Genomic DNA, 121,896 nt, shown 5'->3' on the forward strand with positions numbered 1-121,896 from the left:
GTAACTTCCCTATTAGGCCTAATGCAAACATCCTGTCTGATGCTGTAATATTAAGACATCTGTTGCCTTGGTCCCGTCTCATTCTGACCCTCTGCTCATTGTTGGTCCACACAACATAATCTCAACTATGGAACCAAAGAAGTTGGCCCTGTCCAGTTTCTGTGATGATTTTGATCCTTTGCCAGTGGAATTTCATGAAATAAATACAGGTAAAATCAGATACTATTAATCTCTAAATTAATCAGATACTATTAATTGCTAAATTAATCAGATACTATTAATCGCTAAATAATCTCCTCAGTCAATAAGAAAATAATAGTAAAAATAACAAAGTCCATAGGCAGGTACTTTTAGAGGAGGATTTGAAAGTTTTTTGTCTTCGTGAAAGAATTTAAGATTTTCTTATTGGAAGGGATTTAAGTTTCAGCCTTAGTTTGATAAGTAATTGTTCATATTTACAACTGAATTGGATCTAATATTATTTACAACTGAATTGGATCTAATATTATTTGGGAAGATGTTATTGACTTTTGAGTTCTGCTTCACTTGCACTAAGTGAGAACACGCAATATGTTGCTGAATTTATCTATTTAGTGATAGATAATTTTCTTCTCATGTCCTTTCATTAAATTCACCTACAGGAAGGGATAGAGAGAGACATTAAAATTCACGTTCATATTTCTACTCTTGCTTTTATTACCAGTGTTGCTACTGATGCTAATGCTCATAACAATCTTCAAATTACATTCTTAGTCTACACTATTACTATTATTACTGCCACCACAATAAAAAACACTTATTGAATGTTTACTGTTTCAGGCACTACACTATTGATTTTATACATTGATACATTTACTTAATCTCTACATCTATAAATGATTGTTGCTATTATCTACATTTTATATAGATCAGTAAGTTAAGAATTAAAAAAATAAGAACTTAACCACATTTCACAAAGCACCTGTATGATGGCTCCAATCTTAAAATTTTCTTGTAAGCATAAAGTGTGAAATTTTGTTTATGATTTATACTATGCTATTTCTTTATATGTTTATGTATCATATATAAGTACATATATACATATAATACATGTGTACATATGGATTATGATTATTGAAAGTATTTTCTTATATATTTTTCTAGAGTTTTCTGAGGACCAGGTAACATATTCTGATGTCAAAGTTACTTGTATGTCAAATATTCAGAACAGAGAAAATACTAGGACTTTGAAAATAAAAGGTAAAGAGCATTTAAAATTCTAAATTCCCTTTTTGATCCAATATTTTAATAAATTAATTATGAAAAAAATATTCTTGGACTAATCACTGCATCAAGATTTCTCCCTCATGCCACTACTGCTTAATGGGTCATAGTAACTTAATTGCTCTATAAAAAGCAAACAAGAAAATAGACAATAAAACAGTGAGGGCATGATGGCTTAGAACAAATGTACCGTAGTCATGGAAAAAATAATGTCTCACATCACACACTTTTTTTTTTTTTCTGAGACAGAGTCTCGGTAGAGAGGGTAGTCTCGCCCTTGGTAGAGTGCTGTGGCATCACAGCTCACAGCAATCTCAAACTCTTGGGCTTAAGCCACTCTCTTGCCTCAATCTCCCACGTGGCTGGGACTATAGGCACCCGCCAACAATACCCAGCTGGTTTTTGTTGCAGTTGTTGTTTAGCAGGCTGGAGCCGGGTTCAAACCCACCAGCCTCTATGTATGTGGCCAGCACCATAACCATTGTGCTGAGCACTGAGCCTCTGACACACTTTCTTGATTTGATATTTTAGTTTTACAAAAGACATGTGTCTGTAATGCTTCAGTATTTCTAAAAATGAAATGGAGCCTATGAAATATCTCCTAATGGGGCGGCGCCTGTGGCTCAAGGAGTAGGGCGCCTGTCCCATATGCCGGAGGTGGCGGGTTCAAACCCAGCCCTGGCCAAAAATAAAAATAAATAAATAAATAAATAAATACCTAAATCCTTCTCACTTAAAAAAAAAAAAAAGAAATATCTCCTAATGAACAGACTTTTATCAAAACTGGCACAGCATTCCTGTCTGGCCCACAATTAATGTTGGAGTTTGGTTCTTAACCTTGTTCTGCTATAAAAATGGGAGATATCATTTTTTTTAAATTGTGGGAAGAAAATGATCTAAATCCATAGTAAGATTTCTCAAGTACTTTTTTGTAATCTTTGAAAGAGTTGTTTAACAGGGCAACTTGTTAATCCATAAACATCATGTTTCTGCATCAAAATGTTCATCTCTGCCCTAGCTGCTCCTAAATCTACAAAATAATTTTAAGAATTCCTCCCACAGCAATATTTGCTCATAACATGATGCTCCCATGAGCTTAGATTTCAGATAATTCAAGTGGGTTAACAATTACTGATCAAAATTTTTTTCTAATCTCAACTTCTAAATCTGGTTTCCATCAATCATATTAGCCAATTTCTCTCTTTTTGAACAGTATTTTCATGGAGGATTGCTGCTGTGACATTTGCCTTTCTTTATTTAATTACTTTGGTAACAGCTGCGGTTATGATAGCAAAGGGTAAGTATTTTTTGACGTAATTTCATTGATTTAAGGTACTAGAATTTAATTTTAAAATAGCCTTTAAAATTGGGTCTAAAGTTTTCAACAAGACATTTTTCCTATTTGCTACACATAAAAGAGCTGACATAATATACCACTGCACTGAAAGATTACTGTATAATGACAAAATTCTGGTTAAACTTGACAATGGAAGTTTATACAAGTATCAAGAGATTTGCCAAAGGAGAAGAACAAAGAAAAAACAAAAAACTACAGATATGTTTAACTTGATTAAGAGTATTTATAAGAACTTCACGCAAATTTCATTTTTCGTAGTGAAACAGAATCATTTCCAATAAAATCAGGAAGACAAAGATGACTGCTCTAAGCATTATTATTTTAACATTTCTTTGGAAGCCTTGGAGAAAGAAAAGCCATAATACAGGAAAATCTATTTAGATATGATATAAATATTGTAAATAAAAGACTGCAACTACAGAGGGTGCCAAAAAAAGTATGCACATTTTAAAAAAGGAAAAACTAAAGTTGTAATATTCAATACATACCCATAAAAACAAATGAATACAAGTTCTCCTATAATTGCAGAAATCAAACATAAAGTCGAGTATTACAATTTTTTTTTTCCTTTCTTAAAAAGTGTATACATTTTGTTACGGGAATTTTTTTCTTCAGTAGGTCCTTGGTCTCAGGGATTTGAAGAATGAACCCCCAGACCACAAATCATGGTAAGACAGGACTTTATTAGACAGAAAAGAAATACAGGAGTGAAAAAGCACCAGAGCTTCTGGCAAAGGGGAAGATCAAAATTGGAAGTCTCTCATAAGGGCCCTTTGTCTAGGGGTCCCTACCTTTTCGCCAGGAGTTGGTAGGTGGAAAAAAATCTTTTCAAAGTTAATGAGTGCACTAACAAATGAATGAAAGCAGTCCCTCCGCTAGGGCAAGGTTTTCAGGGCCTTGTAGTTTTCCTCTCAGGAAAGGAATTAGAGGGTGTGTTCTCTTATTCAAGTTGGTACCACCCAAAATGTTTCTGGCTGCTTTGTTCATAACCCTGCCAGAGTCCACAGGGTGTGGCCTGGAAAGGGCAGCCTGTTTGTGCCTAGAGATGGAGGTTTGATTTCTGAGCTCACCTGGGCCTAGAGAATGGGGGGGTGGGTCCTGTATCAATTTGGGGGGCACCCTCTGTATTTGCAGATGATGTGCTTTCTTTCTTTCTTTTTTTTTTTTTTAGAGACAGAGTCTCACTTTGTCACCCTTGGTAGAGTGCTCTTGGGCTTAGTGATTCTTTTGCCTCAGCCTCCCGCCACAATGCCTGGCTATTTTTTGTGCAATTTGGCGGGGGCCAAGTTCAAAACTGCCATCCTCAGTATACGGGGCCGGCGCCCTTCTCACTGAGCCATAGGCACCGCCTGGATGATGTGCTTTCTTACCCAGATATTCTTTTAAAAATCTACTGGAGAGAAATAATCATAATAAAAAGAACAATTCAACAAGAAAGCTGGACACAAAGTTAACAGAGTTTTCTTACATGCCAAGAAGATCTAATATCCTATTTCCGGGTCCACTTTTTAAGCTTCTTGACATTTCTTCTCAAATACCTTTAAAATTATTTAAACAGACTCTTTACTAGTCTTAATCTTTACCAGCATCAAGAAAAAAATCGCATATTTTAATACTATCGCCTTTCTCGGCCCCTGAGGTCTAGTGAGATGCACCGAGAGGTCACCTGCTATACGTAACAGCCATTCAGTCTCTCAGCTCACTGAGTCAATGCACTTCTCTTAATTTGCAGTGCTACCCATCTGATCCAAGGCGACAAGCACTCTTCAGCTAATCCATAAGCTTCCACGTGATCTCACTACATCCATCCTGATGCCTTCAATTTCCAGAATTCATTCTCCAAAATATAAGTTTCACAAACTTTAGCATACCTTCACTGATTAGCTTCTAACTGTTCTGAATTCCATATCAATTTCAAAAACCTTAACATCGTTTATAAGACCCTTCCTTACTTGGCCCATGGTTCCCTGCCCCAGCTGGTACACAGACTTCCTCCCTGGAGGTTCTGGAGGCTGTAGCCACTGTTGTTCATGGAACGTAACATGGTTAATTTTACCATATAACATTATGCAAACAAGAATAACCTTAAGAATGATAGCAGATACAACTAGTGATTACTCTGGGAAACAGGAATACATCAGAACTTCTCTGGCAAATTTGTATGAATTGTAGCTTTGTCAGTGACCCTTCTTTCCATAGGGCAAGTGCACAGACTGATCCTTTCACCCGAAGCACCTTTCTTCTGCCTTTTTCTAGGTAACTGAGTCCTAGAGCATTCAATAATCACAGAATAACCAATACAATTTTATAATTAGGCTAAATGTATCCATTACAGTATTTTATATACTACTCATTTGTAGCATTTTTCAATCTCACCTGTATCATTATTTGGGAGATTCTTCATTCCATTTCTCTCTTCTACTAGTTTGCTATCTTCATGAGAACAGAGCTTTTGTTTTTATTTGCTCAATATTTGAACCATTCAAATAGTACATTGACATGATTTCAAACAGCATGTTGACATATTCCAAGTACTTAGCAAAATAATGTACAAATAATGTCTGCATATGTGTATATGTTTATATGTATATGTTATAGAGGAGCCTCTTCAAAATAACAGATATTTAGCAATAGATTTGGGGAAATAGTTGTAAAAGAAAATAAAAACTAAAAAATAATTTCTAGATAGATTACAATGCTAAAAATAACTAACTGGGTAAAAATAGATGAAACAGTTTGAATATACCTACTATATGTGTATAACACAACACTCAAATCAATACAAAGACAGAATATTTTTAAAAAGATGAGCCAAGAGTATATAAGTAGGAAAAATACCCAACTTCAAAGTTAAGTCATGGAAATGAAAATGAATTTTAAAATATATCATTTTGCCCATTGGACTGACAAAAATAATAGGGGAAACTCTGTAAACAAGAATGTTCTTGGGTAGAAAAATAAGTCAAGATGGCTTGCTCATCCGATGATAACTTAGATTTGCCTTGATTATTTACTTTCTCATTTTAAGTAGGATAGAGAAGTTTTAGTTCTTCATATTCAACTGACACTATGTTCATGTGTGGCTGTATCCATTTTATGGGCATATTCTTAAATCTAATTGGGAAAAAAAGATGGAAAAATGTAGGTTTGGGGGAATGGGAAATTGGAGATACTATTTTCTTCTTTTACCATACAATCATCATAAAAAATTACTTAGTTTCCATATTCTAAGTTGTCTGGTGAGAGTATGATTCAGCAACACTTATTACATTTATTTCTATGAGTCTGGCAATGTATTTGGGACTCAAGTGGAATAATATGGTCCAGAGAAGTAGGGTCTTAGTGATATTGATTCTGGACATAACAAACTGAAACTCTGTGTACAATTAATTACATAACTTTGTAACTGGACAGGGATCAGATTTTGGTAAAGAAGGCATGCAAGTAGATTTTTTTATGTAATTCATGTGAAGTCCCCAAATATCTTAGAAATAGACACAAACCATTTATGCTAAAATAAGTTCAAGCTATGAATATTCACTCTATTTTACTATTTTATTTTATTTTATTTTATTCAAGTTGTGTCATCTTGAACAAGTGCCAGATACTTCAAAATAAAACATATCAATATGAAATCATGTAGTTTAAAGTTTTTATATTTGAAAATAGTTATAACTGATAAAGTTAAGTGGTACAAACTTGTTAATGAATTTGAACTTTAGCATATAAACAATTGGTAGCCTCTGAACATAGTTAAAAAGGTACCATTATTCAAGTTGTGCTTTGGAGAAATATTAGAAGGTGAAACCCAGAGACAGGGAGTTTTTAGGATATTATTATAGCTCAACATAAAATTAATTACAATCTAAATTACAATATCTGTTACTATAAAGAAGGAAACAGATACTATGAATATGAAGTATTATAGTGATAGAATAAATAGAACTTTGGACGTGTGCTACGTCAAGGTGTTTGCTATAAGGATAGCATAAGTCATTATGTTCTGACCCTTCAGGTTTACTAACTGCTTAGAATGACATCAATCAACTTAAAAACATACACTTAGAAATATACATCACAGAAAAAAAGAAATATACATCACTGCTTAATATCAATTACTTGTAAGCGATAACTTATACTTTGTTCTTCATAGAATTTAAAAATATGAAGAATTAAACTGTGTTTAAGAAACTTTGGATTTAGGGCGGCGCCTGTGGCTTAATCGGTAGGGTGCCGGCCCCATATACCGAGGGTGGCAGGTTCAAACCCGGCCCCGGCCGAACTGCAACAAAAAAATAGCCGGGCATTGTGGCGGGCGCCTATAGTCCCAGCTACTGGGGAGGCTGAGGTAAGAGAATCGCTCAAGCCCAGGAGTTGGAGGTTGCTGTGAGCTGTGTGAGGCCACGGCACTCTACTGAGGGCCATAAAGTGAAACTCTGTCTCTACAAAAAAAAAAAAAAGAAATTTTGGATTTCTATTTTATTTGCAGTTCCAAATGTTTGCAAGTGATAATAATCTTAAAAATATATTTTCTTTTCTAAATACTGTGAATTTTAGTTCACTGTCTAGAAGAAATTCTGAATAAGACAACCACTGAGATTGCACACTGCAGATAATGCCATAAAACAGAGGTATGTATAAGATTACAATGAGAATTTTCTTTAAATCTAAATGTATAGCTACACTTTGTAAATATAAGATCAAAGCTAGGGCGGTGCCTGTGGCTCAGTCAGTAAGGTGCCGGCCCCATATACCGAGGGTGGCGGGTTCAAACCCCGCCCCAGCTGAACTGCAACCAAAAAATAGCCGGGCATTGTGGCAGGTGCCTGTAGTCCCAGCTACTCGGGAGGCTGAGGCAAGAGAATCGCTTAAGCCCAGGCGTTGGAGGTTGCTGTGAGCTGTGTGATGCCATGGCACTCTACCGAGGGCCATAAAGTGAGACTCTGTCTCTACAAAAAAAAAAGATCAAAGCTAAATAACTATATTGTATTTATCAGAAAAAGTCTCATGTATCAGCCTTCTCTTCATAATTGAAAACAATAATGCAAAAATCATAATATACTGAATCATAAGGAGTGAGAAGTTATTTTCATTAATGTGCCTTTGTTTGTCAAGGTAACTCGTCCTTCTTTGAAGAAAATTAATATTTCATATCTACTGAAAATGAAATTTTGGCAACAAGGAAACATTCTGAAGTACTGAGCTCCAGTCCTATCAATACAAATAACAAGGAAGAATTGTAAATTCATGGTGTGATATTCATTCTTATATCCTCTTATACATTAGATAATTACAGAGACTTCTTAATATCTTTGTTCACTTAAGCATGCTAAAATCAACATTTTGTAAATGAAGATATCTCAACCAAACCAAAAAAAAATTAAAATATGTCTTTAAAATGATGATTTGATATTTACATTTGAAATATATTCCATATGGGGTGGTGCCTGTGGCACACTGAGTAGGGTGCCAGACCCATATACCAAGTGAGTAGGGCGCCAGCCCCATATGCCCCCATTCGAACCCGGCCCCGGTCAAACTGCAACAAAAAAATGGCTAGGCGTTGTGGCAGGTACCTGTAGTCCCAGCTAGTCAGGAGGCTGAGGCAAGAGAATCACCTAACCCCAAGAGCTGGAGGTTGCTGTGAGCTGTGGTGCCACAGCACTCTACTGAGGGCAACAAAGTGAGACTCTGTCTCTAAAAAAAAAAAAAGAAAGAAAGAAATTGCATATAGAAGTAAATGCAAATAAAATAAATTTCAGATATTGGTCAATAAAGGACAAAAAATTACATAGGACATACAAACTAAAGGGACTCTAGTTACAACAGGCATCTTAAAAATAGCTGACATTTGTTGATTACTTCTAATATTCTGGGTACTACTTTAATGATTGCATATATTAACTCTTATGTTTACCTATGAAATAAGTATTTTTGCAATAATTGTAATATTAATAAGAGAGCTGAGACCTACAGAGGATGAGACACTTTTTCAAGATGTCATAGGTAGTAAGGATTAGAAACAGAATGTAGGGCAAGACAGTCTTACTCTAGAGATTGTGAGAACAACCACTATGTTATGCTATGTTAACCCCAGAACAAAAACCCAGTTGTATGAATATTGCTTCTTGGGAAATAGAGCTGCTCATGAAGGCAAGTTTACGCTTCTCTATCATAGATGTATCTTCCAGAGAGGAAAAGGGAGAAAAAGAAATTTCAGAAATCATATATTGTAACAGCTTTTTGCAAGGAGTAACTATTTTTATACTAATTATTCTTTAGAATGTGGGAAAAGGACTGTAGTAGAAGTCGTATTTACTGAAGGTAAATCTCAGTAAACCTAAAGAATATAGATATTTTTTATTTTCTAATTCTCTTCTACTATGTGGCTGTCACCTCTACATTGCCTCTTTTATTGTATTCAAGTTCTGTTATTGCCTCCAATAAAGACTTCAATCCATATTAGTGATGGTAAATTTATGGTATATGTGCAGATAGTATTTAAATATGGCTTTTGGAAGACACTCTTCATAACTGCAACATTCTTCCCTGCTGGCCTGGACTTCACTCTGAATAATTTTCTGTTGTGTGAGGGATCGCAGAGTGGCTGTCGTCACAGGTATGAGCCCGCTACTGAAATGGTACAAGAAGCTAGAAACGACTACAAACTCTTAGTGGCAAGTAGCAATGTTCTTTATTTCTGCCCCCCTTATATAGGCAGTCAGTCACGTACACACTATTAACCTATAATCACACAATAACTTCACATAACATATTGTAAAACTTGATTCAACTTTTTCTTGGTGCCTGCTAGTTTACTGATTAACTGATACACTTTGCTCTAACCCTAAAATAACTATCACATGAAACATACATCAGCTGCTTTGCCCGTGCACCAATAAGTCACAAGACCACAATAAAGAAAGAGTAGATTTTTTCTTTAGATCTCTGGAAACCCATCACAACGCGAGAGGCAGAAACTTATTATCGCACTTTACCATGGTCCGGAGGCCGTTCGGCTCATTGATTACATGACTTGCATGCATCAGCCTCTGGATTGTTTCTCGGGGAGTGGAGTTTTCCACTCCGTAAGCCCCCCTGGCTTAACAACTGCATAGTTGTATCACTGATGCTGGACTTTTACCCCCAAGTGACCAGGTTTAACAACTCCAAGGCAGCCAGGCCTGCAACGAAACCTATGTCAGCAAGAAATTGAAACTGCTTTTCCTCAGGCTGCTTGGGCTCAGAGCATCTAGGCTTTTTGCCTATAATTTTCTGTTTTTGTTTCTTTTTTTTAAGAAACAAAAGTATAAGTTTATACTTATTCTTTTTTTTAAGAATATAAAAGTATAAGTTTATTTTATACTACAGAAAGGGAAGAAAGTCAGGGGAAGAAATGAGAAAAAGAGAGACGAGAACAAAGAACAAGGAGTGAGAGAGAGGAATATGGGGGTGGGAGAAAAGGAGCAGAGAAGGGTGTGGCATCCCAAAAAGAGAAAGGAGGAAGGCCCATCCACTTTGCATAATTTTTACCAGAACACATTAGAAAGTTTCCTCCCATTGTGGCTTTCAGCTTGTCTACATACTGTCCTTCAAGGTAAACTTGTGTATACACATCACCAGTGAGCTCTTTCAGCAGGAGCAAAAAAGTAAAATACTGTATACAAAAAGTAGACATTTGAATTTGCTAATATACTCTCTCCTAATGGTCTGGCACCTCAAAATTTGTTTTCTCCATAATCTATAGTGGGAAAAAAAATAATGTCTGTGAATTTTCCAAAACTGATTTTTAAAAAATCAAACTAAAGATTGCCAAAGATTATGAACCCCAGTAGCATGAATAAAATGAAAACAGAGTTAGTTATATCATGTATAACAGTCAAAAACAAAAGACAAATAAAAACTTTAATGGAAGAAAGAGAAAAACAGAATTTAGCTTCAAAGAACAATGATTACATTGCAGTTAACCTAGAAAAAGAAGAAAATGTGAAAGCCATGCAAGTACTTAATGACAACAGTTTTCATACAAAAATTCTATTCCCAGAGATAATTATCTAAATAATATGAGTATCTAATCATATTCCATAAGTAATATAAAGATAATTTAAGATAAGTAGAGGAAAAATGATAACCTTCATATCTGCATTAAGAAAATACATTAGAATGCTTTTTAGGGGCTCAGCACCCATCGCACAGTGGTTACGGTATCAGCCACATGCACCGAGGCTGGAGGGTTCTAACTTGGTCTAGGCCAGCTAAGCAACAATGACAACGGCAACAAAAAAATAGTCAAGCATTGTGGGAGGCACCTAAACTCCCAGCTAGTTGGGAGGCTGAGGCAAGGGAATCACTTAAGCCTCTGAGGTTGCTGTGAGCTATGACACTACAGTACTCTACTGAGAGTGACATAGTGAGACTCTGTCAAAAAAAAGAATGTTTCTTAGGTATAAGAAAATAATCTCAAATGTGATCTTGAAGACTCAGAATAAAGACAATGAAATAAGTAAATATAAATATAAATCTACATTAACAGCAATTACATGAAAACTTAAATGATGTTTACAATTTTAAATTGCGTAAAATTAAAATACCCTACAATACATACTCTTATATTAGGGCAATAGTTGCAATTAAGTCAAAGGGGAGTAAATGGAGCTAGAAGGTCCTAAGTTTCTTACAATGTCTGGAAAGAGATAAAACAACTATTTATATTGGACATGAAGAAGTCAAAGATGAATGTTGCGCGAGGGATCATGGAGTGACTGGAGTCACAGGTGTAAAGCCCACTCCTGAAATGGTATGAAAGCAAGAAACGGCTACAAGTCCATGATGGCAAGTAGCAATATTCTTTATTTCCAGCCATTTTAAATAGCCAGCTAGTCAGTACACACTGTTGATCTATAATCACACAATAGCTTTGCAAAACATGTGGTAAAATCTGATTAACTTTTTCTTGGTGCCTGCTGATTAACTAATATACATTTTTCTAACTCAAAACAACTATCACATGAGTCATAGGTTAGCTGCTTTGCTCGTGAGCCGATAAGCCACCAGACCACAATAAAGAAAGAGTAAATTGTTCCTTAAAATCTCTGGAAACTTATAACGACCTGAGGGGCAGAAACTTAGCATCTCGCTTAACCATGGCCTGGAGGCTGTTCAGCTTATTGATTACATGACTTGCATGCATCAGCCTCTGGGCTGTATCTCTGGGAGTGGAGTTTTTGCTCCAATGACCCCAGGCTTAACAGCCACATCCAGAGATCACCAGGCCTACAACGAAACCTAGGGCAGCAAGAAATCTAAACCGCTTTTCTCAGGCTGCTTGGGCACAGAGCATATAGGCTTTTTTAGCCTATAGATGAATGTGGTGATTTTCAGGATAACAACTAATATAAATCAAAATATTATTCATAATTATTAAGATAATATAGGACTATTATCTCAACTAATGAACAATAAATAATAATTTAACGGAGTAAACCAATTAATAGAATAATATTTAATGATATCAATGAAGTAGAAAAATATAGGTCAGGATCATTCTTAGAATTTTATGCTGAGGGGCAACAGTTCTAAGAAGTCTACAAAGCTACGGCCAGTCAAGCATTCTAGGCCCAAGTCACAAATCACACCCTTGCACTTGCAACCTTGGCTCATTCCTTCTTGTGCGCATACAACTGAAATATTTTTACTTCATGCCACCCTAACCATCCCTCAGTGTCATGTGTTGGTTCACTTAAATTGGTTTGCTTTAAAAGTCTCTCTCTTTCTCAAAGATAAAGAACCTTCATGTTCACATATTTTCTGAGGATGTATCCTCTCTGGAATCTACTCTCTACTCTTCCCTGCAAAATTCACTTAGCATTCTTGCTATAGAAGACAGACAACTCATGATACCTTAGAAACATGAATTCAAATATTATTTTTTTATTTTATTTTATTTTTGGATTTTTGGCCGGGGCTAGGTTTGAACCTGCCACCTCTGGCATATGGGACCTGCGCCCTACTCCTTTAGCCACAGGCACCGCCCGAATTCAAATATTATTAACTAACACTTTCCAAGTAATCTCTTACAACAAGTTATTACTTGGAAAAGTAATCTCTTATAACTTGAGAATCTGGTATATTTTTAATAACCTGAATAACAGTTAGATTATCCACTTTAATAAGCTACAAAGAAGTAATATAATTTGATGCAATTTTATGGAAAATTTTTGCTTTCTCTGAGAAACTAGCATGTTATCTCTGCACAATTAAGGGGAAATATGTAATTAAGCAGACCCTTCCTTTTTGCAGTTGTTAAGGAAACATACGAAGATGGATGTGACCCAACCATGCCAACATACAGCTGACTGTGCTGTTTATTTCTTATTGATGTATACTTTATATTCTAATTATATTTATACCCATCGTGATGGTTTTGAAAAAAAATTACATTTGTCTATTATATTATGTACTTGTCCCCTAAAATGAGGCATAGCACCCACATGCACATGAATGATACATACAAACTTTCAATATGATTCAGTAAATAAATGTACTGCAATTTTTCAATACCTAAGAGAAATATTAGATTTATAAAGAAACTCAAGGAAAAGAACATTTTTTATTAATGACATTAAGAAGCAGTAAAAAAGTTAGGAAAGATAAAAAAGGTAATCACCATTCTTTGAATAGTTCTGTAGCTGACAGAACATACAGAGGCCATTTAGGCTGCATCTCAGTTTCTTAAAAATAATAAAATGAATAAATAAATAAATGAAATCTGGTGATTACAGCATTTCATTTATTTTGATCAAAATTTATACTGTTGTCTTTTAAATTATATCAGTAATCTCATGCCAAAGAAATTACCACCTACAATCAATGTCTTATTTTTAAAAATGGAAGAAATATTAATCATTTAACATCTCTAGTTAATGGTAGAAAGGTATCATATACTAACTTATAGAACTATAGAGATCTCAACCATAAAGTTATTTCCACATTAAATAAAGAGTCCATAATGATAGTAAGCAAATAAAACATGTGACTTCAATGATCCTTTTTCTATGATCTGAAAACACAGTCTTGAATGTCTGAGACTTTCTCCTGGTCTAAATCATCTCTAGCTTCACAAATCCAAGGTCCTTTATATTCCTTTAATGTCTATTCATTTTGAAACTATTAGCCGACCTTGAAACCACATTTTACTGATTCACCTCAACATGAAATGCAAGCTAATCATCCAAGGGGTGTTGTAAATGCCAATTTAAAATGTAGAGTGCTTTAAAAGTTAACTGATAAATTAATAACCAAGCTCTATCTGGGTCAAGCAGGAAAGCTTGGCCCATGTGACACAGAAGCAGATGTCCTCAACTTTCACTTTATCTAGGCACAGACCCCAAACTGAGCAGCAAAATCTTTAATAGGAATAGTATAGAATACTGAAAGGGCCCTGGAGGCTTTTCCCATGTTAAGATGATTGAGAGCTCCCTCCCCCCAGAAAAGGCTGAAAGTTCTTATCACCTTAGGACTTGGTAAAGATTGTCAAGAAAGCAAGGTTAAGGAGGAAATAGTTCCTTCTGAGTTTGTTGCATCCAAGGATCGGGGTCCCCAGTGACCATACGATAGAGCCAGACACTGATGCAATCACAGGAGAGGGTGTTTTATTCAAGCTCCAGCCTGGGCTTCCAGCACTCCCAGACACAGCTGGGACTGAGAGCCCCATGCTCGGGGCTTGGGGGGGGGGGTGTGTTTTATGGGGTGGATATGGGGTGAGGGGTGTGGGAAACAAAGTATGGTCCCTGGATTGGTTATTTCTTATGCCTATACTAGAGTTCAAAGCTGATTGGGTCCCGCCAATTTTAAGGGGGTGGGGGACGGACACACAGATGCACTCCGGGAGATGGGGAGGGGTGTGGTCTACCAAGAAACGAAACTAGGGACTTTCGGGTTTGCTCTAAAATGGAGGATGAAAATCCAAAATGGTGTCACTAGGTCTTTCAAGTTGACAGCTGAATGTTGAATGTTCGGGAATAAAAATAAAGACAGGGACTCAAGACGGAAATCTAATTCCTGGATAAGCATGATGGACAATGTATATACAAAAAGTGATCCTGACAGCTGGCCTTAGAGAAAACAAAAGGACACCATACTCGCCCCTTCTCACAGCTGGAAACCATAAAGCTAGAGTGAAGGCAACTCCATGCACTCAGCTGAAGTCACAAAGGAAGCCACTGGGTCAAGAAACTCATTCAAACCACCATGAAGTGACACCAGCAGAGTTCAGAATAAATGTCCTTTCCGTGTGAACTGCACCACCACAGTCCCTAAAATACCTTCTCACTGCGTATACGTGATAAACGTGAGAAGAGAGTCACTATTTGTTCTTTGTAGAAAATAATTATGTCAAGGTTGTTTCTTTACTTTTTTCTTTTCTTTTCTTTTGGCAGTTTTGGCCAGGGCCGGACTTGAACCCACCACCCCCAGTATATGAGCCCCATGTCCTACTCCTTGAGCCACAGGCACCGCCCCAAGGTTGTTACTTAAGAAATAAAAATGACTTCCCAAAGATTTTACACACTGGTTCCAAGCTCTATCTTTAATTTTCTTGGAAGTATTTTGTTTTTGTTTTTGGTTTCTGTTTGTTTGTTTTTTGAAACAGAGACTCACATTTATTACCCTCAGTAGAGTGCCATGGCATCACAGATCACAGCAACTTCCAACTCCTGGGCTTAGGCAATTCCCTTGCCTCAGCCTCCTGAGTAGCTGGGACTATAGGCACCTGCCACAACCCCCAGCTATTTTATTATTGCTGTTTGGCCGGGGCTGGGTTTGAACCCGCCACCCTCGGTATATGGGAATGGCGCCCTAACCACTGAGCCACAGGCATCACCCATCTTGGAAGCATTTTGATGTTATATTTAAGAACACAAGTTTGATGTCAGATAAGGCAAGAAATTAGTTGACTTGGAGGTCGCTGTATAATCCTGGTCCTTTCCTAATTGGTTTTCCATATCTATAAAGTAAAGAGAATAAAAACATCTTCATGGGATTGAAGGAGAAACCATTGTTATCTATTGTTATTGTGCCTTCTCTGTTTCCAATTCAATATTTTTTTCCTTTGTTATAATTTTTCTATTTTTTTCCTCTAATGAAATGTCTTATAAAGTACTCACGATGTGGCAAAATCAGGACTGCCTTAGTTGTTTAATACAAGGGATGTGAGCAATGCCCCTGTTGTTTCTTGACGCCTCATTTAGAATCTTCCCCACTGGTATGCTGATGCAATGACTGCATAGTAGAAAATACTTTTACTTTGTTTATGGCTAGAATCATAGAGCACATGCTGTCGTCATGTGAACCTTACTACATAGGATTTTACTCCTGACACAACTGTGGGTGCAAATGGAACTTAAAATTGGTATGTTCAAATGTGAAAGTATTAAAATCTCAGAGTGGCGCCTGTGGCTCAGTGGGTAGGGTGCCAGCCCCATACACTGAGGGTGGTGAGTTCGAACCTGGCCCTGGCCAAACTGCAACAAAAAAATAGCCGGACGTTGTGGCAGGTGCCTGTAGTCCCAGCTACTTGTGAGGCTGAGGCAAGAGAATCGCCTAAGCCCAGGAGTTGGAGGTCGCTATGAGCTGTAACACTACAGCACTCTAACGAGGGCAATAAAGTGAGACTTTGTCTCTAATTAAATAAATAAATAAAAATTAAAAAGAAAAAGAAAAAGAGTATTAAAATCTCTCTTATAACAGAATGATGTGATGTTCTATCTAAGCTCATAGTTCAAAGGAAAAAAGTGTGCAATCATCAATGAGAAAGTATATTTAAATATAACTCATTTCACATGACAAAATACACATATAAAAATAAGATCTTAAAAAGTTCATTAGTGTCAATAAAACAAACAAAATACATTTACTGTCATCAGACTTGTATTCAACACAATATTATCTCTGAGCCACTAAGAATAGCCATGCAGTATTTGTTAAAAGAGTATCCCAGCTCGGCACCTATAGTTCAAGCGGCTAAGGTGCCAGCCACATACACCAGAGCTGGCGGGTTTGAATCTAGCCTGGGCCTGCCAAACAAAAATGATGACTGCAACCAAAAAATAGCTGGGCATTGTGGCGGGCGCCTATAGTCCCAGCTACTTGGGAGGCTGAGGCAAGAGAATCGCTTAAGCCCAGGAATTGGAGGTTGCTATGAGCTGTGATGCCATGGTACTCTACCCAGAGCAACAGCTTGAGGCTCTGTCTCAAAAAAAAAGAGAATGACATGATAAATGACATGTTCTTCTATGTTCCATTTGGTCCGTAATATGAATATGTAATTACAGAATAAAAGAGAATGGACATTTTAATTTGATTTATCTATTAAATAATACTGCATGCTAATATACCCTGCTATGTAAGTTCAAATTTCATAGATGACATGAAATGCTTTTCTCAGTCAGGCCATAAATTATGTTTCCTACACTATGTTGTGAATCAGCCAAGATGGCAAAACTAGAGGATAATTCTGAGCTCTCTAATAGCGCATTGCGAGCATCTCAGCTGTATCATTTATTATACTGCATTGTAACTGACCTTTATTAGAATTTCTAGAGGACTGAGATCCTGTGAGATACAGTGCATACTCATAATTTTACCAGCTGGTAATTTTATGTTTGCTGGTATATAATAAATGCAAAAATTCACATATATTGGATGAAAAAATCCCCTACAGTGGCTCGGCGTCTGTGGCTCAAGTGGCTAAAGCGCCAGCCACATACACTTGAGTTGGTGAATTCAAATCCAGCCTGGGCCCGCCAAACAACAATGACGGCTGCAACCAAAAAATAGCCGGGCATTGTGGCAGGTGCCTGTAGTCTCAGCTACTTGGGAGGCGGAGCAGGAGAAACACTTGAACCCAGGAGTTGGAGGTTGCTGTAAGCTGTGATGCCATGGCACTCTACCAGGGGGGACAGCTTGAGGCTCTGTCTTAAAAAAAAAAAATTCCCTACAATTTCTACATTCAGACTATCGCTACAAGCTTCCACTTACATCTTTCCAGCCAGAGATTTCTACACAGACACAAAAAACAAGAAAAGAGAGCAATGTACAATTTGGGCAAAGAATTCAACTTCACTTAAATCCTTAGGGAAATTACAACATCTACCCTCTCAATGAAAATGCCATATTAAGTTGAAGTGCATTATGTTAAAAGGTATCATACATTCTCAAATAGGCAAAGGGAGAGATGAATATTTTTAAAGTAAGTATATGCTCCTTGACCGCTGGGCCATAGACAGGTACTAGCTGGTGGCTGGTTAAGAATGGGGCTGCAGGCTCAGCGCCCATGCTCAGTGGTTAGGGTGCCAGCCACATACAACAGGGCCGGGGGTTTGAACCCGGCCCAGGGCCAGCTGGACAACAACGACAACTGCAACAAAACAATAGCCAGGCATGGTGGCAGGTGCCTGTAGTCCCAGCTACTTGGGAGGCTGAGGCAAGAGAATCACTTAAGCCCAAGAGTTTGGGGTTGCTGTGAGCTGTGACTGCAGCACTCTACTGAGGGAAACATAGTGACTCTGTTTCAAAAAAAAAAAAAAAAAAAATGGGGCTGCACAGCCCCGAGCAGAGGCAACAAGGGAAGTTCCCTCTGTATTTCCAGCTGTTCTCCACTGTTTGCATCCCCACCTGAGCTACACCTCCTGTTAGATAAGCAGGGGCATTAGACTATCCCAGTGAACCCAACTGTAAACTACGCAGGGTGGGGATTGAAGTTTCAAGCTCCTCATGAGATGATCTGCCGTGAAGTTGAGGCAGTGCTGCTAGCACTGGGGAGTGGCTACAAATATAGAGTATCGTGAGCAGAGAGGTTTGACTGCTCAAAGACCGTAATAAACCAATTACTTGAAGTCTCACATCAAAACCATTCCCCTCCCATCCCTGGTCCGTGAACAAAAACTGGCTTCTATGAAACCAGTCCCTGGTGCCAAAAAGGTTGAGGGCAGCTGCCTTAAGGAACAGAAAATATGGCAAAAGAGAAACTAGGAGATAAGACACAATTCAGTGGGCGTGGCAACATTCCATAAACAACTTTGGTTGTCCTAAACTTTGGCGTGTTTGTGCAGTGCCTGTGGATCAGTGGGTAGAGTGCCGGCCCCATATACCAAGGGTGATGGGTTTGAACCTGGCCATGGCCAAACTGCAAAACAAAAAAATAGCTGGGTGTTGTGGTGGGAACCTGTAGTCCCAGCTACTCAGGAGGCTGAAGCAAGAGAATCACCTAAGCCCAAGAGCTGGAGGTTGCTGTGAGCTGTGCAACGACTGCAATAAAGTGAGACTCTGTCTCAAAAAAAAAAAAAAAAAAGTTTAATCGTATGGTAAAATCTGTATTTTAGCTCCATGATAACTGGTAGATAGCACACAGACAAGTATATGTACATAAATTAATGATTAAATAATCAATATTCATTAAGACATGCATGCTTACTTATATAACTAAATTCGGACTGTTACAAAATTATGGAGATAAATGGCATAAAAAGAAATCAGATTTTTATGTAATTGTGTATATTTTTATGCAATTATGTCCTTTCTCATATTTATCTATCTGGAGTGGGCTATACACCATTCTTAGACTATTAGCTCTTCCAGTTGCTAGCTAAGAAACTTGGGCACATTCACGGATCCTCCTCAGTGTCTTCACGTGTAGAATGAAGACAGTAACATACATGTCTATAAAGCTCATGTGCGATTTAAATTTAAAATTACACACGAACTTTATGGACACCTGCATGTCTCACTGCATTATGTCAATGATTATATGACCTGATGCACACAGATGCTTAACTCAAAACCTGGCATATAGGAAATGCCAATAAATATTAACCTTCAATAGAAATTATATTTAAATTAAATCAGTATTATATTACCACACCATTGAAAGGGCATGGGTTCTTTCAATGAAATTTTAACAGTAATCAAGTTTCTCAGTAATGAAACCTTGTCCCTCATTATTTCTTTCCGGCTTTATTTATTTCTGGTTTCTAAATCTTGATACCATGATCCTGAGTGATTGAGTGTATTAGTCACAAATTGGGGTTTGGGGTCCTTCAGCCTGACAGGTGACTGTGAATTTGATTACTGATTTCCAGTTCCCTGTCCTGCTCCCTGACCCCTGTCCAGGCATTTGCTTCCCTCCCTTTCTAGCTTTTCTTTTCTTTTCTTTTTTTTTGCAGTTTTGGCCAGGGCCGGGCTTAAATCCACCACCCCTGGTACATGGGGCGGGCGCCCTAATCCTTGAGCCACAGGTGCCACCCCCTTTCTATCTTTTCTTGCATGTTCACGTTTCAACAGCACAGTCACAGACCACAGAGTTTTTTTTTGTTGTTTTTTTTGTTTTTTGCAGACACAGAGTCTCACTTTATGGCCCTCGGTAGAGTGCCGTGGCCTCACACAGCTCACAGCAACCTCCAACTCCTGGGCTTGAGCGATTCTCTTGCCTCAGCCTCCCGAGCAGCTGGGACTACAGGCGCCCGCCACAACGCCCGGCTATTTTTTGGTTGCAGTTTGGCCGGGGCTGGGCTTGAACCCGCCACCCTCGGTATATGGGGCCAGCGCCTTACCGACTGAGCCACAGGCGCCGCCCACAGACCACAGAGTTTTAGGATGCAGAAATTTTCTCTAAATCCCCCTGCTCGGGGCTTCAGAACCATTTTATTGATCCTTAAGAAAACCGCTTGAGCTTTGACCAACAAGAGGTGACCTATGTGTTACTATTCTTGGGCTATTTCAGACAGAAACCTGAACGCCACCAATAGCTCACCACGGAACAACAGTTTCCAACCACACAGAGGACAGCTGCAGCTGTCAAGCTGTTTGAAGCTGCTGCATGAAGTATTAACACCTTAATTTCATCCCATATGCACGCAGGAATTTATGAGTTAGTCATGTTTATTAAAATTAAGCATGAAATCATTGCTGTTTGAAATCAAAGTATATTTATTCTTCTCTATTATAGTTTATAAAACCACTTTCAGTGAAAATCTCCAATAAGATTAATATTTTACATTATAATGCCTTTATTTGCACACTCCTTCTCCTAGTTAGATATCTCACTTTTCAAAATTGTCATAGACACTTTCTTTTTTCTTTTCTTTTCTTTTTTTGAGACAGAGCCTCAAGCTGTCGCCCTAGGTAGAGTGATGTGGCATCACAGCTCACAGCAACCTCCAACTCCTGGGCTCAACGTTTCTCCTGCCTCCACCTCCCAAGTAACTGGGACTACAGGCGCCTGCCACAACGCCCAGCTATTTTTTGGTTGCAGCCATCATTGTTGTTTGGCGGACCAGGGCTGGATTCGAACCTGCCAGCTCAGATGTATGTGGCTCGCGCCTTAGCTGTTAGAGCCATAGGAGCCAAGCCTGTCATAGACACTTTCAAGTGCTGATAAGGAAAATAATAATATCCAGATTTTTTAACTGTTCCAAAGGTTTCATTTTGGCTCTTTTGTTTTTTTTTCTTAAGTGGCAAATTTGGGGAGTTCATTGTGATGCAGGTATAAAATGTATCGTAGAATGATGAATCAAGCTAATTAAATGTCCATCACCTCACATCCTTATAATGTTTTGTGCAATAGATCTCAAGAGCTTATTACACCTATCTAAACTAGAATTTTGTACCCTTTGAGCATTATCTCCCATTTTCTCCTTCCTCCCCCAGGCTTTGGTAACCACTGCTTAATTCTAATTCCATGAATTTGATATTTTCAGATTATTAATTCATCTATTGGTAGACACTTAGATGGCTTCCCCATTTGGGCTATGGTGAATAATGCTGCAAAAAAAAAAAAGCATACAAATGGCCAACAGTTAAATAAAAAAATGCTCCACAACTCTATTCATCACGGAATGCAAACTAAACCACAATAAAGTGTCACTTCACACTTGCTGGAAGGGCTGTTATCAAACTTACAAAAGACAAGAAGTGTTAACAGAGCTATGGAGAAAAGTAAACACTTACACTGTGTTTTTGCAATTGGAAGTTAAACAGCCACGATGGAAAACAGTATGAAAAATCCTCAAAAAACTAAAAATAGAATTACCCTATAATCCAGGAATTTCATATCTGAGTACACAACCAAAGGAATTGAAATTAGTATGTTGGCAAAGTATCTGCACTCCCATATCTTTTGCTTACATTTAAACTATTCATTACCGAACAGATAATGTTATGAATAACTGTTCTAAATTCTGGAGGAGAGGAAGGATGGGGGAAAAAAATAAATTCTGGGGAAGAGGAAGGATCTAAAATCTTTTCTTGCTTATGTCCAAACTGGAGGTTGATGCAAGTGAAGATTGCTTTGTGTAATGTGCTTTGGCTAATATTTATAAATGATTTTGTTAATGTCATTGTAAAAAATAAAGTTATAAATTTATCACACAATAGTAACATGAAATCAGCACGACATTGACACTCCAAATACAACTTTAAATATCATGGTCAACATTTCAGGGGACAAATAAAAATGGAGAATTAAAAAAATTAAAATCAGCGGGCAGTGCCTGTGGCTCAGTGGGTAGGGCACTGGCCCCATATACGGAGGGTGGCAGGTTCAAACCCAGCCTCAGCCGAACTGCAACAATACCAAAAAAAAAAAAATAGCCAGGCATTGTTACAGGTGCCTGTAGTCCCAGCTACTTGGGAGGCTGAGGCAAGAGAATCATCTAAGCCCAGGAGTTGGAGGTTGCTCTGAGCTGTGTGAAGCCACCACACTCTACCAAGGGTGATAAAGTGAGACTCTAGGGGCAGCTCCTGTGGCTCAAGGAGTAGGCCGCTGGCCCCATATACCAAAGGTGGTGGGTTCAAACTCAGCCCCGGCTAAAAAAAAAAAGATAAAGTGAGACTCTGTTTCTACAAAAAAACAAGCAGCAAGGAACCAAACTGTGGTTGAAAACCCATTTCCAGCTAGGAAGTGTTCCCTAGTGGGAACGTACCCAGGAGTTTCTTTCTTTTATAATTTTTAACATGAGAAATGATTTCTTTTTTTTTAAAGACAGAGTCTCACTTTGTCATCCTTGGTAGAGTGCTGTGGTGTCACAGCTCACAGCAACCTCCAGCTCTTGGGCTAACGCAATATTCTTGCCTCAGCCTCCCTAGTGGTGGGGACCACAGCACCCACTACAATGCCCAGCTATTTTTTGGTGCAGTTTGGCCAGGGCCGGGTTTGAACCCACCACTCTCAGTATATGGAGCCAGCGCCCTACTCACTGAGCTACAGGCACCGCCCTTGAAATGATTTTTATTTCTGTAAATAATTGAAAAAGTCCAGTTCAATCGACCCTACAGAAACTGAAACATGACTTCTTCCCTTTCAAATCACACGAAAAAATCTACTTAAGTGAATTGTAATTGATAAACGATACAAATACATGTTTAGAAATTACAACGCTCCGTATTTTCAAGGCTGAGCAGCCATTTGCTGTGATATGAGAAGAACTAGGTAATTGCACAGGAGTTCAACTGATCTGGGGCTCACTACCATCTAATTAGTATAGCATGAGTAGAGTTTAATGAAGGATTCTAGGAGGATACATGCATGGTAAGGAGGTAATATATTACTAACCTGTTATGTAATATATTCTACAACCCCAACCTGTCAATCATTCCAAAGCCTGGAAACAACAACCAGTCTGGCCAGGAGAAAGGGAGGACAAACTAGTCAGCATGTAAAAAGCAGCATGTGATGCGCCTCTGGGGTTTTTCTCCATTCATAAAGACTGACCCCCTCCTTTCTCTATGGAACTTATTTTCAGTTTGTGTCACTTTGTAGCGTCCTTCTTGACTTTCACTTCTTATAGCTCCTTTCCTTTTCCTGCAATAAACTGTGTGGGATTGCTTCGTTATCTGTGATCACTCCATCCTTGGGGCCACCTGGTACCTGTTACTCATTCCTGACACTGGGGACTAGGGGACTAGGGAACACCCAAACAGACCTAACAACATCAAAGGCCCCACAGTGCTTATTTTCTAGGATAGATGGATGGAGCATAAAAACACAGCCAGCATGCTGTTTACATGACTGTCTGGTTTCATAACTTCAAGGAGAGCAAAATAATCCACTTGAAATTAGCAAAATTAAAATCAAAGCTTTATTATGTAAGATAGTAATACTAGAAGGAATGAAAGATTGTAGATGAACTGTCAACATCAGAACCTAAGATCACACAACTAAATAAGAAATGATGCCACTAAATTGCCATCAGCCCCAGAGAACAGGCGATACTTTCAGATTCTTTTGCATGGACAGAAAAGCAATTCTCTCACCATCTTGTTGGTACCCAGGCTTCTTAAAACCCTCACTCCTAGACATGAATTGCACAAGTGTGTCTGCTATATAATAGATTTTTTTACTTTCAAATATTAAGGGGTCACAAATATTTTGCTACATGCATAACTTGTATAATACTTAAGCAGAGGCTTTCAGTGTGCCCAATGAACCAATGTTCATTACACCCGATAGGTAGGTTTTTAACCCAAAGCCCCCCTCCCACCCTCCACCCTTCTTGGTGTCCAGAATCTTTTATCGCACTTTATGCTTGTGTGTACCCATCTATCGGCTCTCACTCATTAGTGAGAAGACACAGTGTTTGGCTTTTTTAAAATATGTCACCCAGGATAATGGCCTCTAGTTCCATCCAAGATGCTGCAAAAGACATTATTCCATTCCTTTTTATGGTTGATTAGTTACTTCATGGTGTATATATAACACATTTTCTTTATCCACTCATTAATTAGTGGATGTTTAGGTTGATTCTACATCTTTGCAATTGTGAATTATGTGGTGATAAACATTTGAATACAGTCTTTTTGATAAAACAATTTATTTTCCTTTGGGTAGATACCCAGTAGTGGGACTGCTAAAAGAAATAAATGAGTCTTCATACTGAGGAATCTCCCATACTGTTTTCCAGAAAGGTTGTACTAATCTGTGGTCCTATCAACAGTGTGCAAGCCTTCCTTTCTCTCCTCATCTCTGCCAGCATCTACTGTTTGACTTTTAAATAATAGCCATTCTGACAGGGGTAAGGTTGCATCTAATTGTAAATTTAATTTGCATTTCCCTGATATCATTTACTGATATTGAGCACCTTTTTCATGGCCATTTATCTATATTCTTTCGAAATACTTCTGTTCATATCTTCTGCCCATTTTTTAATGAGGTTGTTTGTTTTTTGTTGCTGATGTGAGCTTTTTATAGATTCTGGATATTAACCCTTTATTGGATATACAGTTGGCTAATATTTTCTTCCATTCTGTAGGTTGTCTGTTGATTATTTGCTTTACTGCACAGCAGCTTTTTAACTAAATCCCACTTATTTATTTTTGTTATTGCTATATTTGCCTTTGAGGTCTTAGTCCAATAAATCTTTTGCCTAGGCCAAAGTCTAGAAGAGTTTTCCTCACATTGTCTTCTAGAAATTTTATTGTTGCATAACTTACATTTAAGTATTTTATTCATCTTGAATTAATTTTTATTTATGGCAAGAGATAGGGGTCCTATTTCATTCTTCTGCATGTTGTCTTTGATTCCTTTCCTCATCCTTAGCGATTGGCCCCATAAAAGCCTAGACTTTTTTTTTTTTTTTTTGAGACAGAGTCTCAAGCTGTCGCCCTCAGTAGAGTGCTGTGGTGTCACAGCTCACAGCAACCTCCAACTCTTGGGCTTAAGCAATTCTCTTGCCTCAGCCTTCCAAGTAGCTCAGACTACAGGTGCTTGCCACAATGCCCAACTATTTTTTGGTTGTAGTTGTCATTGTTGTTTGCCCTGGCTGGATTCGAACCTGCCAGCTCCAGTGTATGTGGCTGGTGCCCTAACCTCTTGAGCTACAGGCACAGAGCCAAAAGCCTAGTCTTCTAATGTTAAATAAATATCTCTTGATATTTTCTGTTAAATTAAGCTAAAACAATTAAGTGACTAAGTGCAAAAAAAATCTTTGGTGAAAGACAGTTCTGTCTCCTAGTCAGGTCTTCCAAAATTCTTGAGTCTCTTGAACATCTTAATAATAACTAGGTAAGTACCTCAGACTCTCTTCCAAAGTGTTAAAGACCTAAGTAGGTGGATTAACTGGAAAAATTTAGAGCCTAAAAATTACAAATATGATCTTCAACCCACCGATTTAGATTTGATCTTTGTTATTTCATATTCATACAAATCTAAGTGAAAGAATCAATATAATCATATGTTATGGATAGAAAACCTCACGAATTTAGGTGCAAATAGGTTGACTTTTTCTTGTCTCAAAATTTCAGTGCATCTAATGTATGATGGAACTAATGTATACCAGATTGCTTTGGGAAGGATATTTCTGGTTCTGTGATATGTGTTCCATATATATAAATCATTTATGAATATTCCTTTATTTTTTCTCATATGACTCGTTACCTCTTAATATTTGTGTCTATCCACTTTTTTTCTCATTGATGTTAAATTTATGTTGTTTGCTTAGGATAAATTCTAAGAGTGTTAACTCTTGCAAATTGTTTCTCAATTTATAAATAGAAAATTATTTTTAAAGGAAGGGTTTTTTCAAAAGATGTACTTTTATTTAACAAGCATTTTATGTGTGTCTACCAACCTAGTGTCTGACACATAGCGGGCACACAATAAATATTTAAGTGATAAAATTATTTGCTAAATGAAAAATAGACAGGGCCTTTGGCCTCATGGAAACAATAGTCTTTCTAATAAAAGAAATTACAAAATCTAAATAAAAAAGAAAGGAAAATATAATTTAAGTTTCAACTCATGTTATAAATTAAACAAATGGTTGGTGGTTTTAAGCAACAGTGGAAGGGACCTACAATCGCTAACAGGATGATCAGAGATTCTAATATTTAAGTAGACACAAAGTGTGAGCAAAGCATGAGCTAAGAGAAGAGCAATTCAGCACAGATGACAGCATGTGCATATCCTTGAGACAGGAAAGAGCTTAATGTAGTTCAATTAATGGTAAAAGGCCAAGGTGGTTCCAGATTAAATTGTGAGTAGTTGATGCGTGATGCATGAGGTTGGGAAGATAAACAGAGAACTACTTATATTTCGTATCTCTTTATTAGATTTCATCTTATAAGCAATATTACTTAGGTGTATATTGTGGCTAGAGAGGTAATTATTTAATTATTGCTTTCTTTTTTAAGACAATACCAAAACTCAGTTCTAATCTTTTTAAAGTCTAAGAAACCTAATCTTTCAAAAGAACAAGTAGCGTTTAATGTATTTGGGAAAATATGCCCAAGAAACGTTCACTTCCTTTTCCTTTTCCCTACCCCTCCTCCTCTACCCACCTTAGCACAAGGAAGAACGTCATTAACTTATAACCATCTATAGACTGGCAGAGGAGAGCAAAGTCAGTTTTAAAACAGTTCAAGGAAATTTTAATGGATACCTGCAGTGACACTCTATTAACAGATTTTCAAGTGAATTATTTGTGCCAATTCATGTTTAATAGATGCAAATACTCTAAGAGGCGTAAAAAAAATCGACGGTAAAACATTTGGCAATCTTTATTTTGTCTTTCCCTCCCAATTCCCACCCTCCTCCCTTTTTCTACTCAAAACAAGTAAGGAGACAAATCCAGATTATGCTATTTTTTAGGTCTCTAATTCCTTCAGTAATTGTAGGAAAATCTTAAATCTGCTTCACTGTTAACTTTTTAAAGAGAAGTAAGTCCAACTGCCTGAGACAGGACTGTTTAATCTAGATGCTGAAAACACTAGAAAATAAGGGTAACAAAAATGTATAGCGCATCTCACTCCTTTGGTAGATTTTTAATAAGTGACAATCACTGAACAAGATGACTTCTCGATTTTTGTTTACCTTTAAGATTCTGTGGTCTTTCTTTACATAAAGACTCTCCCTGATGACAGGTTGAAAAGGGAAAACTAGAGTTGCAGCTGCCGCTAATCAAGGGTACAGTGAGTTATTAAACAGGTCTGGCGCGCCATCTAGTGGCCTTAAGAACACACTCACTTTGGAACTCCAGGCCCCCTGCACTGCCAAGGAGGCAAGAACCGGGCCTGGGAGCTGTCTTGCAAATTAGCTTAGCAACATTTTTCTTTCTTTTTTTTTTTTTTTTTTTTGTTTGTTTGTTTGTTTTTGTGGTTTTTGGCCGGGGCTAGGTTTGAACCCGCCACCTCCGGCATATGGGACTGGCTCTCTACTCCTTGAGCCACAGGCACCACCCAGCTTAGCAACATTTTTCATTCAGATAAAATAAAAGACAATTGATACAAGGCACGTGGTTTATTCTCTTAAATATGTACAAAGAAACCTCATGCTATATTCTCCACTTGTCTGCAGCAGAAATACACCTTATTAACTAGGATTGTCTCAGATTCTATAACACTGCAAAATTGAAGGAAACATGGATCTGGCAAGAATTATTCTGTCTGTTACTTAGAAGTAAAATGAGTTCAGAAGAGGAGCTCTGTGTTAGTCAAGATTCTCCAGAGAAACAACAAATTTTATATAGTCATGTGTCATTTAATGACAGTGATACATTCTGCAAAATGTGACATTAGGCAACCTCATCATTATACTGACATCACAGAGTATACTTACACAAACCGAGATGGTATAGCCATCTAGGCTCCGAGGCTGTGAACCTGTATAGCGTGTTACTCTACTGAACACTGCAGGCAACTGGAACACAATGGTAAACATATCTAAACATAGAAAAGGTGCAGTAAAAATATGGTATTATAAGGCTGGGAGCAGTGGCTCACACCTGTAATCCAGCACTCTGGGAGGCCAAGGTGGGAGGATCCTGTAGCCCAAGGGTCTGAGACAAGCCTGAGCAAGAGCAAGACCCTGTCTTTACAAAAAATGTAAAAATCAGCTCAGCATGGCGGTGTGGGTCTATAGTTCCTGCAGCAAGTTAATTTAAAAAGTATTTTTTTTAATTAAAAATATGGTATTATAATCTTTGGGACAACTATCACATACACAGACTGTTACTGACCAAACTATCTGTATGTGGCACATGACTATTTTTTATATGTATGTGTGTATATATGTGTATATATATATATATAGAGAGAGAGAGGGCGCACACAAATATGCAAGAAAGAGGATGAGAAAGCCGGTGGTGATATAACTCGATCAAGTCCACAGGCCTGAAACCAGGAGCACTGGTGTTTGAGGGCAAGAGAAGTCAGATGTCTTAGCTCAAAAAGAGAGAAGGAACTGGCCCTTCCTCTGTCTTTTTGTTATATGGGGACTGGATGATTGATGCCTTGCCTACATTGATGAGAGTGGATCATCTCTATTCAGTCTACTGACTGAAATGCTAATCTCTTCTGAGATTAAACACCTTCAAAGCCCAATTCAGAAAGAATGTTTTTTGTTATCTGGGCATACCCCTAGCTCAGTCAAGTTGACACACAAAAATAACCATCACAAGGCTCCTCTTTCTAGAACTGTTCCCATTGAGTTGTTAAAGAAAGAGCACACAGCTGAATTGTTTATGACCCTGGCTACACAAATCACTTGGAGCTTGTAGAAAGACACCCGGACCTTTCCAGTGTCCTCCCCCAGGGGTCCCTGGCATGAAAGGTTTTAAGAAACTCACATCTGCCTTGGCAACTGTGACTCAAGCGGCTAAGGTGCCAGCCACATACACCTGAGCTGGCGGGTTCGAATCCAGCTCGGGCTCACCAAACAATGACAGCTGCAACCAAAAAATAGCCTGGCATCCCAGCTACTTGGGAGGTGGAGGCAGGACACTTGCTCGAGCCCAGGAGTTTGAGGTTGCTGTGAGCTGTGATGTCACGGTACTCTACCCAGGGCAACAGCTTGAGGCCCTGTCTCAAAAAAAAAAAAAGAAAGAAAGAAAGAAACTCACATCTATGGTAATATGCAGCCAGGAATGGAAACCACTATATAGCTTAACCTTGTTCCAAAGGATGGATGGTGATTTTAATTGAATGGGGCTATAAAGACGCAGGTTATTTTGTTCAAGAATAAATAACAAACTGAGCATGGTGGCCTACACCTGCAGTCCCAGCTACTAATAAGGCTGATACAGGAGGACCACGTGAACCCAGGAATTTGATTCCAGCCTGGGCAATACCTGGTTTCTGAAAACAAAACAAAACAAAAAACTCCCTAAGAAATATTATTATCCAACTTCAAAAAAGAATGATTAAAAGATCAGGAAGGCATCTGTGGCTTAGTGAGTAGGGCGCTGGCTCCATATACCGAGAATGGCAGGTTCAAACCCAGCCCCGGCCAAACTGCAACAACCAAAAAAACTAGCCGGGCATTGTGGCGGGTGCCTGTAGTCCCAGCTAGTCAGGAAGCTGAGGCAAGAGAATTGCCTAAGCCCAAGAGCTGGAGGTTGCTGTGAGCTGTAACATCACAGCACCCTACTGAGGGCAACAAAGTGAGACTCTGTCTCTAAAAAAATAAATAAATAAATAAATAAATAAAATATCAATAAGTCTGAATGGTCCTCTGGTCTGACTTCCTTTTTAGGCCTAGATATATTGTATTGTAAATTTTATATTGTGTATGAATTTCTCTCTCTCTTTTTTTTTTCTTTGCACGCAAAACTTTACTTAGTTGTTCTCAAGATTCCATCTGTACAATAAAACCTTGTTTAAAATGTTTTACCTATAGTTAAATCCTCACTTACCATCCTTGAAAGATTCCTGGAAACTGTGACTTTAGGCAAAACAACACATAATGAAACCAATTTGACCACTGACTAATAAATATAAGCAAAAGTAAAGTTCCTATGGCATATTGCTGCTCACAAAAACATCACTAAACTTCTAAATGAGGACCTGAAACACTTCTAATATTAAACATTGAAATAAATGTGAGCTTATACATATATTTAGGAAAGGTGAATAGAAACAAGATTATTAAATTTTTGGAGAATTGATGAGTGTCGGCCGTTGTGTTGGTGAGTTACAATAAGAAATAAACATTTGTAAGGCCAAAATTGTTAGAAGCATCTCTTCCCACTACACAGTAATAACAAACAATAGCAAACATGAAAGAAGCACTTTCCTTCTGCACTGTTTACTGTGGGGCATTGTACAATTTTTGCCTAATTTACAAATTTTTATTTTAAATTAGTGTTCATCCATTCCCTCCTTTTCCAACTTGCCAATTCCAGTTTTGCATCTCAGGTGTCTGGAGTCTGTTGTGGCAGTTCAGGGATCAAGATAAGAACCAACCCTGGCTGGGACACCATCCCCTGTAGCTGTGTTGATCATAGATGGATGTGGAATCGAGCTTTGGCAGATGTGACTCACCAGATAAAGCCAAGTGTGGCATTCTCCAATGTTCTAAGAGGAACTATAGACAGACAATGCCAGCTTCTGCCTGCACTTTTGCAAATATTACATATTTTTTCTTTTCCTTCTATTAGATTTTCCCTATTATGTTTCTCTTGAGAAATAATTGTATTTGTAATTTTATGTTTCAAGTGGAGACAGGTGAGTAAAATCTGAAAACAGAACTATGTGTTGTTAGAACTTTTACTGCTTCATTTGAAGAACAAGTTATAAAATATAATAAGGTAGGCACTTAGATCTTATAAAGTAATATATGGAGTCAATATAATGTGTGGGTAATGTTCTTTTTACACAAATTTCAAATTTAAGACGATCCATATGACTTGTAAGCTTTTCTCTATTAAGATATTAATATCTAATTAGTTAATATCATCTAATTAAATAAAAACATGTTTAAATAGCCAATTATACATGCTCAAAACACATTGTTAAAATTAAGATGCTTTCCTGACATGCTGGAGCTAACACATTAATGTCTACCAAAAAATAGGGGTGATTTTGTAGAAAAAAACAAACAAAACAAAAAGATTGAATGCTTTCATTTTGATTATGAGATTATTCAAGGCTCAAAATTCTTTGTTAATCAGTCTATTATTCAACCAAATTTATATTAGTAGTTGTATTGGGTTGAATAGTATCTCCCCCACCCCCCCAAAAAAATTCATGCCCACGGAAGTGTCTCAGAGTATGATCTTTACTGGAAACAGGGTTTCTGCAGAGAATGTTAACATGGGTTCTCACCTATGTTAACAATCTCAACCTCTCTTAAGGAAGACTTTAAATCATCATCTCATGTTCTTATAAATGGCCATGTGATAATCTACACAGAATGTTTAGGACATGTGACAAAAAGGCCAGAGATTGGAGTGATGTGACACTAAGGAATACCAAGGATTGTCAGCAACCACCATAAGCTAAGCTAATGGAGGCAAGGAAGTACTCCTTAGAGACTTCAGAGGAAGCACAGCCCTGCTAACAATTGCATTTTGGCCTTAGGGACTCTAGAATGGTGAGAAAATAAATTTTTATTCTTTTAAGTTACCAGTTGGTGGAAATTTCTCACAGCATGCCTAGAAAATGAATACAATAGCAAACTGGGAGATTATAAATACATCAAAGCAGAAAATAAAAGGAAATATTTCCATGTTGATAACACGGTTTTTGAAAATTATTTCTAAGAAGAAGCCTTGAGTTAATGTTAAAACAGCCTGTAGTCCCAGCTACTGGGGAGACTGAGGCAAGAGAATCACCTAAACCCAAGAGCTGAAGGTTGCTGTGAGTTGTGACGCCATGACACTCTACCAAGGGTGACAGGGTAAGACTCTGTCTCTAAAAAAAAAAAAAAAAACAGCTGGACATTGTGGCAGGTGCCTGTAGTCCCAGCTACTTGGGAGGCTAAGGCAAGAGACTTACTTGAGCCCAAGAGTTTGAGGTTGCTATAAGCTGTGACACCACCACAATCTACCAAAGGCAACAAAGTGAGACTCTGCCTCAAAAAAAAAAAAAAAAAAGGAATGAGGGGGGAAACAGTAACCAAATCAGTTAATAGAGCCTTCCTTCACACCTTCCTCCACCAGTTCCTGGTAGAACTGGATTCCACCAGGGGAAAGAGACATTAAAGAAATGCCCATGTGCACGTGTGTTCAATGTCTACATATTCCATGAAGGAAGAAACTTAGGAAAGTCTGGCAGAGAGGGCACTGATGTAGGTTGGATGTCCAGGGAAAGGATGCTAAAATTGAAATCTGAAGAATCACTTAACCATCCAAATAGAGAGACATACATAGTATTCTAGGTAAATCTTGGAAGTCTTAGAGGTTATCTAAAAAAAATGGTGAATGTGAGGAATGAAGAAAGCCACCAAAACTACAGCACAGGGCCAGGCACAGTGGCTCACACCTGTAATCCCAGCACTCTCAGAGGCCAAGGCAGGTGGATCACTTGAGCTCAGGAGTTTGAGACCAGCCTGAGCAAGAGCGAGACCCCATCTCTCAAAAATAGCCAGGCATTGGGGGAGGAGACAAGATGGCTGACTGAAGCCAGCTTTCCACAGAGGCTCCCATCCAGAAGGAGAGTTAAAGGACAGAAATTTAGCAAGTAACCTGGCGGATTAGAGCTGTGCCAAGAGAGAAGGTTGAAGAACGTACATCAACCCTGCTGAGGCGAGCTGCAACCCCAAGGATACAAACTAAAGGTACAAAATCCATCACAAGCAGACGGGAGTCCCCCTCCTCCATGAGAATGGCTCGGAGTACCCCATAAACAAATGTGCAGAGTTCAAAAGTCCTCCCATTATACTCCCATGGGAGAGACCCTCTAAAAACTGGACCTACTTCCCCTACTAGGGTGCCATGGCGCTCTCCTGCCAGGCATAAAACTGTGTAAAACTGAATATATTCTCTACCTGCAATTTGAGCTCCCAGCATTCCTTTCCAATCTCACTCTGAGGTCTGGAGGCCTGCCCCCCAGGAATCCGGATTTTTGGGTGATTTCTCGAGGGGTGTGGATAGGGCCTGGACTGCAGCTGGTCAGTGCTGATTCTGAGGCAAGAGAGTGAGGAGAGGGTGGTTGGCTGAGAGGGAACCACATCAGAGTGGCGGTGCCCCAAGATGCAGTGCCCCAAGGCGCAGAGCAGCAGCTGTTTTTGGCAACAATATGGCTCACCCCGGATATTCTGGAGTCACAACCCCTGTCTCTCTGGGCAACCAGAGGAGGCCGGGCATCTTCTCAGGTGGCAACAACTGGCAAAAGATCTGGGACAAAATGCATGCCCCGTGAGTAAAGGGTTTGCCTGAGGCGGTACCAGCCTAGGTGAAGCACAGGGACTAGAAAACGCATGCACAGTGCCGCAGACTCCCAGGGTGGGGCTGACCCAGAGGACTGCTTTACCAAGCCCAAGATGCATCCAGCCCTCAGGGGATCATCAGCCTAGACAAAGGAGGGCAGGAGGCTAGAACTGACAGCTAACTGACCTGCGAATACAAACCTTTGCAACAGCAAAGACAGGGCCTGAGGCGCAGGTTCTGTGAACTCAAAACAGCTTCTCTTCCACAGGGGAATTTAGCTGGGACAGAAACAAATTCCGCAAAGTTGTTCTGTTCGGTCAGTAACATCAATCAGGGGTGGGGCTGGAACTGAGTGAACGCTCCCCAGTCTCCATCAAGCCCCCAAGGTTGTCAGGCTTCTATCCTCCCCCTGCTGGATAGAGGCAGAGAGCAGCAACCCGGCTGAGGAGACACAGATTTCCTTGTGATTCAGGCAGGTGCAAACCCCTGTAGTATCTGCTCATTGGAGGCAACTGGGTCACAGCCCTGTGGGGTTATCAGTGACTGGGTGTGACAGAGGTTCAAGGTAGGGTGTGACAGAGGTGCATCAACGTTCCCAGACTAATCTATTTGCTGGTGGGTCCTCCTAACCTCCACAGAGCACCAGAACAGTCATATTTGTATTGTCAGCAGACCCCTGTCATCCAGTTGCCAGAGACTTTTTAAACTATTCCACCTGAGACAAGTGCTGACTGAGACAATTGATTTGAACCTTTTGTACTGAGCAAATTGCCTGAGGACTATCCAAGTGGTGCCCTGGGTGTGTGGTTGTAGGAAGGTTTGATTTTTCCTTTCCAATTGTTGCCTGTGGGGGGCAGGGTGGTTTAACTGCTGGTATTTCTCCATAGCTGAGACTTCAACCCAGAGTAACTATTTCACTAGGGTCAGATAGAGAAGAGCTGAAAACAAGACAGAGCCACTTAGCCCCACACACCAAACAGATCCCCAGTTTCTCAGGCTATAGCACCGTACAGGTCCTTGGCAAAGCTCCAGGGGAAAAGTCAAACAGTGTAAAATAATCATGGGACAGAATCAGCAGAAAAAAATTGGCAACATGAAAAACCAGAGTAGATCAATCCCCACAATAAAAGACATGGCAGTTGTAACTGAAGATCCCATTCATAAACAGCTGGCCGAATGTCAGAAATCGAATTCAGAATTTGGATTACAAACAAGATTAATAGAATGGAGGAAAATTTGCAATTAGAAATTTGGGGAGCAATTCAAAAGTTGGAATTAGAAATTCAAGAAGAAATTCAAAAGTTGTCCCAAGAATTAAACAAATTTAAAGACAAAACCACCAAAGATTTTGACACATTGAAGCAAGAATTTGTAGCCCTCAAAGATCTGAAAAATACAGTAGAAGCCCTCAGTAACAGAGTGGAGCAAGTAGAACAAAGGATATCTGAAATTGAAGCCAAAGCTTTTGAATGCTACAAAACTATCAAAGAGGAAGATAAATGGAGACTAAAAATGGATCATTCTCTCAGAGAGCTCTGGGATAATTTGAAGAAGGCAATATCTGCCTCATGGAATCCCTGAAAGCAACGAAGTAGCTTCGCAAGGCACAGAGGCCCTTCTCTGTGAAATTATGAAAGAGAATTTTCCAGACACGTCAAGAGATTCTGAAATTCAGATAGCAGACAGTTTCAGAACCCCAGCACAACTCTACCTGAATAAGACATCCCCCAGGCACATCATAATTAAATTTACTAAAGTTAATATGAAAGAGAAAATTCTAAAAGTAGCCAGACATAAGAAAACCTTTACTTACAAAGGGAAGAATATTAGAATGACTGCAGATCTCTCTGCTAAAACTTTTCAAGCCAGAAGAGGGAGGTCATCGACTTATAATCTCCTAGAACAAAATAACTTTCAACCCCAGATCCTATATCCAGTTCAACTGAGTTTCATTTATGATGGACAAATTAAACACTTTAATGACATTCACATATTGAAGAAATTTGCCACAACCAAACCAGCTCTTCAGGATATTCTCAGACCTATCCTCCATAATGACCAGCCCAATCCTCTATCACAAAAGTAAACTCACTCAGAAACTTTTGATCAAACTCCAATTTCCACAGTGGTGAAAGGATTAAAAATGTGCACTGGACTTTTGAAAAACTCGATACCCAAACTTTTACCAGACTTATCTATATTCCCCATTAATGTGAACAGTTTAAACTGTCCTCTAAAGAGGCACAGGTTGGCTGACTGGATACAAAAACTCAGGCCAGATATTTGCTGCATACAAGAATCACATCTTACCTTAAAAGATAAATATAGACTCAGGGTGAAAGGATGGTCGTCCATATTTCAGGCAAAAGGAAATCAGAAAAAAGCAGGTGTTGCAATTCTATTTGCAGATACAATATGCTTTAAACCAACAAAAGTAAGGAAGGATAAGAATGGTCACTTCATATTTGTTAAGAATAATATTCAATATGATGAGATTTCAATTATTAATATTTATGCACCCAACCAGAATGCGCCTCAATTTATAAGAGAAACTCTAACAGACATGAGCAATTTGATTTCCTCCGGCTCCATAATAGTCAGACATTTAAACACTTTTTTGGCAGTGTTGGATACATCCTCCAAAAAGAAGCTGAGCAAAGAAATTTTAGATTTAAACCTAACCATCCAACATTTGGATTTAGCAGATATCTACAGAACATTTCATCCCAACAAAACTGAATACACATACTTCTCATCAGCCTACGGAACATACTCCAAAATTGATCACATATTAGGTAACAAGTATAACCTCAGTAAATTTAAAAGAATAGAAATTATTCCTTGCATCTTCTCAGACCACCATGAAATAAAAGTTGAACTCAGTAACAACAGGAATCTGCATACTCATACCAAAACATGCAAGTTAAATAACCTTATGCTGAATGATAGCTGGGTCAGAGACAAGATTAAGAAGGAAATTGCCAATTCTTTGGAACAAAACGACAATGAAGACACAAATTATCAGAAACTTTGGGACACCGCAAAGGCAGTCTTAAGAGGGAAATTTATAGCACTGCAAGCCTTCCTCCAGAGAACGGAAAGAAAGGAAGTTAAAAACTTTATGGGACATCTCAAGCAACTGGAAAAGGAAGAACATTCCAACCCCAAACCCAGTAGAAGAAAAGAAATAACCAAAATTAGAACAGAATTAAATGAAATTGAAAACAAAATAATTATACAACAGATCAATAAATCAAAAAGTTGGTTTTCTGAAAAGGTCAATAACATAGATAAAGCTTTGGCTAACCTAACCAGGAAAAAAAGAGTAAAATCTCTAATCTCATCAATCAGAAACGACAAAGACGAAACAACAACAGACACCTCAGAAATTCAAAAAATCCTTAATGAATATTACAAGAAACTTTATTCTCAGAAATATGAAAATCTGAAGGAAATTGACCAATACTTGGAAGCATGTCACCTTCCAAGACTTAGCCAGAACCAAGTGGAAATGTTGAACAGGCCCATATCAAGTTCTGAAATAGCATCAACCATACAAAATCTCCCTAAAAAGAAAAGCCCGGGACCAGATGGCTTCTCATCAGAATTCTACCAAACCTTTAAAGAGGAATTAGTACCTATATTACTCAACATGTTCCAAAAGGTAGAAAAAGAAGGAAGACTACCCAACACGTTCTATGAAACAAACATTGCCCTCATCCCCAAACCAGGAAAAGACCCAACAAGAAAAGAAAATTATAGACCAATATCACTAATGAATATAGATGCAAAAATATTCAACAAGATCCTAACAAACAGAATCCAACAACACATCAAACAAATTATATATCAAGACCAAGTTGGTTTTATCCCAGGGTCTCAAGGCTGGTTCAATGTACATAAATCTATAAATATAATTCAGCACATAAACAAATTAAAAAACAAAGACCACATGATTCTCTCAATTGATGTAGAAAAAGCTTTTGATAATATTCAGCATCCCTTCATGATCAGAACACTTAAGAAAATTGGTATAGAAGGGACATTTCTTCAACTGATAGAGGCCATCTACGGCAAACCCACAGCCAATATCATATTGAATGGAGTTAAATTGAAATCATTTCCACTCGGATCAGGAACCAGACAAGGCTGCCCATTGTCTCCACTGCTCTTTAACATTGTAATGGAAGTTTTAGCCACCACAATTAGGGAAGAAAAGGCAATCAAGGGTATCCATATAGGGTCAGAAGAGATCAAACATTCGCTCTTCGCAGATGATATGATTGTATATGTGGAAAACACTAGTAATTCTACTACAAAACTCTTAGAAGTGATCAAGGAATATAATAGCATCTCAGGTTACAAAATCAACATTCATAACTTGGTAGCCCTTATATATACCAACAATAGTCAAGCTGAAAAAAGAGTTAAGGACTCTATTCCACTCACAGTAGTGCCAAAGAAGAGAGTTTATCTAACAAAGGATGTGAAAGATCTGTATAAAGAGAACTATGAAACTCTAAGAAAAGAAATAGCTGAAAATGTTAACAAATGGAAAAACATACCATGCTCATGGCTGGTAAGAATCAACATTGTTAAAATGTCCATACTATCCAAAGCAATATACAATTTTAATGCAATCCCTATTAAAGCTCCACTGTCATACTTTAAAGATCTTGAAAAAGTAATATTTCGTTTTATATGGAATCAGAAAAAACCTTGAACAGCCAAGACATTACTCAGAAATAAAAACAAAGCAGGAGGAATCATGCTACCGGACCTCAGACAATACTATAAATTGATAGTGATCAAAACAGCATCATACTGGCACAAAAACAGAGAAGTAGATGTCTGGAACAGAATAGAGAACCAAGAGATGAATCCAGCTACTTGTTGTTATTTGATCTTTGACAAGACAATTAAAAACATTTGGTGGTGCCTGTGGCTCAGTGAGTAGGGTGCTGGCCCCATATACCAAGGGTGGCAGGTTCAAACCCAGCCCTGGCTGAACTGCAACCAAAAAATAGCCGGGCGTTGTGGCAGGCGCCTGTAGTCCCAGCTGCTCAGGAGGCTGAGGCAGGAGAATGCGGAAGCCCAAGAGCTGGAGGTTGCTGTGAGTCCTGTGACATCATGGCACTCTCCGGAAGGCGGTAAAGAGAGACTCTGTCTCTACAAAAAAAAAAAAAAAAAAAAACATTCAGTGGGGAAAAGATTCCCTATTTAACAAATGGTGCTGGGTGAACTGGCTGGCAACCTGTACAAGACTGAAACTGGACCCACACCTTTGACCATTACTAAGATAGTCTCTCACTGGATTAAATTTAAACTTAAGACATGAAACTATAAAATACTAGAGGAGAGTGCAGAGAAAACTCTTGAAGAAATTGGTCTGGGTGAGTATTTTATGAAGAGGACCCCCGGGGAAATTGAAGCAGCTTCAAAAATACACTACTGGGACCTGATCAAACTAAAAAGCTTCTTCACAGCCAAGAACACAGTAAGTAAAGCAAGCAAACAGCCCTCAGAATGGGAGAAGATATTTGTAGGTTATGTCTCTGACAAAGGTTTAATAACCAGAATCCACAGAGAACTCAAATTTATAAGCAAGAAAAGAACAAGTGATCCCATCGCAGGCTGGGCAAGGGACTTGAAGAGAAACTTCTCTGAAGAAGACAGGCACACGGTCTACAGACAAATGAAAAAATGCTCATCATCCTTAATCATCAGAGAAATGCAAATCAAAACTACTTTGAGATATCATCTAACTCCAGTAAGATTAGCCCATATCACAAAATCTCAAGACCAGAGATGTTGGCATGAATGTGGAGAAAATGAAACACTTCTACACTGCTGGAGGGAATGCAAATTAATACATTCCTTTTGGAAAGATATATGGAGAACACTTAGAGATCTAAAAATAGATCTGCCATTCAATTCTATAATTCCCCTACTAGGTATATACCCAGAAGACCAAAAATCACATTATAACAAAGATATTTGTACCAGAATGTTTATTGCAGCCAAATTCATAATTGCTAAGTCATGGAAAAAGCCCAAGTGCCCATCGATCCATGAATGGATTGATAAACTGTGGTATATGTACACCATGGAATATTATGCAGCCTTAAAGAAAGATGGAGACTTTACCTGTTTCATGTTTACATGGATGGAGCTGGAACATATTCTTTTTAGTAAAGTATCTCAAGAATGGAAGAAAAAGTATCCAATATACTCAGTCCTACTATGAAACTAATTTATGGCTTTCATATGAAAGCTATAACCCAGATGGGGAAGAGGGGAAGGGAGGGGAGAGAAGGGGGAGGATGGGTGATTGGTGGGATTACACCTCCGGTGCATCTTAAAAGGGTACATGTGAAACTTAGTAAATGTAGAATGTAAATGTCTTAACACAATAACTAAGAAAATGCCAGGAAGGCTATGTTAACCAGTGTGATGAAAATATGTCAAATGGTCTATAAAACCAGTGTATGGTGCCCCATGATCGCATTAATGTACACAGCTATGATTTAATAATAAAAAAAAATAGCCAGGCATTGTGGTGGGCTCTTGTAGTCTCTGCTACTTGGGAGGCTGAGGCAAGAAGATTACTTGAGCCCAAGAGTTTGAGATTGCTGCCAGCTAAACACCAGGGCACTCAACCCCAGGGCAACTGAGTGAGACTGTCTCAAAACCAAAAACAAATAAACTAACAAAAAAAACCTGTAGCACAGAGGACACAGGGTCAATAGATGACACTATATTCATGGAAAGTAAGCAGGGAACATTAGGAAGTGACTTACCAATTTGTGCCCTGAAGTTCGAGTTTGAGGTTTGACTTTGCTTCCAAAGATGCCTCACTTCTATCCCAGCTATAAAATTTTGAGATTTATATTTATATACAGAATATGAAAAATACCCAGATTCGCCAGGTACAGTGGCTCACACCTGTAATCCCAGCACTTGGGAAGCCGAGGCAGGTGGATTGTCTGAGCTTCCACCACCAAGGCAGGTGGATTGCCTGAGCTTCCACCACCGAGGCAGGTGGAAGACCAGCCTGAGCCAGAGCAAGATTTCACCTCTAAAATTAGCTGGGCATTGTGGCCGGCACCTGTAGTCCCAGCTACTTGGGAGGCTGAAACAAGGGAATTGCTTGAACCCATGAGTTTGAGGTTGCTGTGAGGTGTGATGCCAGGGCACTCTACCAAGGGTGACAAAGTGAGACTCTATCTCAATAAATAAATAAATAAATACTCAGTTTCCTTTAGTCTTTATTACTGCACAGTTGTTTTAGGTTCAACAAAAATGTATCAGGCATTGGGACACAAAGATGAATTAAACATAATGTAGGTCCTAAGGAACCTGAGGTGATGGAAGATAGCTAAAGGAAAAGTTAGAGTATTTTAGGATTAACACACTCCAACAGAATCATGTACAAAATTATAGAATCCTAAGAATTATAGAATTCTAACTTACGAAAGAGAAAACTGAAAGCCATAGGAGTTAACTGGCATGATTATCTCAAGCTGCAGTTAGAAAAGTTAAAATCTAGTTTTTAATTTGATACCTATGTGTCCAGCTAAGAAACCTATTACTACAGGAGAAGGTAATGACTGCTGAGGAACAAACCATCTCTGTCACACTTCTCAAGATCCAACTGAAAAGAATAGACGGTAAAGATTCTTTCAAACTCTTAAGTTTCTTTCTACCATCTTCATATTTAGTTACTTGTGCAGATCCCTGTTGTCATTAAAAAAAAAAAAGTATACAAATGTGGTCACAAAGTGTAAATGTACTGCTCAATTTTCCCAAACTGGGAAACTTATGCAAATTATTTAATCTCTACCTAAAATTCCTTACTAAGAAAGGGGGAAAAAAGAAGAAGATAGAGTTTTAAAATAATTTCACATAATGTCCACTCACTTTAAATCCATTATGATCTGTTTAGCCAATGAAAAAAAAGGGGGGGAGATAATTAACCTTTTATCGTTTATAAACAATAACTCAGGGCTCAGCACCTGTAGCTCAAGCAGCTAGGGCACCAGCCACATATACCAGAGCTGGCAGGTTCAAATCCAGCCTGGGCCTGCCAAACAATGAGCCGGGCATTGTGGTGGGCACCTGTAGTCCCAGCTACTGAGGAGACTGAGGCAAGAGAATTGCTTAAGTCCAAGAGTTTGAGGTTGCTGTGAGCTGTGATGCCACAGCGCTCTACCCAGAGTGACAGCTTGAGACTCTGTCTCAAAATAAATAAATAAATAAATAACTCAGTCTCTTATTAGCTTAGTACTAAATTGACCTGGGGAATTTCAGTATGTTAATGCTGACTTATTACTATGTAATCACTACATTGAATACGTTCAAAAAAAAAAAAAAGAAAGAAAATGTTCATTTACTTAGAATTACATGTGAAGGATACAACTATTTTAAATTCATTCTATAGTATGTGTCCCATAACTTTACTGAAAATCATTTCACTGAAATAAAGCATTGCCCAGTTGCTTTGTTAAGCAATTAATGCTTAAGTTTTAAATACAATGAGCTCTTCTACATTAAGTTGAAGGGCTGAGATGAATAAGCTCTAAAGTTAATAAGTAAATTTTACTTCCTATACATATTGCATAGGCATTCATATACTTATTCACTCATTTCTTCATTTAACAATCATTAGTCCTAAGGCACGTGGTGGCTACCAGGGACACAGAGACAAATAACATATGGTCCCAGTCTTTGCTGGACCTAAAATACAATTTGGCAAGTAATATATGTTAAAAACAAAATAAACAATACAAAAAGGAACCAAATAAAATGTACGGCTGGTTTAAAAGAAGCATGGTAATACAGGAGACAGTGGCTACACCAAGCATTATGTTGCCAAGTTTTCTAAGACAGTATTGGAGGAGAAATTAGGAATTGGTTCATAAAAAGAGTATCCATTAGGCTCTTCTTCCATAATAATAAAATGTTGAGCCAGACAGATGGCCACCCAAAATAAAGATTAGATTTCCCAACTCCACTTGCAGCTAGATATGGCCACGTTACTGAGTTCCGGCCAGCAGAAGTAAGTTGGAACTGTCCTTAGCAGCTTCAGGGAACCTTCCTTAGGAGGTTAATGGTCTGTCCTCTTCTCCCGGATTTCTTCCTCCATCTGACTACAGTGAGCAGAGCAGTTGCCTTTGACCTTTAAGGATGAGGATCCAACCTGTTGGTGGGGACCAGAGGGCAGGAGCAGCCTGTATCTCAGGAGACAGAGTCCTCACACAAAACCTGAGCTTTTACATTAGAGTGGAATCAACTAATACTTTAAGCCAGTGTTGTTTTAGTTTCTCTGTCACCCGTGGTCACTCCTAATCTTCACATAGAAGGAGCTCCTGGAGGGCTTGCTAGGCAGGTGAGTAGAGTGAAAGGTATTCCAGAACTACAGCAACCTAAGGAGAGAGCTTGTTGTGTATAATAACCCAGCATATTTGTAAACAGATAGCAGAAGCAACTCAAGAGAACAAGGGACCATCACATAGACGAACAAATATTCTACAGTTTTGATATTTTCTACTTTCATATGCCCATATAGAATCACTAACAGACCAATACTTTGCTTTGGATGTGGTAAGGGCCCATGCATGAGACCTATAATTAGACCTGAGTTTGAATGTTTGAATCTAGCTACATAGTTCAATATTAGTGGCTATTTGTTCTTGGAGAATTTAACACTTCTCCCTTCGATTATAGTCAAATTGCATTAAAATATTCACACTTGCTTGCTGGGAGAATGGGGACTGACCCCATTCTTGGTAAAGGGAATCACCCCCAGAATAAGAGGAAAAGTAAGCTGAGTGAGTCGGAACAAAGAAAAGTCAGCCAGTCTACATTTATGCTAGCCATTGCTAGCAAGCTTCTTGCCTTTCCTGAAATTCTAGCCTGTTGGGGATACAGGTTATGAACACCTTGCTGGGTCTGTGAGCACTCTGAGGAGAAAAATGGTCATAGAAGAGGCTATGACAAGTCCTAAGAAAAGATACATCTTCTGGGGAGTTTCCTGCCCATTAAGCAGGCAAGGCATATATCCATTGTAGAGATTTGCATTTGCCTGGGGCAGAGACCAAGGGAATAATAGCTCCGGCCCTGAGATTCCGGCAGAAGAGTTTATATCCCTGATCACAGAGGGAAATCCTGTGGGTGGTGATGGGAGGAAAATGCCTCCCTCCCACCAATCCCTCAGAGGAGATTAATGTTGGTAGCTTTTACTCCACAGAGAACTAAGGGAGCTTAACACCTTCTTGGAAATCTGTGTGTGACCTCACACAGGAGGCTCTCCCAATACAAGGTCCAGATTTCAGATTACTGAAGGCCACCCTTAAGGTTAATTATAATAACAACAGACGCTGATATGATCAACCTGAGAAACTGCTCAGTCTTTGTTCCCTCCTTCATCTTACCCTTTGGGCAAATAGACTTTAATAAAATCAGAGTGGAGCAAACACTCTGGGCCATTGCCGGAATCCCAGCACAGGCAGCGGGTCCCCGAGCGCCCACTTTACTCTTTCCCGTGGCTTCTAACTCTCTCTCCTCAGGGGGTCGCAGCCAGTTTGCACGGGTCTCAGAGGACGCCACTCTCAGGGTGGGACCCCCACACTTGCCAGCTCGCCCCCCACTTCCCTGTCCCAGCGGGCCACGCACGCCACCTTGGGCTCGCGCCCAAACTCGGCTCTGCTTCCCTGACCTGCGCGCTAATGTTGTATCTCTGAGGACCTGACTTCTCCGAGATGAACACGCGGGTGGAGAAGCTGCGTCCGCGCTGGGAGGAGAGCGCGGGCTCCGGACGCTCCCGGATTAAAGCCCCCGGAGTCCGGGTGCGGTTCAGCTCCAGCCCAGGCCGCACCGGGAAGCACCCTGGCGGCGTCTCCGGAGTTCTGGCTTTCAGGACCGGAAGAAAAGCTCAGGTCGTAGCTGTTGACGGCGCCGGCACCGCCTGTGTCACCGCTCCCGGTAAGACCGGAGCGAGGCGCGGTTAGGAAAGCGGCTTGCGCCAAGTGAGCAGGCTCAATTGCCGTTCGTCCAAGACTGCCAAGAAAGCTTCCCCGAGTTAGGTTGAAAGAGTTAATTAAATGAGTTTCTTTAAATAATAAATTAAAAATAATAATAAAAGCTGGACGATCTGTCAAAGTTTAAATCTGTATCTTCAAGCTCCTGAGTCAAAATCTGGAAAGATCGCACCCTTCCTCCCTTCTTCCTAAGAAAACCCTCCGCCTGGAATCATGATGAGAGCAGTGAACTTGGTGTCAAGATGTTAAGGCTCTGGTTTTGACTCTGTGTGACCCGGGACGAGAAACAGCCAATGGGTCTCAATTTTCTTACCTACACAATGACACTATTTATACCACTTGCTTTCTAAAGTTCCTTTCAGTTCCAGGATTCTGTGAGGGTAAACTGTGGAATATTGTGATTCTATGAATGATATTTAACACGTAGGAAATTAAAAAGAACCTGTTGCCTGTTCGACAACACTTATTTCCCTTTTATTTCCCTTGCTCCTTACGTTGGTCTCCCTAAAATTGAAAAGTTTTAGCGTTCTGTCATTCTAGGAAATGGCTAGCAGGTGGTTTCTAAAAATTATAGGTAACTTCTCTTTCCTAAACATTTGCTTTTGCTGGTCATTATGAAGGGAGGTACACGGTAGCAGAACAGACATTGCATTCCCATTCCCAAAGTCAACACTCTGATTCTGCCTCCATTCAATTAGCTCCGACCAGATGAAAGGTGAAAGACCTTTGAAGACTAAAAGTTGCAAGTGTCTGTGGTATTTTTTTTCCCATTGCCTGTTGCGTGACCGGAGAGGCGAACGAACAGAAAACTCACAGTGAGTTCACTTTGCATGCTTGATGTAGGATATGTTTATTTCTAAATATTATCCTACAATTGCCATCTTAACCCTCCCTCCCAAATGCAAACTTTGGTTGTAGTGCATGTATGTTTAGGTTTGTTCATTAACACCAGAATAGAATACCACTAATCTGGGCAGATGGTGCTTTTACAACATTAATTCACATTTCCCTTCCTTGATCCTGAGGGAGGGAAGAGGCAAGTATTACTCTTGCAGAAATTGCATAGAGGAAGCACGGGTAGAGGTCACCTCTAGACTCTTAAAACCCCAAATCAGACGTGATCATCTCCAAACTATTCCAACCCCAGGGACTGTGAAATTTAAGAAAAAGGAAATCCAAATAAACTTTCTCCTGGAAAAAAAGTTCACCCTTGTTTAGTTTCAAAGATTATTTATCTAGCACAGTGATCTGTATGATCTATATATATATAGCAGCCAATAAATATCTGTTCTCCTTTCTTACCTTTCCCCTTTAGTTTCCCTTCTTGCTTAGTCATGAGTATTTAAGAAGTATGCATTCCTGAGGGTTTTGCCACTTAGGGATTATAAAATTGACTAAAATAGGGAAAGAAAAAAAGACATGTAACTTGCCATTCTAGAACTAGCTGTTCCCCCGCACTAGACTGAACTCAGAAGGGAAGAAACGCTTTTGCCACACATCTCTGGATTGCAGATGACAGCTGACCTGAAAGTGCCCTCTTTGGAAGGCAAAGATTATTCCAGGATAAAAACCAATGGATGGGCATGTTAGGGCACTGGCCACATATACTGGGGTTGGCAGGTTGGAACCCAGCCAGGGCCTGCTAAGCAACAATGACAACTACTACTAGTCCCAGCTACTTGGGAGGTTGAGACAAGAGAATTACTTAAGGCTCAGCGCCCGTAGCTCAGTGAATAGGGTGCTGCCCATATACACTGAGGTTGGCGGATTCGAGCCCGGCTTGGGCCTGCTAACCAATGACAACTGCAACCAAGAAACAGCCAGGCATTGTGGTGAGTGCCTGTAGTCTCAACTACTTGGGAGGTTGAGGCAAGATAATTGCTTAAGCCCAAGAGTTTGAGGTTGCTGTGAGTTGTGACACCACAGCACTCTATCCAGGGTGACATAGTGAGACTGTCTCAAAAAAAAATAAATCAAAATAAACCAAAAAAAAAAATAAAAAAAAAACAATGGATGGGAATTGGTTATATTTGTTAATATATGTACAGAATGCTATTTGGACATTTTATAACTATTTAGCCAAGATACCAGAATGAGTTTTAAATGATTTATGCTATTAATTACAGTCTGATAGGGCTGAAAAACAATCTGCCTACTCCGTCCATGTCTAGTTTTTACCTGCTGCCATGGAAAAGGAGACCCAGAATACTATCTTTGAAGACAAATAGCAGCCACTGCAATCAAGAAAATCAGCCCTAAAGGAGTCTCACAGAGAAGAGCCCTCCCTGCTGTGCTGGATCAAGTCTCAAGAGCCATCTTCTGAGTGGTCAGTTCAACGTATTTTGCTTCATTTCCCTTGAGCTGTCCCACACCCTGCATTCTATTACCAGGGAATAAAAACATGAAAACAACCTGGAAGAAATTTCCTGCCAGCTGGCCCCAAGTTATTGCCATTTTAGTTTCAAATATAACTTATTCTTAATATGCAAGAATGCTGTTTAATTTCGGTTTGCAAAAGATTCACTTAGTGTTCATAATAACCTTTGATGTAATTATTGTGTCTATTTGACAGGAAGAGAACTCAGAATTTCTTTTTTTTTTTTTTTTTTTTTTTGCAGTTTTTGGCCAGGGCTCGGTTTGAACCCGCCACCTCTGGCATATGGGGACGGCGCACTACTCCTTTGAGCCACAGGCGCCGCCGGAGAACTCAGAATTTCATCTGTACAGATGATAAATTGGTCCATGTCACAGATCTAGTCAAGTGGCAGAGCTACGATTAAAGCCTTATTTTCTGCCTCTGGATCTTCTTTCTAGTAAGTTCCAACGGGCTCCCAAGGTGCCCTGAATGGCCTATTTGTAAAATGTGCTTTTATGAATAGTTCAATTTTCAACTGAATTACCTAGTGCTTTGGTCCTATCAGAAAATACTTCAGTAGTTTTTGAGCACCAACCATATACATGATGCTGTTCTGACCAATTTGCATAAATCAATTAACAAAAAGTTTTTGCCTTCATGGATCTGACAGTCTAGAGACAGAAGACACAACAATGAGAAAATTTTGTTAGGTGATCACTGATAAGCAAAAAAAAAAGACAAAGAGCAAGTAAGAATGACTGTAAGAGCCACAAGTGGGTGGGGGTTGTCAGAATATTAGGTGCTCAGAGCAGGACTTGTAGAGATGACATCCGAGCTAAGATATGAAGGAGGTTGGGAATTAGCCAACATAGCACATCAAATATGCCTTATTGTTACTTACCTTCTCTGAACACTACATGCATATTACTTAAATCAATCAGTAAGCAATCACCATTCTTTTACTGAATGATGTAAGGCAACATTGAGCCTCTTGTAAGAAGTATAAAATCATAAACTATGATTCAATTCCCCACCCAAAGGTTCAAGATCACTTTATGCAAGGTAGGGGCTTCTTCCCTGTAAGGAGAAGTCAAAAGGATCTCAAACCGACTGCTGTGCTGAAAATAGAACTGTCAAAACAGATGGCCTCACTTAATGTGAGGCCATCTGTTTTGACAGTTCTATTTTCATACACATGAAAACATCTGTATTCAGATGGCCTCTCCTGAATACACACCTGGAGAATGACTTAACCCTTCTGTTAGCTTTGGAAACATGCACACCAGAATAATGGCATGTTGAAATGTGCTGTGTAACTACTAAGTAGGATCACTTCCTGTTGTTGCAAACAGGAAAATAACCTGGCTGTGTGCACTGTATTTACAAAGTACCAAAGTGCTCAAACTGTAAGGGAAAAAAAAGGAAAAGAAAACGCCCTATCACACAACAAGGTAATGAAACTGACATTATCAGTCTCATATCTTTGGGGCCAGGGACTCATAATATTTGGGGAATTTTTTTCTTTTAGGCATTTATCAAAATTAACTGAGAAAAACAAGCTCTGTAGCTCTGTGTCACCCATTGGATGATGGGTGACATCATCCAATCGGATCCACCTATTGGATAAGCCAGAGGCTGGAGACCAAAGTGCTGACACCCAGGTAAATGGGGGAGGGTAGGCAGCTAGGCAGCTTGGCAGCAGACAGGAACCAGGAAGGAAACATTAACTCAGGGCTGCACAGGGGAGACCACCTGGACTCAACCACTCAAGGACAAAACGGACACGTTGTGAAAATATTTGGCAGTTTCATGCTGCTAAAAATAAAGTTGAATCAATACCTTGAGTTTGTTTAAATCTGTCAAAGTAAAAATATCCAAAAGAAACCACAGCTAGAAATAGTGGATGGCCGTAGATGATCAAATACAAGGTGGGGAATAGGGATGTAAGGGAGCAGGGAGAGGGCAGGAGGATGGGGGAAGGGGGTCACGGTATAGGGCACACGTCTTGGGGGCAGGACACAATTATAAGGGGTACTTTACCTAACAAATGCAATCAGTGTATCCTAATTCTTTGTACCCTCAATGAATCCCAAACAATAAAAAAAAATGAAATAACAAATAATGTATGAGCTCTTTTCCAGCTGTAACCATGGAGGGTGTTGAAGAGAAGAAGGTTCCTGCTGTGCCAAAAACCCTTAAGAAAAAAATGAAAGAATTTCGCAGGCAGAGCTAAAGATCAAGCATCTGAGAAAGAAGTGTGCCCCAAAGATGCTTCAAAAGGCAAGGAGGAAGCTTATCTATGAAAAAGCTAAGCATTACCATAAAGAATACAGGCAGATGTACAGAACTGAGATTCAGATGGCGAGGGTGGCAAGAAAAGCTGACAACTTCTATGTACCTGCAGAACCAAAATTGGCATTTGTCATCAGGATCAGAGGTATCAATGGGGTGAGTCCAAAGGTCCGAAAGGTGTTGCAGCTTCTTCGCCTTCGCCAGATCTTCAATGGAACTTTTGCAACAAGGCTTCCATTAACATGCTGAGGATTGTAGAACCGTATATTGCATGGGGGTACCCAAATCTGAAGTCAATAAATGAGCTAATCTACAAGCGTGGTTATGGCAAAATCAATAAGAAACGAATTGCGCTGACTGAGAACAGTTTGATTGCACGATCTCTTGGTAAATATGGCATCATCTGCATGGAGGATCTGATTCATGAGATCTATGCCGTTGGAAAACGCTTCAAAGAAGCAAATAACCTCTTGTGGCCCTTTAAGTTATCATCTCCACAGGGGGAATGAAGAAAAAAACAACCCACTTTGTAGAAGGTGGAGATGCTGGTAATAGAGAAGATCAAATCAATAGGCTTATTAAGAAGAATGAACTAAGGTATCTGCCCTGATTGTTTTTGTAATCTGGTCAGTTAATAAATAGTGACTGCTTTCAAATTGAAAAAAAAAAGAAAGAAATAATGGATGACAAATTTTGTATAGTGTACAAACTAGATAGAATGAATGTACCAACTAGTTTATTTTCCAAAGTGATCAAATCTTTTAAATATTACAGCTGACTTGTCACTGTATCCATAGGCATGCGTATTTGTATGCTCCCCCCACATCCAACTTCAAAATTATACCATACCTACTATAGCTGATGGTAATGACAAAAAAAAAAAAAAATGCAGAATTGTAAGCTCAGTAAGTATAACATTCCCAAGGCAACTATAACTGACAATCTTGTGTCCAGAAAGCCTCTGCAGTTACCAGGAGACTGTACTACACCACTCTTGGGAATACTACTCAGATTGAATAGTGACACTTGGCTGTATGCAAGGCAGTGAATTTGTCTGCCTGGCTTCTGCTGTATGGTAGTTAAGAATCATTCGTTCTTTTGCTATCCTAACCTCTGCATAACAGTCTATAATTTTTTTAAGAGGTATATATGCTTTGAAGGAAGAAATCAATTCAAAGTTGAAGAGGAAATAGAATAGTCTGCCACTCACAAATGGAATTATTTTCCTAGTCTCCACCCACACGGGGTTAAGACCCATCTTGAGACACACTAAAATGGATGGCACAGGCATTGCATATCTCTTTTTTTTTTTTTTTTTTGTAGAGACAGAGTCTCACTTTATGGCCCTCGGTAGAGTGCCGTGGCGTCACACGGCTCACAGCAACCTCCAACTCCTGGGCTTAAGCGATTCTCTTGCCTCAGCCTCTCGAGTAGCTATTTTTTTGATTGCAGTTCGGCCGGGGCCAGGTTTGAACCCACCACCCTCGGTATATGAGGCCGGCGCCTTACCGACTGAGCCACAGGCACCGCCCGGCATTGTATATCTCTTAATGGAAAGCACCAGGTTCAATTTTTATACTAACTATAAAATTGTGAAATATTTTGCTCATTGGGGGACTTGTGACCGTGAAAGAAGGAACCGCTAATAAATCAATCAGGAAAACAGGCATAAATCACAACTACCCTTGACAAACCCAGACGTATGCTTACCCATGGCATACTTCAGATCAAGTGTACAGAAGAGCTAGACTCACTTTCTCTGATGTTGATGTCATAAAATTATTTGACACATTTCAACTTCATCACCAGAAAGCAGCATCAGAGTAGGTCAATATCTTTACATGGGGTTATTGGAAGGACACGTCTCAGTTTGTTGCCCTCAGTACAGTGCTGTGGCATCATAGCTCACAGCAAACTCAAACTTTTAGGCTCGAAGGATCCTCTTGCCTCACCCTCCCAAGTAGCTGAAACTAAGTGCCTGCCATGACACCCGGGGGAATGGGATTTCTTAGTATGAAGAAATTTAGAGATGTGGTCTCACTCTTGCTCAGGTGATCCATCCACCTTGGCCTCCCAAAATGTTAGGATTACAGGTGTGAGCCACCAGTGCCCAGGAGGGAGGATACTTCTTAAATTACTTTGTCTAGACAAGGCTCACAATGGCCTGAGGGCACCAAGAAGCATTAAAGGTTGACAAACAGCAACAATGGCAGTGTTGCTGAGACACAGACACTCAAGAAAAAGCACCAAAGCACTGAAATAAACATCCTGACTTTGTCTTGGAATTTGGTTGTTTATTTCATGGATCTGTAAAGTATCAGGAAGCTGGTCTAAACTGCTATACCATGTCCTATCCGAGGATTAAATTTGTTCCCCAGGAAAATATACAGATAAGTAGGCCTAAAATAAGCAAAGGCTTTCTGGGACAGAGGTTCTAAATTCAAACTACCTCTGGTTTGGCAATGGCCCAGTCTCTTTCCGTACAGGAGCATACACAGATGTATACCCAGGGCTAGGACCTGTTAGGTGATTGTTTACAACATTCATCCAATCTCATTTCTAGGTATTAGATAAGCCTGTTAGTCTCAAAATACAGCTCATATCTAACAAATCAAAAGTTACTTTCTTTTCAGCTGTATTAATAGGTGATACTTTCGTTAGTCGTTAATAGGTGCCCCACTTTCAATGCTTTAATCAAAATTCCTTAGATTTTCCTTAATTTTCTGCATGAGGTATTTGCTGGACTTGGGCCTCTTCCTTTCCTCTCAACTTTGACTTAACTTTCATGAAGGATCTATTAACACCAGACCTCCTAATTCTTTTTTGGTGGCTCTCATATATTTCGTAAAACTACACAGATAGACACTACTTGGGGATACAGATCCAAGACATCAAAGAAGGGGAGAGATGAGTTTTAAGATTCTTCACAAGAAGAGTTGCTCATCTGTTTTTCATTCTCACACATGACTTGCACACCCACAGCCCACCCACATACTGGTTCCTGACAACTAAACCAAAGACTCATAAAGTCAGAAGACACCAAACCTGTTCTGACCCCAGGAGCCTTGCTTAGGTGCCATTTGCTGCTTTGGAAGATAGAAGGTGGCTTCCTACTGATCAAGCCGTAGTGGAGAGAATAAGGTGTAGGTTGGGACTAACTGCAAAACCTGAAGGACAGAGCAATGACTCTCAAACTTCAATGTGCAGAATACAAGGAGCTTGTTAAAAATCAGACACCTACGCTGCGATTCTGAGTCAGCTAACTCTGGGACATAGCCCAGATATCTGAATTTGTAATTAGCACACCCACACCCTACCCCCTATACTCCAAAGTAGGTAGTCTTCCACTTTCAGCCTTGCAAAAAGCAATTGACAATGCACTTAACTGCAGAGGAGATAACCACACAGCCCCCCAGGACGTTCACCCTTGGACAGCCACTCTGGGTCAGTGAAGAGCTGCATGAACACTACAGGTCTGACCCCTGCACACATGCATTGCTAACAACCTCCCCAATCATCTCTTCTAATAGGTGCTCAATAAAGGCGACATTTCTGGATAAATTTTTAAGATAAGCAATTTCTTTATTTCCTTGGCCTGATGGCATTAACATTATTATACAAGAACCTGCAGCTGACAGACTTCTCCCAACAGGAAGGCCTCTGTTTATTACTAGAGATGAATTGAGATGTCCCATCTGAGTGTGATTCCTGCTCCCCACCCCCACCCACCCCCTAAAGTGAAAATCAATAAAATCCCCATCAATTACTAAAAGTCATCCCTCCAAACTTTTCTAACTAGCAGCTGCAGTGGGTTAAAACCGAAGGAGGGGAGCAGCTGGCCATCGAGTATTATCCTATGCGTGTGAGACTGCAGGGACAGCAGCACGGGAGCGAGAATTCTGGCTGAGTGGGAGGTGTCATCTACCTTACCTCATCCTGCCTAGTCCCTACGTAAAATATCTCTGTCCCTATACATGGAAAATGCTAAAGGAAATGCTAGAGTTTTAGTCTGCAATTAGAAAAGCTCGAGGCTCATTAAATTCCAAAGTGGGTGTGGGATGAGGGGCACCAGAGAGAGAGCAAGTTAGACTGAGATGCTCAGCACTCCATCATTCCAGTTTAATGCTAGAGAAACTATCTCTGCAATCCTAACCACCTGAAAAGGTAAGAGAACGCCATCTGAACTTCTGTGTCGATGTCTACTGCCATCCTTGGCGGTGGCACGGTGACATATGTGAGATTATGACTGAGATAGGAGAAAGGAGGTGAGAGACGGGGGCCACACTTCAATTACAGTGGGTCTTTTTTGGTCCCCAGGCATGGTCCATTACCACATATCCTAAAACTTTCCTGTCTCCTTTCCATATCGGTTTTTGCAAATGTCAAAAACAGACTCTCTGCAAAGAGCAGGGAATTGCTACTGAACTGCAATCATCTCTGGCCCCAACCCACGCACCTCCTGACCCCTCTATGAAATTGCACAAAAATTCATTCTCAGGAATGCTATGAAATTATGTCAACCCAATTCCTCTATCCAAGCCAATCCAACAGCTCTGTCCTGACATGCTTTCTCCCTGGACTGAGGAAACAGCAAAAAATATCAATTGAGCATGTGAAGATGTGATGCCAGTGTGTGCGGTGTAATGTTTCTGATGTCTTCACCTCCTGTCTCCTCCATGGTGGGAGCCTCCCTCTCTATCCCCAAGTCCCACACACACCCCTCCCCTAACCCCAGGTCCAGGTGCTCCCATCTGCTGGGCTTCCACCACTCACTTCCCATAGACACTCTCATCACTGTAGGCCACATACAGAAAATAGTCTTCCTCATGGTTGTCCTAGGGGAAGAGATAGGACAACAGTTAAGAAAACATATTCACATTCATCGTCTCTAGGATTCTGAGCTGGACATGCCTTCTAAGGTAGTCTGTAAGGTGTGATCCACCCCCATTAAAAAGAGGAACAAAGAATACACAGAACTGGTTGGAATTAAACTCTGATCTGATTCACAAAAAAACAACCTTCATGGAGAACATAATGCCTGTTAAGTGTCAGGGACACAAAAAGGACTTAGTTTGTGCTCTTAAAGCTCAAATTAGTAAGCAGACTAGAGATCCCACAAGGCCTGTGTACTGGATTATCTGCTAATAGGAATATACATTATGGAATGAAAGGTTAAAGGTTATTAAAGTTCACATAATTCAATAGTAAGACCACATTTATGTGAAATAGTAAGAATAATACATTATGATCTTAGGCTGTATTTACAGCACAACAAAGTCCTTTACTATAGTTTTCTCATATTAGAGTCTGTCACTTTAGCAATTAAACTAAATCATATGAATTACTCTCCCTGGATTTATCTGTTAAGACAAATGAATCCATTTAAAAACTTTGCTCTAATTTTAAAGTTCATTTTATCTGATTCACTGTGGCCAGATAATGGATAGTGTCCTTCACAGTTTTTGTTCTAGAAAGAAAGCTACCCTTGTTTGGATCTAAGTGGCTATCTAAATAGTTTATATGGGGCATTAACTGTGAAGAGAAACCGTCGGTGTGAGGCCATTAGCTTCAGAGTTAAAAGGGGCTGACTTTACTATTATTTGTTTTCTTGGTTTATTGCTAAATTGTTATCAAGAAGAATAACAACTGCAAATGGGTAAATGTTTTGGAATTTCTGTTATTAGGAACCATTTCCTGCTGTTTCAATAAAAACCAGCCAGCACTAAAACACTATAGTCAGGTAAGACTGAGAGGAGATCTCTAAGGATTAGATCTAGTAGAGTGCTCAAGCTCCAAAGGACAAGTGGTATCTAATCCCCCTGCCTTACAGTACCATGTGTAAGAGGATCCTGACAAATAACACCTTCTGCCCCACTTCTCAGGTGTGTGATGATTATACATGGAACAAAAGTGAGAGAATGCCAGGCTGCACTGGACAGCATCCAGCATTGTGTGGCCAGGACCATTACCTCATACAACTGGCCCATAGTAGCACTAGTGGGAGGGATAGTGTTGTTGACAAAGAAGAATAAGGCGTCCTCAGGTCTCAGGTGAATCCTCTTCCGGATTAAGAAGTAGAACTGGCCAACTGGATGAAGGAAGAAGGAAAAGAACGTCAAGAAGAAAACAAGGGGTTAGAAAAAAGGTACCTGCTGGGAAAAAAGAAAATTGTAATTGTTCCTTTGATATCATCTGAGCAGAGCCAAATACTGTCCTAGAGCTTCCAAAATAAAAAGCGAAACTCAATGAGGCCCACCCTGACATGTCATTGTAGAGTTTATATCTCAGACCTAATGTTAGGGTATCCACCCACAGCCTGAGGACTACTTTGAGGGAATAGTATATATATGCTGACCAAAACATTCCCATCATTATCTAAATCTGACTTATTTTAAAAAATACCTGAAGCTTAAAGTAAACAAAGCATTTAGTTGAGAAAGTCTAAAATGTAATCCTCCCAAGAGACAAGGCTGCTTTTCCCTTTGGGACAAATTTTTTCTTATAGTAATGAAGCTTTTGAATGAAATTTACAAGTGGCTTAAATAATGGGCATCTTATCTTTCCTTTTTTTTTTTTTTTTTTAATTTTTTTTTGTAGAGACAAGAGTCTCACTTTATGGCCCTCGGTAGAGTGCCGTGGCCTCACACAGCTCACAGCAACCTCCAGCTCCTGGGCTTAAGCGATTCTCTTGCCTCAGCCTCCCGAGCAGCTGGGACTACAGGCGCCCGCCACAACGCCCGGCTATTTTTTGGTTGCAGTTTGGCCGGGGCCGGGTTTGAACCCGCCACCCTCGGTATATGGGGCCGGCGCCTTACCGACTGAGCCACAGGCGCCGCCCCTTATCTTTCCTTTCAATGTTTTGTGCTTGGCTGTGTCCTAAATCAAACAAGACATGATGACAAGAAATGCTTAAGGGAATTGGAGATGGAAGAACTACCATGTTATTTGTTAATCCGCTTCCTCTCTGGAGAATCCCACTCACTTGCTTTGCCTCTGTTCTCGCTCCCTCTCTCACAATCTCATGCAAGTAACAAGGATGAACAGTGCTTTGTCACAGAGAAGGGGTCGGGGAGGGAAAGAGCATTACCAGTGAGGTCAGAGGGCACTAGGTACTTCCGCTTGTCCAGATCAGGCACCCTGGCTTTCGGAGCCTTCTCCACAATCACCTGTAAGGACAGGAGGCAAGTGGGGAAATGCAACTACAAAACCCGACCTAGTCTTTTTCTTTCTACTTCCTATAGCCATCCTATTGGAAGTGAGCTTGTCTAGGCCCAATATAAAACTTGTCCATTTCTTACGCCCCACCCCACCCCTGACAAAACATGGGGAAACGGGCTTCCAGTGGGAGGTTATGGTTTCCTTACTGCAATAAAAAGAGAACAGAGTGCACACGTCGTAAAGTAAAAAGATTTTAAGTGATTACAAGTTACCTGTATATTATGAGATATATTTTCTGATATTTAATTAGAGCATCAAGAAAACTGTTTTCTCAGATGGTCCTGATCACCTATCACTAGTTTTATTCTTTCTTATAAATACCATTTATTAAAGTGCAGATAATGTGGTTTAAATTTTAAACTTTGTCAAATTTCCAAGAACTGCCAGAAAAATGTTTAAGACATTAAATGAAAAAAAAAAGTTAAAACAGTTTTTATTATGACATTCTGTAATATGATATCAGTATAATTTATTTGCCAATATTGACTACGTTAGGATTTTAAGGTTTTTAATGTCTCTATTATACATCTCTATAATACGTCAAATTTTATGAGGTTGATGTATTTCTGTAATGAAGAGAGAAAAAATGAAGATATGGATGGAGGTGGAACACATTACTCTTAGTGAAGCATCACAGGAATGGAGAAGTATGACTCCTATATATTCAACTTTGATTATGAGGACAATTAATGAAAATTAATGACGTGCTGGGGCATGGGGGAAGGGAGACCAGGCAGAGGAGGGCGGGGGTGTGGGCAAGGAAAAAAAGAAAATAGTGACTAATTCTCACATAAATTGGATTTAATTTTGACCAAAGTACATTACTTAAACATTAATTTTTTTTTATTGTTGGGGATTCAGTGAGGGTACAATAAACCAGATTACACTGATTGCATTTGTTAGGCAAAGTTCCTCTTGCAATCGTGTCTTGTCCCCAAAAGGTGTGGCACACACCAAGACCCCACCCCCTCCCTCCTTCCCTCTCGCTCTTCCTTTTTAAACATGAATTTTTAATTCAACTTGTTAATATGTTGTTTAGGATATTGTATCCTCATTTATAAGTGAAATATGTTCGTAATTTCCCCTTTATAATAATATATTTTCTCCAATTTTAATATCAGGTATATCCAGATGAAGTAGAATGATTTTGAAGTATTTCTTCTTTTTCTATTGTCTATAAGATTTGGCATGATCTGTTTTTTGAAATTATCTTTTCCTATTATTTATAAATATTAGTTGTCTATTTTTTGAGACTTTGGAAAAAAAAAAATAAGAAGTTAACTGATGACTCCATCCTGAACCTCAGAGTCAAAGCATTATATAATAGACATAGTCTTATCTGACAATGTGAATGTTACTTTCTTTGCATTATTATTATTGCTTAATATTTTGATGCAGCAAACGTCTGATTTCTTTTCTGAGGTTTTTGTTTCTAGTCTTTATCTTAAACATTGTTATTGTTATTAAATTTTAAGCTTTTTAAATTCTGTGAAGGCAAAAGTGGAAATCTAATAAACACACGTATATGTAAAAAAATAAATAAATAAAAAGATGTGTATATATGTATATATACAGATATTTATACACTTAAACTTATAAAATGGAAAATATCTACTGTAAAACCATGAACTTCAGGGTTTTAGTACAGAAACAATCATTTTAAATACAAAATACAGGGGCGGTGCCTGTGGCTCAGTTGGTAAGGCGCCGGCCCCAGATACCGAGGGTGGCGGGTTCAAACCCAGCCCCGGCCAAACTGGAGGCTGAGGCAAGAGAATCGCTTAAGCCCAGGAGTTGGAGGTTGCTGTGAGCTGTGTGAGGCCACAGCACTCTACCGAGGGCCATAAAGTGAGACTCTGTCTCTACAAAAAAAAAAATAAATAAATAAATACAAAATACAGCAAGTATAGAAAAGTTAAAGGGAAGAAACAAATTATGGACAAATATCTTTAATGGCTATGCAATCTTTTTTTTTTTTTTTTGAGACAGAGCCTCAAGCTGTCACCCTAGGTAGAGTGCCCTTGCGTCAGCATCGCAGCTCACAGCAACCTCCAACTCCCAGGGCTAAGCAATTCTCTTAACATACATTACAAGCCAGGCTATGTAATCTTTAATCAGTCACTTAACCTCTCTGAGCTTCACTGTTCTGATGAATAAAAGGAAAGTAATATTTCAACCTTATCTTTACAAAGTTATGGTATTAATATGATATAAACTCCAGCAATTTGTAAATTTTATGTGACTGTTTCTTAAGCATTTTAACTGGAGGGGAGGGAGGCATTCAGAGAGGAACAGGAAAGAGAGGGCACTAAAGTCTTGGTTTATGAGAAAACATTTCGGGTTTCCAGAAATCCCAACTCTACTCTTCTTTTACAATAGACCCTGAGTTAGGTTTCCCTCTTTGGGTCTCAGTTTTCCTCATGCATAAAACGTGGCTAGGCTCGGCACCTGTGGCTCAAGAGGCTAAGGCGCTAGTCACATACACCTGAGCTGGCAGGTTCGAATCCAGCCCGGGCCTGCCAAACAACAATGACAGCTGCAACCAAAAAATAGCTGGGCGTTATGGTGGGTGCCTTTAGTCCCAGCTACTTGGGAGGCGGAGGCAGGCGAATCACTTAAGCCCAGGAGTTGGAGGTTGCTGTGAGCTGTGATGCCACAGCACTCCACCCAGGGTGACAGCTTGAGGCTCTGTCTCCAAAAAAAAAAAAATAATAATAATAATAAAAATAAAATGTGGCTAACATTCAACATGGCAGTTAACAAATTTTAAAATCAAGCCATCTGTTCCTAACACTTCCTTGTTATGTTGCAGGTTTTCTTTTCTTTTTTTTTGATTGATTACTATGATTTAATCCAAAGTTTATATTCGAATTCTATCAGCTGTCCTAATAATTTCCTTTATAACACTGTTTTTCCTTTCCAAGTTCATAATTCACTCAAGAATTACATATTGGGATGGGTGCCCATAGCTCAGTGGTTAGGGTGCTGGCCACATGCTCCAGGGCTGGTGGGCTGGAACCTGCCCCAGGCCTGACAAAACAAAACAAAAAAATAGTTTGGTGTTGCAGTGGGGGGCACCTGCAGTCCCAGCTACTAAGGAGGCCAAGGCAAGAGAATCATTTGAGCCCAAAAGTGTGAGGTTGCTGTGAGCTATGACCTTACAGCACTTTACTGAGGGTGACAAAGTGAGACTGTCTTAATTAAAAAAAAAAAGAAGAATCTCATATTGCCATCAGTTTTCATGTCTCAATCTACAATCCTTCCTTTTTGTTTTATTCATGATCTTGATGTTTTGGAAGCATATGGCCATTATTTCATAGATGACTCTCATTTTAGATTTGCCCAATTTTCCTTATGATTATCTTTATGTTACACATATTTGGTAGGAACATCACAGAAGTGGTTCTGTGTCCTCGGTAATTCCCATCAGGAAGCACATGATGTCTTTTCATTCCATCATTGGTGGTGTGGTGAATATTGTTCACTTGGTTAAAATGGTGCCCATGATGGGGTGGCACCTATGCCTCAGTGAGTAGGGTGTTGGTACCATATACCAAGGTCTGCAGGTTCAAACCTGGCCCCAGCCAAGCTGCAAGAAAAAACAGCTGGGCATTGTGGCAGGCACCTGTAGTCCCAGCTACTTGGGAGGCTGAGTCAAGAGAATCACCTAAGCCCAAGAGTTGGAGGTTGCTGAGAACTGTGACACCACGGCACTCTACTGAGAGCAAAAAACTAAGACTCTGGTCTCTAAAAAAAAAAAAAAAAACTAAAAAAAGGTAGTGTCCATCAGGTTTTTCACTGCTAAAATAATATTTTCACCTTTGCAATTAATAAACATATGCAAAGATACTTTGAAACTCTGTAAACATGCTTTTTATCATCTAACTTTTCCCTGCTATTTCTAGTATCTTTTTTTTTTTTTTTTTGAGACAGAGCCTTAAGCTGTTGCCCTAGGTGGAGTGCGGTAGCATCACAGCTCACAGCAACCTTCAACTCCTGGGTTCAAGCAATTCTCTTGCCTCAGCCTCCCAAGTAGCTGGGATTACAGGTGCCTGCCACAACGCCAGGCTATTTTTTGATTGTAGTTGTCATTGTTGTTTGGTAGGCCCAGCTGGATTCGAACCCGGCAGCTCTGGTGTATATGGCTGGTGCCTTAGCCGCTTGAGCTATAGGTGCCAAGCCTCTAGTATCTTTTTTTGACTGGTGTCTAAATCACTAAAATAATGATTTTCAAATTGTATCATTCCTTCTACATTTACTAGCTGACATCCCTCCTCCATTTATCTGTTTTTTCAATTATTACTTACATCATTAAGGAATCGTGGATTCTTATAGCATTCAGTGACTTATATTCAGTTATTATTATTAATTTTGCTGCTCAAATTGTCCCAGATTTGGCCAAAGCATTTTAAGCTCATTCTTGTGGCCTTCAGATGTATCTTTGTCATTCATTATGTACTCCCTACCTTCTATCACAAAATGTTCCTGGTTCATCTTGTACATTCCTTGACACAGAGCTAGATTTGCTTTGCTCCAAGTCCAAATTCCTTTGCAAAATAATGCTATTTAAAAACCAAGATTTGGGCGGCGCCTGTGGCTCAGTGAGCAGGGCGCCGGCCCCATATGCCGAGGGTGGCGGGTTCAAACCCAGCCCCGGCCAAACTGCAACAAAAAAATAGCTGGGCATTGTGGCGGGCGCCTGTAGTCCCAGCTACTAGGGAGGCTGAGGCAGGAGAATCGCCTAAGCCCAGGAGATGGAGGTTGCTGTAAGCTGTGTGATGTCACGGCACTCTACCGAGGGCAATAAAGTGAAACTCTGTCTCTACAAAAAAAAATAAATAAATAAAATAAAAACCAAGATTTGAGGTTGGGTCGGGTGGCACGCCTTTAATCCTACCACTCTGGGAAGCCAAGGTGGGTGGACCCTTGAGCTCAGGAGTTCCAGACCAGCCTGAGAAATAGATACCCCATCTCTACTAAAAATAGAAAAATTAGCCAGGCATTGTGGTGGGGAGTTTGTAGTCCCAGCTACCCCAAGAGGGTCTGTTGCAGGTTTTCAATATGCTTTATCTATTAAGATAATTTTAAGATCCTGTGAATCTCCCTCCCAAGGAATAAGCGTATCTTTTCTTTTGAACAGTAATGAGATATTGGTGGAGCTAAGCTCAGGTGACGTCAACAGTCCAGTATGTGATTGATAACACCACTGGTCAAGCTGGCAGGGGCTTTGCTTTAAAAATCATTTACTTGCACCCTATCTTTTGTGTAAACGGGACACTTTGCTACAACAAGATTAATGGTTCTCCCAAGGGCACAATGAATTCCTGCAAAAGCTCAGAACTAGAACCAAATCATAGAACCTGCGTCACGACTAAAAGAGGGGCACAAGCTGAGCAGCTCAAGACCAGATGTGAGGCTCATTACACTTTAAAACTTAACTGGAAAAGAAAAGGGAGAATTAACAGACATACATAATCTATATGAATGCATATAAATTACTGAAACATGAAGAGCTCAATTTTGAGGGAAAATGTGGAAATTTTACCTAGATTTAAGAACATAGACAATTTAGAGTCTGTAACTTACATAAAGGTGCTGGAACACAGCTTTGTGCTTAGAGAGTTCTGAATAAAATACACAGGTTGCCAAAAAAAGGTAAAGACATTTTAAGAAAAGAAAAAAATGTATTGGGCGGCGCCTGTGGCTCAAGGAGTAGGGCGCTGGTCCCATATGCCGGAGGTGGCGGGTTCAAACCCAGCCTCGGCCAAAAACCACAAAAAAAAAAAAAAAAAAAAGAAAAAGAAAAAAATGTATTAAGATTGTAATACTCAAAATACATCAATAACGTTTGTTATCTTGCATCTCTTGTAATTGAAGAAGTCAAACCTGATTATTACAATTTTAATAGTTTTTTCTTTTCTTAAGATCGGGTTTACATTTTTGGCACCCTCCCTAGTAATCATTTTGTGTCTGATTTGCCTTTCTGGTACCACACTGCCCAGTAATGCGCTGAGGGCAGCCACGGTCTATCTATTTCCAATGCTTAACAGCTAATTTTGGTTAACAGAAATTGAGAAGCAGTATGGCACCCACGGTAAGGGCCCACAAAGCTCCACAGCCCAAGAGACAAAGTTGGAATCCCATCTCTGTCACAGACAGCAATGAAATCTGTAGGAAGTTCTTCATTTCTCTGGGCTTCGTATTCTCCATCTGTAGAAAGGGGATTATAATCCTTGGAGTATTATTGAATGAATGAAGAGCACAATACTGCAAGGGACATGGTAAACTATCAGTAAAAGCCCTCATTTTTAAATATTACTTGACAATGGGTTTAGTATGACTAGAATTAGAGGAAACTTAAAGCAGGCGTCGAAGGTCCAAAAACCAGGAAAATAATTTGTGAAGGATACTTTATTGGGTAAAGGTTAGCTAACTGCTGTTGGCTGAAAACCCTTTTGTACATACTTCCTGGGGAATGGAAAAGCCCTAATATTTTCTTTTCCTCACAAGAAAAAAAAAGTACACAGGGCTTCTACTGCCTGGCTAAGGCCCAGGTTGCTTCTGGTAGCTATAAAACCATTAAAGTTAGGTTAGGATTGAAGAATCCCAAAGAGTGCCTGCATGTCAGGACTAAAAACATCAAGTAATTGCAATTCTTTTACCTCTAAGTACCTATCCTAATGTCCCTGCTGGAAGATACAGAGCACAACCTTAAAAGCTCTACTCCCCTATCTCCAAAATCCAACAGCTGTTGTTCCCCCTACCACACTTAAAAGTCGTCTTCCGCCCTCCCAAGTTGGCTGCACAGCCTACATTAGAGAAAAACAAGGCAAGTGGGAGGGGGAGGGGTAATGGGAAAAAACGCCCGGATGCTGAAAAAATGCCTTAATATTTCTTCTACGTTCCTCACTGCCTGCACTAGTCTTAACTACTTAAGCTGGAGTCCAAATCGATGAGAAAAAGGCCTCACCCTCACAGAATCCAGGTACCATCTTACCACAATCAATACCGGAGAGCTGGCCGTCCCCACACATGCCCTGAAGCCAAGAATGATGAAGCAAGCGGGCCGCTGCGCAGAGAACGTGACCTTGTTTTTTTCTGGGCCAATCCTGTCCTGTGACGCCCCCTCCCCTCTCCTAATTCTGAGGAAAAAAAACAAAAATCTACTGACTTCCGAACCTTTTCCTCCCAAGCCCAATGTCGTGAAGAACTTCATTAAAAGGGTACTGATCTAAAGGAGAAATCGCTGGGGACAAACTCCACTATTTCAGTTGCTTCCATAACAATTTCCCTGCACTCTTTAAAAGGTTGCAAATCCACGGCCCCATCCTAATCACCCTAGCATAAATGGGCCCGATTCGGTGAACATTTCGACCCACACTTGTTCCAAATACTGCTGAGTCACTGAAGACGTAGGCTGCGCTCTAAAAATGCACTCAACACTAAAGATGGATACGGACCCTAGGTATGTGGGCTTAATAGGCCCGCAGTATGAACATCCATTGGCTCTAGTCGTGAAGGGCGTTCAGGGTTAAATGATTTGGGGGACCTCTCTCCTCCAGAGCCTTTTGCAGCGCCCTCGGCAGCCGTCACGACCCCCAGACCCCCGCCCCCCACCCCCACTGTGCCCACCCCCTTCCCGCTCCCAGCGCACTCACAGGGACCCTGTCCGGATATTTCTTCCGGATCTTTTCTCCTTCTTTTTTTCGATATTCAAAGGGATGGTCCTCCTTATACTGGAACTTCATGGTGGTCCGCAGGATTTCCAAGATCCCCCAGACGGGGCCTGCCTCCCTCGCTGATGACTGCGTCTCTCTGGCGTCCTGCTTCCCTCCGCCAAGTCCAATGTTATCAGAACCGCTTCCGAAGTTTCAGTTCCCGTCACAATACTGCCTGGCCGAGCGTTCAGAAGGGATCCGGGGCACTCTTGCCTTGAGATAAGTGATAACCAGGGAAAGAAATCCCAGCGGCTTTCCCAGAAGAGCTAGGAACACAAAAACATCTCGGCAGCACGTCGTCCTCGACGTCACAAAGCCCCGCCCGCGCCAGCCTACTGGACGCCGCGGATGGGGGTGCGCAGAAAAATTATCTACTTCGGTATGTTCTTTGTTCACCAGATTTTTCTAAATCTGTTTATTTACAAATATAAATCTTTCTGGTGACTCTTTTATTGTGACTATGGTATTAAATATGGATTTGGGGCTAAAAGAAAATGTTCTAAAGATGTCTTTTCCCCTCTCCTTTGCTATTTCTTGGTTGGGCCCCAAAACAAATACAAAGGGCGAAAATCCAGCTTTTTCCAGCTGGAGAGTATCTACCTTTTGGAGGCGAAGATGACAGAGTATCACGAGATTTCTTTGGCTAGTGCAGAAATGTCCCCTGCTCGCATTTTGCCCTTTGCCCGATCACTTGCACCCGCCTGGCGCCTCGAGTGCTCCACCGGCTTCTGCCAACCGCGCCCCCTCCTTCCCCGCGTTGGCTTCGTTTTGTTTGGCTCTGTGCCAGTTTGCTCCTAGAACAGCAAGATAAGCGGAGTGTGATTCAGGAATTTTAAAATATGTGTAAGGTGAAGGGCATGAAGTGTAATCAAGGTGCATAGGCGAAGTGATGTCAGTGATAACTACTAAGGGCTTCGTGTACATTCAAATACGGAAATGATTTAATTTCTCCTGTTAACCCAAAAGTTGAGTCTGTCTTCTGGAAAAAAGTATCTGGCAATTTAGGTTATTAACTCAGAAGTTCTCATTCTATTCTGGAAAAAATCAGCTGAAGGATAGTTCTTCTGTAAATATCCCTCACGTGATGGAATGCTGGTGAGAGACTGGGTATTGGGGCCGGTGCCAGTGAAGCCTCCATCTGGCAGTCCCCTTTGTACACAAAGAATCTAAAGCACACTGTTGCTCAGTGGCTAGGGCGCCAGCCACATGCACTGGAGCTGGCGGGTTCAAATCCAGCCCGGGCCTGCCAAACAACAATGACAACTACAACCAAAAATAGCCGTGCATTGTGGCCGGCGCCTGTAGTCCCAGCTACTGGGGAGGCTAAGGCAAGAGACTCGCTTAAGCCCAAGAGTTTGAGGTTGCTGCGAGCTGTGATGCCACAGCACTCTACCCGGAGTGACAGCTTGAGACTCTGTGTCAAAAATTAAAAAAAAATCTAAAGGACAAAGTCCCTTTCAAGTGCTATTACTGTGGTCAGGGATTCCAGGGGGTCTTATAGGGGAAGGCGGCTGAAATTGTAAAGATAAGAGCAAGGAAAGAGCATATAAGTCAGTTGAGTTCTGGAAAGTAATAGACGATCTCAAACCCGTCACACATCTTCTGAGTCTCGGTGTATCTAATTTAAAAAACAAACCCAGGGTGGCGCCTTTGGCTCAGTGGGTAGGGCGCCGGCCCCATATGCCGAGGGTGGTGAGTTCCAACCTGGCCCTGGCCAAACTGCAACCAAAAAATAGCCAGGCGTTGTGGTGGATGCCTGTTGTCCCAGATACTTGGGAGGCTGAGGCAAGAGAGCCTAAGCCCAGGAGTTGGAGTTTGCTGTAAGCTGTGATGCCACTGTGCTCTACTGAGGGTGACAAAGTGAGACTCTGTCTCAAAATAAATAAATAAATATAAAAAAATACAAAACAAACACAGAAAACAAAAACTTTTTCATTATTGACACAAGAAAATGAACGGCATAGTCATACTTCATGATGTTAATTATTTTTCTCCATGATGTCTTTCTACCTTTTTTATGTATGGAAATCTATGAATTATTTTATTACTTTGTACTTTTATAATTTTCAAGCCTTATTTTCAAATTGAAAATAGCATGAGTTCCATTTTAGCTTTGACTCACATATAGCTAAATCTATCGAAGGAATTCTTTACAAGCAGATGAGAATGGTAATTATGGTGGAGATAAAAGTTTAAGAATGCTGTCTGATCAAATCTGCTAGAAACAATCATAGCTAGTTAAAATTCTGATTTTTAACATTTATTTCTTTATTTATTTTATTTTGAGACTGAGCCCCACTTTGTTACCCTTGTTAAGAGTTATGTGGCGTCACAGCTCACAGCAAACTCAAACTCTTGGGCTTAAGCTATTCTCTTGCCTCAGCCTCCCAAGTAGCTGGGAATACAGGCGCCTGCCGGGCTATTTTTAGAGACTGGGGTCTCCTCTGGCTCAGGCTGGCCTCTAACCTGTGTGTTCAAGCAATGTACCCGCCTTGGCCTACCAGAGTACTAGGATTACAGGCGTGAGCCACTGCGCTTGTACTAACCTTTATTTTTTAAAATACCAAAGTACAGTGGTGATTTATATATGAAAACTAATTTGAAGATGAAATTTCATTTCATCTACCTGCACAAAGCTTTCCAAGAGCTAATACTTTATTTTAGAATGCACAATTCTAGACTGGGCATGGTGGCTCACTCCCGTAATCCTAGTACGGATGTACTAGGAGGCTGAGGGGGGTGGATTGCCTGAGCTCATGAGTTGGAGACCAGCCTGAGCCAAGAGCCAGACCCCCGTTCCTAAAAATAGCTGGGCATTATGTTAGGTACCCTAGTCCCAGCTACTTGGGAGGCTGAGGCAAGAGAATCACCTAAGCCCAAGAGTTTGAACTTGCTCTGAGCTATGACGCCAGAGCACTCTACCGTGGGCGACTGAGTGAGACTGACTGTATAAAAAGAAAAAAAACAAAAAAAATATACAATCTGTCATTTTCCAAAGTTTGCTCTTTTCCCATAAAGAAGTACATTTTATAAATTGACACAGATAAAAAGATTTCAAAATTCCTTGTTTAACCAAAGGCAAAACACTACTTTAAAAACTCATATCTTGGTTCAGTGCCTATAGCTCAAGCGGCCAAGGCACCAGCCACATACAGCAGAGCTGGTGGGTTAGAATCCAGCTCAGGCCTGCCAAACAACAATGACAACTACAACCAAAAAATAGCCGGTTGTTGTGGCGGGCACCTGTAATCCAGTCCTAGCTACTTGGGAGGCCAAGGCAAGAGAATCTCTTAAGCCCAGGAGTCGGAGGTTGCTGTGAGCTGTGATGCAAGGGCATTCTACCCGGGGTGACGGATTGAGGTTCTGTCTCAAAAAAAAAATCCTTTTAAATATCCATTCCAAATTTTTCTTATAATTTTCTATATTTTCAAGGGTTAGAATGTTTTTCAGTCTTCTTTTGAACATGTTCAAACATGCAAAAAAAAATTTTTTTTTTTTTTTTGAGACAAAGTCTCAAGCTGTTGCCCTGGGTAGTGGGCCGTGGTGTCATAGCTCACAGCAACCTCCAACTCTTGGGCTCAAGCAATCCTCTTGCCTCAGTTTTTCTATTTTTAGTAGAGATGGAGTCTTGTTTTTTGCTCAGGCTGGTCTGGAACCCATGAGCTCAAGCTATCCACCCTCTTTGGCCTCCCAGAGTGCTTAGGATTAAAGGTGTGAGCCACCATGCCCAGTCAATTTTTTTTTTGAGACAGTCCCACTCTATTGCCCCAGGCTAGAGTGTTCTGGCATCATAGCTCACAGCAACCTCCAACTCCTGAGCTCAGGGGATCCTCCTGCCTCAGCCTCATGCAAAGAATTCTAAAGACTAGTATGATGAGCACAATATACCTACCACCTACAAATTGCAAACTTTATGACACTTCACCCAAAAATACTCAGTATATTTTTCCGGAAAATAAGAACATGTTCCTTCATAATTCCCAAAATACTGCTATTGTGCCTAAAAAATTAGCAATATTTTGCAACATCATCTAATGTAGAGTTTGTATTTGTATTTCTTCAATTTTTTCTAAAATACTTGCTATATTTTTTGCCCCAATCAAGCATTAGAATCTGAAAATAGCTGGAATTAGCAATATAGATAGTTCTGATTTCTTTTACTGAGGGTATTTTATACTATCATATTTAAACTGATATGTAAAACTAGAATTTCAGTGTTTTAATCTCCAATAAGAAACTTAATAGGGTAGAAGTCCAGACATGCACTGCCATTTACTAAATTTGCTTGCTAAGCTTAGACTTTAAACAAGAGATGTTGTTATTTAATATTTAATTTTTTTGACAGAGTCTCATTGTACCGCCCTCGGGTAGAGTGCCGTGGCTCACAGCAACCTCTAACTCTTGGGCTTACGCGATTCTCTTGCCTCAGCCTCCCGAGCAGCTGGGACTACAGGCACCTGCACAACGCCCGGCTACTTTTTTTGTGTTGCAGTTTGGCCGGGGCTGGGTTTGAACCCGCCACCCTCGGCATATGGGGCCAGTGCCCTACTCACTGAGCCACAGGCGCCGCCCAATATTTAATTTTTTAAATAAGCTACTATTCATAAAATAAGTGCCAAAAGCCATCAGGATTACACTGGTTGGCTCCTAGACCAGGAATATATTTCTTGCCCCAGGACTGTGCATGGATGGATCTTCCTTCTTAATATATATATATTTTTTTTGTAGAGACAGAGTTTCACTTTATTGCCCTCGGTAGGGTGCCGTGGTGTCACACAGCTCACAGCAACCTCCAACTCCTGGGCTTAGGCGATTCTCCTCCCTCAGCCTCCCAAGTAGCTGGGACTACAGGCGCCCACCACAACGCCTGTCTAATTTTTTGTTGCAGTTTGGCCGGGGCTGGGTTTGAACCCGCCACCCTCGGTATATGGGGCCGGCGCCCAGCTCACTGAGCCACAGGTGCTGCCCCCTTCTTAATATTTTTGATGTGCTGACTTTGTTTCATCCCAATTGCCACCATCTTAGTTTGGTCTTCCTTGTTTTCTACTTTGATTATGGCTCTTGTTAACTATTGGTGCATAGGAAAGCACCTTAAAACATTACCTTAAAGCAATGACATCATCTATTTTTTTCAAAAGTCTTAAGTCATGGGGCTCAGCTAGGCAATTCTTTCTTGAGGTCTCATTTGGTTTGGATCAGATCGTGACTGGTGATAGGCTCTTCTTTGAAGCCTTCTTCACTAACACTTCTGTTAACTGGCCTGGGAAAATTCAAATGGGTGGACCTCCTTAGCAGTTTCTTTCTTTCTCTGTATCAGTGGTTCTCAACCTTCCTATTGCCACGGCCCTTTCATACAGTTCCTGTGGGTCTGACAGGTTGAGAACCAGTGCATATGGTCTCATTTTAGGTCTCTTCACAGAGTGGCTGCAGGGAAGCAAGACTTCCTCCATGAAAGCTAGAGGCTCTCTGAGCAAATTTCCCAAAAGAAATCAGCAGAAAGCATATAGCCTTTTGTACTCTAGTCATTTTTACTTCAAAGGGACACTTCTGCCCCATTCTATTCCTCCAGGTAGTCAGAGTCAAGGAGAAGGGACATAGTTCTACCTATAGATGAGAGGAAGTGTTAAAGAATCTCAGGACAGGCTGGGCACCTATAGCTCAAGTGTCTAAGGCGCCAGTCACATACACCTGAGCTGGCAGGTTTGAATCCAGCCTGGGCCTGCCAAACAACAATGATGGCGGCAACAAAAAATAGCCAGGCATTGTGGCAGGTGCCTGTAGTCCCAGCTACTTGGGAGGTGGAGGCAGGAGAATCACTTGAGCCCAGGAGTTGGAGGTTGCTATGACCTGTGATGCCACTGCACTGGACAGCTTGAGGCTCTGTCTCAAAAAAAAAAAAAAAAAAATGAATCTCAGGACACTTTAAAATCACCACTATTACTCAAATACCATTTTAATTGGTCTTCAATCTTGGCCTCATCACTTCTAGAAAAAAGAGATAACTGACGCCAGAACAAATGCAGTAAAACCATATCTCATTGTGTCATTTCTCTTCTTAATATCATTCAGTGGCAGGATTCTCTGAAGTCTCTAGGAGAAAGTTCAAGAAGAGTAAGTTCTTAGAAGAGTAAGAAATTACTTACAATCTGGCTGCTGTTTGTCTTTAGCCTTATTGTATAGACATTTCCTATTTTGTATTCTATGTTCTAACCATGTTAAGTTATTTCTTTCTCTATATTGCTATTGTTTCTGGCCACTGGGTATTCTCAAAGGCTCTTCCTGTGCAAACATTTTCTCTTTCTTTTTCTTTTTTTTTTTTTCTGGCCAATTCCTGTAAATCATTCAGGGTTTAGTTCTAGTATCACCTTCTCCAGGAAACCTTTTGATTCCGTTTGCCTGTGTTCGGTATTACTTCTATGTGCTTGCAAGGCACTGTGTGCTTTTCATTGTCGTATCGCTGATAGTGAGGTATTGTTCATCAGATATGCCCGTATGTCTCACTGTTTTGGAGGGAGATGTATATGGTTTGGGGGGAGAAACAACTCTTCCCACACTGGCACCAAATCATTCTTCTAGTGGAACCCAGCAATCATAGAACCCTGACCAGTTAGAAGGCCAGGTGGCTTACACAAGATGAGTCAGAATTTTTCCTTAGAATTTCTCACATTTGAGCTAAAGGAATTAAGACCCTGCTACTTTGGTGAAGTTTGAATGATGTCTTGGTCCATTCTGGCTCCTATAACAAAATACTCTAGATTGGGTAGCTTATAAACCAAAAAAATTTATTTCTCACAGTTCTGAACAGTGAATATCAAGATCAAAAAATGAGCAGATTCCCCATCCAGTGAGGGTTCACTGGACATAGACAGCTGTCTTCTCACTCTGACCTCACACAGCAGAAGGAAAGGAAGAGGGTCTCTCTCAGGCCTCTATTATAAGGGTACTGATCCATTTATGAAAGCTCTGTGCATGTGACAAAATCACGTTTCAAAGGCCCTACCTCCTAATACCACCACCTTGGGGATTATGATTTCAACATATGTCAACATATGAACTTGGAGGGGATACAAACATTCAAACTGTAGCAGATAACATGAGGCTTACAGTAGCAATTGTTGTAGTCTCATGCAGGCACCAGAGAGGGGAGATGAAGAAAGTCACATTCATAAAGGTAATATACAGACGGTGCAAAAAAATGTACATGCATTTTAAGAAAGTAAAACCTGTATTGAAATTGTAAAACTGAATACTGTGTATATACCAATAATATTTGTTACCTTATATATTGTATCTTGTATCTCTTATAATTGCAGAAGCCAAATGTAACTTGAGTATTATAATTTTAATACAGTTTCTTTTTTTTTTTTTGTAGAGACAGAGTCTCACTTTATTGCCGTTGGTAGAGTGCCGTGGCCTCACACAGCTCACAGCAACCTCCAACTCCTGGGCTGAAGCGATTCTCTTGCCTCAGCCTCCCGAGTAGCTGGGACTACAGGCGCCCGCCACAACGCCCAGCTATTTTTTGGTTTTGCAGTTCAGCCGGGGTCAGGTTTGAACCCGCCACCCTCGGTATATGGGGCCGGCGCCCTACTGACTGAGCCACAGGCACCCCCCCTCTTTTTTTCTTTTCTTAAAATGTATATACCTCTTTTTTTTTGAGACAAAGTCTCACTCTGTCACCCTGAGTAGAGTGTCAGGTTGTCATCATAGCTCACAGCAACTTCAATCTCTTGGACTCAAGAGATCCTCTTGCCTCAGCCTCCAGAGTAGCTGAGACTACAGTCACCTGCCTGGATGCCCAGCGAGTTTTTCTTTTTTTCTTCTTCTTCTTTTTTTTTTTTTTTTAAGTAGGACCCAGTCTCAATTTGCTTGGTCTGGTCTCCAGCTCCTGAGCTCAAGTGATCCACTTGCCTCAGCCTTCCAGAGTGCTAAGATTACAAGCGTGAGCTACCTTGCCCAGCCTGTATACACTTATTTAGCACCCTCTATATAGGCTAAGGAGGGTGACTGATACAGAGAGAGAGAAAAAAAATAATGTTTGAGGGCATTTTAGTGGCATTCAAGTCACTAACAATGATATATTTTTGTTTCTTACATATTATGATGCCTATTATGTCTCATTGTTTTGGGGTGGACATATGTGTTCTCTCCCAGTAAGTACACTATACTATGAAGGCATATGTATTTTGTGCGTGTGAAGAGAGAGAGAGCTTTATTTTCCGTACATGTATCTTACGATGTTTTAAGATATCAGAAATGTTTGTGGCTAGGAAGTGACTGTCCCCCTAGGACTAGCCAGTTCTTAGCAGTAGCAAGGGCCCAGCCAAGCATATGCCTTCAATAAACTGACCCATCGGCTCGGCACCTGTGGCTCAAGTGCTAAGGTGCCAGCTACATACACCTGAGCTAACAGGTTCGAATCCAGACCTGGCTCGCCAAACAACAATGACAGCTGCAACCAAAAAAAAAAAAAATAGCCGGGTGTTGTGGCGGGCGCCTGTAGTCCCAGCTACTTGGGAGGGTGAGGGAGGAGAATTGCTTAAGCCCAGGAGTTGGAGGTCACTGTAAGCTGTGATGGCATGGCACTCTACCCAGGGCGACAGCTTAAGGCTCTGTCTCAAAAAAATAAAAATAAATAAACTGACCGATTCAGAGCCAGTCCTCCTTTGTCTGGCCTGTATACCCCAGCAGGCCACATTCCTCTGCCTTAATATTCCATGGCCAGCCAGGTATCAGGCAACTAAGGACCACCCCCTAGAGTTTAGAGCCTATAGAAATTATTCAAATTAGCCAGTCCTAAACTGTTTACCCTACCCTACCTGTGTTTTCTGTGGGAAACCCAGTGAAGACTCTGACCCTCCCTCCTGACTTCTGCTTCCTGACCACTGGTGTCTTTTTCATGTGACCCTGCATGGCACACCATGCCACCTGTCTCTAGGACCTGTGACGATGGAAACCCTGTTTTCCTCAGCCTCTCCTCTGTCTCCTCGTATGACCTCACCTGACTGACTGACCATCTCGGGAAAAAGCACAAAACACCATACTATATATATTTTTTAATCCTCAGTGCCTTGGATAGCCTGTGAAATAAATACTCAAATTTGCCGTGTGACATTATCCAAGGAGCAAAGGGCAGAGTTCTGATTCAAGATGGCAAAAGAAAAAAGATACACTTAGCTCTGCTGCCTCCTGAAATGCCACTAAAATAACTGTAATGGGATGAATTGTGTCTCCCCAAAAGTGTTGACATCTTTACTCTCAATACCGGTAAATGTGTCCTTGCTGGGAAACAGGGTCTTTGCAGATGATTAAAATAAGATTTAATCAATAGAGTGGACTCTAATCCAATATGACAAATGTTTTTATAAAAAGGGAAATTTGGACACAGTGACAGATATGGATAAGGGTTATAGGATGTGAAGACACAGGAAGAATAACACCCACAAGCCAAGGAACAGCTCTGGGCTTCCTGAAGCTTGGAGAGAGGCAGGAAACAGGTCCTCCCTCGGAAAAACTTAGCTCTGCTGACGCTTGGTTTCAGACTTTCGGCCTTCAGAACACTGAGACAATACGTTTCTGTTGTTTAAACCATCCAGTCTGTGGTACTTGGTTATGGCTAGGATATAAAGATAGACTGTAAAAGAAAAAAAAAGTTAAAAACTTACAAAATCAGAAAAAGAAGAGAAAACAGAAATTTAAAAAAGAGACTGACAAATGATAAGTAACTGATGGAGTAGATTTAAGAAATGGAATCTAAATTCGGCAGTAGGGAAAGTCTAAAGTGGCCTATTATTCATTAGGGAATTTAGAAGGGCTCGGGCATTTCCACTGCCAAGTCACTTTCCTAGCCCAATAGACCCTGCAGTTGTCTCTCCTCCATCCTGTATAGACTGGAGATTTATTCTTTGTGCAGGATAAACAGAGACTCTATGGACTGGAAAAGCTAGGGTAAAGGCATTCAGTTAGAAGATGGCATACTGAAAACAGGAAGATTAAGTGAGATCTTGCATCTCCAATTTTCTGTCTCCTAGTCTGTTCCCAGAACTCCACTATCCCAGCTAACAACCTGCCAGGCAGAAGGCCGTGGTTAACAAGGTTTTTGCATGTGTCTAGAATTTCTATATATAAATGAGCTTTCATACCATCTCATTTCTTAATATGATTCAACAGCAAGAATTCAAGGATCACCAAGGATTTAAAGAAAAAATCTAATGTAAAACAACTTGGAGAAAATAAAAAAGACTACCGAGGGAGATAAAAGCATCAAAATACTGTATCATTGGCTAGGATCAAGTGGCTAAGGCACCAGCCACATACACCTGAACTGGCAGGTTCGAATCCAGCACAGGCCTGTTAAACAACAATGATGGCTGCAACCAAAAAATAGCCAGGTGTTGTGGTGGGAGCCTGTAGTCCCAGCTACTTGGGAGGCGGAGACAAGAGAATGGATTGAGCCCAGGAATTGGAGGTTGCTGTGAGCTTTGATGCCGCCGCACTCTACCCAGGGTGACAGCTTGAGGCTCTGTCTCAAAAAAAAAAAAAAAAAAAAATACTGTATCATTACTAGCCTCAGAAAAACAAGAGAAAAAATTGCTTCCATGAAATAAAAACAGCTTCAACCAAAGAACATTCAGACCAAAACAAAGCTAAAACTTAAAAATATGAGAAGGAAAAAAATGCAGTGAAAGTATTAGAAGAAAGCTGAGGAAATTTCCTAGAACATAAAGCAATAGGACACAGAGAGAAGGGAGAAGGGAACGTATATTAGAAGTCCAGCAATCAAATACTAAGAGTCTCAGACATACAATGAGGAAGGTGGGTCAAATTTTATTTAAAGAGCTATGCCATCTGACTTGGCACCTGTAGCTCAGCTGCTAGGGCACCAGCCACATACACTGGAGCTGGTGGGTTCGAATCCATCCCGGGCCTGCCAAGCAACAATGACAACTACAACCAAAAAATAGCCGGGCATTGTGATGGGCTCCTGTAGTCCTAGCTACTTGGGAGGCTGAGACAGGAGAATGGCTTAAGCCCAAGAGTTTGAGGTTGCTGTGAGCTATGACGCCACGGTACACTCTACCTGGGGAGACATAGTGAGACTCTGCCCCCCCTCCCCCAAAAGAAAGAGCTATGCCATCAAAATTTTAAGGAAAATTATTTTCTTTCTAGAATTTTATATCAAGCTCAAGTATTATTTTTTTTTAAGGTAGTAACTAAAACTGCCCAAGCATCCAATTTTATTGCTATTGCTTTACAAAGAGTCTAAATTTAACACAATGTTTTTATGGAAAGCCAATATTTGAGCAACCTTCCATCATTCAAATTTTATCAGTAAGATAAAAGGTTTGTATATGTAATGGCTCAAGTATTATTTAAAGGTGAGGAAACTTCAAGATATTCTTAGACCCAAAAGCTCTCCAAAAATTTACTTTTCATATACCTATTTTCAGGAAGCACCCCTAAATGAGGAAATAAACCAAAATATATGCGGTAAAGGAAACAGGATTTAACATAAGAGTTAGATGAAGGTAATTTACAGGATAATGAAAGCTTATTAATATGTATGCTTCATATATTATGTGAATACCTATATATAAACTCCTGTAATCTTCACATTATAATGGCAAGTAGATGTACTTATTTTATCTTCATTTTACAGAGGGACAAACTGAAACAGGGAATGATTAAATGACTACACCAAGATTGGACAGAGAGTAAAGGACAGAGCCAGAATTTTAACCCCTATTAAAGCCTGGTTTGGTTGTCAAAACTGCAAAGAGATTTCAGCCTAGGTCCATTTGCTCTTTGCACAAAGATCTAGTTATTGAGATAATAAAGATTGATCAGGAGGAAAATATTTTTTCTTTTTTTTTAGAGACAAAGTCTCACTTTATCACCCTCGGTAGCGCGCTGTGGCATCACAGCTCATAGCAATCTCCAACTCCTGGGCTTAGCCATTCTCTTGCCTCAGCTTTCCCAGTAGCTGTGACTACAGGCGCCCACCAGAATGCACGGTTATTTTTTTGTTGTTGTTGTGGTTGTAGTTTGGCTGGAGCCAGGTTTGAACCCACCACCCTCACTATATGAGGCAAGCGCCCTACCCTCTGAGCCACAGGCGCTGCCCACCCAGGAGGAAATTTTTCTTTTTATTTTTCTTTTTTTTTTTTCCTCAGCCTCCCAAGCAGCTGGGACTACAGGTGCCTGCCACAACGCCCAGCTATATTTGTTGTTGTTGTTGCAGTTTGGCCGGGGCTGAGTTTGAACCCACCACCCTCGGCATATGGGGCCCGCGCCCTACTCACTGAGCCACAGGCGCCGCCCCAGGAGGAAATTTTTAATGTGACAAAGGTCAAAAAAATAGGAGAAACTGCCTCAAATTCTTCCCCTAACTCAGGAAGATCAAGGGCTTTTAAAGGAGTGTCCCATGCCTGGGGGCAGGTCGTGGTGAATCTCACCTCCTTTGTCTTGCAGAAAATTCACCATTTCTGGAAAACAACTCAAAAATGTTGTTATCAAGTACTTATTATTAGTACTCAAGTACTTATCAATAGTTAAGGGAGAGAATTATTAAAAAAAAAAAAAAAAACAACATACAATAGACTCCAAGCCCAGTAGCATAGTGGTTATGGTGCCAGCCACATACACCAAGGCTGGCGGGTTCGAACACGGCCTGGGCCAGTTAAACAACAATGACAACTGCAACAAAAAAATAGCCAGGCATTGTGGCTGGCACCTGTAGGCCCAGCTACTTGGGAGGCTGAAGCAAGAGAATTGCTTGAGCCCAAGAGTTTGCGGTTACTGTGAGCTATGATGTCATGGCACTCTACCAAGGCAACATAGTGAGACTCTGTCTCAAAAAAAAAAAAAAAAAAATACAGTAGTAGTTGAAATTTGCTCATAGAACCAGTTGGCAACACCGTGGCTTGTGCCTATAATCCCAACCTTCTGGGAGGCCAAGGCTCCCAGGGTTGATTGCTTGAGCTCAGTACTTCCAGACCAGGCTAAGCCAGAGCAAGACCTATTTCTAAAAGAAATAGCCATTGTGGTGTAGAATAATATTTAGAAATAAACATATCCTACATCAAGCACACAAAGTGAACTCAGTGTGAGTTTAAAACAGCTTGCTATTCTTAACAGAAGCTTAAGGGACCTGGGCCCCCCTGAGGCGCACGCAGAGTTAGCTTGCCTGGAGTTAAAATTCCACAATGGTGACTGCCTGTAATCTCAAGCTACTCAGGAGGCTGAGGCAAGAGGATCACTTGAGCCCAAGAGTGAGATTCTGTCTCAAAAAAACAAACAAACAAAACAAAAACAATTACAGTTTTAGGCTCTTGCATATTAATTCTTTTTCCACTCCTCATTATACTGACCTAATCAAAATTATGATATAACCCTATTTGGAAGATGGCTGAGCATGAGAAATGTTTAGAACTGTGATGGCAGAAGAGGTAGGGATGGTGGTGATACAAAAAAAAAAAAGCCTCATAATCATCTTCTGTAATGGCAATGTAGAATATGTAGATAATATTCCAAAGTGAAAATAAAAATCAAGAATAGCAACATATGCATACTATTTGGAGAAATGTATGTTAAATATATCAGCTAAAAAGTAGGGACTAGAAAATGTGTGTGTGGTGGGAAGGTGCTATTTTTCTCCACCATCCTTACAAAGAGCTATTTGACTTTTTTAATTTGTATGAATAGGTAGATTAGATTTAAAAATAGAAACTAAATAACTGCAATGAGTTTTTTTTTTTTTTTTTTTGTAGAGACAGAGTCACTTTATGGCCCTCAGTAGAGTGCCGTGGCGTCACACAGCTCACAGCAACCTCCAACTCCTGGGCTTAAGCGATTCTCTTGCCTCAGCCTCCCGAGTAGCTGGGACTACAGGCGCCTGCCACAACGCCTGGATATTTTTTGGTTGCAGTTTGGCCGGGGCCGGGTTTGAACCCGCCACCTTTGGTATATGGGGCCGGCGCCCTACCTACTGAGCCACAGGTGCCACCCAGCTGCAATGAGTTTTTCAGTTTGGTGTTTGAAGTTTGAGAAAGTTGAGTATAAAACAGGCTCAGTCACTCAAGTATCTTCAGATTGGATTATTTCCCTGAGACTCAGCCTCCAAAGCTGAAAAAAAAAGAGAACATAAGTTTGGTACACTAAATGGATAATGTGCTAAGTGCCCACAAGGCATTCAAGTGATTGTGTTTACTAACCAGTTATTTGGCTCTTGATGAACTTTTGTCCCCCAGTTGAATTGGATTTGCATTGATTTACTGTAGTGTTTACTAAATTTAAATTTACAACTCTTTGGGAGAGGGATAGGATAGTATTCAACTTTACCACTTACAATAGTGTAAATATTGTAGAAGAGATAAGATCCTAAGTAAAATGCAACCAGGGTGTGTGGACAAGAGAGAGCCTGTATGAACAAGTTGGATTTTCAAACCGGAACTCAGGAAAAGTTTAGATACTTGGAGTTTTGATATCATTTATCAACCAAAAATAGAAGCAAAAGGCAGCATAAACAATTGAAAGTTGAATACTAGGGACCTGACAAATAGAAAAGAGAGGAAAGTCTACCTCATAATTTTGTCTAGAACTTAGCTTTTCCCATAGGGATTAAAGAGGTTTTTGCCTTTGGGGATAGTTCAATAGCCATAATAGTCACTGTATGTTTGTAGTGAGGCCTAAAGAAGGGCAGAATGTATTACAAATTGTTTCCTTAATCTTCCTCCCCCTTTTGGGAGATTAAAACCTGTGTTCCTGCCCAAGGCCAGTAATCGGGGTATGGGGGATGTGGAGTGTTCTTTGTTCTTTGTACCTCAAGACAATTGTCCAGTCAGAGGTCCTGAGATTGTTGGCACCAGAGATGCGATGGTTAAACAGCAATAGCCCAAAGCTGAAAACTCCCTTTAAAAGCCCTATTTTTTGCTTAAAGGGGGAGAATATGGTGCTTTAAGATGAGAGTCTGACATTTGCTAGCAAATTAATAAACTTCTCTTTCCTTTTCCTCCAACTGCTTGCTCTTGTTCTTCATTTGACCATGGGACAAGTACCAAACTCTTAGTATCATCTTCTGTATTTCACTTACTTTATTCATCTTCTAGTGACAACAAAAGTATCTGTTCTGCTAATTAAGCCACTTTAAAACTTCCTCACAGTGTGAACTGACACAGAAGAACAAAGCTAGAGTACCAGAGAAAAAGGGATGTGAGTTTATTCAGGGAACTTATATGCCCGTGCATCAGTCATGGCAGGCTGGACAATTCTTTATGCTGCACCCAGAAACTGCAAGTGATAATATAAGTATGCACAAACAAAGAATCATTAACAAAGACCATCTGGCCACCTGTCACTGTCAGTCAATATGCAGAGACTGGGTTTTAGGCCCAACAAGCTTTATTTGTCAGAAAGCCATTGATTCTGGAGATCAGTGTGAGTAGCTGGTCAATTTTGATCTGCCTCAGCTACAATTCCAATAACTTTTTTTTTCTTTTTTTTGACGGAGTCTCACTATGTCGCCCTCGGTAAAGTGCTGTGACATCACAGCTCACAGCAACCTCAGACTCTTGGGCTTGAGCTTTTCTCTTGCCTCAGCCTCCCAAGTAGCTGGGACTACAGGCACCTGCCACAGTGCCCACCTACCCTGTTTCCCTGAAAATAAGACAGTGTCTTATTTTAAGGTGTGCTCCCAAAGATGCGCTAGGTCTGATTTTCAGGGGATGTCTTATCTTTCCTGTAAGTACGTCTTATTTTCGGAGGATGTCTTATTTTCGGGGAAACGGGGTATTTTTGTTGTTATTGTTGTTGCAGTAGTCATTGTTGTTTAGCTGGCTGGGGCTGGGTTCGAACCTGCCAGCCTTGGCGTATGTGGTTGGAGCTGTAACCACTGTGCTATGGGTGCCAAGCCAAATCCAATAACTTTTATAATTAAATACCAGGAAACCAACTTAGAAAATTTTAATTTTATCTTATAGGAATAACATCAAAGTAGTCTCCACTTTAACAGCACAAAATGTTTAAACAACAGAAAGGTGATTTTCTCTTTAACTAAATATCTAAGAGAATCATCAGGAAAAACATCATATCATCAAAGTAATCTTTACCAATATCACAACACCTATTGTCTGTGTATGACTATCTCCTCAGAGTCTCCTGAGACAAACATCCTTACAATGATAGTGAAACCTTAAGTAGATAATCACCGGGGGTTGTGGGAAAGAATGTGAGCTAAGCAGAGTAGGTCAGCTGTACTGCTCACCTTAGCTTCTCAAACTCCATCTTGCAGACTGCTTTTCTGGCTAAATGTGCATCACCAGGTGTGGTAGGGCAGTCTTACATAAAGGTGGTCATGGCCTCAGTAGTGCTTTCAAGGAGGGTAGGAAGGTGGTCATTCCCCTGTGGCTTTCTTTGTTTTAACTCTTTGGGCTTTCTTGAACAGTATCAGGGCCAGAATCTCCAATTACCCCATAGCATTGAAAGGCACATTATTCTTTTTACACCTCAGAAACCTACAGTGGCTTTCATCAAATGAAGGATAAAGTCCAAACTTTTTTTTTTCTACATGTAATGGCTTCTGTAAGAAGATGCCAACCGGGTGGCACCTGTGGATCAATGGGTAAGGCGCTGGCCCCATCTACCAACAGTGGCGGGTTTGAACTTGGCCCGGGCAAACTGCAACAAAAATATAGCTGGGCATTCTAGCTGTTATGGTCCCTGTAGTCCCAGCTACTCAGTAGGCTGAGGCGAGAAAATCACCTAAGCCCAGGAATTGGATGTTGCTGTGAGCTGTGATGCTACAGCACTCTGCCCAGGGCGATAAAGTGAAACTCTGTCTCTAAAAAAAAAACAAAACAATGCTAACCTAGACCAGGTGCAGTGGCTCACTCCTGTAATCTTAGCATATGGGAGGCCAAGATGGGTGGATTGCCCTGAGTTCACAGGTTTGAGACCAGCCTGAGGAGGAGCAAGACTTCATCTATAAAAATAGCCAGGTGTTGTGGTGGGAACCTGTAGTCCCAGCTGCTTGGGAAGCTGAGGCAAGAGAATCACTTGAGCCCAAGAGTTTGAGGTTGCTGTGACCTATGACACCACAGCAGTCTATAGAGGATAACAAAGTGAGACTCTGTCTCAAAAACAAACAAACAAACAAACATTACAAGCAGTGTGGAAAGGTACAATGTGGAATTCTTTTTTTTTTTTTTCTTGAGAGTCTCACTATGTTGCCCTTGGTAGAGTACCATGGCGTCACAGCTCACAACAACCTCAAACTCTAGGGCTTAGGTGATTCTCTTGACTCAGCCTCCCAGGTAGCTGGGACTACAGGAGCCCACCACAATGCCCAGCTATTTTTTGGTTGCAGTTGTCATTGCTGTTTAACTGGCCCAGGCCCGGTTCAAACCCTGCCGGCCTGGGTGTATGTGGCCGGTGCCCTACTCACTGAGCTACCGGTGCTGTCCACAATGTGGAATCCTTTTCTTTTCTTTTTACAAATTGAAGATTTACTCACTAACCAAGGAAAACTTTGACTTATTTCATTGGCACATCTGAGGTTTCATTGCTGCTTAGTGCAGTAGGCTCTGTCTTGGATCAATTTTATAAGTATTTTACCATCAAATGCCTTTTCCCTACTTTTAGAAATTATTGTCTTAAATTTTCTCTTGTTAATGGAAGAGGCCCAAAATCCTGTCAAATAATTTGAAAGAGGCTTATTCTGAGCCAAATGTGCATGACCAACCTGAAGCACATCTCAAGAGGTCCTGAAAAAATGTGCTGAGTTACAGTTTGGTTTTTATTTATTTACTTATTGTACTTAGTGGAATTTGTTTTTAGAGCCATTTTAGGCTCACAGAAAAATTGAGCAAACAGTAGAGACAGTTATTACATAAACACCCTCCCCCCCCCAACACACACCAACTATATGACATTCTGGAAAAAGTAAATCTGTGACAACAGTAAAAAAAAAAAACGTAGGTGGCACTCATAGCTCAATGGGTAGGGTACCAGCCACATACACTCAGGCTGGCAGGTTTGAACCTGGCCTGGGCCTGCTAAACAACAATGACAACTATAACAAAAAAATAGCTGGGTGTTGTGGTGGGTGCCTGTAGTCCCAGCTACTTGGGAGGCTGAGGCAACAGATTCACTGAAGCCCTAAAGTTTGAGGTTGCTGTGCTCAGCCTTTGTTAAGTTCTTTGCGCTTATGATGTTTGTTATCAGTTTTTTTTTTTTTTGCTTTTTCAAAAAAAAAATTTGTTTCCTCCTTATGTTGTGAACTCTGTGAGGACTGAAAAACAGAGGCCCTGTTTGTCTTACATGCTCCACACTGTGCTTGCCAGATAATTATTTAAATCATACTTGCTGGGAGGTGCCTGTGGCTCAAAGGGTAAGGTGCCAGCCCCATATACCAAGGGTGGCGGGTTCAAACCCACCCCAGCCAAACTACAACAAAAAAATAGCCAGGCGCTATGGCGGGCACCTGTCATGTCAGCTACTCGGGAGGCTGAGGCAAGAGAATCACCTAAGCCCAGGAGTTGGAGGTTGCTGTGAGCTGTGACACCACAGCACTCTATCAAGGGCGATAAAATGAGATTCTGTCTCTGCAAAAAAAGAAAAAAAAATCATACTTTCTGAACAAAAATACCGGTTGCATCTATGCAGTGCAAAGCACAATTAGAAGTATTATTATTAGGAAGGAGAAAGGATGTCTACTTCAATAAGATAAGAGTAAACTTTAAATACAGATCTGTAGAGATTTGTAGCTTTGGGGCAGGGAGTTACCTGAAGGCTTTGATTCTCTCTCTGAGCTAGAAGGACAAGTCCCCTGCCTGGAATTAATAAGTTGGTGTACGAAACGAGCCGTTGAAATTTGAACACCTACGAAAAAGAGTGGAGAAATTACCAGAGGAAATCTAGAAGGAATGCTAAGTGGTTTGCCTGATGTTGAAGACTATGACCACATATTGACCTTGTCACCAAAGCTCAGCCCTTGCTCTTGAGATCACATCAGAAGAAACAAGAGGTTTAAAAGGAAGGAGAGGGAAATTTATTACTTTGCTGGCAAAGGAGGGAACATGGCCAACCTTCTCAAAATACCAAGTTTTCTTCAACATAAGCAGAAGACAGAGCTTTTAAAGGGGAGGGCCTATTGTCCTTCAACTACAGTTAATAATCCTAATCTTCCCATCTCTGCAGAAGACAAAGCCAAGACCTCTGCCCACCTGGGAGGCTCATGGGCTTCTGCCACCAGGCTGGACTTTATCTCCATCTCATGTAGTTTCCCTGAACCATTTTCTGTAGTACAAAGAACAGAAGACATTTCTCTGCCCAAGGCAGAGATGCGGGCTTCAGTTTCCTAAAAGAGTGGGGGAAGTTTTGGCATGTTTTCAAACCTTTCCCTTTGTTACAGCCTTCGTCAGAGGAGTTGAGATTTTCTCTAACACTTCTCAGCAATATAGGCCTTAGGAAGAAATGAGCTCCACTGAACCAGTGTTTAAAATTTGACCAGTATTGAAGTAACTTGAGAACAATAGTAAAGTTATCGAATTGATTGATAGATATATTAGATTGAGAGAGAAGTGAAGCCAAAGGGGTGCGAATAGCTGTTGACCACATGGGAGGCCTGTGGGAGAGAAACACCCCATGCTCCATGCGGCTGAGTAGTATTCATTTGAAGCAGTTTGGGGAAAAGATAAACTATAGAACAGAGACAGAGGACACAGTGGCATAGCACAGATGGAACTGATTCCATACATAATGTGCTGGGGATTAGAGCCAGGGTGAGGCACAGCGCTCTCTTTAAGACTTTTATGCAGGATTTCCCTCAAGACATTTTAATACCAATCAACATTTTAATTTCAAGTCAGTGGTGCCTTGAAGGACAAAAGAGCCTAGGATATTTTAGGAATGTATGATGACTACATGATTCATTTGGCAGCGGTGAAACAGGGCCACCTCAGCTGCTATTAACAAGTCATGCATTTCAACAGTTTCCTGAGGCAATTTGATAAATAACTCAGGATAAATTCAGATCACCAGCAGGTTATGCTCACAGCCTTTTCCCCTGTGGTCTGAGTGAATGTTCCAAGAATGTATTTAATGGGTTGCTACACTGATCAGCTGATCCTTGAATTTTTTATCACCTCCCTGAGTCTTAGAGCTAATTGACTAATGAACAACTAGTTATCTCAAATATCCCTGACCTCTACACAGACATATTAAGAGGAATCACTTATATCTTTTGTTGTTTACCTCAATCAAAAAATATTTATTGATAAAATAAAACCACTCCAGATGTGACATAACAATAACAAAGGCAGGCAAAAGGACAAACCAGAACGTAACTCTCAGTGGACTCATAGCAGGTAAATGACAATAGTACGAATAATAACAAATACATGTGCATAATGCTTTGCAAATCATGTCATTGTCTGATCTGCACAATAGTCCTGTGAAGTATTACTGTACCCTATTTTACAGATGAGAAAGCTGCTTTAGAGATTTCAGTGATTTATCTAAGGTGAATAGTTTTTCCCCAAGCATACTTCCTTCATTTTCAAATAGCACAACTTTGGGAGATAGTATGTTAGGTGAGTAGCTTAGCACTACACAGCAGAACAGTGCCGCGGCAAGCATCCCATCCAGGCTTAGTTCTGCTCTTGTTTGTGTTCCCAAAACTGGGAAGTTGTGTAGATATGCAAAAAGAAAAGTGTATTTTCTACCATGGCTCCACTAGGTGGCAGTGAGAGCCACCACTAGAGGCTAGTGTGAAGTATGAAGAGAAAAGCAGCAAAGCAAGGCTATTCTCTGAAAAATTAATCAAAAAGTTACTGCTGTGCATGTAGCTTTTTTTTTTGCTTTTTTTTTTTGCAGATTTTGGCCAGGTCTGGGTTTTAACCCACCACCTCCAGCATATGAAGCCAGTACCCTACCCCTTTGAGCCACAGGCACCAACCCCGCATGTACCTTTCAATACTGCTGCTAGGTAGGACCAGAATGAAAGAAAGACTTTGGTATTTGGCACTTCAGTACTATACTGTGTTCTCTTAGCCCGCAGCAGCAATCCCACCCCAGATTTTAGATATCCAAGTGGATATTGTACAATGTCCCAGATGATCACTGTCACTCAGTATAAAACTGACTGTTCTCTCGGGAGGAAAGAAGCTGGAACTCATTGCGTTACTGTCAATGGCTATGCTGACACTGTTGTCTTTCTCTTCAAGTTTGCCACAATATATTAGCTGGCAGAGAGAAAAGCAACTTTCAGTATCTTATGTGTAAAGAAATTGTATAAGTAGTAGTTGAAGAAATTTAAGACACAATGATGCTAGGATAGGGTAGCAATTAACATGGCTAAAGGTTAGTTATAAATTTTGGCCAAAGGATAAAGAATTAGAGTTTCCTATTAGAGCATTCTGTATTAGAAGATATAAGTAGCTGGGAATGAGGAGTTAGAACACATCTTTTGCACAGAATGTTTAGATGGCATCCACAAAACTTCTCAGCGTTGGCAAAGAGAATGTTGACCCCACAGGCTTTGGGGATACCTCAGTCCTCATTTATAAAATCACAGTTCCCATGAGTCTGAGGTGTGTTCAACTTAAAAAGACTCCTTTTCCATTGGAGGCAGCTGCTTTTCTTCCGGGACAGGGGGTAGATCGGGAGCTTTCGGCCCACTCCTTGCTACTGTGAAGCGATTCATGTGAAGAGCATCCTCATATCTCGGGAGGGCATCCGGGGAGGAGGGCAGTTGGCCCAGGGAGCTGTGAGAGTGAGCTACCGCCAGGATTCTTCGGGCTGCAGGGCCAAACACGGACTGAAGGGCTGCAGAGGAAGAGGAGACCAAAGTAAGGAACTAAAGGGAATGTGAGGCCGGGTGCAACAGCTCATGGCTATAATCCTAGCACTCTGGGAGGCTGAGATGGGAGGGTCACTTGAGGTCAGGAGTTCAAGAGTAGCCAGAGCTACAGCAAGCCCCTTTCTCTACCAAAAATAGAAAAAATTAGCTGAGTGTGGTGGCAAGAGCCTGTAGCCCTGACTGGTCTCCTGCTGAGGCAGGAGGCAGATAGCTTGAGCTCAGGAGTTTGAGGTTGCTGTGAGTTATATGATGCCACTGCACTCTAGACTGGGGAACAGAGTCAAAAAAATAAATAAAATAATGAAGAAAATGTGACATCTCCAGATGCTTAATGCCTCTCATTTTTAACGATTATGCAAACACATTGTCATTCCCTGCCACAAATTTTATGACTATCCTGTAAAGGTTGTTTGGAAACCAACTTCCTGCTCTACTAGAAGAATCTGTCTTCTCTGGATACAGTGTAGATTATTATTTCCTTGAATAATCTAAACTGCGTTCCATATTCCACAGCCCTGTCCCTTCCCTTTTTGAGACTTAGGTCCCTTCCCACCAACCCACCAATACCATAGACTCCTTAGGAATATTTATTTCTGTCTTATCTTTTTTTCTAAGATGCCAGTAACAAAAGGGAAGTAGGAAAGGTGAACAACACTTCAAATTATTCTTTTTTAAAATAAATATCACAGTCTTTTGTCACCTGGTGTTCTTCCTGGTATTTACTCCCCAGTTTTAGGAAACAATCTATTTATAAAAAACAGAATGTAAAGAGATAAAGGAAGATGTGTTATAATCATCAAGGTATTATTGGGAATAAAATATGGTGTATTGGGCAGCACCTGTGGCTCAGTTAGTAGGGCACCGGCCCCATAGACTGAGGGTGGCAAGTTCAAACCTGCTCTGGCCGAACTGCAATAAAAAAATAGCCAGGCGTTGTGGCGGGCGCCTGTGGTCCCAGCTAATCGGGAGGCTGAGGCAAGAGAATCGGCTAAGCCCAAGAGCTGGAAGTTGCTGTGAGCTGTGACGCCATAGCACTCTACCGAGGGTGACAAAGTGAGACTCTGTCTCTAAAAAAAAAAAAAAAAGCTGGTATATCAAGACTAGAAGATAAAGAACTGAAAGTACACATCACCACTAATTTCTTTAAAAATATAAAATAGGGGCGGGGTGCAGTGGTTCATGCCTATAATCCTAGCACTCTGGAAGGCAGAGGTGGGTGGATTGCCTGAGCTCACAGGTTCGAGACCAGCCTGAGCAAAAGCAAGACCCCATCTCTACTAGAAATAGAAACACTGAGGCAAGAGGATTGCTTGAGCCCAAGAGTTCGAGGTTGCTATGACCATGGCACTCTGCCCAGGGTGATAACTTGAAACTATGTCTCAAAAATATATATATATGTATATAAATAAAAAGATAAAATGGTACAGATAATAAAAAATGTAGGTTCTCCCAAACTCCAAGACATTTTGAAAAAGAGTTATGCTCAGAATTTAAAATAGTTTTTAGCACAATTGTTTACACAATGGGTAATTCCTGCTACAAAACATTTCCAGTGTTGTTTCTCATATTTCACTTCTTTTTTCACTCTATCATCAGCAAGACAAATATTTGAGCAAGCAGCATCGATGAGAGCCCCAGCTCACTGCATCATGAGGCTTCTGGAAGTGAAAATAACCCTGAGTCCTGAAATCATCAATATCACTTCAATAACCTCCTAATCATTCATTTTCAATCTGGATCCCTCTCCCATGTTATAAGGCTGGTGTACTCACACGTGATAGTACTCTGCAGAGTGCTGTCATGATCAAAAGAGATGACGGTCACTTCGTAGGGTGGTGTGCTTCCTTCTTCCCCATTTTGCTGGCGACTCAGACAGCAGCAGCGGAAGCACAGGGAAGTCAGGCCACACAGCAGGACCAGGGCACCAATTACCACCAGCAACCTGCAGGAGCCCACAGGCAACAGGGAGCTCTGGGAGCTGACTTGTTTCCCGACTCTGGCATGATCAGTCTTTAATGTCTGCATTTTGATTCTTGTTTAAGTATCTTATAGAATAATTATAAGTTTATTTCTAAGGCTTTTACTTTACATGTATACTTATTTTGTTAGTAAGACAGCATGAATTAATTAGGACAAATAATAAGACATTTAATGTGGTTTGGAGGGGCTGCTTTTTACTGCACTAAAGTAATCTCCTCTGTAGAGATATTTCTAGAACAAGCCCAGAGGAAAAGACATGATAAGCTTTTGACGTTGGCTGAAAAGGTGGTATTGAAAAAGGAAATCCTGGCATATTGTCACATAGGTTGGTGATGAGGTAAAGAAATCTTACTCCACCAGATGCTAAGCATGTATGCAGGCTGTCAGTTATTTTTCTTTCCCCTGCTGACAATATATTTTAAAACTTGAAAAAAATTAATGCTTCTAAGAAATAAAGTATCTTTCTGAGTATTACAGCTGAAACTCACCATACATACCAGAGATGTACCCAGTCTGTGGTCAGGCAACTATAAAAAAAGAATAATATTTTTTACATTAAAAAAATACAGGCAATATCTGTTACAACTCCACCCTCAGAAATAGAATTTACAGTATGATATGATGCCTTATTATTAAAAAAGCATTGTGAGTTTTATTATTTAAACTTCAGTGTAGCTAGTTGAATCTTTTGAGACATGGGATGCCCCAGTAGTGTTTCTACCATCAATGGAATTGTGCAAATCATTTTATAAATCATTGTAAAGCAGACTAAGGTAGTGTCATGAAAAGCATTCATAGAAAATGTGTATAACTATTGCAAACACGGTTGTGGTGAAAATTACCAAGAAATAACTTGGAATGCAAGTTTACAAAGAGTGGGTTTGAAAATGGATATGAAAGTTTAGGCTTGTATATATTTAAAGTCAATAGAATGTAACTGTAAAGAAAAATGCAGTTATAAGTATGAAAGCAATACCATCAAGTTTGTAACTTAGGTTTCACAAGCTGTTGCAACACTCCCACTGAGAATGTAGGAAAAACAAATTCAGTTTCTTCCGCCTATATTCTCCTAATACTTCTAGCACCAGGGGTTGGGAGGGGGTAGGGATGCCCCATACACCCTGCAAGCAATGCTTCCACAGGGAACACCAGCTAGGAGTCCTCTAATTCAATTCATTTATGATGCTATCTACCTGGAGATAGTGTCGATCTCACAGATTAAGGCAGGCGTCCTCAAATTTTTTCAACAGGGGGCCAATTCACTGTCCCTCAGACCATTAGAGGGCTGGACTATAGTTTAAAAAAAAAAAAAAACTATGAACAAATTCCTATGCACACTGCACATATCTTAATTTGAAGTAAAAAACAAAACGGGAACAAATACAATTCACACCGCTTGATGTGGCCCGGGGGCCACAGTTTGAGGACACCTGGATTAAGGGGTCAGTAGCCAAGACTGCCCCCCCCTCCCAAAACCTCAGCTTGTCTTACCTGTGCTTCTGACCCACCAGCCAAAAGTCCTGGAGGGTTACCAGGACCACCTCCTTGATTTGCATTAATATGCTAGAGCACAGAACTCAGGGAAACACCTGCATGTATCAGTTTATTATAAAAGATATTACCAAGGGTACAGATGCACAGATGGGTAAGGCAAAGCATGCGGGAAGGGCTGTGGTGTTTCCATGCCCTCTTCAGGAGCACAGTCCTCCAGCAACCTCCAAGTGTCCAGCTACCCAGAAGCTCTTGGAACCCAGTCCTTTGGGTTTATATAGAAGTTTCTTTATATATGCATGATCTATTAAACCTCTGGCCATTGGTAATCAACTTAACCTTCAACCCCTCTCCCTTCCCTCAATGTTGGGTGGGGCTGAAAAATTCCACCCACTAATCCTCATTGGTCTTTCAGGTGCCCAGAACCATTCCTGAAGCTACCCAAGTGCTGCTAGCCACCAGTCAACTCATTAGCATACAAAAGACACTTACTGCTTTGGAGATTTCAAGAATTTTAGGAAAGATATGCCAGGAAATAGAAGACCAATGCTCAGATGAATATTTCACAATATCACATCCACCATAAGGAGGATCCTAAACTCTCACATCCAGGATCAAAACTGATAGAAATAACTACTAAGCTGGAGGGGCATAAAAAGTGAAGCCAAATTCACCACCAGGAAAGCAAACTAAATATTCTGAATTAATTGTGGCAATTTTTAATTGTCTCTGGAAGAATGAGAATGAAGAAAACTTGCATAGGAGGAGATAAGATTAGAGATTGGAGGAAGAGGGGAAGCAAGGAATTTGGGGATCTTTTGTACTAAAGATTAGTACATTTTGTCATTTAATGTTTTCTAATACATCCATCTGTTGAAATCTATTGAATCTATTTTCATACATAAGTAGAAAATAAACTTTCTTTTTTCACTGAAAGATGCCACCTTCTGGTTTCCTCGCCTTCCTTTATGTGTTCAAAGTTTCTTTAGTTCTAATTAGATTCTGATTCTATAGGACAAGATTCCTCCTACAGTGGTAGCCGTCCAAAACCTCAGACGGTCTGTGTCAGGAACCAGCACTCCAAATGCGCGTGACAAGTAATTGAAACTATCCCCATTTCCCTGGGTTTAACAGACTTGGCTACTGGGAAACCCTTCCATGGCTAAATATGTGTTTTTCTTTAGCCTGGATAAGTCTTTTATTCAAACCACCCCTGCTTTTTAATTTTTTTTTTTTTGTTTGTTTGTTTTGTTTGAGACAGAGCCTCAAGCTGTTCTCCTGGATAGAGTGCTGTGAGGTCACAGCTCACAGCAACCTCCAACTCCTGAGCTTAAGAAATTCTCCTGCCTCCGCCTCCCAAGTAGCTGGGATTACAGGCGCCCGCCACAACACCCAGCTATTTTTTGGTTGCAGCTGTCATTGTTATTTGGCGGGCCCGGGCTGGATTCAAACCCTCCAGCTCAGGTGTATGTGGCTGGCACCTTAGCCACTTGAGCCATAGGCACTGAGCCATGCTTCTTAAAATTTTGTTTTATAGTTCCTCTAAGTGGAATGAATCTTTTACAATTTTATCTTTATGCCCTCTGTGTCTGCATAAGATCTAATTGTGACAGATTTGGGTGAATAGATAACTTCATCAAATAGATAGCTAAATGAAGTCTTCGATACATGTTAACATACCCCGACAACTAGAAAATTCTTTGGGGGACCAGGCACAGTGGCTCACGGCTGTAATGGTAACACTTTGGGAGCCCCTGAGGCAGGTGAATTGCTTGAGCTCAGGAGTTTGAGACCAGCCTGAACAAAAGCATGGCCTTGTCTCTAAAAAGACCCAGGCATTGTACCTGTAGTCCCAGCTACTTGGGAGGTTGAGGCAAGAGAATTACTTAAGCCCAAGAGTTTGAGGTTGTTGCAAGTTGTGATGCCATGACATTCTACTAAGGGCGACAAAGTGAGACTTTAAAAAAAAAATGCTTTTTGGGTTTTAAGCAGCAATGAAACTTTGAAAATCACCCAAATATGTCAGCGTGTAGATAATAAGTCCAGTCTGTCCTAGTGAGTCACTGAGAAGCATAGCTTAAAAGTTTTTTGCAAATCTCTGCGACTATATACATTGCGATTAATTGTGTTGCATTGATGGGATGATTGGCAAACATGCTGTCAGCAGCATTATTTTAAGTACTTAGGATGACACAAATATGTCTATTTTTTCACAACCCATCTATGAGCTTAGTAGGCAGATGACCATTTAAGTAAAAATGAATAAAGGGAAGTCATAGATAATCTAATGACATCTTGACCCTTTTTCTGGGAATTCACTTTTTTTCTGCTCCTCCTTGCTCCCAGCTTGAACTCTCAGATACTTACTGTTCATGACTGCCACAGTTCTCTTCACATCTTGTCCCAGGAAGCTGTAGGAAGGGAAATAGTCTCAGACAGGGAAATCTTCTTGTCTGCTGGGTGCAGCTGTCTAACCAATCATCTTTCGTGGTTGTACGGTGTCAGATCATTTGGTAAGGATGAGGACATAGTCATGAGTCAGTCCATATTCAGGACTGTTAACTTCACTCCCCTATGCCTGTTGCCTATAGCTCTTAAGGTGAAGGAAATCCAGAAGAGCAAATCTCTAATCTGGTTAGGAGGTCTGAGTGAGTATCACCATCTTTGTGAATGAGAGACAGCCATTTCTATCAAAATGTTTGTCTCAGAAAATTCCTGATTCATTCCTCGGGATACAAATGGCCTCCTAATTCCTGCCCAGTTGAATGCTAGCCTGCTGCACTTTTGCATCCTAAGTATGACAAAAACTCATCCTATGAGAAGAGAAGAAGGGGAAGGCAGCAGGAGTGGAGGGAGACCTCATTTACTGAATAACTACTAGATGCCAGGCAGACGGCTAAGTATTCTTAATATTTTGTGACATTTAATCATAATAACCCTCTTTGCGGGTACACTTAACGTTATTTTAAAAGGATTAGGAACTATGGCACAGCATTTCAAGTAATGTGGCTACCTGTGCACCCCATTGATGTAGCCAGAATTCAAATCAAACTCGTGGTAAAGTATGTGTTGAATGAGTTCATAGGACCAGAGACAAGTTTGCTCTAAAATTCTTTGAGCTAGTCCTTATAAAGAAACCTTCCGCTCCTTCTTCTGCTTTATATTTCAGGTTGACTTCCTCCCTCAAAGACCCTTCTACGTAAACTTCAATCCTGAAGCTGATCTGACGTCCAATACCTTGAATGACCTGATATGTCATGAAAACAACAAGAAAGACCCTTGAAAAAGAAACAGATATTTGTACCTATTGGGAGTTCCTGGTGGAGGCAGAGGGGGGTCAGAGTTTACTCATAATTGAGACCTGTCAGGTGAAAGGGATTTATAAAAAAATTACCAGCCCAGCCATCCTCTGCAGATGAGACTGGAGAAACTCATGGTTATCAATTTTTGCTTTTATTTATTTATTTATTTATGTATGTATTTCTTTTTTAGAGACAGAGTCTCACTTTGAGGCCCTGGGAAGAGTGTCATGGCATCATAGCTCATGGCAACCTTGAGCTCTTGGGCTTAGGCAATTCTCTTGCTTCAGCCTCCCAAGTAGCTGGGACTACAGGCGCCCACCACAACGCCTGGCTATTTTGTTGTTGTTGCAGTTCAAACCTGCCACCCTCAGTATATGGGACCGGTGCCCTACTCACTGAGCCACAGGGGCTGCCCAATTTTACTTTTATTTAAAATAGATGGCCACTAGTGATGACAAGGTGTATGTTTCCTCCAAACAACCCTGGAACTTTGTTTCATTTCTTCACTAAAATTAAGAGAAGCCTAAGTGCTCAGTGGGTAAAATGCCACTTTTCAGACTTGTTGTGAAAAGAGAAATGAAGGAGAAAGAAGGAAAAGGAAGAGAAAAGGGCACTATAAGAAAATATAAGAAGGGGTGGCCCCTGTGGCTCAAAGGGGTAGGGCGCCGGCCCCATATGCTGGAGGTGGTGGGTTCAAACCCAGCCCTAGCCAAAAACTGGAAAAAAAAAAAAAAGAAAGAAAGAAAGAAAATATAAGAAAAAGAAAAAAACATGCATTTTCAGAATCAGCTTAATGGGCATATGGGGGGGGGCAACCCACTCTGTACAGCAGCTATACAGAAATGCACCATCCAGCTTCTCCCTTTGCTCTCCCTTCTGCCAGATTCTATAGCTTACATGAACTTCTTGGTTGTCCGGAATCCCTCAGTTCAGTGACCCCTTTCTCAGCTAATAAATTATTCAAGGGTTTCCAATTCATTGTAGGGAAATATAGAGGGCCCCAAATAGTCTTATTTTTATTTTTTATTTCAAAACATTAAGGAAGATACAGATGTTTTTGTTATACAGGTACCTTATATAATGCCTAATTCAGGGCTTTTCATGTGCCCATTACCAGATTAGAGTTCATGGAAACTGACAGATAAGTTTTCAAAGTATTAAAGAGTCCTCCCTCTCTTAACATTTCTGGACTGGAGGTACCTAAACTGCTAAAATCATATTTGGGCAGATGTGGGAAGTTCTACTCAGTGGAATTGTAATGTAGTTAGTTTTTATAAATTAGTTGGGGGTTTTGAGGGATGAGTGATAAGATGCTGAAAGAGAAATTTACATAGTGACTCTAAAGCTACCGCTATTCTGCTTGTATCCATGGTCAGCCTAATTTCTGTCCCCCTTTTCCTTGGCAATGCCATCAGTCACACACGCATCTATGTAGCCCCAGGATACTCAGGGAACATCGCAGTTATTCACGTGTCCACTACCTCCTAGGCTGCCTGTGCGTCTCCTCCCACCCCCACCCCCTATCCATTTCCTCTTGGATTCTCCTGAAAGTTGATTTATCTGAGGGGAAAAAAAATACTTTATTCCTGCCTTTTCACAACCATACTCACCAGGATGAACTGCAGCAGGACAGAGGCCGTCAGGACACGGGCTTGGATTTCCATCGAGCTGAACTCTTGCTTCGCCAAGGTCACACACTGGGCATCTGGTACCTCCTTTCCACGCTCTGTGCCATGTTGGATTTCTTGACCCAAAATTCTTAAGGAGAGAAACTTTCCTCAACGAAGAATCAGCTTTTCCTTCTCCTCTCTCTCAATGTGTTTTTCTCCTCCTACTCCCTCCGGCTGTTATTTCTATGACCTTTCTCTCCCCTTTCCTCCTAGCGCCCTTCTCTCTTGCTCTTTCTGTTTCTGTGGTCTCTCTGTTTACTTCCCTGTGCCTCCTTTCCTTCCTTTCTACTATCAAGTCTTCCTACATCTTTAACTTTCTTTCTCCCACTGTTCCCAAAAGGATGACATTTTAGGAGGACCCACTGTCCTCTGGATAAGGTATTTTTCTAATCCGTGATGAGAAACTTGGCTTGGAGGAAAGTCGGAGGCAGATTTCTGATGACCAAATACGTTCTCGTCTTCATCAGAAAACTGCCAGTGGGTCTCAATCCTTCACCAGAACCCTCCAGGGTAACCGTCAGAGGTTGAAAGTCACCCTGCTAATGTCTTTTTGTCCCCCTCTACACATGATTAACACCCCCTCTTGCTCTTTGAAACCTTCCCTGTACTGTGTTGATCATCAACTCCCCTGGTTCTGGCTCATTGATCCCTAACTATTGGCGTGGGACTGAGAGAGAGATTGCCAAAAAACAGGAAAGCCATCCCACCTTTAGAGAAATTTGGAGAAAGCAGGTTTGAAAATTAGAATTTCCAGATGCTATCACTAACATCCTTCTTTACCCTGACTTCAATTCCCACTGAAACAGATAAGCTAGACTGCCCAACATATTTTTTAACTGGATTCCAAGATTTATATGTTTGTATCTTTGATTTTTTTCTATATTACCTTCCTTGTTGCTCTTTCTGTCATTAGTAAAATAGTGGTGTGATTGAGAAACAGAGCTCACCACTCAAGAAAATAAAACCTAAGATTTAAGTAAAAACAAGTACACGTGGAAAGGACGTAAAATACTTGTTCCTATAGACATTTATAGGAACAAAGGAATACTATATAAATCATTTATACTTAAGTAGGCAATCTCTTAATGCAAAGTATTTTGTAAGAAAATTATATGGTAGTGATATATCTGTCTCTTAAGAACTGAATAAAACCACCTTTTAGTTCCTTTCTAATTCTGAAAGTCTAGTTAGTGTTGTGGATAGGAGACTACTGGGTGGGTTTGATCACACTCTCAGGGCCCTTGCACAGCCTGGGCGAAGACAAACAAACATTGAAACAATAACCTGGTAAGATACTAGTGATTTAAAATTCATTAGTTTCAAAATTAAATGAGCATTGACTTTTTTTTTTTCCAGCAAGGTAGTTGGAGTTCAGCGGCACCCTGCAGCACAGTGGTAATGGCGCCGACCACATGCCCTGAGGGTGGCAGGTTCGAACCTGGCCTGGGCCCGCTAAACAACGACAGCCGCAACAACAACAAAAAATAGCAACAACAACAAAAAATAGCCAGGTGTTGTGGCTGGCGCCAGTAGTCCCAGCTACTTGGGAGGCTGAAGCAAGAGAATCGCTTAAGTCCGAAAGAGTTTGAGGTTGCTGTGAGCTGTGATACCAGGGCAATCTAACAAGGGTGACATTGTGAGACTCTGTCTCAAAAAAAAAAAAAAGGTAATTGGAGTTATAATGAATGTTTTCCAAATTTCTTTCTTCTTTTTTTTTTTTTTTGAGACAGAGTCTTACTATATTGCCCTTGGTAGAGTGCTGTGGCATCACAGTTCACAGCAACCTCCAACTCTTCAGCTTTAGAGATTCTCTTGCCTCAGCCTTCCAAGTAGCTGGGACTACAGGTACCTGCCAAAATTCCCAGCTATTTCTTTTTTTTTTTTATTTTTATTTTTTTTTTGTAGAGACAGAGTCTCACTGTACCGCCCTCGGGTAGAGTGCCGTGGCGTCACACTGCTCACAGCAACCTCTAACTCTTGGGCTTACGCGATACTCTTGCCTCAGCCTCCCGAGCAGCTGGGACTACAGGCGCCCGCCACAACGTCCGGCTATTTTTTTGTTGCAGTTTGGCCGGGGCTGGGTTTGAACCCACCACCCTCGGCATATGGGGCCGGCGCCCTACTCACTGAGCCACAGGCGCCGCCCTTCTTTTTTTTTTTGTAGAGACAGAGCCTCTCTTTGTCACCCTCGGTAGAGTGCTGTGACGTCACAGCTCACAGCAACCTCCAGCTCTTGGGCTTAGGCGATTTTCCTGCCTCCACCTCCAGAGTAGCTGGGACTACAGGCACCCACCACAATGCTCGGATATTTTTTTGTTGCAGTTTGGCCAGGGCCAGGTTTGAATCCGCCACCCTCTGTATATGGGCCTGGCGCCCTACTCACTGAGCCACAGTTGCCACCCAACTGTTTTCCAAATTTCAATAGAAAACTTGGCAAGGTGGAAGGTAATTTTTTTGTTTTCTATTAGATTTATTGTGTAGTTTCTCAAATCTTTAATGTTCCCATTTATAAAAAAGGGGTAGAATGCCCACTTGACCTGCTTTAAATGTTGCTTCATAAAGAAAATAAAATCAGGGCGGTGCCTGTGGCTCAGTGAGTAGGGTGCCAGCCCCATATACCGAGGGTGGTGGGTTCGAACCTGACCCAGCCAAACTGCAACAAAAAAATAGCTGGGCATTGTGGAAGGCACTTGTAGGCCCAGCTACTTGGGAGGCTGAGACAAGAGCCTAAGCCCAAGAGCTGGAGGTTGGCCTAAGCCTTCGCCTAAGCCCAAGAACTGGAGGTTGCTGTGAGCTGTGATGCCACAGCACTCTACCAAGGGCGACCAAGTGAGACTCTGTCTCAAAAAAAAAAAGAGAGAGAGAGAACGAAAATAAAATCAGAGACAAGAAAGCATTTAGAGTTGAGTATTTCTTTTTTTTTTTTTATTTTGCAGTTTTTGGCCGGGGCTGGGTTTGAACCCCCCACCTCCAGTATATAGTGCCAATGCCCTACTCACTGAGCCACAGGCGCCGCCCCTCTTTTTTGTTTTTTGTTTTTTGAGACAGGGTCTCACTATGTCACCGTTGGTAGAGTGCTGAAGCATCGCAGCTCACAGCAACCTCAAACTCTTGGGCTTAAGCAATCCTCTTGCCTCAGCCTCCCAACTAGCTGGGACTACAGGCACCCACCACAACACCTGGCTATTTTTTTTGTTGCAGTTGTCATTGTTGTTTAGCTGGCCCAGGCTGGGTAGGAACCATCCAGCCTTGGTATATGTGGCCAGCACCATAACCACCAGAACTTTTCCTTCTCTTGTTCTTGTCAGAGAGACAATGGCTCTTCGAGGCTAAGAGCCTAGCTAGGATGCCTGGGATTAAACACTTGTCACTTGTGAGCTGTGTGATCTTGGGCAAGTTGTTAGATTTCTCTGTTGGTCCAGTTTCATTTCATATAAAATGGGGGTAATAATAATAGTAACTTCATAGATGTATAAATTCTAAATAAGTCACTATGTATAAAATGCATACCACAGTCCCAGTAACGTGTATTTTTTTTGTGTTAGCTAAGATTATTTTTATTTTCACTGCATTTGACCAATGACCTTCACTTCCAATATCCTGGATAAGTACTGTCCTTTATGTCTTTCATGTATAATTTTTATACTTATGCCTTCCCAGACCACATTTTAGCTTTCCTAATGTTCCAATTCTTGAATATTTTTCCCTTGCTACTCTGGCCATCTCTTCTCCCAAACCTGCCAGCCTTCACCTGTCTGAACAGGTTTACCAGTTGGCATGACCCCCTCCCACCCCACATTGCACTTTCCTGCTGTGTGACTGCCATTATCTTTTTGCCCTCCAGCTTCCTAATAGGTTTGAACAAAATAGGGTGCAGTTAATGACCTTCTTGTGATTTTTCTTTCTTAGAATTACTATTGCTATTTCTTTTTTCTCACCAGATTATTCCCTGGGGAAAACAACTATAATGAACATGTTTATGACTTGTGGCAGTTGTAACTCTGACTTCAGTCTTTATCAAAGCCTCCAAATAGGGAATAAAGAGAAGAAAGAGAATTTGGGTAAAAAGAATGAAAAAGGCATACATTAGACAGGTACAGAAGGGCAAGTAGCTAGGGAAGAGGGGAGCAATCTCATTACAATTCTATACAATTTTGCGTAGCTCCATTCGGCTTGTGAATCATTAGCTTCCTACCCAGGTTGTTAAGGACTTGGAGTGGAACCGGTAGAGAATGCATGTACACAGACCTTTACACCTGTGCTTCGGGGAATTGTTAAACAACTTCTGTGACAAGTGTGGCCAGAGAAATTGCTTATTTCTGGTTTCTTTGATCATTCTCCTTTTGACCTTGCCTAATGCAGGTAGCCCACACGGATTTCTTTCCTCTCTGTGCCTCAATAAAATAGAGGCCAGGACTAACATTACTTTGAGGCATCAATCTCAAGCCATGAAGAGCTGAACATTAAGTAAAGCCACAGCTGTGCCTTCAGAAATAGATAATATGGCAAAAGTTTCATCTTACAATTCCTGGGAGCTCCATTGGGAAGTGTCTCCATCTTAACAAGCCAAGATTGCAGCATAGGAATTGAGGGCAGCTTTAGAGGCACTGAATGTCAGTAAGAGGATTAGATTTGAGGATGTTCAACAAGATGGAAGGATTCAGTTTATCACGGGATGTACTAGGCTTATATGCTGTGTAACACATCACTACAAATTATGTAAGCAGCAATGTAACTCAGTATCCATGTATTATTTCACAGTATCTGTATCTGTGGGCACAGCTTAGTCAGGTCCTCTGATTTGGGTCTCACAAGGCTGCAAGCAAGATGGTCATTGGGTGGCATTCTCATCTGAAGGCTCACCTGGGTAAGGATTCACTTGCAAGTTCCTTCATTTCTTTGTGGCTCTAGGATTTATGTAAATGTGCTTTTTAAAATCTAGACAGAGGGATAGAGACAGAGCTGAACTTGAAGAGGGAGAGGGAGAGACTTTAGCATAATAGTTACTATATGTTATGTAAGCACATATGTGATCATACACATTCCATCGCCTTTACCATACTCCAAATCATAGGGCCCACTCACACTCAGGAGAAAGGGACTGCATGAGATCATGTGAATATCAGGAGGCAGAGATAATGGAAGCCTTCTAAAGTCTTTTAAGTCTGTCCAGATATCTGCCACACAGGCTGGTAGAAACTATCCCTACTGATATTTAAAAATCCACAAAACCCAAATAGGTATCAATGGACAAAGAAAATGTGATTTATACATACAATGCAATATAACACACACCGAATAAGGAAGAAAATTCATACACATGCTACAACATGGATAAACATTGATGACATTATATTAGGAGTGGCGATGTGTGTTAGTCTGGACGCGTCACAGAAACAGAATCAGTAGGACATGTACACATAGATAAAGGGATTCATTACAAAGAATTTTCTTATGTTACAGAGTCTGCTAAGTCGAAATCTATAATGTGGGCTGCCAGACTCACCAATCATGAGAGACAGTGGAACACTTCTGGTCCAAAGGCCAGCAGGAGGGCTCCAGGAGAGCTGACAGTGCACTTCCAGGCCAAAGGCTGTCTGCTAGAGACTTTGTTACTACTTAAGGCTAGTCTTTTTATCCTTTAGGCCTTCCACTTACACTATGGAATAAAATCTACTTTAGTCTGCTGATGAATAATCATATTCAAAAACATCCTCTCTGGGCGGGCACCCTGTGCCCTAGTCAAGATGGCACATGAAATTCACTGTTACAGGAGTTCCTGTTTAATGAATACAGTTTCGCTTGCGGACAATTGAACATTTCTGGAGGTGGATGGTGGGGATGGTTGCACTCAATGGCACTAAACAATACAACTAAAAATCGTTACAGTGGCAAACATTTTATGCTATGTAATATTAATGGATCCAAAATAACTGAGTCACTGTAGAAATGACAATGTGTCCTTCCTAGTGTGATATCATTTTGGTATTTATTAATTCATTGTTAAAAGATTAATTTCCTGAGATTCTGTTTATGTGAAAGCCACCATTGTGTGTGCAGAGGTGTATCCATTTGGGGTCTTGCTTCTTATTGCTCCAGTTAAGAGAAATCCGGCTTGGGTGATAAAGGTAAGAAACATTGATTTGCTACAGACATTTGATTACAATGTATTTGTTACATGCCGTGAATTTTATGTGACCTGTGTGATAGAGTAAAACTTTTTGTTTTTTTTTTAGAGACAGAGTCTCACTTTGTCACCCTTTGTAGAGTGTTGTGGCGTCACAGCTCACAGCAACCTCCAGTTCTTGGGCTTAGGTGATTCTCTTGCCTCAGCCTCCAGAGTAGCTGGGACTACTAGCACCCGCCACAATGCCTGGCTATTTTTTTGTTGCAGTTTGGCTGGGGCCGAGTTTGAACCGTCCACTCTCAGTATATGGTGCCAGCGCCCTATCCACTGAGCCACAGGTGCTACCCAATAAGAATAAAACTTTAAATGACAGATAAACTTTTTTTTGAGACAGAATCTCACTTTGTCGCCCTCCATAGAGTGCTGTGGTGTCATAGCTCACAGCAACTCAAATTCTTGGGTTTAATGGATTAACTTGCCTCAGTCTGGACTGCAGGCGCCCACCACAATGCCCAGCTATTTTTAGAGATGAAGTCTTGCTCTGGCTCAGGCTGGTCTTGAACCTGTGAGCCCAGACAATCCACCCACCTTGGCCTACCAGAGTGCTAGGATTACAGGCGTGAGCCATCGCACCCAGCCTCAGATAAACTTTTTAAATTTGGGCTTAGATACCCTGCACAGTGAAAAATAATACAGAAAACTTAGGGAGGAAGAAGGAAATGGAATCCTAATTAGGCTGTCAATGTTGGTGGTTTTTCCTAATCGTTGCCCAGATTTTATTTATTTACTTACTTGTTTATTTTATTTATTTACTTTTCCACTCTTGTTTTTTCTGTCTTTTCCTTCTTATTTTCTTTTTCCTGGAGTAGTTTAAAGCAAATCCCAGATACTGTATCATTTTGCTCATAAATTCTTAGAAGACATGCTTAATAGTCTTTTGTTTGTTTGTCTTTTAGAAAGCACAAATAACTTCAATAAGATATTTCAAGTTAGGAGGTTGTGAAGGGAAAATATGGGAATAGTCTATTAGTGAATACATATAGATGTACTTATGGGGATCCCATGGAAGAGTCTTTCTGACACAGGTCAAGCAATGTTTTGACTAAAATATATTCTGTGCTGGGTAATTTTATTTGCTGTGTTCTTTATTTTTTATTTTTTATTTTTGAAACAGAGTCTCACTTTATTGCCCGTAGTAGAGTACAATGGCATCATAGCTCACAGCAACCTCAAACTCTTGGCCCAAGCAATTTTCTTGCCTCACACCCAGCTATTTTTTGTTGTTGTTGCAATTGTCATTGTTGTTTAGCAGGCCTGGGCTGGGTTCGAACCCACCTACCTATGTGGCTGGTGCCCTAACCACTGAGCTATTAGGCACCAAGCCATTTGTTGAGTTCTTATGCTTCAAGTATAAAGCTTGTTATTTATTTTTTTCTTTTTTTTGAGACAGAGTCTCACTATGTCACCCTTCAGTAGAGTGCTGGGGCGTCACAGCTCACAGCAACCTCAAACTCTTGGGCTTAGGCGATTCTCTTGCCTTAGCCTTCCAAGTAGCTGCGACTACAGACACCCGCCACAACACCTGGCTATTTTTTTCTGCAGTTGTTGAGCTGACGCAGGCCGGGTTTGAACCCACCACCTTCGGTGTATGTGGCTAGCACCCTAACCACTGTGCTACAGGCACCGAGCCCAAAGCTTGTATTTTCATCCATTATCTCATTTGAATCTCTATAGCAATATAATCGAGTAGCTATTATCACTAGTTATAGACAAAAACACAAATTCAGAATGGTAAGTAATTTCCCAAGATTATAGACCAATGGAAAGACTTGAAGCCAGCTCTATACACAGCGCTCAAAGTACTTTCTGCAGCTATGTCCTACTAACACTGTACAAACCAGTGCCTCATTCACATCCTCAGAGCACCCAGACACCATGTCTGTACATGGGAGTAATATGCAATTTACCCCCAAATTATTAACTCTATCACCAATTAAAACAGTGAAAATTAAAGAGGAAAATGTATGACTTATAAAGGACAACATACAGAGTCCGTCTGCTCAAGTGAAATCAACAAAAAAACAAATATATAAACATTGGAATCAAATGATCTGGTCCAAATGCACACTCTTTCACAAAGTTAGTGCAACACACTTGTTTTGCATTTCAGTTTCTTTATCTGAAGAATGGGTACAACGCCTTTCCTCTAATGCTCTTGGAAAACCCAGTTTTCCCTTTCATAAATTACCTAGTGAAATATACTGAAACACTATGAGTATCACCACTTTCTCCACCTGCAAGAGACATAACACAAGAATTTGCGTCAGCCAACTTCCCAATATGAAGCAAATCCTCCCCTTCCTCCTACCAATGATTGAGTCACTCTTCTATTAGATAAGAGCGCTATTTAAACACTCCAGCAGAAGCACACACATTTCTAGTTTGGTGAAGTTCTTGACCGCTTCACTCTCTCATTCTTGGCAAGAATTTGGAAATGACTTTTGATGACCTCAAGACCAAAACGATGAAGGACCAGGCTGATGAGAAGTCAAATGGAAAGAAAACTAAAGGTACTGGGGTTGGGTAAATGTGTACAGTGAGAGAATCCCATGGGAATTCACTGCAGAGTGGATTAGAAAGCTAAAACGCCCAAGCAACGGGAAATGTACTAGAATTAGTAGCACTTACTCAAAACCAAGTAGGGTATAATGGTGAGGATGATGTTAATGATAACAAAGACAATTAATTTACGCTAGCATCTGCTAAAGGTTATTCTCCAGGCTTGTGCCTTTAAATGCCTTATTTCTCTGAATCTTCACAATAACATGTGGAATTTGGGACTGTTATTATCTCCTTTTTACAGATCCTGACTGGGGATCAGAAGAACTAACAAAATCTCCTATGTTTGTTGGCAGAGCTAGAATTGTGCCCATTTATTCAGAATCTACTGTATCAGAAGGTTCAGGAAATAAGTTTACCTAGTGTATGCAATGATGTTTTTACAAGTGGCTCTGAGGCACTGCAAAAACCAAAAATATCTTATGAATTGCCCAAAGTATATTCAGTTATACTCAGTATTGTTACATTTTATTGTGTATGACTGCTTCGAAAAACTCTAATTTCTGTCCAACATAGTAAACAGCAAAGGTATGAATTAATTCCTGATCTCAATTCCACAAACCCTCTGAAGAAATTACCTCTTACTTTGTATCCATTCTGAGAAAAATGAACAAAATAGCGAGGAAAGACAGATGACATTTGTCAGAAATTTAGATACACAAATTCTAGGTCATGTTTCCTGCAACAAGATAGAAATTTCTCTCAATAGGGAAAATAAATGTGAGCATAAAACGATTTAACATTTGAGCTGATGAACTAAACTGGCATAAAAACAGCGCTAGCATTTATAAGTAGAGTTAGAAGTTAACAACAGTCATTTGTTCAATCATTTATTATTTGTATAATAAATACTCAGGGCCTGACTTGTACTGTAGTTATGAAATCGATTCTTTTTTCAGAATCCTGATTAGATCAGTTACCTACTGCAAAGAATCTGATTGCTTTCTGATTAGAAAATCACTAGTAGGGGTGGAAGCTGAATTAATGTTTTTTTGCCCACCAAGGAGACTGGAAAAGGGGGGGCAATGGGAAATGGGAACATGAGCCTTCCTTTCACAGGTGTGGGTCTGTGATTTTTTTCTTCTTACAGTTCAGGGGTTTTTGAAACTTAGTAAATGTAGAATATAAATGTCTTAACGCAATAACTAAGAAAATGCCAGGAAGGCTATGTTAACCAGTGTGATGAAAATGTGTCAAACTATTTATAAAACCAGTGTATGGTGCCCCATGATCGCATTAATGTACACAGCTATGATTTAATAATAAAAATAAATAAATAAATAAAAATAAAAAAAGAATGATGGGCACGGCTTGGTGCCTGTAGCTCAGCGGCTAGGGCGCCAGCCACATACACTGGAGCTGGCGGGTTCTAACCCAACCTGGGCCTGCCAAACAACAACGACAACTACAAAAAATAAAAAAAAAAACATAGCTGGGTGTTGTGGTGGGTGCCTGTAGTCCCAGCTATTTGGGAGGCTGAGGCAAGAGAATCTCTTAAGCCCAAGAGTTTGAGGTTGCTGTGAGCTGTGACGCTACAGCACTCTACTGAGAGTGACATAGTGAGACTCTGTTTCAAAAAAAAAAGAGTGATGGGCATACCTGATATCTTATTTATGGAGCAAACACTGACCAGAGGGAAAGATTGGTTGAAAGATTTACCAAGAGATATTTGCCCATGAGGCTAGAGTTAGGCAATTATTTGCAAGAAACACAGCTACCTTCTACTTCTCTGCCAGCTTACCACATACATCCTAGAAGCCAATCACTTTTTTTTTTTTTTTAAGAGACAGAGTCTCACATTATCGCCCTCAGTAGAGTGCCGTGGAGTCACACAGCTCACAGCAACCTCCAGCTCCTGGGCTTAGCCGATTGTCTTGCCTCAGCCTCCTGGGTAGCTGGGACTATAGGCACCCGCCACAATGCACAGCTATTTTTTTGTTGCAGTTTGGCTGGGGCTAGGTTCGAACCCACCACCCTCAGTATATGGGGCTGGGGCCCTACTCACTGAGCCACAGGCGCTGCCCGCCAATAAGTATTAAATCAGAGAATGAGCCGCATTCCTCTCTGTCCAATTTATATTTTCTTCTCTAACACAGGGCTTTTGACACATGAAAACTCTGTGAATATATGTGACCACCAATTGACTTACATAATCTATGTGTTCACACTGGAATTTTTGTGATGTCATGTTTCAAGTCACATAGCTCCTGACAGTTAGACTTAAGACCTAGGTTTGGGTTTTAGCATATGGATGATCCTAAGCAAGTCCCTGAACCTTTCTGATTTCTAAATGTGCACACGAAGGATAACAATATTAATGCTTTCTTTGTTTATCTCACAAGGTGAGGAAACCAAATATATTACATGGGATGTTTTCCTGCTGAGCCAGTAACATCTATGTTTTTTTGTTTGGTTGGTTCTGGGTTTCGTGTGTGTTTGTGTGTGGGTGGTAGAAGACATAATTAGATATTCATACATCTGTGAGCTACATGATTTATTTGCTTTTATAAAAGTGGTGAATTTTTCTCTTAATGAAAAGGCCCACACTTGGTGTGAGTGTAGGACGTGATGTTCATATACCATAAAAGCCAGATGAATACTGAGATTTTATTCCTATTTTTCCTTGGTCAATAACCCCAGTTCCAAGGTGTACTTTTAGTTGAATAAAAATTGGATAGCATAAAAATATACATACAATACTTTGGGTCAGCTGATTAAGTGTATTTACTTGATGTCTGGCATTTATTTATGTTACTTATGAAGCACACTGTACATCTGTGCACGCGTGCACATGTGTGTACACACATCTATATTAAACACGTCAGACTTTCTGCACTATGGATGAAGTTAATTCAAATAAGCTGGAATAAGAGTTTCTGGAATAGGCTCGGCGCCTGTAGCTCACCAGCTAGGGCACCAGCCACATACACTGGAGCTATTGGGTTCGAACCCAGCCCAGGCCTGCCAAACAGTGACAACTACAACCAAAAAATAGCCAGGCATTGTGGCGGGTGCCTGTAGTTCCAGCTACTTGGGAGGCTCAGACAAGAGAATCGCTCAAGCCCAAGAGTTTGAGGTTGCTGTGAGCTGTGATGCCATTGCACTCTATCCGGCGTGACATAGTGAGACTCTGTCTAAAAAAAAAAAAGAGTTTCTGGAAGAGTTATTGTAGGAAGAGCAGACAAAGTATAAGCTTTAGAATCAGATATTCATTGTTACATATCTGGTGTTGAATCCTGGCTCTGAAATTTTCCAGTTATGTGACCATGGGTAAATTACTTACATTTTTTTAACTGCCTGTATTTTTCACTTGTGACTACGTATAAAGGATTATTTGCAGAGCCACTGGGAGGATCAGAGGTAAAGAATACAGAGCACCAAGTATAGACAGGATCCAAAGAAGCGTTTGATCATGTCTCTGTCCTTTTCTGTCTCTGATTCTTTCCTCTGTCACTCTAGGTCTTCAGTTTCTTTCTTCTCCATGGTGGTGCCCAGTTGCTGTGACTCTAGGGGTCATTTGCCTGGGATCATTGGTGACAATTGTAATGCTGGGGATGCGATGTAAGTACTGATGTAGGGAAATGATGAGGGGTGGAAATGAGGTTATACACTTGTTTATAAGTTTGTTTCATAACAAACAGCCTTGATTTAGATTCATTTTAGGCAAAATGTTTTTAGAGTGAGCGGGAAGATGAATGGGTACCTTGTGTTCATGCCCTCAAACAGTTAGAGGCATGGAATGGAGGTTATAAAGGGTAGGGGGTTTGGTTTTGCTTCATTTGTCTTGTTTTCATTACCTCATGGATAGAACCTATTTAATTTATAGAATGATGGAGAAGAAAATAATTAAAGCTACTGATTTGCAAGATCAACTCAGAGGCACACAATTTAAAAAAAATTTTACTTAGCTCTCATTGAATTCTGATTGAGATCATTAAATATCATTTTAAAGTTAAGAGCCAGGAACACAACTTTAATAAATAAAATATTTAAAACAAAATGTACTTCAAATTTATAAACGGCAGTATAGGAAAGAAGGGATTTAAGAGGAAAAGAAAAAGTGAAAAGAAAAACCAGAGTGTCTGGCAATGCCTGTAGCTCAAAGGAGTAGGGCGCCGGCCCCATATGCCGGAGGTGGTGGGTTCAAACCCAGCCCCAGCCAAAAACTGCAAAAAAAAGAAAAAGAAAGAAAAAAACAGAGTGTCCCAGAAGGAAAGAAAATTGTACCCACTGTCTATCTAACCTGCCTGTGTATTAAGGCTGTACATGTATGTGAGTTATTTAGGCTACCCAGAATGCAGGGCTTTTGAAGTGCTATTTGCTTCACATCTTTGTTTTTTTTTTCTGGAGACACAGTCTCAAGCTGTCACCCTGGGTAGAGTGCTGTAGCATCATAGCTCACAGCAACCTCAGACTCTTGGGCTTAAGCAATTCTCTTGCCTCAGCCTCCCAAGTAGCTAGGACTACAAACACCCACCATAACATCCAGCTATTTTTTGTTGTTGTTGCAGTTATCATTGTTGTTCTTAGCTGGCCAGGGCCTGGTTCAAACCTGCCAGCCTTGGTGTATAGGCTGGCGCCCTACCCACTAAGCTACAGGTGCTGCCAATTTTTTTTTTTTTCGAGACAGTGTCTCAAGCTGTCACCCTGGGTAGAGTGCTGTGGCGTCATCATAGCTCACAGCAGCAATGTTCATCTCTTGGGCATAAGCGATCCTCTTGCCTCAGTTTTTCTATTTTTAGTAAAGACAGGGTCTAGCTCTTGCTCAGGCTAGTCTCGAACTCGTGAGCTCAAGTAATCCACCGGCCTCGTGCTTATCAATTATTGTTCAAGTTCACACACTACTTTATTTTCAATCTGTCAACACTGTCTTAGGGCCTTTCCTGATGACTGGGAGAAGTGCCCTTGACTCAGAGTAAGTGATTATACGATTCTTCCTTCAAAGCTTTGATTACCTTACAACAGGGTCAAATCTGGCCTGCAAAACAAGTGGTCTGCTTTGTATCTATCAAAATTATGGAACTGAGATATTTGACCCTTAACATTCATTTCCTGCTTGGTTTCACAACCTTCATTTCATCTCCACCCTTCTTAAAATGTCCAGCGGCCAAAGAAAGCAAAAACCACAAAGTGCACGGAGGCTTTGTGACATAGTAACACGATAATTCTATGGGTGTCTGTCTGAAAAAAGGGGTGAGTCTTGCAGTTCTTAAATAAAATTAGGAAGTCTGCAAGGGTAGACAGAATGGGAGGAAATGTAACGGAGGAATTAAGACACCAACAGAGTAGATCACTAATGACAATTCTTACTCATACTGGCAGAGTCCAGAGGGCACCTATTTGAGGTCATCTATATTTTATTTATTCCATTGGTATATGTACTACCTATTTGGTGATTACTTTTGACTTGTGTGTAACTCTCACTAAAAAAAAAAAAAATCCTGGTAATTTGTTTTTAATCAGAAGTTTCTGCATAGTTTTTGACAGTAAGAGAAAAATACCACAGGAATATTGAATAACTTCCAAATCCATAATTTCTGAGTAACTTTTGGTCATTTTCCAGCAGTTTATCTGTTGTCAAAATAAATTATTTGATTCTGTGTGTTGATTTCCTCATTTATTCAAAATCGCTTGCGGGGATTTTTATTGGGTTTGGAATGGAGTCTTAATTCAGTTGTAATTTAGTATCCCAGGTGTCTACCCTCCTAAAGCAGCAGCAAGCAAACCTGACTCACCAGAAAAACATCCTAGAGGGACAGAGCTTAGCCCAGCAACAGGCAGAAGAAGCTTCTGAGGAGTCACAGAGAGAACTCAAGGAAATGATAGAAACCCTTGCCCGGAAGCTGGATGAAAAATCCAAAGAGCAAATGGAACTTCAACACCAGAACATGAATCTTCAAGGAGCTCTGAAGACAGCGGCAAACTGCTCAGGTATCAGGGGAAGGTGATATGAAGAGAGTCACTGGAAATTTTCTGTTCAGTCTTAACTATTTTTTTGAAATATCTTTAGGCGCAAAATTGGCATATTGATATGTGCATCATTATTCATTCATAGTATCCTACAACCTTTGCAACTTTTATCATCCCTACCCTACCTGATGCCAAATCTTTGAGATAATAAGATTTAATTAAGCACAGTTTTTGGTAGATTTAAGCTTTTCTTCCTTTTTTTTTTTTTTTTTTTTTTTGCAGTTTTTGGCCTGGGCTGGGTTTGAACCCACCACCTTCGGCATATGGGGCCAGTGCCCTACCCCTTTGAGCCACGGGCACTGCCCAAGCTTTTCTTCCTTACAAGAGCCTATTCTTTCTTTTTAAACGTCTAGTTATAAGATTTTTCTTTTCTTTTTCTTTTTTTTGAGACAGAGTTTCACTATGTTGCTCTCAGTAGAGTGCTGTGGCATCGCAGCTCACAGCAACCTCCAACTCCTGGGCTCACGCGATTCCCTTGCCTCAGCCTCCCGAGTAGCTGGGACTACAGGCACCACAATGCCTGGCTATGTTTTTGTTGCAGTTTGGCCAGGGCCAGGTTTGAACCCTCCACCCTCAGTACGTGGGGCTGGTGCCCTACCTTTTAGCCACAGGCACCACACAATGGATTTCTATCCTTAAGGGGTCCTCTTATCCTTGCAATTCTCCACCCCCACCTCCATGTTAGCTTCATTCTTTGGGCCTGTTTCATAGAGTTTACTACCTCAATTTAAAATAGCACTAATGGAGGTAGGCTGGCTTGCAAATGTTAGGGAGATACTTTAACTTAGACACAAATGTAAGGGGTCTGGGAAGTCTGTTTATGTAAGAAGAATTGAATTGATATCAGCCTTCTAAAGGGACTCAGAATCCAGGAGTCATGTAGAAATATCAGCCTCTGTAAGACGATGACATGAACTCCGATACCATTACAGAAGCTATCCATATAATTTAGTCTTTCTACAAGGTGTAGTTAAATCAGGTGTATGCTTTGAGCCATGGGGAGTGTTGCATGGTATGAGACAGAATCTCTTTCGGAGGCACATTGCTTCATTGGAGGTGCATGAAAGAGTGCCCTGTACTTAGAATTAGTAACTACCACAAATAAACAAGCTGTCTCCAGCATCTTGCTTGTATATCTCACTTAAGTTCAACCACATAATTTCTTTGAGTATACATAATAATAGTTCACAGAAACCAGCTCTTTATTTTACAGATGAAAAAAATGAGACCAGGGTAAAGTTAAAGGATAATAATAATGAAAAGTAATTTTGTATAGAGTTTTGCAGTTTACAAATCTCTTCACTACTTGCAGGGTCATTGAAATTTCCAAAACAAGCAGAAATGTTTGCACAAACTAATCTTTAGCAAGTATCAAACATGATACCTCCCTTAATATTCTTAAGAAGGGAGTTTGCAAGAATTAAATGAATACCACACCTCAAAGAAGGCTCAAAAGAGGGAGGCTTATACATCAAGGTTAGGAATGTTTATATAAGCAGACATAGCCACATACCAACCAATGGTTTATTTCACGGACAGGCCTGTAAAACAGTTATGCCTTTATCAGTTGCATGGGATTAAATTTACATCAGGACCATTCAGAACCATCTCCCAGAGATGTCATGCATACACAACTAATCAAAAATCATAAATGCTAGGTCTGACGTTGGCAGATAGACCAGGTAACGTGTTTCATTCCTTGACAGTGTCAGATAAAGGCCAGTTAGTCGAGATACCAAATAACAGTTTTGAGAAGATTCTCAAAAAAGTACTAATATTAAAATACCACATAGAAAAAATATGCCAGTCTTCTCAAATTTGAAGTGAGTTTTATTCTTCTTACTAACAAGTCTAGGGTCATCAATGTATATATGAGAAACTATGACTCTGAGATGTTTCCATATGTTTGCTTGAGGTCTTCAAGCTGGTGAGATGCAGTCTTCCCAGATATAGACTACATTTAGCACTGGAATTAGTGATGGCTTTCAATCTTCACTGTACAAGCAAGTAGCTTGTTAAAAAATAGCAGATTCCAGATTTACTTCTAGATTCTGGATCAAAATGGCTTGAGGGGCATTGAGAAATATTTCTTCAAATAGTTCTGACTTACAAGTTTGTGAGGTAGTGTGTTACAGTGGTTAAACACACAGACTCTGGAATTAAACTGTTTTGTTTTAAATTCTTATTGTCTTTACCTGTCAAATAAAGAAAATTATGTAACCTATCCCATAAAGTTGTTATAAAGGTTATATGAGTTAATTCAGTACTTCCAGCAATTTCTGTCACATAGTGATATTTGTTTTTCTTAAATTATATATTTATGTCTAAAAAAATGCATTTTTTTTTTGAGGCAGAGCCTAAAGCTGTCGCCCTGGGTAGAGTACCGTGGCATCACGGCAAGCTCCAACTCCTGGGCTCAAGTAACTTTTCTACCTCTGTCTTCCAGGTAGCTGGGACTACAGGTGCTCACCACAACACCCAACTGGGTTTTTGTTGTTGTTGTTGTTGCAGCCGTCATTGTTGTTTGGCAGCCCGGGCTTGATTCGAACCCGCCAGCTCAAGTGTATGTGGCTGGCGCCTTAGCCGCTTGAGTCACAGGCGCAGAGCCAACGCCCAGCTATTTTTTTGTTGCAGTTTGGCCAGGACTAGGTTTGAACCTGCCACCCTCAGTATATGGGGCTGGCGCCCTACCCACTGAGCCACAGGCACCACCTGATAGGATGGGTTTTTTTGTTTGTTTGTTTTGGGGGTTTTTTGCAATTTTTGGCCGGGGTCGGGTTTGAACCCACCACTTCCCGTATCTGGGGCCGGCGGCCTACTCCTTGAGCCACAGGCGCCGCCTCCTTTGTACATTCTTTTGCATTCACTTTCTTCTTCCATTTTTTTCAGTGCCCTCCTACTTTCTTCTCTTTGTATCTGATTATCTGAAAGTTTTGCACCAAATTGAAAATAGATATTAAGATGTTGATTTTTTCAAAGATATTAATTTTTTCATCATTTCGTCATAGTGTAGACCAAAGTGTGTTGTTTCCCTTTAAAGAGATTCCGAGTGTTAGTAACACAGGGTAGAGGCGATGACAGTGATGATGAGAATAATGATGACTATTGAAAACATCCATAAACATATAGACATTGCCATGTTTTACCTATTTCCTAAAACAGGAGTTGGGTTTGTTGAACTTTCCAGGAATTTTGTTGCTGAAAAACTCCCTGTTTCCTGAAATCTTATTGAAATTTAGATGGTCTTTCTGCATTGATATGTGATTCTCCCTGGAACAACTCTGTCCAAAAAGTAATGAATAAATAAGTTGCATCCCACATAAGTATCATTAAATTCTCTAGTAATCACATTTAAAAAATGAAAAATAAGCAGGTGAAATAAATTTCAGAAATATATTTAATTTAACCCAAGATATTTGAAATGTTATTACAACATGAATCAGTATAAAAATATTAAGGAGATATTTTACACTTCTTTTTCATAATAAGTTTTCAAAATTAATTGTGTATTTTATTTTATTTTGTTTTATTTTATTGAGACAGAGTCTTACTTTGTCACCCTTGGTAGAGTGCTGTGCTGTCACGGCTCACACCAACCTCAAACTCTTGAGCTCAGGTAATCCAACTGCTGCGGCCTCCCAGAGTGCTAGGATTTCAGGTGTGAGCCACCATGTCCGGCCCAGGTGTATATTTTATACTTACACCATATCTTAGTAAGGACTAGTCGCATTTCAAATATTTCAAGTGCTCACAAATTACATAAGGCTACTGTATTTGACAGCACATGTTAAAAAGCAGAGGTATGATATTTAAGCCCGACTCCTTTACTCAAAGATGTGAAGTTTTAAAATATAAGCATAACTTTTTTAATAGCAGAGTGGCTATTAAATATCCATTCCTCTAAATCTCAGTTTTGTTATTCCAAACATAACTTAAAAAAAAAAATAGATTAGTTTCTAAAATTACATCCCAGCTTGTCTTGCTTTGTAATAGGGGAAGTGAAAATGCTAAATGAGAAGTAAATTTAGTTTGCTAAAATCAGAATGCTTCCCCCCCCCAAAAAAAAAAATACTAGAGAAATAAAGACGCTGAGGCTACTTAGGCACTTGTAGATTCTGAATATAATTCTTTTAAAATTTTTTTTGAGACAGAGCTTCACTCTGTGCTGTGGGTAGAGTGTCATGGCCTCATAGCTCACAGCAACTTCAAACTCTTCAGCTCAAGAGATCCTCTTGCCTCAGACTCCTAAGTAGCTAGAACTGTAGGTGCCCACCATGACACCTGGCTAATTTTTCTATTTTTAGTAGAGATGGGGTGTTGCTCTTGCTCAGGCTGGTCTTGAACTCCTGAGCTCAAGCAATCCACCCACCTGGGCCTTCCAGAGCGCTAGGATTACAGGCCTGAGTCACCACACTTGGCCATGGATATAATTCTAATCAAGAAGAAATGATAGACCTGTGAGAGGACTAAGAGTAGAATTGGTTTAAGAATTACAGAAATACTCTTACTCAGACATCATAAACTCATTGCCCGTATTACCCATCCTAGTTCCTTGTCCTCAAGATTGGATCTGGCATGGAGTAAACTGTTACCTGTTTTCCTCTGGGCCATTTAATTGGGAAAAGAGCCAAGAGAACTGCTTGTCTTTGGATGCTCGGCTGCTGAAAATTAATAGCACAGGTGACCTGGTGAGTGTTTGTGAATGTTTGTTGGGCTGGAGTATTGATTGTTAGGGAAATATACCTGGTTTAGATCATCATTAGAGAAATACTTGTTTGAGAGCCAGCATACCCAGGTTTTAGCCTGATCTGGCCACCAGTTATGTCCATGACCTTGAGTTGACAGGCTACAGAGTGTCTCTAGGCTTCTGGAAATATTTCCATAAAATCATCAAGGGGATATCAAAAATCCCTTTGGATTCTTCAGTTGTATGAATCTAACACTAACTGACTTTCAATTCTAAAACCACCATGTTGATTCCATCATTCACTCAGAAACATTACTCTCCACAGGACTTCATCAAGCAAGCAATTTCTCATTCCAGTTTCCCATTCTGGATAGGATTGTCTCTAAGGAAACCCAGCAACCTGTGGCTCTGGGAAGATGGTTCTCCTCTGGTGCCCCACTTGTAAGTTTCTTGCTCTTTTTACTGACCCACTTAAAAGATTCCTATTCCTTATTGAACCTGCTAGTGAAGTTACTGCTGTATTCCAGTCAACTCTTCTTGCCAGAGAGAAGCTTAGGGAATTTCTCCTTCCTCACCTTTCTCACAAAGGGATGTATGTGCTCCTTTACCCACCCCAGTCTTCTCTTGAGTTTTTCTTCTGATGTCTATTACTGATTTGAAGCTTTAAGACAAAGCTGTAAGTTCCTGATGGAAGGTGGCAGTAAATCTGTTAAATCTGTTTTTTGTTTGTTTTGTTTCGCTTTTGTTGTTTGGTTTTTTGATTGTTTGTTTTGATTTTTCCTTGCCTGCAGGTTTAGGCTCCAAGGTGCTATTTCCCAGATGTACCCCACAGGCACCTGTGCATATATACAACGGGGAGTAGTTTTTGCTGAAAACTGCATTTTAGCTGCATTCAGTATATGTCAGAAGAAGGCAAACCTATTGACAGCACAGTGAATCTGAAGGCTCTGGAAGAAGAAAGGGCTTTGAATTTTTTTTTCTGGAATTTGAGCTATTCTTCATCACTTGGGTGTCAAGCACGAGAGCCCTGAGAACTGCTGGTTATTATTAGCTGGCTGCTGAACTCCTTAACAGAGACTCAGGTCCCAGCTGCCTGGACCCTTTCTATCAAAAGTTTTGTTTGCATCCATCTATGTCTTTCACCCAGCTTGCTCCAACCCTCCCTGCCAGCTTTCAGTCCCTCTTCCTTTTTCTGTTTTAAAATTTGGCTCCTCTCCAAGCTTGGAAACCCTCCTCACTCACTCTTCTCAACCTCTGGGTCACCGTCCCCTTACCCTCCTAAAACTGCATAGAAGATGGAACATTGAAGGGCTTGCCCAACTGCAGGCGGAGAGCAAAAAAGAGGAAATACGCCTAGGAAACTGCACATGAAAAAATGGAAAAGAGCAAAGACCACACTGAAACCAAGACACCGTCCTCAACTTTAAAGGCCACTGCTCTTCGGTTTTTAAATTGTGGTCCATTTCCAGACTGCACCATGCACGTTCACACACATACACACACCGTGTGGGGACAAGAGGGGAGACCCAGGCAGTAATTAGTAAGTAGGTGATCTTTTCTGTGAAGCAATCCTCAACCCATTATCTCTTCCTGAATCAGTTATTATTTCTTCATCTTTTCTCTACGAAAGAACTGCTTAATAGCTTTAACCCTTCAAAACAGCACTTGTTAGAGTCATGGGATGTGTGGCCCCAAAGCAAACTAGTAGAATTTCTTTTTTTCCTAAAAGCACATGCCCTTTGTAAATGACCTTTTCTCAACTCTGTTATGCCATGCTATAATTCAGAAACATGCTAACCCCAAAAAATAAAGACACTCAATTCTAGAACATACTGAGCCAGGTATGCAAATATTGCTGAATAGGAACAGATGGAATTGAAATATCCCTTCTATTTTCAGTGCTTCTATTTCCTTTCCACCTCCCGTTACAGGCTTTTCTACTTCAAAGGAAACCTTTCCATTCTGCTGCACATAATCCAGCAGTACGCACATGTGCACACACGCACACACATACAGCACTAACATTCTTCGGAAGACAAGAGATTTTTTTTTTTTTTTTATTGAGACAGAGTCTCACTCTGTTGCCCTTAGTAGAGTTCTGTGGCATCACAGCTCACAGCAACCTCCAACTCTTGGGCTTAAGGAATTCTCTTGCCTCAGCCTCCCAAGTAGCTGGGACTACAGATGCCCACCACAATGCCCAGCTATTTTTTGGTTGTAGTTGTCATTGTTGTTTGGCAGGCCCGGGCCGGGTTCGAACCCACCAGCCCTGGTGCATGTGGCTGGTGCCCTAACCACTGAGCTACGGGCGCCAAGCCACAAGAGATGTTTTATTAATAGTCTTATTGAGATGTAATTGACATGGTAATAAACTGAACTTATTGAAAGTGTACAATTTGATAAGACTCACACCTGGTGAACATGCCCATCACAATCATGATAGTGAACATGTCCGTCACCCTTCATGTTTCATCATGTCCCTCCCCAATGCCTTGTCCTCAGAAACCCACCAATCTGCTTTCAGTTTGTATTTTGTAGCGTTTTATATGAACAGAATCATGTCCTATGCCATTTGGGGGGATCTAGATTCTTTCACTATGCATAATTATTTTGAGATTCATATATTCTGTTGCCTGCATTGTTCATTCTTTGTAATGTTGAATATCTTGTATGAATACATGTACGTATTACAATTTATTCATTTGCTTGTTGAAAACATTTGGGTTGTTTCAGGATTGGGATATTACAAATAAAGCTGCTATGGACGTTCATGTACAAGCCTTTGTATGAATGCAGGATGTCTTTTTTCTTGGGTCAATAACTAGGATTCTAATGTCTGGATCATACAGGAGATGTGTGTTTAGCTCTTTAAGAAACTGCCAGACTGTTTTCCAAAGTTGTACCATTGTACATTCCTGCCGTGTGTGTGTGTATTGCAATTCCACCTGATTGGTGCCAGAATTAGGTATGGTCCATCTTGTAGTTTTAACCATTCTACTAAATATGTAGGGGCGTAACATCACAGCTCTAATTTGCATCTCCGAATGGCAAATAATCTGGAGAATCTTTTTAGGTGTACTTATTATCCGTATGTTTTCTTTTATAACATAACTATACATCTTTTGAGAATATTTGAGTTATTTGTTGTTGTTGAGTTTTGAGAGCACTATACATTTGGGATAAAAGCCCTTTCTCAGACCTGTATCTTGACAATTTTTTTTTCAGTCCATGGCACATCTTTTAATTCTTCAAACGATACACTGAGAAAAGCAGAAGTTTTTAATTTTAACAAAGTCTCTTTTCACATCGCTGCTGTCATTTCTAAGAACACGTTGCCTAACTCAATGTCATGAAACTTTCTCCTATGTGTTTCTCTACATATTTTATAGTTTCAGATTTTCTACCTTGAAATCTGTGACCTGTTTGGAGTTAATATATGAGTTACATATTGAAGTTCCTTTTTGCATGTGAATATTTGTTTTAGCAACATTTGTTGAAAGGATTACTCTATCTACTGCACTGCTTTTGCTCCTTTGTCAACAGCCTGTTGTTCATATCTGCATGGATTTATTTCCAGGCTCTCTATTCCACTTATCTATTTGTGTATTCTTACATCACCATCACAGTATTTTGAATAATTTTATAGTTTTTATAAACAATTTTGAGGTTTTATAATAAATTGTATAATTTTTATGATATTTTCATAATAAATTTTGAATTCATAGAGTGATAAGTCCTTTAACTTTATTCTTCCTTTTCAAAATAGTTTTGGCTGATCTAAGTCACTGTATCTCTCATATTAAGTTTTTAATTAGCTTATCAATTTCTACAAAAATCCATAGGGAAGATTGATTGTGATTGCATTGAATATATAGATCAATTTGAAGAGAATTGAAATCTTTTTTTTTTGTAGAGACAGAGTCTCACTGTAACACCCTTGGGTAGATTGCCATGACTTCACACGGCTCACAGCAACCTCTAACTCTTGGGCTTACGCGATTCTCTTGCCTCAGCCTCCCAAGCAGCTGGGACTACAGGCACCCGCCACAACGCCCGGCTATTTTTTTGTTGCAGCTTGGCCAGGGCTGGGTTTGAACCCGCCACCCTCGGCATATGGGGCCGGTGCCCTACTCACTGAGCCACAGGCACCGCCCAAGAATTGAAATCTTTAAAAATTCTCATTAGTCAGATTCCCGAACAAAGGATATCTCTCCATATATTTAGGTAGCCTTTAATTTTTCTAAGCAATGTTCTGTACTTTTCTCTGTACAAATATTTTACATATTTTGTTAGATTATCATTATGTATTTCATACTGTAGATGGTATTGTCATCATTTGTAATGTTTTTTTTTTTTTTTCAGACAGAGCCTCAAGCTGTCGCCCTGGGTAGAGTGCAATGGCATCACGGCTCACAGCAACCTCCATCTCCTGGGCTTAAGCGATTCTCCTGCCTCTATCTCCCAAGTAGTTGGAACTATGGGCACCCACCACAACGCCTGGCTATTTTTTGGTTGCAGCCGTCATTGTTCTTTGGCAGGCTGGGGCTGGATTCGAACCCACCAGCTCAGGTGTGTGTGGCTGGCACCTTAGCCGCTTGAGCCACAGGCGCCAAGCCCATCATTTGTAATTTTAACTGAGTAGGATGTCTTTTCCTGTGTCTATCCTGGGAACTTTCTAACCATGATAAACTGAGGCAAACCTAAAGCTTACTGTGCTTGTTTTCCATTTCTCAGGAATCAGTATCCTTTGTTACTTGACATCCAGGGTTTTGAAAATTATTAGTTTGTATACAGTATATGCTTGTTTTCATTTGTTTGTTTTAGACTGGAAGATAAATCCAGTCCTTGTTACTCCATTTTGGCTATAAGCAAAATCCAAGGTAAGTATTTTGTAATTAGGTACTTAAGCTTCTCTTTCTGTTAAACCAAGTGATATCACTGAACAAAGATAGGTTGAGCTGGAATGTCCCTGGAAAAAATTGTAGTCCAAGACTGAAAGATGAATTTCTTGGCTTTTTGTCTGGTATAGTTTCTATTTCAGTTGATGACAGAGCTATCTTCCTTAGCCAAGCTGACAGTGCCTATGAGTCATTGACCATTCACCCTACTATTTCTGTCTTCAATCTTTACAGACACTAGTACATTTTTTTCTTAAACTTGAGAGTCAGAGGCAATTGCTCTGATTTGATCTATCCTGAGATGTCTCTTTTTATTAATACATATACTCCTTACTCCTAACTATATAGATTTTCCCATTCTGATGGTATTTAAATCAGAGCTACCAGTATGACTCTTTATCAGTAGCTTGTTTTTGGATGCCTAGAAACTAAAACTGTGCTTTAAATTTTAAAAGGGTTATTTAAAAAAATATATGTGCTGCAAAGACTGTAAGAGGCCTGAAAAATCTAAAATATTTACTTTCTTGACCCTTTCAGAAAAGGTTTGCTGACTCCTGATATAAATAAGTTATTATTTATGATGCATTTATTTTCCATTTCCTTTATTTATTTATTACTATTTTTTTGAGACAAGAGTCTCACTATGTCACCCTCAGTAGAGTACCCTAGCGTTACAGCTCACAGCAACCTCAAACTCTTGGGCTTAAGCGATTCTCTTGCCTCAGCCTCCCAAGTAACTGGGACAACAGGCTCCCTCCACAATGCCCAGCTACTATTTTGTTACAGTTGTCGGGGTTTTTTGTCGTTGTTGTTGTTTGTTTGTTTTTTTGAGACAGAGCCTCAAGCTGTCGCCCTTGGTAGAGGGCTGTGGCTTCATAGCTCACAGCAACCTCCAACTCCTGGGCTTAAGCTATTCTCCTGCCTCACCTCCCAGGTAGCTGGGACTGCAGGCGCCTGCCACAATGCCTGGCTATTTGGTTGCAGCTGTCATTGCTGTTTGGTGGGCCTGGGCTGGATTCGAACCCACCAGCTCAGTTGTATGTGGCTGGTGCCTTAGCTACTTGAGCCACAGCCTCATAGTTGTCATTGTTGTTTAGCAGGCCTGGGCTGAGTTCGAATCTGCCAGCCCCCGTGTATGTGGCCAGTGCCTTAACTACTGAGCTACTTGGCACAAGGGCTCTGAAGTTGGGCTGCCTAGCTTCAAATCCTGTCAATTACTGGATATTTCTATTAGGTAAAACAAGTTGCTTACCTTCTTGATGCCTCAGTTAGCTTAATTGAGGAAACACTGGTAGTTACCTCATAGATATTTGAAGATTTAATGGGAGAATATTTACATAGTTCTTCACAATGTGCATAGAATTTGGTAAGAGTTCAAGAAATGTCAGCTATTTATACGATTACTTCTTTTTTTTTTTTTTTTTGTCTATTTAAGGTCCTACAAATATTTCTATTTTATTTTTGAGACAGAGTCTCAAGCTGTCATCCTGGGTAGAGTGCTGTGGCGTCACAGCTCACAGCAACCTCCAACTCTTGGGCTTAAGCGATTCCCTTGCCTCAGCCTCCCAAGTAGCGGGGATTACAGGCACCTGCCACAATGCATGACTATTTTTTGGTTGTAGTTGTCATTGTTGTTTCATAGGCCCGGGTGGATTCGAACCCACCACCTCTGGTGTTCATGGCTGGTACCTTAGCCACTTGAGCTACGGGTGCCGAGCCAATATTTCTATTTGAGACCTTAGATTCTTAAGCTTTTATAGCATATTGGCCAGAGAGCCTAAAGGATTTATTAACATACATTTAATTGTATTTGTAAACATTGCTTAGGATTCCTTTGTGTGTGCATGTCTTGTTTTTTTTTTTTTTTTTGTTGTTGTTGTTGTTTTTGAGACAGTCTCATTATGTTGCTCTAGGTAGAGTACTGTGGCATCACAGCTCACAGCAACCTCAAACTCTTGGGCTTAAGCCTTAAGTGATTCTCTTGCCTCAGCCTCCCGAGTAGTTGGGACTACAGGCACCCGCCACAACGCCCAGCTATTTTTTGGTTGTAGTTGTCATTGTTTGGCAGGCCCAGGCTGGGTTCAAACCCTCCAGCTCTGGTGTGTGTGGCTGGTGCCCTAGCCACTGAGCTACAGGCGACGAGCCTTATATTGTTTTTGAAATAGTGTGCTAGGAAACATATCCAGACTTGGCACTTGTTTTCTTCAGTTTTGTTTCTGTTTTTATTAGATATTTTCTGAGGTTTATTGGGACTCTGAAAGACATTTAGGTCAGTGTGGGGATAGATGGTGTTATAGCAGATATAATTTCAAATGTTCAATTACCTTAACGTATTTCATACAGCAAACCTTAGGCTGGTTTGGCAGAATATGTATAGTTTTCCAAACTATTGTTTGAGATTTCAAAATGTAGCAAGACAAATGAGCAAATCTAAAATATCTGCTCTTTACATCTTAATATCTCCAAAAGTACGACCTTTGCATTAGCATTTACCTCTTAAATCCTCTCAACTCCCACCGCCTCTACGATCATCCTCATTCCATGATAGGCAAGACCTGTAAAAGATTATGATCCAGAAAACTGATGGACCATGTTTTGTGGGAGCAAATTTTTAAAAATGAGAGGGGAGTGAGATCTTAAGCACTGGCACAATGCTAAAATACAGAATCCTAAGCAGGAGTTTTATCCATCTGACTTGTTTTCATCCTAGTTCTCTTACTTTATTAACAGCAGAGCTGACAAATAGTTTATAATTCAGCTACCAGAGAACAATTCAATAGTAATATAAATACTTTAAGTTCAAGAAAGCTTCCTATAATACTGACAGCAGAAATCTACCTTACATACTCATAAACATCAAATCATGTGTCTTCGCTAAGCTTTTTTCTAATGTGCTTATGCAGCACTATGCTATTATTTC

The 121,896-nt window shown here is 40.4% G+C and overlaps 3 protein-coding genes across 6 annotated transcripts; 1 reads left to right on the plus strand and 2 right to left on the minus strand.

Annotated features, from left to right (window-relative positions):
• Positions 1 to 52,997: 52,997 nt before the first annotated feature.
• Positions 52,998 to 64,671, minus strand: GABARAPL1 (GABA type A receptor associated protein like 1). Its single transcript, XM_053556700.1, has 4 exons — positions 64,317 to 64,671; positions 56,528 to 56,606; positions 55,410 to 55,528; positions 52,998 to 54,275 (listed from the first exon to the last, which is right to left on the minus strand). The coding sequence occupies exons 1-4, from the start codon at positions 64,404 to 64,406 to the stop codon at positions 54,210 to 54,212; spliced, it is 354 nt and encodes a 117-aa protein (XP_053412675.1). The 5' UTR covers positions 64,407 to 64,671; the 3' UTR covers positions 52,998 to 54,209.
• A 20,480-nt stretch (positions 64,672 to 85,151) lies between these two features.
• Positions 85,152 to 95,270, minus strand: TMEM52B (transmembrane protein 52B). Of its 3 annotated transcripts, XM_053558088.1 has the most exons (5): positions 94,616 to 95,270; positions 92,071 to 92,114; positions 88,701 to 88,739; positions 88,005 to 88,174; positions 85,152 to 86,198 (listed from the first exon to the last, which is right to left on the minus strand). In XM_053558088.1, exons 1-5 carry the CDS (start codon positions 94,667 to 94,669, stop codon positions 85,975 to 85,977), a joined length of 531 nt encoding a protein of 176 aa, XP_053414063.1. In that variant the 5' UTR covers positions 94,670 to 95,270; the 3' UTR covers positions 85,152 to 85,974. The 3 variants fall into 3 exon arrangements, with proteins under 3 accessions (XP_053414063.1, XP_053414065.1, XP_053414064.1); XM_053558090.1 differs by lacking the exons at positions 92,071 to 92,114; positions 94,616 to 95,270 and adding an exon at positions 89,835 to 89,969; XM_053558089.1 differs by lacking the exons at positions 92,071 to 92,114; positions 94,616 to 95,270 and adding an exon at positions 89,704 to 89,843.
• Positions 95,271 to 99,327: 4,057 nt separating this feature from the next.
• OLR1 (oxidized low density lipoprotein receptor 1) lies at positions 99,328 to 116,838 on the plus strand. Of its 2 annotated transcripts, XM_053557375.1 has the most exons (7): positions 99,328 to 99,394; positions 100,686 to 100,803; positions 106,881 to 106,982; positions 109,107 to 109,352; positions 113,940 to 114,079; positions 114,404 to 114,519; positions 114,870 to 116,838. In XM_053557375.1, the coding sequence occupies exons 3-7, from the start codon at positions 106,967 to 106,969 to the stop codon at positions 115,012 to 115,014; spliced, it is 663 nt and encodes a 220-aa protein (XP_053413350.1). In that variant the 5' UTR covers positions 99,328 to 99,394; positions 100,686 to 100,803; positions 106,881 to 106,966; the 3' UTR covers positions 115,015 to 116,838. The 2 variants fall into 2 exon arrangements, with proteins under 2 accessions (XP_053413350.1, XP_053413348.1); XM_053557373.1 differs by lacking the exons at positions 99,328 to 99,394; positions 100,686 to 100,803 and adding an exon at positions 103,186 to 103,372.
• The last annotated feature ends 5,058 nt before the right edge of the window (positions 116,839 to 121,896 follow it).

The sequence above is a fragment of the Nycticebus coucang genome, chromosome 12 (genome assembly GCF_027406575.1).
Source record: "Nycticebus coucang isolate mNycCou1 chromosome 12, mNycCou1.pri, whole genome shotgun sequence".
NCBI classification, from domain to species: Eukaryota; Metazoa; Chordata; class Mammalia; order Primates; family Lorisidae; genus Nycticebus; species Nycticebus coucang.

What these genes read in the sequence shown, in the direction of transcription:
- OLR1 (XM_053557373.1), top strand. Translation starts at nt 103,297, where the DNA reads ATGACTTTTGATGACCTCAAGACCAAAACGATGAAGGACCAGGCTGAT. An exon ending in TGTAATGCTGGGGATGCGAT is followed by an intron (nt 106,983 to 109,106) that starts GTAAGTACTGAT and finishes GTTGTAATTTAG; the next exon opens with TATCCCAGGTGTCTACCCTC. An exon ending in TTAATAGCACAGGTGACCTG is followed by an intron (nt 114,080 to 114,403) that starts GTGAGTGTTTGT and finishes TACTCTCCACAG; the next exon opens with GACTTCATCAAGCAAGCAAT.
- TMEM52B (XM_053558088.1), bottom strand. Translation starts at nt 94,669, where the DNA reads ATGGAAATCCAAGCCCGTGTCCTGACGGCCTCTGTCCTGCTGCAGTTC. An exon ending in AACTGTGGCAGTCATGAACA is followed by an intron (nt 88,740 to 92,070) that starts GTAAGTATCTGA and finishes CTTTTTTTATAG; the next exon opens with TTGCCTGACCACAGACTGGG. An exon ending in TCTGCAGAGTACTATCACGT is followed by an intron (nt 86,199 to 88,004) that starts GTGAGTACACCA and finishes CTTCCTCTGCAG; the next exon opens with CCCTTCAGTCCGTGTTTGGC.
- GABARAPL1 (XM_053556700.1), bottom strand. Translation starts at nt 64,406, where the DNA reads ATGAAGTTCCAGTATAAGGAGGACCATCCCTTTGAATATCGAAAAAAA. An exon ending in AATATCCGGACAGGGTCCCT is followed by an intron (nt 56,607 to 64,316) that starts GTGAGTGCGCTG and finishes CTGTCCTTACAG; the next exon opens with GTGATTGTGGAGAAGGCTCC. An exon ending in CTATGGGCCAGTTGTATGAG is followed by an intron (nt 54,276 to 55,409) that starts GTAATGGTCCTG and finishes CTCTTCCCCTAG; the next exon opens with GACAACCATGAGGAAGACTA.